A 136,771-nucleotide genomic window follows, 5' to 3' on the forward strand; every position below is an offset into this window, starting at 1 on the left:
TGGATGGGCTGTAAATCACGAGACGAATCTAATGAGCCTACTTAATCCATGATTTGCAACAGCGATGCTACAATAACCATCCACTAATTATGAATTAATCATAGATTAATTAGCATCATTAGATTCGTCTCGTGATTTACAACTCATCTGTGCAAAAAGTTTTATAAATAGACTTTATTTAGTACTTCAAATTAACAAGATTTCGCCGAAAAAAATTTTGCGCTCTATCTAAACACAGCCTAGGTAGGAGGACAGAGTTCACAGTTTGAATCTTCCCGGCTCCGCAGGTTTTGTTTGAACAAGGTGAGCACGGGAGTTCAGGCGCCCGTGGTGCCGTAACCAACAGAAGAATTTAACTTTGTTCGGCAGACGCGTTGACCAGATTAACATGGAGTCGGGGTATTGGGGTCCAACTGGTGCAGAGCATGGTAGGCGCCCATATAAGTAAGGCCATTACAACTCGTAAATCCCGTAAACATTAAAAAAATATCACATCGAATGTTTAGACATATACATAGAGTACTAAATAAAGTCTATTTATAATTTTTTTGTATGGATGGGCTGTAAATCGCGAAACGAATCTAATGAGACTACTTAATTCATGATTTGCAATAGTACCATTCGTTAATTATGGATTAATCATGAATTAATTAGCATCATTAGATTCGTCTCGCGATTTACAACCCATCTGTCCAAAAAATTTTATAAATAGATTTAATTTAGTACTTCTAATTAGTAAGATTCCATCGCAAAATTTTTTGTGTTTCATCTAAACACGACCTAAACTCTTCTGATGGGGGCAGTGAGGAGGTGGCGTTGATCAGTGGAAGCAGTAAGCTGCAGAGAAAAAAAGACAATCAGAAAGTCGGCGGCGCTCTTCAGAAGCGGCAATAGTGAGTCAAGGACGGAAAAATGGGTCGAGTGTGAGGAGGGGCAGAAGACCGCGGCAGTTATTTCCGAGGAAGTGCAGTGGGAGAAAAGAGCCGGGAGAATGTTGGCTAGCGTATCACTAAGCAGCCAGTAGTTGTGCCAGAAGGATGTCAAGGTGTTGTTGCCGACCCGAACGAACGTGACGTCTCGGTAGCCTGGAGTTCAGCCCAAACGAGGCGTTTTGGATTGGGAGGAGATCCGGGCTTTGAAGCTCGTGAACGAATTTCATGAGCAGGCAGTGGTTGGCATCCTCCATCTTCTTCACACCTAGGCCATCACATGCTTTTGAAAGGCAGACCCGTTCCCACCCAATGAGTCATTGGGAGCCATTGCAGCGTGGGAGTCGCCCGCCCCGAGAAAGGATCGACATTTGGCGTCGAGGATTTCTCGCACTCCTTTTGGGATCAGAAGCGAGGACATGTGTGTCAGATCAGACAGCAGGGCTTCTTATAGACATAGAATATTTTAGAGTAAAGGATAGTTCATGAATGTACTTAGTTTTTTTTGTAATTACTTACATAGACATAGAACTAGCTGCAGTACAAAAAAAATATCTGATTGTGTTGTAGTAGGACTCCAACTGTACTCGGCTAGTACTTTCCATGTAACCCTGTCCCCCCAGATATTTAAAGGCGCGCAGGGACCCCCTCGAAACACATTAACACCTAAGGCAATACAAACCCCTCAGGACGTAGGGTATTACGCAAACTCGCAGCCCGAACCTGTCTAAATCTTTGTGTTCTTTGTACCATCGAGTTCTAGAACAGTCGATCCCTACCTACAAACCCTACTGCAAAGGGTATCCCTGAGCAGGCTTGGCGGTAAACACCGACAGCTGGCGCGCCAGGTAGGGGATTCGACGAGTTCACCAGCGAATTCGATGGCCGGATCAAGTAACACCAACAACGTGCCGGAAGGCACAACCCTCGTTTTTGGTTCCTGGGCATGCACAGCTGACGGAACAGGAGGCTTCTACAGCCACCTTGTCACGCCCAATTCACCTAAGCCAAGAACCCGCTCCCAGCTCGCCGGCATCCGCGAGTCTGCAGATCTCGACGAAAAAAGAGTTCTACCCGAACTCGACTCGGATAATCCAGAAAACGTGTCAACTTCGACCCGAACTCTCGGTTCAGACGAGTTTGACACAAACTCTGACTCCAAAAAACCTCATCTTTCCAAAACTCTTGGAAAATACTTGACTCATCTCAAGACGATCAAACGCCCTAAGATCAAAAACTCAGGACTATTTGCTGGAGTAGATCAAGTTTCGCGGTCAATTGAGGGCTGCATCAAACTTGCAGAAACTGCTCTCGGCTCATATACGTCGCAGTAGGTCCCTGAAGCGTTAAACCCACCTCAGAAGAGGTCGGGTGATATGCTCTCAGAAATCGATCGGGTAAATTCGAAGCTTGCCGACTGCATTAAGGTGGCCGAAAGCACTCTGCAAAACAAAAAGCAGAAAGCAGGAGGAGGAATCTGCGGGAGAGCTGGTGAGACAAACCCCCAGCTTGTTCGGATGGGGCCGTCTATCTCCAGGACACCTCAAAACCCTTCACCGAAAGCTGCTCACACTCGGACTCCGAAACCAGTCGAGTCAAAGTTCGATCAGGACTTCGATCGTTTCATGAACGGTCTCGAGAACTTCGAACCATTCGACGATCTCGAAGATTGGTCAGACAATGTCGAGCTGTTCATGGATGCTATGGCCAAACCAACTGAGCATGCTGACGCTCTTTGGAAACTGATCAAGCTTAAAAAGGGAAAAGCTAAAGCTCCAGAACAATCCAGTAATTCAACCTATGACAAACCCTGGATCAAGGAGCCTGAGGGGCTGACTCCTACTCAATCATGGCTACACTGGATGAACGAGAACGCCCTCCGTGTAGAGATGGGCGTCCCGCTTCTCGCTCACCCAAAGCACATATACTCTAAAATTGGTGGGCTAACCGACTCCGAATCTGAGTACTCTTCCGATCCGGAGGACCAGCTGGATGGCTTAATCCAGTACAGTAAACAAGTCGAGTCCAACTCGACTAAGAATCTCAAGTCCGGTCAGGACTCCCTCCCTAACTTGGTTATATATGCAATGCCGCAAGGACGGACAGTGCATCTTAGGAAGGCACAAGATCCAAACACTTCCGCCTCACAGCCAGCGGATCTGCCCTACCAACAGAGCACTCCCTTAGACCCGTCCTCAAGCAAACAAAACCAAGAAGTTCAAGACCTCTGCCATAAAATCCTCATGGTTCGTCTCTCCGAAAAACCTGAGGGCGATTCCACGGAGCATCTCAACCTCGACGACTACAATTCTGAGTACTTCGACGAGTACCATTCCGACAACATGGAAACTCCTCCTCCCACAATCATTGAAGCCCAAGCTATTACGAAGGAAGATCTATCCGCTCCTCCCCCTCCAGCGGTGACCTTCACCATCCAACTAGATGAGCAGTATCTAGCAGAAGATCTCTACGAACGTTGTCGCCAGCTCAACTAGAAGAGGGCGTTCAGGCGTCAGCACCTCGCTAACACCCTACAAGAACAACAAGGCGACAACTACGACTACTCCAACTGCGACCTCCGCAGAGTGATCAACGTTGGGCGCAATGGCGCGCAACATCATCATCTCAAAGAAGCACAAGCCGGCAACCACAGGTACCCATTCTCAGGGTAAACCACGCACCCCGCACCAGGGTGGATCGTCTCAGGGTGGCAACAGGATCAGCAAAGTACTACTACGCAAGTGCTTTATCCACTCAAAGAGCTCTCACACGACCTTCCAGTGTGACTCACTCCGCAAGGCCCTTGGGGCACCTCCCCTAAAGGATACCCTTCCACAAATCTAGTCGACCCCTATACCGACTAGTACCATCTTCGAATAAGTTTAATTCAGTCATTGCTCACGTCCAACGAGCAAGGGGTAGGTCTTAAGAGTCAGAGTCTGTCACTTTACAGTTATTGTAACTTCGACAAATCCAAATAAAGTTGATTTTCCTATATCGACTACTTGGCTCTTGCTCACTCAAACCAATACCCCATCTCGAAAGCTACGCTCAGCATTGGAGCAGCTAGCGAGTAGTTTTATGGTTTTTCTCCGAGTGCTTCTTCGACATTTACGTCTTGGGCAACCCGACGGGGTTCGTACCTAACAGTTCTGTCTTAAAAGACACTCTAGTCCTTAGGTAGGGCACCCTACTCGCCTCGCCCGAGTAGGTCTTGGATACTCTTTCGGCACCTTCATCTTGGGCAACCCGACGGGGTTAGTACCTAACAGACTTGCCCAAGAGTTACTCCAGTCCTTGGTTAAAAGGACACCTTACTCGCCTCGCTCGAGTAAGTTTTGGATATCTTTCTGACATTTACGTCTTGGGCAACCCGACGAGGTTCGTACCTAACAGTTCTGTCTTAAGGATTACTCTAGTCCTTGATTAAAGGGACACCTTACTCGCCTCGCTCGAGTGTGTTTTGGATATCCATTCGACATTTACGTCTTGGGCAACCTGACGGGGTTCGTACCTAACAGTTCTGTCTTAAGAATTAATCCAGTCCTTGGTTAAAGGAAACCCTACTCACTAGCTCGAGTAGGTCTTGGATACTCTTTTGGCACCTTCGTCTTGGGCAACTCGACAGGGTTAATACCTAACAGACTTGCCCTAGAGTCACTCCAGTCCTCAGGTAGGACGCCTTACTCGCCTTGCTCGAGTAAGTTCGGGATATTTCTAGAATATTTACATCTTGGTTAACTTGACGGAGTTCAATCCTAACAGTCATATTCTAGAAATCAATCCAGTCCGTGTATATGACATACTACTCGATCCGATCGAGTAGTTTGGGGACATTTTCGCAACAGTTGTACACTATCTGGGTGACCATGCAAGGTCTATCCTAACTGGTCAACTACTAAAATCCCTCATGGAGTACAGATAAGTTCTTGATACTCTAAAATAAGTTGACACAAGTTTTCCGCTTGCTTAGTTTACTATGGGAATCTCCGTTACAGAATCTTTTTGCCTCGAGTACTTGACGGGTACTACTCGCTTGCTCGAGATACAAAATGAACCCCTGTTTTCCCTTAGTACTCTGAGTAGTTGTCGAGAGCTGCCTGTCTTCTTATCTATCAAGAAACTTCTTATACCTCCTAAATACTCGATAAGAGTTCTCCCCCCCCCCCGATTGGGCAACAAAATCCATAATAGCTGCGCGCTAATAAAAAAATTTCCCTCAAAAAGGAAATCTTTACTAAAGCTATGGCTTTTTCACTCTTACGGTGCTATTCCCACTTGGATAATCCCGAGGGATTCAATCCTAACCGGTCAGCACCATGGTTTCAGTCCAGAACCATACAAACTCGATCCTATTCGAGAATACTCTGCACCCACGGATGCAATCCATTGTATCTACTGTTATGACAGAGTGGGCCCGATGCTGCCTACACTCAAGACTTTCGAGTACAACTACTCGACATACCAAAGGATTCCACAATCCAAATACAAAACGGGTACTTAACATTTCACAAATATCCAGTATTTGTTCAAAAGTACTCCTGGCCCACACGCCAATTCAATTACAATAAAAAGTTCAAGGGGACTCTGCCTTGCTCAAGGATTCTACAATTTGATCGGCCACTCTGGAAGTCTCTGTCAAATATTGACGAAATTTGTCTTCCATACAATCAGCTTTGGCTCCTTGTCCAAGGGTGTCCAGACGAGTGGTTGGACAATAGGACTTCACCAACCCCAGTATGTGACCCACATACTGGTGGGTGATGGTGGAAACAAACCTCTCAAAGGCTCCGGGAACTTTGCGAAGCCTCCCTGCCAGCATGAGCGGTTCATCTCCATCCCAAACTGGGATATCCATAGTCTCGGCTACCTCCAGGGCGGCATCCTCGACTTCTCTCAGCTCCACGAGTTCTCGGTGCATCGAGTCTCGTGACTCCGACAAGGTCTTGAGCTGCTGGAGAGTCGACGTCGCCTCCCGATCAGAGTCCTCCTTGATCTTCTTAAGCTTCTCTATTTCATCTACGTTGCGGTACATAAGAATCTTTAGATCCAGTACCAAGCTTTCCTGAATCTTTAAAGATTTTGCACAAGCTGTGTACTCGATAGAAAGAAAATCTTATAAACACTAAACAGATCTACTAATCGAATGCATATCAAATGCTAAAGACTAACCTTTCTTAGACTGGGAGAGCCTCTTCAGCTTTGCCTCAAGAGTAGTCTTCTCAGACGAGAGCGTCTTAACCCTCTCTTTCAGGGCATTCAGCTATGCCTCATCCTGGGACTGGTTACCCTTCCGTCCCAGCGCTTCCTGCAAAAACAAAAAGATCAGTATACTACTCGATCTACTACAAAAAGTACCCGAAGTATTCGACTACTTACCTCCAGCAGCTTGACAGCAAGCTCCACCTTCTCTCGTGACAAGACACTTCCCGATGTGATCTGGGAAGTACTCGCCAGCACCTCAGCTAAGGCCCTTTTGGGCATATCTTCAACTCTCCCTGCAGCCTTCCCTGTGGTTTGGGAGTCTGAAGAAAGAACATGCTACTTAATAACATTAAGAGCAATAAAAAGATGTCTTTCCTACAAGGTGTTACAAGCTTACCATCAGGGGTCTTCTCGGGCTGTTCATCAGTGCCTCCCTCAGGAAGCTTTTTACCTTCTCCTCCTTCTGGAATTTTGCCGCTTCTGTCACCTTCCAGGATTTCCTCATTGCCCCTCTCCAAGTTCGGCAATGGAGAATCTCGAAGCATGGAGTTGGCCATCGCCTCCGCATCTTGAGCACTCATGTCTGGATTGCTCGGGGGTTTCTCCACCCCCGATTGGGAAGCTGAGTGGGTCTCAACCTCCACGTTCTCATCCAGGATTGCATCTCTGCAAAGACAAAGTAGTTAAAAAACTGCCAGACTCAAAATCAGATCCTATAGTTACAAGTTCTAAGGAACTTACGTAGGAGCTCTTATCAAAGTGAGCCCCTTGATGCCAAAGCTGTGGGCAGGCTTGGCAACAATGGCCCGCTTACCCGCATCGCTGGTAATATTTACATCGGAACTACTCGCTGAATGAGTAGCCCCGATCCCACTCGACGGGTCCACTGTGGTGGAGAGGACAGTCTGTTCCACCGCAGCAGCATCCCCAGATGCTAAGGTCCGTGGCATCTTAGCCGCCGGACTTGGAAAAGCAAAAACACAAATCAAATCTTGCAAATCGACAACTAGAAAGTACTCGATTGCAAAACAACTAGCTACTTACTTGTCGCTAGCAGTGTGGGAGGAGCTGCTACGCTTCCTTGCCACTGACCGAGTACTCTTTAGGTGCTCGGTCTGGGTATCAGCACTCGGAGTGGGGCTGTGCTCCCCATCACTCCTTTCCCTAGATGCTGCCTCATCTGCACAACTAAGTCTAGACATCAGTACTGTTTATATGAAACCTCATATGAACATACTAAGATTTGATTAACAGATCGAGGAAATTGGAAGAACAAAAGGGTGAATAAATGCTTGGTAGCGAAGGACTACTCTTAAAGCGATCCACGTCCTCCTACAGAAAGCAAATTCTATCAGATTTACACTATAGTAAAATACTCGATTTCTACGTATCGACTACTCTTATCAAGTACCTGCTTCGGTGGATTCGTAGTAGAAAAGGTATTAGAAACAATCAGAACTTTCTTTACGTTCCTCAACAGTTCTTGTACTCGACTAAATGCTACATCATCCGAGATCTCTTCCTTCGAGTATCTTGACGAATCAGCTGTTCCCTGATACTGGAATCCAAGTGATTCCCGAGCCTGTAATGGCTGGATCCTTCTCTTCATCCAGTCGAATACGACTGCTTCTCCAGTCAACATATTTTGCCTTAGAATAGCAATTCGTTCGAGTAGTTCATAAACCTGACTCTCGTCGACTGGTTTTTTATTCCATTCAGGCCATTGGATTGGAGGGCCAGGAGTAGTAGGTGGAAAGCATCCTGACTGGTTCTCGACATAGAACCACTTGGGTTTCCATTCGATCACCTTATTACTAAGACTATATGAGTCGGGTTAAGGCTTCAAATGGAAAAAGAATCGGAAAAGCTCAAAATGGGGCTCGATACCCAGGAAAGCTTCGCACAAATGCATGAAGATAGAAATATGAACAAAGGAATTGGGGGTCAGATGATGCAGCTGGATCCTGTAGTAGCGCAAAAGTCCAGAAAAGAAAGAAGAATAAGGAAACCCCAATCCCCGTTCCAAGAATGAGGTGAAAGCAACAACTTCCCCCATATTTTCATACGGATGATCCTTCCCCAAGGCAGGACGCCATTGGACAGCAGATTTGGGAGACAAAAGGCCTTGCTTTACTAAAGACTCTAAGTCAGATTGGGAACACTTACTTGTGTTCCAGTCTTCTTCCTGAGTCGGCTCCGCAGTCGCACTTTTCCCCTTGACTGCTTTCTTGGGTGCCATCCGAAAATCCACAGGTCGCTTCACGCGCATACAATGGCGGAAACACTAGGATGGGGATGGAGAGCGCAAGGGAAGCAAGAACTCTAGATCTGGGGGCTCAAGAGTGAAAACAGATCTAAGGCAGTGAAAATAAATGGCGGACGGTGGGGTAAAATCTAAGTTACCGTTTCATTTTATAATAGCGGTAGCAACATGGTTACAACACCCAACAGGCCAACAGTCCGTTGCAAATCACAGAAAAAGCGAGATTTTAAAGAGATATTCCTTTTTCTGAAGATTACATTATGGAAAAAGAAAACACTCACATCCCTAGTCAACTACTCGACTTTCCTTTCCTTAACTGTGATTACATTCCAAGAACAAGGAAAAGTACTTGACATAGTACAACTACTCGATATTACAAGTCGAGTACTTTTTACATAACTTTACAAACAACTCAGGTCTGCACGCACACTTCTTGGCTTCCTGAGAAGCCTGCTACAGCTAGATCGGCCCGAGACCGTGACAAAGTACAAACTTGTTATTCACATCAAGGGAATAATGATATTCGTATTATGGGAGAAAAGTTTCAAGAGTATGGAGGCAGATTACAGTAATCACCTCGCAAGTCCTCTTGTATCATCTTCTGGAGAAACTTCTCCTTCTCCCAGAATATGTTGTGGCAAGATTAAGCTTCCCCGCCAGAGATGTCAGTTCTTGGGCACCCAGAAACAGGCAACCCCAAGGATTGGACACAACAAGACTCAACCCAGCGACCCCAAATCTGCCTCATTGGAAGATGCAAGGACATGTCCAAAATGGATCCGATGAGAGCATTGGGGATGCAGGATGAGGTAGCAGGAATTTCTCTTGACACTCGCAAGTTCTCTTCTAGCATCTTTTGCTGGGACGAACTACATAAATCTCATGAGGGTGAGAGCAGGAACACCAAAGATAAGCCATGGCTGCTACACTTTGGTGCGTCTGGCAAATGCCTCTCCTTTGCCTTTTATAGCCACAAGGGTACACGTTTCACGGACGCATTCATGGCAGCATCCACAGACGCAGTCAAAGATGTAATAATGTAGCTTCTCCAAATAGTAACGTCCCTTGTGAGCACTGAATAAAGAGCCATACATTCCGGGTTTTATTCCTGAAGTTATTTCGGGTGCAATCAGTGTGGCGAATCCAATTGTATCATTTTTCTGGGATTTTACCCGAAAAATAGGCCTTTTCGGATTCCGGATCTGATGAATCCTGCAAATAATTTGAAGGATAAAATCTGATGCCACGTCTTAAATCCTTAATTTCAAATCTACGATCGGGGGCTACTCACAGCAAAAGGGATTTTGATTTAAGGCTCGGGGGCTGCAGGATATAGGCACCAGAGATTTATTTTTCAAATTTTTTGAAAAATAAAGAAGAAAAAAGACTGAAGTGACCCTCAGCTTGATTATGCGATTCAACCTAAGGCTCGGGGGCTACTTCATATAGAGCGCGAGTACTTTGCGCACCATATATGATCAAAATTTTGGGGTTTGAGCACCTCACAGCCTCGAAGCAACCGGAAGTACTTGGAGGACTACTCGACATATCTGAAGGAAGGCCCAGAAGCAACCAGAAGGATGTACTGACTACTTGAAGTACTCGAAGACGCCCAGCCAAGTACTCAATGCCTGCAGGACTCGGCTACGAAGAGCTCGGGGGCTTGTCAGACCTGGGGCATCGGGACTGCTTATAGACATAGAATGTTCTAGAGTAAGGGATAGCTCATGGATGTATCTTGCCTCTTTTGTAATTACTCGCTTAGGCGTAGAACTAGCTGCAGTACAAAGGAAACTACCTGATTGTGTTGTAGTAGGACTCCAACTGTACTCGGCTAGGACTTTCCATGTAACCCTGTCCCCCCGGATATTTAAGGGCGGGCAGGGACCCCCTCGAAACACATTAACACCTAAGGCAATACAAACCACACAGGACGTAGGGTATTACGCAAACTCGCGGCCCGAACCTGTCTAAATCTTTGTGTTCCTTGTACCATCGAGTTCTAGAACAGTCGATCCCTACCTACAAACCCTACTGCTAAGGGTATCCCTGAGCAGACTTGGCGGTAAACACCGACAATGTGATAGATTGGTAGGCTCCCCAGAACTGCGTAAACAACGGTTACCCCCCCCTAGCTGAGTAGCTTAGCCTTCCACCCAGCAAGGTACCGATCAAAGGAGTCGAGCAGTGGCTGATAATCGTAGGTGCGCAATTTCTGAGGGGAGAGGGGAAGCCCCAGGTAGGTCTGAGGGAAGGTGGATAGGGCGCAGCCCAGCACATTTGCAATTGCCAGGCCTGTGTCCTGGTTGACATGAAGAGGAACGAAGGTAGATTTATGGAAGTTGATGGTGAGTCCGGTAGCTTTGGAGAATTCACCCAGGATGGATTTCAGGGTTCCCCTGGATGACACGTCGCCTTTCACGAGAAGTGTCATCGGCATATTGGAGGACCGGACAAGGGAGTTGTGGATCAATGGGGTGTAAAAGAAGCCCGTCAGTGCTGGCGCTTCAGATCATAGCATGCGCCTCCCAGTCGAAGCCCGTCTCCGTCGCCGCCGAACCCCCTAGCCCTCACCGTCGCAGCCGAACCCCTTTGCCCTCCAGGTCACCGCCGAACCCGCGGTCTATCGCCTCTCCTCCCCCGCCAAGGAGAAAAAGGAGGCTGATGAGTCGGTTATGACGGGAAGATAGGGGCAGGGGCCTTTTTGCAAAACATCATCCCAAGTGGCATGCCACACAGGCAAAGAGCGTTTAGGGACCTAAGCAGACGATTTCAGAGTTCGGGGACCTAAACGGAACATCGCAACAAGTTTAGGGACCACGGGTGCAATTTACTCGCCACTAAATTAAGGGTTATTTAGCCAGCTAAATCATATAACTAGTCTTTATTTATTGTTATTTCAGCATTGAACTTCGTCTTGTACAAAATATAGTATTTCATCAATGATGTAACGAGGTAATGAAGCCCAAGACGTAATTCAATACATGAGATTTTCTGGATTTCATATTTATATTCAAAATTACTAAGATTTATGCATGGTGTCGGAGTAGAAATGCATAATTGTAAGAAATTTCTAGAAGATTAGAGAGTATGCATGAACGATTGTTACCATGCTTCATGGTGAAATATGTAATACTCTAGAAATTAGATATTTATATGGTTAGATAAGTATGAGAAAAATTCTGGAGTTACATATTTTGTAAAAAAAAATGTGTAGAAGATTGACACATGGCAAAATCATATGAGCCATAAGTCCTATAGATAGGGGTGCTCCCCTCCCATTTTGTCCTACCATGGCATAAGAGGTCTCAAGTAGGAGATGACAATGTTGTCATATAGTGTAGTAGTGTCATGGTATGATAGTCTCATAAATGGTGCAAGAGACTTGTGTTGTACTAAGTTATGATGAATAAAGAGTTGAAGGTTGTCATATAGTGTAGTAGTGTCATGGTATGGTAGTCACATAAAGGATGCAAGAGTCTTGTGTTGTACTAAGTTATGGTGAATAATGAGTTGAGTTCTCATATAGAGTTGGTCTCTCATATTAGTATCTAGATGAAGGTCTTCTAAATGTAGTGTGGATATAGGGTCCACGGAAGAAGTGGTGTTACAATGCTTTGGTACAGTTTTTCAGAAGTCGGTGTAAAGGTTAGGGACGCTGATTTCTCAACACGTGGTATTTATAAAACTGATAAATGGGTTATCTAAATGTCTTAACCCGCTATTTTAAACACTATCCAGTATAGAGCACCTTCCACTTGAATGTCAGATGCCTAGAAAGAAATACAAATGTCAGACATGGTATTTGACATGATAATTTGTATTTAATGTGATACAATTTCTCGAGAAATCAAGAAGTCCAAACTATGTCTGCTCAAATAATTTAACATCAATCCAGTTTGACTAGAATTAAACACCATCATCATTTCTGTAGGTGCTTCATGGTCTAATAATTTTCTTGTCCAATTTAGTGTATCTTTTCGGAAACCTCGATGATATTTAACCATCAGATTTGTCAACAGCACAAAGTGCTCATAAGAAGTCCATATTTCTAGATGGTTGGTGACAAGGGATCTTAGTCACTCAGACCTGTAGGTTCTCGCAGAAGATTTAATGCAATTGATTGTCGTAATCAAGTTTTTGACATACACTAGGTATTGACTTTTCCCACGAGAACCAACAAATGCCTTCTATCTGGCCCAAGACTGATAATAGATTCACGATTCTGATCTGACCTTTGCAAAATTCTAGGTATGAAGATCCTCTCAAAGAAGAATTCTGAGTATCTTAGGGATACAACCCATGCTTCCAACTATTGCTGATCATTATAGTTTATGAACCCTCCTTTCAGCCTCATCTGTATATCAACTATCCAAGAGTCGATCAATGGTTGATCCCATCTTAGGGGTTATGAATCACATAGCACTGGCTTATATCAATGTCAAACTTTTTCAATTCAGGAAGGATAGAAATACACAAAGGTGTGCGTTTTGAGATAGCTTTCCTTATAGATTCATCATAAAATCTAATCCATAGTATCACCTCATCTGATGGTTCAAATTTCTTATCTGATATGATGCAACAATTCCTGTTGAAAAACATCTGGCCCCTCCTATGCCTATGGTAGTGCAGCTAACCCATCTAACTGTTGTGCTATCTTTGTTTGTTAACTGAACAGAAAGAAAAGAGCACCATATTAGTGCTATTGGAGAAGAGAAGGTGGAGAAGGAAGTCAAGAGGGCAAAACGCGAGGGGAAAGAGAAGAGGAGCGAAAACAAGGAAATACTTCTTACTAGCTATTCTGTTCACTTCGGGTTAGTGGCGAGTGTCATTTGAGTAGAGGCGGATCTAGCGGTGGGTATGGAGCGGAGCGGCTCTAGCCCCTTTTACCACCGCTGGACTCATGGAGCCCCCTAAGTCCCTCCTACAATTTTTTTGTTATGGATTTACTACGAGGAGAGGCTGAAGTTTTCTACAGGTGGAAGAAAGCCGCCCTCTAAAAATATCATGAATCTGCCACTGCATTTGAGCGATGGCAGTCTTCAACTCACTAGTGCACTAGTGTCATTTTTGTCCTCCAGCCTCGTATTATTCTCTGTTTTCTGGGCACGAGTGATCAGGATAGCAGAGATGCTCTTGTAGTATTCAAGGTGCTCTTTTGTAGTATTGATATCTCTAGGAGGGATCAGTTCAGGAACCTAGAAGTGGAGATATTCAGCTCTGATGCTAACTGCTAGAGTGTGAGATATACCTTTCCTGATCACATTGAGTGCTGAACTCTGAGTTTCAAATTTCTCCAGTTCAGTTCTCTCTCCAAAGGCATGTGCATGTGAGTGTAAAATTTTTAGACGATGCTACTGAAATTAACAGCACAATTTGAACAGATATACAAAATAATCAAATAGATGATCGAACTACAAGTTTGTTTGTACTGTCCACGGACGATGCAGACACGACCGGAAATTATAAGGCGGTGGCGTCTGGCGACCTGCAAAATTATCTACCACTCACCGGCCGGACACGCACAGGATGTGGCGCTAATCTTTATCTATAACTCTTATATAGTTCATCCCCACTAAAGCTCATTAATTTTGAATTCTCTACAACCATATTGAGCCACATCATCTCAATTAGTGTTGCCCGTTGGATCTCAGCAACTAGCATCATATCTACCGTTCATGTTGAAGAGACATAATTTACTACTTACTAGCCACTACCACTAAACATTAACTCTTTTAGAAACAGCCTCCACCACGTCATCAATTTGCAAGAAGCTAATTGGACAATAGTACTATTTAGCAATAAGTCCGATCACATTCACCTGGCCAACTACATCTGGCCAACTATACAAATCCCGTACCAACCCAACCAGCCCACCCGCCGCTGCAGAGGCTACGCATTCGAGACGCCGAGCAGAGGAGCTAAAAGGTCGTTTGTCAATGCGGTAACAACGCTGGAGCGAGGCGTGCAGACGGAGCATTAGGCGTTCCGCCGGCGAATGCGATAGGAGGCGGCGGAGATTGGGTCCAACTACACGCAAGGCTGCGGCAGGAACCGGCATCGTGGCGGTGATTGCAGCGCTGGTGGCAACCACGATCATGTTCACCATCATGAAGCGCAAGCCCACTAGCCCAGGGCCACCACATCAAGCCGCTCCCCGTGCAGGGCTCGACGGGGGCCTTCGTCCCCAAGTACGACAACTTGCTCGGGCTCCAATAACTACTTGGAGCCGCGGCTTTACTGCCTCTGGAGAAGTTAGTTTTAGTAGATGCGGCAAAACTTGCCATCGACTTGCTTTTGGTGATTACTGTGGACTCCTTTTGTGAAATTCTACCAATTATTTTCCGGTGGTTATTTTGCTCCATAATTTCGTGAGGTGTCATCAGTATACCTGCCATTTGAAGATAACGGAAGTCTGTAACCAGGAATTCCACGACAGCTTGGCAGCCGGTAGCCACCAGGTATGCATCATGTGATTTTGTCATCCTCAGTTTAGAACAAAAGGATTAACTCTTTCTTCTTTCTATGTTCTCTTTTTATAACCCAAAAACTATGGCCTCTTTGTTTCGGTCGTCTTCAGATTATCAATTCAGATATTGCAACATTTATTTATTTATTTATTTATTTATTTATTTATTTATTTTTGACTCCATTGTCAAAACTACATCACAAACTAAAACATATTTATTGTCACAACTTGCAGGTTTCTGTAATCTCATTCGTCATCATCTCAAGATGTTTGGTCCCCGCCATCCATTATTGTCGCATCCTAAAACAAGGTGCATTCTGAATGATTGTATATGATCTATACACCACTATATTATATAATGGTACTATGTTACTTTTTATTTACATCATGTATGTATAAAAAAGCATCTTAAAAAAATTCCGCAGCAACGGGGAATTACCTAGTTCTTTAACCTTCTTATTTTACCATGGAGGTAGGGGATTATTGGGTGCGCGGCGATCGAGCTGCCCGGCCGTCGGGGCACCATCGTTGATCGATTGCGTGATTGATAGGCGAGGTGAGGAGGTGGGGGCGGCGGCGCTCTCTGCTCACAACCTGGGCGTGGGGCGGAGGCGGTCGCCCTCGGTCAGGATGTGGCTGCGGTTGATGTCGGCCAGCGTCGTGCAGCCGCTGAGGGCCATGGTCAGCTCGAACTCCTCCCGCAGCATCCGCAGCACGTTCCGGACGCCCGCCTCGCCCTCCGCCGCCAGCGCGAACACCACCGGCCTCCCGACCTGGAAGAGGAAACACACGCAAAGGAATCAGTCTCTGCGCATGGCGGCATGGAGGCTGGCTGTGGTTGGGTCGAGCGAGGGGCAGGGCACTCACGAAGATGCCGGAGGCGCCGAGGGCGAGCGCCTTGAAGACGTCGGTGCCGCGGCGGACGCCGCCGTCGAGGTACACCGGGATGCGCCCCTGGGCCGCCGTCACGACCTGCGTTGCGTTTCCACCAACAAACAACAGCAGCTCTGTCATCATCTCGCCGGCTGCTTTTGTCGCCGATCGCGTTAGCCACCAGCAGGAAGAAAAGAACGGTGCGCCGGCGTACCTCCTCGAGGGCGCTGATGGTGGCCGGCACGTAGTCCAGCTGGCGCGCGCCGTGGTTCGACACGATGATGCCCGCCGCGCCGGAGTGGACGGCCAGCCTCGCTGCGGTCGAATAGACGACGCGGCGTCGTCAGCAATCTTCACGAGAGTGTAATGTCTGGACTCTGGAGGAGGAGGAGAAGGCTCTGAAGAAGCTCACCGTCCTCTGTCGTGACGACTCCCTTCACCAGGATCGGCAGCGAGGTGATGCTCTGCAGCCACTTGACATCCTGCACGCTCACAAGCGGATCACAGTTGCTCCAGCCATTGGCATAATGGCATCTCGTCATATCAAAGCAAGATCATATATACCTTCCAGCTCAGGGTGCGGTCAATTTGCCCAGCAACGTACGACGCGAGCCCGGAATCGTTGGCCTGCAAATGCCAAACAGGCCAGTTTCATCAGTCATCAGTGGGTGAGAACTCACGTGAGCAGAAACGGTCTGCAATAAAGAACTCTGAAGATGTCACAAACCTGGTCCATCTTGCCGAGGTCCAGGCCCTCAAAGTTCTTCAGCGTCAGGTGTGGCGGCAGAACGAACCTGCATAGTGCAAACATTTTGTTGCTTGGCCATGTCAGAGTAGGGGCGGTAAAGGGCCTTGCAATTTGGTCTAGAGAATTTAAGGGCCGGGCTTTAAAAGAGCCGGGCTCTAATTCTATATAATTTTGAACTAAAATTTTAAAGGCCATGGTGGACTGTGATGAGACCATTAGGGCCAGGGCCCATTACCACCCCTAGTCAGGAGGCATGGTTGTAACTCATTTTGGGATGGAAAAAGGTATCTGACGACCTGTTGCTCTCACGCGGAGCGCGCGACCCCGCGCGGCCTGGCGCGGCCTACTACGGTCCCTCGTCGGTAAAAATTGGGCTATCGTGGCCCATCTACTTTTATATTGTTTGAGGTTAAAAAAATAAAGTTTATTAGACGACCGGTCACGTTCGCGCGCCTCCACCACCCAGCAACCAGCCCACGGGGCCCATCTCTTTTTCTCTCTAAAAAATATTTTATCTCGCTCATAGGAGCTCCGTTTTGAGAACCGATTGCACCACAGTGTTCTGAGCCGAACAAAACTAGATCCCACTTACATATGTTTTGACGACGTTTTGCAACAGTGTCAAATTGCTATATGCTATAACATAAGTCGCACAGTGTTACATACATAAATTGTCATACTTGTAATATACAAGTTGTCATAAAAAATAGCATTTCATTTATATGAGTTTGTCAAAAAGCAGAGTGTCCACCAACAACTCATGTGACAATTTATGTGTAGAACATCCTTCTATATTGTGTGGCAAATTATGTGTTATATGTGTAGCAATTTATGTTTACGACACCCTTCTGTGTTTGTGGCAACTTATGTGTTATATGTGTGGCAACTTATGTGTAAGACACCTCCTGTTTTCTGACAACTTCTATATTACAAGTGTGGCAACTTAGTATAAGATTTTTTTTTACAACTCGTGTGCATGACATTTTTTCTGATCTTTGTGACAACTTCTGTGCGTAATAAAGTATGATTTCATGGTAAATATCTTTTTTTCTTGACAACTTACACAAAAAAATGCTATTTTTTGTTGCAACTCTTACTTTACAAGTGTGGCAAGTTATGTGTAGACATTTTGACAACTTATGTGATAGCATATAGCAATTTGGCACGAGTGAAAAACATCATCAAAATATATGCAAGTGGGATCTATTTTTGTTCCCCTCGTCGCATAGAATGCAATGGTGCAAACGGTTTCAAAAACGAAGATCGTATGATGGAGATAAATCATTTTTTCTAAAAAAATACATGGACCCCATTTTTTTGGACAACACACCACTGCTGCTCTCCCTACAGCAACGGGTAGCGCGCTCCCACCCAGGTCGCCCGTTATCTTCGTCCTTTTGGATCTGAGTACCTGACGAGGCAAGAGCAGAAGAGAACCGACCTGTTCTTGATGTCGGCTTCGCGGCGGCCGAGGCGTGGGGTGTCCACGGTGAGCGCGATCGCCTTGAACCCGGCCCTCTCGGCCCTTCTCACCAGCTGCTCCACCACCTTCCTGTCCTTGTACACCTGCAAAGGTTCATGGCACACATGCAGAAGGACCGTCACACTAGGAGAAACCACAATACACTGCAGTCAAATACACGCTCTCTGATAGTGATAGTTTGGCATCCCTACATATAGCTGGAAGAAACGGATTCCTGGCCCGGTCGAGGCGACCTCCTCGACGCTTGAAGTAGCCCATGACGACAGTGCCTGAAACAGAAGACAACATCAGGCAGGTTATTCAGGATCTTTCCAACATGACTTGCAGTTGCAGTACTGTTTGGTTTGGTTTATTGGTTATTATTCAGTGATTGTGTGCCAAAATACCATGATAGTCCCTGCTGCTGATGCTGCCCGTGCAGTTGCATACTCCCCTGAAGATGGACGAGATATCAGTGACATCAACAAACAAATGCTACTCAACTTAATGCTGTCCAATTATGCAGAAGGTACTGCCCAAACTTATATAGCAGAATATCGATGTCATCGGTAAAAGCAATCTAGTGAGGATTGCAGGGTAACAGAAGAGTTAAACTGAATATCATCTGGGTGAGCCATTTTCTGAAAGGCAGTGGGAGCAATCATAATGGGCATTGAAATATTGAAGCCCAGAACACTTGTGGTCATGTCAATCTTGGACACATCGATCAGTATGCGAGGGCGGAATCTGATCACACAAGATTACAGTCAGGCTCTGGCATCCACAAGATAAGCCAAAGGAATGACCGGAATGGACGACCATATCAGAGGATCACTATATTTCAAAGTACCAAAGAGTACTGAACACTCATCTCGCATGGTGCAGTTGCATCAAAAGGGCAACTCATGCGTCTCATACAATTTATCATCGCACATGGATATGGTTCTTTGCAAAATTCAAGAGATGCGAATACTCTCAAGCAGGCTTACAGGATCCTGGAGAAGGCCTCCCGGTTCTCCTTGAGCGTCCACTCGTCCTCGGCGCCGGAGGCGTAGTAGTCGTAGGCCATCTTGGGAAGCTTCTGCTCCGCGATGGCCTGGTACTCCATGACGTTGGTGATCTCCCCCATGGTGGCTTCGCCGCCGGCCGGAGCCCCCACACCACTCTCTGCGAAACGAAAGCGAATATCGGACCCTGAACTTTCTGCTGAATTTCAAATTACGAATGTGCTGGTTACACTTGGATCAAAGAGAGCTCAAAGCAGAATGCAGTAATGCACCATGCATGCATGCACTAAAAATAGAAAGCAGTATTGCTTTGTGTAATTGTGTTACATATGGCTAGCTACCAGAGCTTCCGGTCAATCTTGAGCTAGGATACTTTGATTCCAGTCTTCCAGATATACTTTTTCTTTTAAAAATAAACAAATGTGTTATATTTTCGACATTTTGCCCACGAGATTGTACTCCCTCCACCCCCAAAAACAAATCATTTTAGTAGTTTTATAACAGATTAATAAGAAGGTAAAATAATCTTTTTTGCCTCTATTTATTGGCCATAATTTACACTAATTGATATTTGCATTCACATGTTAAATAGGGTGAAGTGAATTGTTTTTTGGGACAAATTCTGAGTCCTAAAATGATTTTCTTAGGATGGAGGGATTATGTCTAAATATATACGTACAATCTGCAAACAATTGCTCACCTAGCACGGATAAATATAGTATGCTGCGATATCGCAGGGGTTAAAAATAGGATCCTCTCATATTACGATAACAGTATCGGGAGGGGGGCGGAGGATGGTGATAACAGTACCCTCAACCTCACAGAAACTGAAAATTCCAGGACAGCAGCGCAGTATCCGATATCTATGGTGATAGCCGATGAGGATTAACATCCCCTAACGATATAAAATGAGAAACACCTATGAATCCCTTTCCTCGGTTCAAAACGCTTAGCAAGCAACATGATTAACACAGAGACACTCTACACTACTCGTCCGAAGATGCAAAACGACGATGCGAAATCGGCAACATGCATGGAATGAGGAATTTATATTGAGTATGGTGGATGATGATGAGGAGTTACGTTGTTGTTGTTACCTTTACAGAAGGACGGGGAGGGGGAGGATCGGAGGCAGTGGAGAAGCTAGGGATCGAGCAAGAGCGAGGAGCGCAGGTAGTATAGGAGGAGGCTTGTGCAGTGGCGGTGAGAGGGACGGAGGTTTCTGCATGGAGACAAAGGCGCGGGGGGAAACGTGGGAAGAGATGCGAGAAAGGGACCGACCGAGAGGTTGGATGAGCTATTGGAGGTCGTGATGAAGGATGGCTCCTCCGACACAGCTTCCTCATCCACTTGACGTCACCTGTCCCTCCGATCCGTGCACTGATGGAGCACCACAGTGGAGTAGTAATGAAGATGAAAAGTTTGTTTTTTTCCTTTTGGGTTGAATCGAAGTGGTTTGTCTCTTCTCACTGTAGCCTTGCTTTCTAGAATCGAGTTGAGAGGCACGTCTGAAGCAACACTGGTACCACCCAAGTCAAGGTTGCTTCCTAGAGGATAAGGCCATAGGAGGGGTCGTTTTTGTGTGGCGATCTGTATGGGCAGTTTGTTGCTCTCACGGGCTCATATTACGATGGGGATGGTGGTGCAGTTTGAATCGGGAGAATAGATGACATTCGCGCTCTCCGGTCCACAATGGGCACCAAGCAATGATGATCGTTCAGGCAAATGGAAGCTTGTATTACAAGAGCAATCCCAAAATCTGAAGAGAGGTTCTAGCTCGAACGATGAACAAGGCAAACAGTTTATAGGCATTCAGTTTCAGCCACTTTTCAACAAGGAAAATATGGTTAAATTGGCCACAGGCAAATCTGGCGAAGTCACCAGAGAATATGTATACATTTGTAATTATGTTATCCTCCGTCCCCACATGTATGGGAAATGAGAAAATGCCCTCCAGGTAACAGTACAAGCCTCAACCTCATCTTACAGCTAATCATATCCCAGCACTCTCTCAATTGGCGGATTCATTGATCGCACAATCTCAACATCAGTTTGATCGCCTGCTGCAAAACAAATGTGAGACGAGAAATATATAATTCTATAATCTTTTTTGTAGTACCATCATACACCAAGACTCAGATAAAATGAAATCTTTTTTGTTATCACGTTTCACTTTTCTCAGTACAGGGTACCGGCGTACTGCCAAACCATTTTTTTAGGAAAGCCATATTTTACCAACTCACACATTTCTCATTGCAGACTAACTACCACCGTAATAGATCTCTATGTATACTAGGGAACAACATGACAAATGCAAAGAGCATTAGGGATTACTTGTTTTGCTTCCTAATCCAAATGCAAAATGCATCTGAACAGATATCAGCGGATTTCTCTTCCCGCAAGCAAACTTACCATTCTCCTTTCACACACACAAAAAAAAAAACTGTCTCACTGCACAGAAATGCGGCGTTTACTTCCCCTTGCCATTCTCAGTCCAGACGCTGTCCCATGAGTTGCTGGCAGCTTTTGGCGCCTCCACAAACTGTTGGCCTGTTCCCTCCAATGATGCAGCTCCACTGCCCTTAACACCACCCTTCTTTGGTTTTGTTTTGATCCCCAGCAAACGTAAAACAAACCTTGCAAGCTCACCATAAAGCATTCCAGTTCGATCGCATAGCTATGGGGACAATAATATTGGGTCAGGAAAATAGAAGAATACACACGAAATAAGTTAAAACAGGGAAAATATTGAAATATTAGTCGAAAGTTACCTGCAAAAGTGCAGTAATGAACATGTGGAACGCCTGAGTGTTCTGACTAACAAGGAAGCTAACCCGCCCACAGAAATTTACGACACCATGCATCTGTATAACAAGAGAATTGGTCAAGAGAATGATGAGGGCTCCTCAAAGTGTTTTCAACAGTAAATTGGCTGTAAACATATATTACCACTCGTAGGAAGGAAACCCAAAATCCAGGGGGTGGTGCGGGAGGGCCAAACGAATTTGGACCCTGATTATAAGGACCAACACCCATACCATAACCACCATATTGACCTCCCATTCCACCATTATACATCGAGCCACCATACATTCCAGAACCTCCGTACATACCACCATAACCTCCTCCATAACCTGAACACATGTTATTTCCATAGGGTCCACTGAATCCACCATAGGAGCTATACATATTGGAGCCATAACCTACATTTTCAATGAAAGATTACATAGCATAATGCAACGGTTTTAATCAAAAGGTTAAATACTGAGACACAAGAATATCTGATAAAATGTGCACAAAATTATCAATTACCCCCAAAGGAATTTCCATAGCCTTGCTGCTGCCATGGCCTTGGGGGAACTGGCCTTGAAATGTTGCTGTTTACATTGGAAGCAGCATTGTTCCCTGTAGTGGAAACAATTTCTCCATGTTTTGCTGTCCCAGAAGCTTCAACAACATCACTTGTGGTACCTCCAGAGGGGGGCTTAAAAGGTGCTGGACCAGATGAAGCTCCCGCACGTTCCCACGGCTTTGGTGGTGGATTACCACCTGCCCACATCAATGGACAAAATTCCACTAAGCCTCAAAGCACAAACAAAGATGGCAACAGCCATACATTGAAAAGGAATGTGAAAGTGGTGCCTATAAGTCTATATGGTATTGCATAAAGACAGGGGATTGAATAACGTAGATTGAGCAATCAAAACAGCATGCACTAGTTCAACCTAATCATTACTTCCTACATGTAAAACAAAAAGTAACCATGCTGAGACCTCAATCCTATAGTTCCTCGACATGTAGGTAATATACCTCACAGATGCAATGTCCATATAACATTAAACTATGGATATCCATGAACTGAATAAACAAGAGCAGCAATCAATGCATCACAAATTACAGCTTTATCCAATATTTCAGCTTGTTAATTTTACACTTTGATGAATGCCAGCAAGATTTCATCCTGCAAAGCCTATATTGATGAGTTGATGACTTTCGACAATATAACACACCTGTGAGATTTGCCACCATATGTTTTAGATTATAACTACACTTGAACTTGAAAGGGTGTTCCTTCCCCAGAATGATTCAAATGGACTTTACATACATCTAGGAAGAAACAAAAGGAGAAATGTTGGCATCATCACAAAAACACTAGACTAAAGCTAAGAATCATATCCTGTTTCTCTCATAAATACGGGGTAGCAATCGGCCACAAGCATACTGGTGTTTCAAATTGCAGAAGCTCATGCCTAGCTACATGCGTCCTTGAAGGCAGCAAGTTCATCCTAAGCTAAATAATCCTCGAGTTTGGCACTTTTGTTTTTGCGCGTGCTTCTCTTAATCGTACCAATTTTCCTTCGCTGATGAGCGGCTCGCCACGAAATCAAATTCCCAAAGGGAAAGGGGGAATAAGGAACCCTAAGTACCGCCACCCAGCGGCACCGCAGCCCAACCGACCTGACACGCCCACCCAATCGCGAGCCCAAAACCAACCGATCACACCGAAATCGGGCACGAATTCGATCGTTTCCCCCACCCCCATCCCCGCCGACCAACCGACCGGCAGGCCGGATCGAGCCAGCTACGCGCGCAACCGATCAACCAGACGCGCATGACGGAAACGGGAAAGACGCCCGAGCGCGCGCGAGTGCAGAAGACGAACACGAACCTGCTGCCATGGCGCGCGCCGCGCGGCTCCTGGTTCTGCTCGATCAGGCGGCCGGCCTAGCCGCAGTTTCCCCCTCTCGATTGCTCCGTCCGTCGGCGCGGGGGAAGAGGAGAAGAGGAATCCAGCCGAGCTAGCCGCCTACGCGGCGGAGCAGACGGGCAACTATTCCTGGCTGGCTCCCGGCTCCGTCCGCGTCCTCGGGGGAGTTCCCCGTTTCTGCGAGGCTGACCGGAGCCGAGCCGAGTCGAGTCACGTTGCCGCGACCCGCGACTCCGTCACGTTTTCCTCCTGTTTGGTCATGGTCAAGCCGCCCTGGAAAGAAATCGATTTTTCCTGTCCCCAGATCGGACTCGATTTGGGCCATAACCTTGATTTGGGCTTGATACACAGGCCTGTGATGTACTGGGGCCCAAAAACTAAGATCATTGACCCGGATATTTTAAAAACAGAAGGCCACCTAGTAGTACCCTAAATATTTCAAAAAAAACCTAGTAGTACCCTAAATACTCGTCCATCTTCCTTTGAGGAGGTGTTTCGAGGTCAAATCCGATGTTTAATACTGAGTATTAAATATAGACTAATTACAAATAATTATATAAACAGAGGTTAATCTTTTCTGCATTAACAATGTGTTTGAAAAATAAGCAATTTTGAGACTCCCCTAACCCCGGCGCCAACCACAATCACCAGCTGAAGCTTGAAGAAGCACAGTAACTTTCTGCGACAGCTCGCGCTCGATCTTGCTGCGCGCGCGACAAATATATTTTCCCTCCCTCCCCCTCCTGTCGACTGTCAAAAAAAAAAGGTACGTATGTCCTATCCCCAACGCTGCCATCGTCTCCGCTCATTTGCTAGCCCCACCTCCGTTTCTCCGTTTCGCGTTGCGTGTCCTAGCGCCTCGGCGTGCCGCCGGCGGGTGCGCGCAAGGTGCTCGCTGCTTTGCCTGCAAGCGAGCGATGCCAGGATGGTGCACGAGCATGGACCGTGACGCCAACGAGTCGCATGTTATCGTAAGCCAAATGTCAGTACACCGGTTCTTCAGCAATTTTGAGGAAAAAGGAGTCTGGGAAACTACGAGTCGAATACATATACCGGAGAAAATCGAGCACACTTTAGTCCTTCTTTAGATCTAAAAACGCAAAACTTTGGTAAATCGCTTGTATGGTGTACTAAATATAGTCAAAAAATAAATCGCATTACATAAATGGACTGTAAATCGCGAGACGAATCTAATGAGACTAATTATGACGTGATTAGACACTAGATTGCTACAGAAATGCTACAGTAAACATGCTCTAATGATGAATTAATTAGGCTCATTAGATTCGTCTCGTAGTTTACAGACGAGATCTAGGCGCTTTGGATGCTGTCATAGTCAAGGCAATGGCCCGCTTGCTTTGTTTGGAAATGGACTCGATATACCGTTTTGTGTTGCTGAGACATGCGCCTAAGGAGAAATAGCCGAGGAGCCGAGTGACGTGCCAGCGCTACTACTTGATTGAGTGCCTTGTAATTATTTTTGTGATTAGTCTATATTTAATACTTCAAATATTGAAGATTCTCTTTCAAAAACGCAAAAATACAAAGTTATCTAAACACACCCTTAGTGTATTAGTGTGTGAAAATTGAACAAAAAATACTTATGGATAGAGGATGCAACACTTTATATTCACGAAAAAATTAAGATTGAACAGAATTATGCGCAAGGAGAAATAAAAAGATAAATCGGCATAAGAATAAGTGCGGGTCCAGATGAACAGTGTATTCGATCTGATTACATGCTGATTTTGTCTTATATATATATATATATATATATATCCTTGCACAAGCATTTGTTCAATCCGCATATTGCACGCCCTCGCAAGCGCCACCGCGCCAGGAGGCCCGATCCTCTGCGAATGGGACTCGGTGGGCGGACGCTTGACTAGCGGCAGGTGGCCTGTCTTCCCCGCTCGTTCGGCGACCGAGGACTGCCGGAGTGCGCCCGCTCTGCCGGTCTCGTCACCGAGGATCACGTCGTCGCGTGGCGTCGTGGGGTTGCCCCCCGCCCCGCCCTGGCGCTGCCTCCTCTCGTGCGCGCCGGACTCCGGATCATCTCGCGGGGGCAGCCGCTTGCCGCCGGTCGCGGGGGCAGCCGCTTGCCGCTAGCTCTTTTCTCACGTGTGCCGTCGCTCTCGCCGCACGCCCACAGCACGCGGGGCACGCCGGCTCGCGGAGGAAACCAGGACGCACGCCGTGGCACCGGAGCCCTTGCTTAACGCTCCCCCGGGCCGTAGGCATGAATTCCTACCGTTTCAGGAAGTGCAACACGAGCAGTGTGTTTTACCGTGTCGGCGTCAGTGCTGATGAATGTTCCAGTTCCAGCTCCCGCAATCTCCACTGCACGAGCATTGTGTTTTACACTGAGCAGGATGAGATGAGGCTACACATGGCTTTTGCATCCCGCAGCGCGCTACGATTTGGAACGGATAAGTGGACCCCTCGGCCGCGGGTCCAACAATCTCCGCTCCGGTACTCCGGTCTCCGGTGGCCTGGTCCGCACGGCGACACACACTCAGACGACACATGATATCATCACGTGTCACATCGACGCCGATCTTCTGTGGCCAGTCCGGTGTTGCAGGGCGCACCACGCCACCACCATCGCGTGGATAACCCACTGTGGCGAACTCTGTGACGCAGGGTCCAACAATCTCCGCTCCGGTACTCCGGTCTCCGGTGGCCTGGTACGCACGGCGACACACACTCAGGCTGTGTTTAGTCCCCTGAAAAATACTGTAGCGCTGGGAAAAAAACAATGCAGTACACTGTACCACTTTTCGTTTGTTTGTGGTAGATATTGTCCTACCATGACCTAACTAGGCTCAAAAGATTCGTCTCGCAACGTACATCAAAACTATACAATTAGTTTTTTTATTTACCTACATTTAGTACTCCATACATGAGTTATTTGCTACATTTAATGTTTCGATGTAATGGAAAATTTGATTTTTTGGGGGTTTTTGAGGATCTAAACGGGGCCTCAGACGACACATGATGTCATCAGGTATCACATCGACGCCGATCTTCTGTGGCCAGTCCGGTGTTGCAAGGCGCACCACGCCACCACCATCGCGTGGATAACCCACTGGCGAACTCTGTGACGCAGGGTCCAACAATCTCCGCTCCGGTACTCCGGTCTCCGGTGGCCTGGTACGCACGGCGACACACACTCAGGCTGTGTTTAGTTCCCCTGAAAAACACTGTAGTGCTGGGAAAAAACACTGCATCACACTGTACCACTTTTTGTGGTAGATATTGTCCTACCATGACCTAACTAGGTTCAAAAGGTTCGTCTCGCAACGTACATCAAAACTATGCAATTAGTTTTTTTATTTACCTACATTTAGTACTTCATACATGGGTCATTTGCTACATTTAATGTTTCAATGTGATGGAAATGTGATGGAAAATTTGGTTTTTGTGGGGTTTTATGAGGATCTAAACGGGGCCTCAGACGACACATGATGTCATCACGTATCACATCGACGCCGATCTTCTGTGGCCAGTCCGGTGTTGCAAGGCGCACCACGCCACCACCATCGCGTGGATAACCCACTGTGGCGAACTCTGTGACGCCAGCAATGACACCGGCCCACCGACCAAACCCTCCCGTACGTTCGTGCTCGGTTCATCGCCACACACAAGGCTGTAGCTTCTGGAACCTCCTCCCCTCCCGATCCGTCTCCTATAAAGCGGAGCTTGAGCTCTCCTCGCCCCCACACCACAGCTTCCGCCATTGATCACTGCGCACACAAGCTCACGCATCGTCAGGAAGAGAGGTAGACAGGGGCCAATCAAGAAGCAGAGATGGCGGGGGAGAAGAAGGGCCTGCAGCTGCTGGACTTCTGGGTGAGCCCGTTCGGGCAGCGCTGCCGCATCGCGCTGGCCGAGAAGGGACTCCCCTACGAGTACCTGGAGCAGGACCTGCGCAACAAGAGCGAGCTCCTGCGGCGCTCCAACCCGGTGCACAAGAAGATCCCCGTGCTCCTCCACGGCGGCCGCCCCGTCTGCGAGTCCCTCATCATCGTCCAGTACATCGACGAGGCGTTCCCGGCCGAGCCGGGGCTGCTCCCCGCCGACCCCTACGCGCGCGCGCAGGCCCGCTTCTGGGCCGACTACGTGGACAAGAAGCTCTACGACTGCGGGACCCGGCTGTTGAAGCTCAAGGGCGAGCCCCAGCAGCAGGCCCGCGCGGAGATGCTCGAGATCCTCCGGACGCTGGACGGCGCGCTCGGCGACGGCAAGTTCTTCGGCGGCGAGGCGTTCGGCTTCGCCGACGTCGCGCTCGCGCCGTTCACGGCGTGGTTCCTCACCTACGAGCGCCACGGGGAGTTCAGCGTGGAGAAGGAGTGCCCCAGGCTGGTGGCGTGGGCGAAGCGCTGCGGGGAGAGGGAGAGCGTCGCCAAGAACCTCCCGCCGCCGGAGAAGGTCTACGAGTTCGTCGCCGGCATGAAGAAGAGGTTCGGTATCGAGTAAACGTTAGTTGTTGTGGTGCGGCGTGGCTCGGTTGGGGTCTGTGTGTGTGTGGCGATGGGATACTATACTTGTTTTCCTACCTGCCAGTACTGTCGGTTGGGTGTTGTTGGTGTCAAGTGTCATTGTGTCCCGATCTGGCGTGCAGGTGCACCGGCTGGCCCGTGTGGCCATCCTGCACTCCAGCAAGGGAGAAAAGCTAAACAACGCTCGGTTGTTTTGAATAAAGAATAAAGGATTTCCGTGGATTTCTTGGTGTTACAGCAGCGTCGTGTCATTTTCCTTCCCGCCACCAGCCGGCCGGCGACCTCCCTCGCCCTCTCCGTTCTCCCAACCGGCTCCCGAGCGAGTCCGAGTCCCCACAGGCCGCAGCAAAAAGGAGCCATACCCCCGGCTAGGGTTGCAAGTGGGGCGGGTTGCGGCTGCCCGCATGCCGCCGCATAATTTTTGCGAGAGTTTGCGGCAGCCTGCTTGCGCATAGAACATTTGCGGGGCCACTGCGCTGCTTCTATCGCCGCATGAGTATAGTCACTTCGCATGCGCTAGACAGAGTTAACTAGCTCAAATGCAAAGAGGCTGTCTACCTGACATTCGTGTTTGAGGGCCATCTGACACTGGTTGTTTCCCATCAACAAAACACACGAAAATTGACATGGGTGGAAATTGGGTGTTTCAGATGAAGTTGACACCTGAAATTTTTTGTCATCTAATTCAGATCAAACATCTTAGAAGCATTCACGTTTACTTGACAGCATAAAACTAGCATAAACTGATGTAACTGACACAAATTAGAAAAAAAATGGCACTGTCAACACACTCGACTGATAGTTAAGATAACTGTAAAAACAGAGCTGAAAACACCATTCATGATCGAAGCAGTGTTAAGATACAAACAGATTATGAATTCTGTCATAAAGAGGTGCCATAGTAGTATAGTACTGATGGACACAGAAAATGACCCAGATTCTAGGACACTGACTCAAACATAAAAAACTATCAAACTTCATTATAAAATCGAAACCCCACGCTTGCACTTCTTCTCCTCATCAGACTTGCCGATGTGAGAGACAGGAGGCATCATTGACAGGGTGGTTGTTGTCCCAATCAGAAATGCAAAGGAAAGATCTCCTTGATGCACCTTGTAGCCAACAATTCTGTACTCAAACTCTTTGCACTTGCTCAACTGATAAACAAGCAGCATATTATTTCATCCTTCCTACAAACAAGAGACTGTTTTTAATACAAAAAAGATCCTCAAAATGACAGTATCAGAACACCAAGCTGACGGTTAGATGACTACTGTAAGAACAATGTGCATGATCAGAAAAGTGCATAGTGGAGACAGACTATAGTAGTATTGATGCTAGTAACAAAATCACATTTTGGTGCTAAAAGATTGACATGTTTACTCATTTGCTAGTATATATCAGACAAGAAAGATTACTAGCCATAGTATATAACAAAATCACTAGCCAATGGATGTGATGTCAGAGCGACAGTTTTTTCTTTTTGAAATAAAAGAACCAGTTTATGTTAACCACTTCAGAGATATGGCACAAAATTTGCGCTGCTACCACACAAATAAATGGTGCAGTTTTCTCCTCATTATAGAAAACACATTTATTTCATAAAGGTAATACTCAGTGCCTTGTAGTAATTTGTGCTGGTGCCTTTGTTCCAGCCGTCCTTCCCTAGCTTTTTCCAACCTTCATCCCAAATTAAACAAAATCCTTTTATGGATGAACAGAAAAATAAGAGGAATTGAAAATTCAGCATGAGAATCATCTAGACCGGGAGGAGGAAGGGAGATCTTATACTTGGCGCACACCATCGCCGCAACCACTTGCACTGACTCCTCTTTGTTCTTGTGGAGGGGGTTGGGGGATAGGATGACAGCGAGAGGGAAGAAGAGGTGAGAACGGAGCGCCGATAACAGTTGATTCACCGGCGGTTGGTGGCACCAGCACACAAGCGGGCGGCGGCGCGCAAGACGGCGATGCCATGGGCGCACTCTCTTCTCGATCTCAGCTTGGACGCCCTCTCTCCCCTTCCCCTGTCCCCTGGGATGCAAGCGGGGCGGGGCGGGGCGGCGCCTGCAAGGAAGGAGAGGAGGGGGGCGCGTCGGCGGCAAAGAGGAGGAGGAGGGGCCGCGATGCCGTTCCGACCATAGCCAGGAAGTAGGACGAGGCGGCGCAAGTGAATCTTGTGGAGGCGGCGCAGGCAAGCGGTGGAAAGCCTTCTCTGGTTTGTTTTTGCGGGCTTTGCGGTGCCGCTGGCTCTCGCGGGCTGGCCGCGCAAGCCCGTTTCACTATCGCGGGCTGCTATGCGGCGTATGCGGGTATGCGGTGCGGGTTTGCCCAGCGGGTTGGCGGCTGAGCCCGCCCCGCTTGCATCCCTACCCCCGGCCTCGACCTCGCCGGCGCACCAGCGGCAGCGGCGCTCGTAATCGTAACACATGGCCGGTGGCGAGAGCGACGGCAGCGGCCTGGTGCTGCTGGACGTGTTCGGCAGCCCGTTCGCGCAGCGCGTGCGCATCGCGCTGGCGGAGAAGGGCCTGGCCTACGAGCGCGCCGAGCAGGACCTCGCCGCCAAGGGCGACCTCCTGCGCCGCTCCAACCCCGTGCACGGCAAGGTCCCCGTGCTCCTCCACGCGGGGCGGCCCGTCTGCGAGTCCCTCGCCGTCCTCCAGTACCTCGACGAGGCCTTCCCGGGGACGCCGCCGCTCCTCCCGGCCGACCCCTACGCGCGCGCCCGGGCGCGGTTCTGGGCGGAGTACGCGGACCGGCTCCACCTCTGCGGGAAGCGCCTGTGGCTGCGGCGCGACGAGGAGGCGGCGGAGCCGGAGGCGCGGGAGGGGATGGGGGCCGTGCTGCGCGCGCTGGAGGCCGAGCTCGGGGGGAAGGAGTTGTTCAGCGGGGAGGCGTTCGGGTACGTGGACGTCGCGACGGCGCCGTTCGCGGCGTGGTTCCTCACATACGAGCGCCACGGCGGGCTCAGCGTGGGCGTGGCCGAGGAGTGCCCGGGGCTGGCGGCGTGGGCGGCGCGGTGCTTGCGCCGTGAGAGCGTCGCCGCCAACGTGTACCCGCCGGAGAAGGTGTACGAGCTCGTCCAGGAGTACAGGCAGTGGGTGCTCGGGCGAAAATGAGATGGGCCGTGCTCTGACTGGATGGTGAATTGGTGATTCGCCTCTCTTTTTTTTTTTTGGCACACACAATTGTGTTTGCTCGTTTGGTAAGTTTCGTCACATCAATAAGTTGAATAAAGTGGCGTGCATTCGTTAGTGTGGATGAACACGCTATGCAGATACATTGATCTTTCCAGTTTCCCACACCTAAATACTCAACATCAGGACGAAGGCTTCACTAGTTCCTGATGTAGTACTTTAACTAAAAAAAAAAAAGTTCCTGATGTAGTACTAACAATGATGGCAAGAGTACAGTTTCTAATTTCATACAGGGGATGTTTAGAAACAGGGACTTCAAAAAAATCCCAGGGACTTTTTAGTATTTAGAAGTATTAAATAAATATTAATTATAAAACTAACTGCAGAACCCTGGGGCTAAACTGAGAGACGAATCTAATGATGTATCTTAATCTATGATTAGCGAATGGTTACTGTAGCATCACTGTAGCAAATTATGAATTAATTAGGCTCATTAGATTCGTCTCGCGAAAAAGCACTCGGCTGTCAAAAAACATTTATAAACAGATTTTATTTAATAATATAAAATAGTAAGATTCCTTTTGATGTGATAGGGATTTTTGAAAAAAGTCCTGGAGCCAAACAGGCCCTTAGTTCCCCCCATAAACACAAAAAACCGTCACATCGAATGTTTTAACACATGTATGGAGTACTAAATGAAGTCTATTTACAAATTTTTTTATATAAATGGGCTGTAAATCGCGAGACAAATCTAATGAGCCTACTGTGTAAAAAGTTTTTGTAAATAGACTTTATTTAATACTTCAAATTAGTAAGATTCCAACCCAAAATTTTTTTGCGCTTGAACTAAACTGGGCCATAGTCATAGTCTACACCATGTTGGTAGTTACAGCAAAATCTGTACTACTTGCTTCCAGATCTGTACTTTCCACACAAAACAGCATTCAGTAATCAGTACCACAGAATCTGCAGGATTATCTCTCAAACTAAACCAAGAAAAACCGTGAGAATAATGCTTGTCCAATGAACTCAATTCAGGGGGGCATCAATTCACGCAAAAGTTACACGCGGATAGGACTAGAACCGCGACCACGGGGCACACACAGTTACAACTCTTGTTCAAAAACTCTCATCTCCCACAAAATTTGTACAGCAGCATCTGGAGAGAGAAAGAAAGAAAAACGGAGCCCAGCATTGTTTGATCAATGGCAGCAGGGTTGAGAGTTGATGATGGCCATAGCACCTGCAAAGGATGAATTCTTGCTGGAATAGGTCCCAACAACTGGATGTCTTCAGTTTCTGCAGGTTGACAAACGAAGATCAAGAATCTGACACAGTATATGTTAATGACCAATCTCTACTGCAAATACAGAGAAATGTATCCCTAGCATACGGACAAGATGATGGACATGGATATCTGACACTATATGGTTGTTTATGCTGTCTGGCATTTAGGGTACTGTTCAAGAGAACGTACCTATTAATGAAATATCATCAACTTAAAAGTATTGTAGCACTTGCATCTTGTTTCTTTAGATGATTTTGCTACCTAGTAATTCAGCTCAAAAATATTTTTCTACCCACTAATGAACATCCAGAGTATCAGTCCCAAAAATGTATTAATGCCATGCTATTCCAGCATACATCCACTCCTAACAGACAAGAAAATTAAGGTTGCATATGACTAAACTAGATAACAAACAAAATAGGAACTTTACGTGGTTAGGAAGCATAACAAATACTGTAGCAAAGAACGTTCAAGATTGCATTATGCAGTCCAGGTCTCCAATCAGGAAGCATCTGATGGAAAGCTACATTCAATCAATAGGCTGGACGTGTCTAGCTCACTTTAGAAGTTTGGAACTCCAGATAGCTCAGTACGAGCAGAGCACCATAAATGGTGGCATATCCGATATCAGTCAAAAAAAGGGACGATCCTTGGCGACCATTACCTAATAATAGCACAATTTAACAGATTTCAACACTACACAACATATAGAGAGAGATGAACATTGGCTTGCATGGACAATGAAGACATGAAATAGGTGGTCTACAGGAAATGAAAGAGTAGTTAATGTCTTGAAAATGATATCACTAAAGTCACCAAACTACAATAATATTCAAGAAAACTTCTCTCTAGCGTACACTAGCATTTTGTTGGTACCAAGACTCTAGTCATGATTTGCCGGGAACAAGTACCAAGTACAATTTTCCTTGTGTTGGGGCACAAGTAGCAGAAGTACTAACTGGTCAATGGCCATACAAAAGTACAATTCAGTGTCAACAATACGAGGGCCCTAGTCATGTACACAAGCCCTATATTCTTGACCTCAAATTTACAAACTACTTGAGATCATACAGCAAGTATGATGGAGCTTTGGTTTGCAGTAGTTCTAATCTTGAGTCTACATTTTCAATCAAATTCCTAATATGCACTTCGCCAACTAGGCAGCCAAGCATGGCTAGCATGAACAGATAACCAAGTGTCACATGAAACTGAAACAGCTTATGATTTCTAATTCTAAGATTAGGGCTTATTCTGACTGTTTTTGTTTTCAAAATCCTTGGTGTCTACAGCCAAAGTTTATCTACGCACTCAAAATTTTGCATCAACGGTGACATCCTTTGGAACTGAGATTCTGTATTACAATACCACTGCAAGTAGAAACAAATGCATGTTCGATCACAAACCCCTAACACCCCAGACCACCTACACCAATAGCCATCCAAAAGACTGAACCTCTTGTTACGTCGATCGAACTGCTATGGTTCCAATCAGGTGACTGTATCACTGCTAGATTATTATATCGCAAGACTTCATTTATTGGGGCAAAGAAAAAAAAACTGATATGAACAGAAACTTCCTTCAGGCTGTGTTCACTTCCCACAAATTTTCCAAACTTTCCATCACATCGAAACATTAAATATAGCAAATGACCCATGCATGGAGTACTAAATATAGATAAATAAAAAAACTAATTGCATAGTTTTGATGTACGTTGCGAGACGAATCTTTTGAGCCTAGTTAGGTCATGGTACGACAATATTTACCACAAACAAACGAAAAGTGCTACATTATGCTACAGTGTTTTTCCAGCGCTATAGCGCTTTTTCATGGGAACTAAACACAGCCTCAATCAAAATTGTACTGCATATTCAGCTTCCTTCTACATGCAAAGGTAGTGTTCGATCCCTTTCCATCAGCACGACGTAGTTACAGCTCACAACAATTTAATACAATAAAATGCAATGCATGCCAATCAGAAGCCATGTGATCATGCACAATCCTCTCCAATGAGGAGCAAATGACACCTGTTAGCCGAGATCATGCAAAGCCGAGGTAAAAATGTGGTGTGGACGCACTGAAGTTCTGACACCCGTCAACTGCAACAGAACAGCTAGTGTTTTTTTGGGATTTATGGGCACGAGACTACCTCGAGCGCTACGAAGAACGTGATCATGCCAAAATAACGATATGAACACATCACGGGAGACAGAGACAAAAAAGCTTCGGCATTTTGAGAGATTATCATCTTACCGTTAGACAATGTGCAATCAGTTCTTGCTCTTCTCCTTCATGCCGGAGTGCCGGAACCCATCCCACAGCTGCAACGCCGCGGATGCGGCCAGCTGGTTCTCAGATGCGGGGTGCGCCGCCGCCGCGTGACCGAACAAGAACGGGCCGTCCAGCCTCTGGAGCTGCTGGTGGTGATGGCCTGAAAAGTTAGACTGGGAATTGGACTGAAGGGTCCCCCTATTGGTACCCAAGAAACCCGAGGACATGGAGAAATTGAGGCTGTAGTCGCCGGCGGCGGGAGGCGAGGACGCCACCAAAGCGTCCTGGCCGAGCGAGAAGTGAGGCATCTCGACGTGAGAGGTGAAGTTGAAGGGCTGCGCCGGGACCATGCCGAACGGAGGCGCATTGCCGAACTTGATGGGGCCCGAGAATGCGTGCGTCGACAGCCCGTGCGCACCTTTCCCCGGGCGCGCAATGCCGACGCAGTCGGCGGCCGCCGCCGCGGAGGCGCTGGGCTGCTGCTGCTGCCAGGACTGCTTGTGCTCGGCGGCACTAATGGCGCCGGAAGACGCCACCCCGGTGAGCAGCTCAGTGAAGGACGCGGCCTGCGCCGAGGTGCTGGCCACGGTGACCTCCCTGTCCCGCGCAGCGGCGGCGCCCCCGCGGCTGTCGGAGCGCGAGAGGGAGAGCTCGGAACCTTTGCTCGTCTCCGACGGGCTGCTACCCCCGGAGCTGCTCCCCAGCTGCTGCTTCACCTTGGCGGCATCCGCCTCAGCGGGCCCGGGGAGGGCCGCGAAGGCGGCGGTGTCGAGCGCCGGGAGCTTGTCGATGGCGTCGGAGGCGGCGTTGATGAGCCATTCGATGGCCTTGCTGGGCTGGTCGAAGCCCAGGCGGTCCTGCAGGTCGTAGAACTGGATGGCGGTGGGCACCGACAGGCGCACGCGGCGGTCGCGGATGCCCTTGGCCGTGTACACCTTGCTGTGCCGGTCCTTGCCCCCGCTGGCCCGCACGCGGTAGATCCGCGAGCCCGCCCCCGGGCCCTGCGGCGGCGGCAGCGCCGGCGGCAGGCCCCACGCCGCCTCCGCCTCGCCGCCCCTCACGCCGCCGCCGCGGCCGCGCTTGGCGCCCTGCTGCGACCGGCCGGGCGGCGCCTCGTCCCCCGCCCCCGCTGCAGCTCCGTCGCCCACGGCCTCCATGAACCCGGCCCGCCGCGAGCGCCGCTGCTCATACGCTTGCCCGCCCCGCGCGTGCTCGGCGCGAGCGGAATGCGGCGGCGTCTCTCTTTATGGAGGAGGGAGGGCACCTCCTCCTCCTGGCGCGGCGCGTGGGCTGGCGCCTGCCGGGGTGCGTTTCGGCTGCCGGCAAGGCTGTGGCTGGCTGGTCTGTCCCCTCCGGCGTGCTCGTGTCGTGCGCGCCGGCCGCGTCGGCCCGGCTGCTGCTGCTGCTCGAGCGCCGCGAGCGATCTTATCCCCACGCGCCTCCCCCCTCTGCCACGCCTGCCTAAATCGCCCGTACTCGTGCCACACCTTTGCTTGCCTCGGTGTTTTTTTTGCCGGTTCTCTCCAGCTCCAGCTCCCGCACCCACTGGCAACTGTGGTGTGGCGCACACTGCCGCTAGCTGCCCAGCCACCTCTCTGAGTCTCTCTCTCCTCACGCGCTGGGCGCGCTGCGGCGCGGCAGAAGCTGCTTCGCTGTGCTCGGGCGGGCGGGCAGGCGCGCAGGCCAGGGGCAGAGGGTAGCGGGAGACAGGCGGCGGCGGCAGGCTTTAGGGGCCCCGGCCCGGCGTCAGATCTGCCGTCTGCGGCACTGCGCTGCGCTGCCTCCGCGCACTTGTCAGCGAACAGGTCGCCTCCCCCCACCCCCACTGTGGTCGTGGGCGACGCCGCGGCCGTACGGCGTTTAGTGCCGTGCCGTGCCGTGCGCAACGGATAGTGTTATTTTGCCCACTTGCCCTTTCCTTGCCCTGGCGCTGTTCGGTGCGCGCGGCGGCAAAACTCCGGCGCGCCTACGCCGCACGCCGGTGACGTGGTGCCGTGCCGTGCCTACGGACAGCGGGCAGTGATCGGCGATCCAGTCCTCCGGTCAATGATACGAGAGTCGTGGTCCTTGTGGATTGAAAGTGCACGGAGAGCCGGTCTTCACCAACGAAAACACGGGATGCCACTTTGCAGTGAATGTTTAGAGTTCCTCTGAGCGTTCCCAAGCTGATTAGGGGGTGTTTAGTTGGTGGAAAAACTTGGATTTGGGTACTGTAGCACATTTCGTTGGTATTTGATAATTAATATCTAATTATAAATTAATTAGGCTTAAAAGACTCATCTCGTGGTAATCAATTAAACTATATAATTAGTTATTTTTTTCAACCGCATTGAATACTCGAAAATTTGATGTGATAGTTACTATGTAAATTTTTTCACAAACTAAACGCAGCCTTAGATTGTTGTACGGTTGTACGTGCATTTTATTTGATTCGTAAAGTTTATTATACCAGCCAAATATTGCTTCATGCACGATGTCTGACAGATCTGCACATCACGCGGAAAAGACTGCGGAAATATGGGCCGTGTTTAGGTCTTGTTTGGCTCCAGAATTTTTTTCAAAAATCTCTATCACATCAAAAGGAATTTTACTATTTTATAGTATTAAATAAAATCTATTTATAAATATTTTTTGACAGCTGAGTGCTTTTTCACGAGACGAATCTAATAAGCCTAATTAATCCATCATTAGAGGTTATTTACTATAGCAATTTAGTATCTAATTACAGCCTGATTAAGTTCATTAGATTCGTCTCGCCATTTACAGACAGCAGTCGCAATACGTTTTTTATTTCGTATAGATTTAAGTCTCCGGTGTCGGAATTTTTTTTGGAATTTTGATTTTTTAACTAAACACAGCCATGGATGTGTTATTTCTGCATGCATTGTAGAGGCATGAAAGGATTTGAGTTTGCAGATTTTCGAGCAAAGGATTGTAGGGGGGCCATTACGGAAAGCAGTTGGGTGAGTGCTTCCCTAGCGAGCAAACAGGCGGCCTGCATGCACAGATAACGGTAAAGATTAGCATAATATTGTCGTTAGTGTCATGCCTAGTGAGCAATGGCCCTGTTTGGTTCCCTACCACTAGGAATCGTAGCTAATTTTAACTATTAATTACGAGTGTCAAACTAAGTCAGTTTACAAAACTAACTCCAGAACTCTTACGCTAGGAACTCTAAATAATCTAATGATGCCGTTAACTGCGTAATTAGAGGATGGTTACTGTAGCATCACTGTAGCCAAACGTCGATTAATTACTGTCATTAGATTCGCCGCAAAAAGTTACACCTATCTCTAAAAAAAATTGCAAATAGACTTGATTCTGGACTTCATGCATGGAAGATTTTTTTCTCGATTTGCGTGCGCTAAGAAATAGTGTGCGTGAACCAAACAAGGCCAATGATGGGTGATCCATGATCTGTATGGGAAATAAATGCACAAGGTGGCGGTTTTTGATGAAATAAAACAAAACGAAATGCCACTTTGTAGTCAATCTTTAGAGATCATTTGAGCATTCCTAAGATGCTAAGCATGTGGTGTCACAGACAGCACTTATTCTGTCATACGTCAGGCGTGCCACTGGCTTTGCGTGTTTCGTTTCGAAATTTCCAAGTCATCTCATGAAAGTAGGTGGATGTAGGTGCGGAGTAACGGTTGGCACTTAACAGAGTCCATGACAATGGGTAAAAGCAACTCCAACAGACTAGCAAAATGAATCTAAATCTGTAAAAAAAGAAGAAATATTCATAAAACACGCATCCAACCACCTTTGGCCCTATTTGTTTCTGCGGCTCACAGTCGCACGAAAACACATCGCGAATGCGGCTCCAAGCTCGCTTTTTGGAATCGCGGGTCCCCAGTTCATTTCTTCCAACTGCACAACACGGGCGACTCCCAGTCGCGCGTCCGTCGCAGAACGTTCGGCAGGATTATTCTGTTTATCCCGCTCAAACGCCATCGCGAACGCGAGAAGCGCGATTCCAAACAGGCCTTTCTATCCTCCTCGCTTCTCCATCTCAATCGGTATTCCATCTAGACTTGGGCATGGGTTGCCCGACCCGACCCAACCCGCCCGAAAATAGCCCGACCCGACCCGAAGAGTTTGATGGGCGGGCTCGGGTCAAAACTTTTGACCCGGTATGACTGACGGGCCAGGCACGGGCTAAAAATTTTGACCCGAAACCCGAAAAACCAGAAGGAACCCGACATTTTACATAGGCCCGGCCCGACCCGACCCGAAACCGACCCGAAACCGACCCGACCCGACTGGCTGTCGGGTCGGGTGCGGGCTCAATTTTACGGCCCGGCCACCGGGTCGGGTCGGGCACGGGCCGCTAGAAAAAACACCAGGCTTTTTTTGCCCGACCCGAACCCGACCCAGCGCGGAGGATGCCCAGGTCTAATTCCACCCTTCTCGTTAGGCATCTTTGCCGTACCTGAGCGCTCGCCATCTCCCCGAATCCTGCGCCCCTCCGGCCATCGCGCGCGCACCGTTGACTTCGCGCCCTGCCGCCCTCGCTCCCTTCCGCCCTCGCGCCGCCGCTACGGCATCCCCTGGGGCGCCGGCGGCGCCACGTCCGTGTGGTAGGTCAGGCTGCTCCCCGGCTGCGGCCCCTCCTCCGTGGAGGATGTTCGCCATGATGTACGTGGCGGCGCGGGTACACAACCGAATCGAGCTGAAGGACAAGCGAATCGAGCTCCGGTGAGGCCAATCTCGAGCTTGAGTACAACCCAACCGAGCTCCGGCCAAGCTGAATCGAGGTCAAGCTCGACCAATCTTCTTCCTCTGCGGCGACGCCGGCAGCAGGCCAACAGCAAGAAGATGGCAGGCATGGACCCCGTTGACTGCTGCGTCGAGGCCCTCGACCTCCACGACGACAAGTTCCGGCGTCGCCAATTCACGTGCACGCTCCGCCGCCGGCTGTCGGCGCGGCCGCCCCTTGTCCGCGCGCACGCTCCGCCGCCGGCTATCCGCGCGGCTGCCCCGAGTCCGCGTGCGGTGCGCCGGCTCTGCCGCCGGCTGCCGGCGCGCCCGCCCACCGCCGGTTGCCCGCGCGGCCGCCCCCAGTCTGCGCGCGGCACGCCCGCTCCGCCGCCGGCTGCCCACGCGGTGGCCACCCCCAGCCCGCGGGCCCACTCTGCCACCGACTGTCCGCATGACTGCCGCCCCCAGCTGGCGCGCACGCTCCGCCGCCGGCTGCCCGCACGCCTGCACGGCCAGCGTTCGCGGTCCACGTCCAGTTCGCGTCGCTGTGCGTCCAAACGGCGTACAGGGGCTCGGCCGGCGGGCATGGTGGCTCTTGGCGGTTCAGCGGGAGAAGGGGATGGATGGAGAAGCTGTTGGATTTTCCACCATTTGGATGTCTAAATAGTTAGTTAAATGGTCATCTAAATGGAATTTAACTAGTGTAATTTGAAGAAGTTCTTGGAGATGTTTTTATAGAGTCATTTTTTTTCTGCATGCATTATAGAGGCATGCAAGGGTTTGAGCTGTTGTAGATTTGCCAGCAAGAACAAGTGTCGCTACTCGTGCGCAATACTTCTGTCCCCACTCAACAATTTAGGCGCATATTGAGCAAGATCAGGAGGTGCATCATGTTTTCTTCCACTACATGTATTGTCGAATAGTGATGCTATGTCTCCATCTACAAGACACTAACAAGTAACAAAGTGTAGGTTCGTGCAGAGAACTAGCACACGTCCGTTTTGTGTTTTCATCTGCTGATACACGCTAACATTGGATACTATTCTGAATCTACGGAAACCAAAAGATATAAAAAAACAAAATTTCTCGTGTTAAAACATAGATGTACTGGTGGAAAGTTGTACCGTCACCCAATTCAAAAGTACTCCAAGTTCTAGATAAAAAAACAAATTTGTCCAAAATATACTCCTGATATTCGGTAGCGCACGCACTACTGTAGCCCGACCATCGACCGAGAAATTCTGAACCCCATTTCCATGCAAGTGTCCTTTTGAATCGTGGGTACAATGCCCAGGTCTCCTGCTGCCCAATAAATTTCACATGAAGTAATAAATGAAGTTTGGTTAGATGTCCCATCAAGTTTGCACAAAAAGACGAACGTCCGCATGAAGTACTAAATGAAGTTTATTTGCAAAACTTTTTCAGGGATGAGTGTAACTTTTCGAGACAAATCTAATGAGCCAAGTTTCATCATGATTGGCTACAGTGATGCTACAGTAACCGCGCTTAATCATCCTCTAATCGTGCGGTCAAAGACCTCATTTGCTAGAGCAACTGCTACAGTACCATAGTTATGGAGGTAATTTTGTAATTAGATTTTATTCAATACCCCTAATTAGTGGTCAAAACATCGTTTCTCTCTCATCAAAACATTTTCAGGCCACAACCAAACATGGCCCGGTACTGCAGGCTCGCAGCGGAGCTCAACGGCTTAGGGTGTGTTTAGTTCATTTTGCAAAAATGTGTAAAGATGTAAATAGGGCATTTGAAGTATTAAATGAAGTCTATTCGCAAAATTTTTTGCATAGATGGGTTGTAAATCGCGAGACGAATCTAATGATGCTAATTAATTTATATTTAATCAATAATTTGCGGATGGTTACTGTACCATCACTGTTGCAAATCATGGATTAAGTAGGCTCATTAGAATCGTCTCGCGATTTACAGCCCATCCATGCAAAAAGTTTTGTAAATAAACTTCATTTAGTACTTCAAATTAGGAAGATATTATTTTACTTTAATGAGTTTACGGCTTTTTTGCATTTACATGTAAACAACTAAACAACTAAACAGGCCTAGGCCCTTTCGGTTCCGCGTCCTTGACGGCGGGGTTGGCGCCGTGCGGGTGCGGGTGCGGCGGGGCTCCCAATAATTGTCGCCGCCCCGCGCTGGGGCGGGTGGCTGCCGACGGCGACCTGGCGAGCCGGCGAGGGACGACGGAGGAGGGAGGCTGCTGACACATCTGATCTCCCTCTCTGACCGCGCGCCGGCCGGGGGGTGGTTAGCAGCACAAGAAATCCGTTTTCAGGTGAGGTAAAAGATTGTTTATTGTGAAGAATTTGCTAAGAGAAAGATGAGAGAGAGACAGAGAGAGGTCAGATTCATGGAGTATGTTCGGACACATGTATGGAGTATTAAATGTAATTTTTAAAAATAACAAATTATACAGTTTTACTGTAAATGATGAGATGAATCTCTTAAACCTAATTAATTTGTGATTGAATATTAACCACTAAATAAAAACAAAAATGCTACAATAGTAGAATCCAAAAAATTTCACGAACTAAAAAATCCCTCATAAAAAGAGACGAGGAAATGTTTGAGGGGTTGTCAGCCTAGCTGCGGCGCAGCGCATGCATTCCGCCACTTTTCCTTGTCAAAAGGCACATGACTCGAATCTCCCAAGAAGTTTATGCCGTGTTTAGATGTTTTGTAAAAAAATTTTGCAATGAAATCTTCCTACTTTGAAGTACTAAATGAAGTCTATTTACAAAACTTTTTACATAGATGGGTTGTAAATCGCGAGACGAATCTAATGATGCAAATTAATCCATGATTAATTCATAATTAGCGGATGGTTACTGTAGCACAACTGTTGCAAATCATGGATTAAGTAGGTTCATTAGATTCGTCTCGCGATTTACAGCTCATCCATGCAAAAAGTTTTGTAAATAGACTTCATTTAGTACTCCATGCACGTGTCGAAACATTCGATGTGACGTTTTTTTTTTGCGTTTACGGGTTGTGATATGAACAAGGCCTTAGATGAAACGCAAAAAAATTTTGCGATAGAATTTTACTAATTTGAAGTACTAAATGAAGTCTATTTATAAATTTTATTTTGCACAGATGGATTGTAAATCGCGAGACGAATCTAATGATGCTAATTAATCCATGATTGATCCATAATTAGTGGATGGTTACTATAGCATCACTGTTGTAATTATGATTAAGTATGCTCATTAGATTCGTCTCGCGATTTACAGCCCATTTATGTAAAAAAATTTATAAATAAACTTCATTTAGTACTCTATGCATGTGTCTAAACATTCGATGTGACATTTTTTTTACGTCTACCGGATTTACGGGTTGTGATCGGGCCTTTGATGCATTTGCATTTGGCAGGCAAAGATAACAAACCCTATTACTCAACGCTGGTGTGACTGTAACTCTGGAAGCAAAAGCAGCTAGGGTACTAGGTAGTAATGGATCGCAATGATAGGAGAAAATGCAGGAAACGATGTGCTACTGTTATATTGCCCCACGAAACTGTGCAGGTAACCAACCCGTGTTAATTAATCTCTATGTCCTAAGTTAAAGTACAAAGCAGAAAGCACATTTAATTTGAGCTTATATACTTTGAACGAAATCTAGCTAAAGGCCCTGTTTGGATGTTAGGGTTTTTTTATCACACCCCTCAAATAGCCCAAATAACCCTCCAACAGCCAAACAGGTAGGTTATTTTAGGGTTATTTGAAAATAACCCATCTAAAAAAACTATCCCCTCCCAGAGGTGATATTTAGGCTATTTGAAGATGGGACCCACTAGAAAATTAACTTTTCTCTCTCCTAGGGAGCATAGGATCCGCTTGGCTCCCCTACCGCCACGCCGGCCCCACCCGCGGCATGCAGCACCCCTCCCCGGCCGCCTCCAACCAGCGCCGCCGCTCCCACCCACCGGCGGCGCCGCTGGGCCCCCACATGCGGCTTGCCGCACCCTAATCCGGCTGCCTCCCACCAACGCCGCCGCTCCCAGCAACGCAGTCCCCACCCACGACGCTTGCTCCTGCCACCAGAGCCGGACCGGTCCACCGCCTCCCCGCCTGCACCGCCACTCCGACCCGCGCCACCTCTCTCCGCCCACGCCAGCGCCGTCGCTCCCAACTACGCCTCTGCCTCCGTGGCGGCGTCGTTGCTGGGGCCCGCGGGCCCGCGCGCTCGCCTGATGTTGCAGCGGTTCGAGAGACGAGGGCGGCGTTGGGGAGTGGGGCGCGCGGAGGCCGGGTGCGGCGGGGGGCGGCCTGGTACGCCGACGCCCACAGCTGCGGCCGGAGAGAGAGAGGGAGAGAGAGGGGGGGTTGTCGCAAGCAGGGTTAACCAAACCGACCGATCCGGTCAAACCGCCGTCCTCCGGTAGCGGTTTACCGGACCGGTTTGACCGGTAACCGGTGGAAACCGGTTGAATTCAAATTCAAATTCAAATAAATTCAAAAGCTCCCGTGCAACCGGTTCCGACCGGTTTACCGGCCGGTTTGACCGGTTTACCGGTCGGTTTGACCGATTTACCGGTCGGTTTAACCGGTTTGAATTCAAAAGCTCACGTACAACCGGTTTACCGGCCGGTTTGACCGGTGGGCCTTAATGGGCTGTCTCTTTTTTTTCTTTTTCTTTTTTGATTTAACTTTAAATCCCCGCAAACTATACTAAATGAACGAATTTTTGAGAAAATTTGATACCATTAGATTCATCGCACCTTGAAGTATTTTTAGGATTTTTTTGGGAATTTTTCATTTTTTGAATTTAAATTTAAATTTTGAATTTTGGCCGGTTGGGTACCGGCCGAAACCGGACCGGTTCCCACAGGATTTCGCCGGCCACACCAAGGGCCACGGTGGTGCACACTTTACTGGACCCACAGGTGCAGGGGGATTCTAATGATTGGGAAAGTGCACTAAAGACAAAATAATTCATGGATCCAAACAATCCAAGAGTTATTTTATTAGAGGGTTATTTGTATGGACTGAAAAATAGCTCTCAAAATAACTCTTAGTTATTTCTCCAAACAGGGCCAAAGTATAAGGTACTCTGTATTGCTAGCCAGTATACACATATGTCAAACGCTTTCACATTATATTAGTTTTCTAGACTTTATAAAAAGAAAAACCAACTGCGAAAGTTCTAACTTTAATAATCGAGCAAAAACAAAGCACGCCTCTTGTTCTTGAAACAGTGGAAGCAGGAGCAGCCTAGAGGGGGGCGAGACCATGAGGGGATGGAAAGCAGAGCTCCGGGGGCCGGTGCCGCGGCCGGCAGCCTCTGCCGGAGGAAAGGGGGCCAAGCAAGCCGGCTGCGCCGTAACGAAGAAGGGTTAACTAACTCGTTGCTTAAACAAATCCCGGGAAAGGTTCATCTTGCGCGGTCGCGCTTTGCATCACGCAGCGAATTAATTAAGGTCATGTTTGTTTAGTTGAAGCGCAAAAAATTTTTGTGTTGAAATCTTATTAATTTGAAGTACTAAATGAAGTCTATTTACAAAATTTTTTGCACAGATGGATTGTATATCGCGAGACAAATCTAATAATGCTAATTAATCTATGATTAATTAATAACTAGCGAATAATTACTGTAGCATCACTGTTGCAACATGGATTAAGTAGGCTCATTAGATTCGTCTCGTGATTTATAGCTCATCTATGCAAAAAATTTTATAAATAGACTTCATTTAGTACTCCATGCATGTGTTAAAATATTCGATGTGACGGTTTTTTTGTGTTTACGGAGTTTATGGGGTGGGAACCCTAAATCCTCCTATTTTAATCACGAGCCATCTATCCTCAGTACGCCGAAGACTAGATTAATGAACCATGTTGAGATACGCCGTACGGTCCGTTTGAAAATGCGCGCGAGGGTGCCGCCGCCGCCGATTGGCCGCGCTTGTCCCCGGACGCTTGTCCGGCCGCCATTGGCCGCGCCGGGCGACACGTTTCGGCCGGGGGGACGCCAGCGCCGGCCCGGACTCCGGAGGATGATGGCTTGTGGGGATCGCCAGGGCAGCGTGACGGACCGATCTGTAGAGGCCCGCCGACGATGGTCTTCGTTCCGGCAGGAGGCCCAGTTACTGTTCGTGTCTCGTTCTGGACGCACGCGAGACGGTGCTTGTGCTTGAGAGATCACAAGCATGGAATCCACCAAGGATAGTTTACTTGAGACTTTTTGAAGCCTGTCTGAACAGAACTGGCAATGCAATCATTTTGGCGGTGCAGACCCCCGACGCCAACACCCAACACCATGATTATCCATACCCAAACCAGAAAAGAAGACAATGATGTCCACCACGACGGGACAGCTAGTCTACTAGTACTATTCTTGATCAGTGAGGCTTTGTTTAGATCCCAAAATGTAAAATGCAAAATTTTTATAAATCACTTGTATGGTATACTAAATGTAGTCAAAAAATAAATCGCATTACACAAATGGACTGTAAATCGCGAAACAAATTTAATGAGCATAATTATGACGTGATTAAACACTAAATTACTGCAGTAATGCTACACTAAATATACTCTAATGATGAATTTATTATGCTCATTAGATTTGTCTGGTAGTTTACAGACGAGATGTGGAATTAGTTTTGTGATTAGTCTACATTTAATACTTCAAATATTAAAGATTCTTTTTCAAAAATGTAAAAATGCAAAATGCAAAGTGATCTAAACACACCCTGAAAGAGGGAGAGAGAAAGGGTTAGGTGATCACGATCAGGACAAAGAGAATAATACATGGATAGATCAACCACACACACGACACAGTCACACGGAGAGAGATCGACGTCGACGTGGATGGAAACGGACCTAGGATTCTCACGGACAGCATTTGCGCAGCAAGCGCCCGCATTGCGGCTTGCAGCTAGTAGCAAGTCGCGCGCCACGCCGGCTGATAGGGCACGGGATGGGGGGAGCTCCCTTTCTATCTTATCATGATCAGGATTCAGGCCAAAAGTCGAGTCACATTGTGCCCTCGTGTTTGTTCCCATCGCATGCGGTCGCCATCGCGTTGCTCGAATCACCCAACCACGGGTCATTTTTCGATCAAAAGCACGGAAGCCCGCACGTCGTCAAATCAGATATGATTGTCCCGGGTTCGCTCGAGCGTTGGTGCCGCTGCCGCGTCGTCAGTCGCCGATGGGCGCTCACGCACCTGCGAGATGTGTCCCTCGCAGCTCGCGCTCGCGGGGCCATCAGGATGTGCAATCTTCAGCCTCGCTGATGCTGAGTGATGCCATCAGCCTCGCAGTGATCTTCAGGATGGCTTCAACCCTTTCGGAAGGAACGCTTGGTGGATTCCATGGGTAGCAAGCACAGCGAATTAAACTCGGATGGAGGAGGCTTCCAAATGTTAATAAGGCCACTGATAGGATTAGTGTTAGATAAATAATACCAGTATTTCTGTTTCATTCATGCTGACAGGAACATGAGGAACCTGCAGGCGTTGTTCTAGATGCACAACAGATGCGTCGGAACTTTTTCTGAACTGGATGGTGTAGTGTATACTATCAAAGTATCAATTGTCATCTGGCCTTGACCCGGCACATTGTCTGACATGTTTCAGATATCAGTTTCGCCTAACAAGGGACCTAATGTATGTTAGCTGGGCTGGTACCTACAGCCTTCCGCACAGATACAGGCTCCTTAGTTACTGCTGTTTTTCCGGTTCCATGATAGGCAATTAGGATCACCTTGCGGCCTGCAAGTTCATCAAATACAAGAGGAGCTATCAAGCTTAAAGATGACCAGGAAAATTGTCTACGCGCACTAATGCAATGCCTGTGGGTTAGGTTCTTATGACCAAGAACAACTAAAAAAATGGGACCTTGTTGTGTACCTTGGGTACTTCACATGGACCAGAGCAAAGAGAATTGACATGAAGATGCTCATCGAACCGGTGACAATATAAGAATACCCAAGTCATTCTTGCCACCTAACCAGGTTGCTGTAGAAAGAACTATGTTTTTCTTTCCACCAAAAGTGTAGGTGTTGTAATTATTTCCTATGAGTATGGTCATGGTCTTATCAACTCGTAAATCCTCTTCTATCACACCATAGAGCTTTCGAAATTTGGGAAGAGCAGAAGTGCGCATCCACACAATAAGATCTTCCTGCTCACTCAGCTGACAAAGAAAGATGTAATTGTTCAGCAACCTTAAACAGAACCAGCAATTTGAGAATATATTGACTAAACGGGAACTGCACAGTGTGCAATCTTATGAGTAACTGAGCATCGAGCAAACTATCAACAATACTTAGTTTATCACGGTACTCACTGGGAGAGTAGGATCAAGTTTTCCACCTCCAATGAAGCTTCCATTCTGAAAGTTCGAAGGAAATACATTTTTGCCGAACTTATGCTCCCGATCGCTCTTCCATGAAATATTTTTCCTGTTGACCTTTATTTCCTTGGACCCATAAGTAAAACCATAAGGATCATTGAATAAGCTCCAGGCAATCAAGCCACAGGGAACAATTGGAAAACCATTATCATCCCATTGAATGGGACTGCAGGATTCAGCAGTGTATTTTGCTCCAAAACACAGCTGTTTATTACTTCTACTCTTGACATACCTGTTCAGCATCGGTAAATTTGGGATTGTGCAAATTTGCAATGTTAAGAAAATAATTCTTCCAAAAAAGAAAGACAAAATCATCATGAAACTAAATAAACAATTATAGCGACCTGCGATGATTCTGGTAGAAGTTCTCAAGTTCATAATAAACATAAATTGGTGCTCTCATATGATCCGGAACCTACAAATGTACATGGTCAGCAATTATGTGGCGGCAGTTAAATACGAATTCAAAATAAAATATAGGCAGAACAAAGAATACACAAGCCTGGTGCAGTTTCAGTGCGCCAAGCTGAGATCAGGAATTTTAGTTATACAAATCACACAGGTGAAGAAAAATAGTCTGCAGAAGGTAGATAAGATAAAGATAAGCTCTGATATGATCACATAACGAACTACCTTCACTTCCAGAGTACAGTTCTTTGAAATTAAGCTGTCCTTGCTATAAGCTTGCTTATTTCCTCTGTAAGAATTGGGCACACAGTCAACATCATAGCGACGAATGATTTCTGCAACCTGCAGAACCAGAATAATGAGTGCATCATTTAATACTTAGTGATATACAAATTAAAAGAAACACCAGATCTACAAGAGGGTCCAGAACTGTTACATGATTTGAAGTCTGTAGGCAAAACAACCCAAAAGGAACGAAAATGATTCCAATAATCAAGAACGTGGCTATCAGCTGAATGAGTGGAAGTGTAAACCGCATCAATTGCTGCCATGAATAAAACTGTCTGTAGCAAATCTGACAATAGGATCAGAGGCAACTTACACATCCAGGTGTCATTGCTGGCTTCCAAGCTGGGAGATTCTGCTGGATGAACCTATAGTAAACTGCAAAACCAACATGATCAACTCTATAGTGTAATAAAGTAAAACGACATTACAATACACAACAAGGAATAAAAACACATATAATCTGAATTCTGAAAGGTTGTAAATGAAATCCGCCATATAATCTTTTTCCGTACACGTACCAAATTCAGTTATTGCCAATCGCAAAAAAGTTAATACAACAATTTTGAGGAATAATACTGATCCCGAGTGCTACTCATTTAAACTGCTGGTTAACATTATGCCATACATGATGCTGGCTACAGTTAGTGCTTTGAGAAATACTCACAAAATGTATCAATGTAACCTTGCATTAGCATGCCCACACCTCCAATGCATTCGGATAAATGGATTGTAATGCCTAGAGCGAACAAACACACCGCAGGAACGAAGCAAGCAACCTCCGTAACAAGTAAACCAGATTAACAGCAGCAGCTGCAATTCCCTCCCATCTAGCGTTTGTGCGAGCTCATGACCGCGCAGAGCTACTAATCCTAGAATCTGAGACCACCTCCCGCAGACCACACCGCTCATGAGGATCGAAACTGTGACGGAATTACCAAATTAAAACTGAAATTAAACGTAATGGTCGTTATTTGAACACATCGGGCTCATTAGCTTAATGGCTTAATTTGACGATCCTTTCTCAACCCACGTCCCGATCGAAACATCACCGATAGTTCCACGCGAAGGTGGGCGCAGATAGTACAAACACGACACATAATGGAAAATACAACAAAATATACAAACGATTCCACCTTAAGTTTTACAAACCCGGTTTGAATACATCCAAAGTTTATAAATTTTACAATACCGAAATTAGAGTTCGAGTAGAGGAAAGGGCCTACAACTACCAAAAGTGTAACCTCGGAAGGTCCCTAACTAAACATCCGGCTCCACAACCTTCCACCCCTCTGCGTCCCGACGGATGAACTTGACGCAGTAGGGACAAAAGTCTACGTCTGCGTGTCCTGAAATAATTTTAGCAACAAACCCTGAGTATACTAATACTCAGCAAAGCTTATCCGACCAGTAGGTATAACTTAGCCCACATATCTAGACATGCAAAGTTTTTGGCTGGTGGTTATCTTGCAGAAAACAGCGACTAAAGTAATTTCTCACTTTCCTTATTTTAGCCCAAGTTTTATATAAATTAACATAGTCTAATATTTGCATAACCAAATCTAGAGCAAACACAGTGGAGCAATAAATAATAAATCATATGATCATCAACATAGTTATAACAATTTTTCCATCACAACACTACGCTGCGACGCAGTGACCAAGGTCGAGAGCGACTGACGGCGAATCGATTCGATTTAACCTTGCGAGGTGGACCTAACCAACACGGCACGCATATGCCCCGTCGGACCACACGCACCAACCCTTCCCCTCCCCGCCTCGAACTACAGAACCGTCCCACCTTCATATAGTCAGCCGAGCTCAACGAGAGACCACCAAAAGTAAACATATGGATCCCGTTTTTCTGCGACTACTCGACTTGCCCTAAGGGGTGGTGATGAAGTTCTGTACTTTCGAAGCGATGCAGTACTAGGCTTACCGATTTCGACTACCTCCTACTCCCGGCATGCGATTAGTACAGTTCAAACATGATCAGCAGGGCCAACAACGGCTCGGTCCTTAACCGACACAGGCGGAACTATACTTCTCCCGCCCGATCTCAGATTCTATTCTTTCTTTCATTCCAAGACTTTCATCGAATCCATTCCCGCAGTCGGTTCGAGCGGAGGACGACCGGAGAAGCGGATCGACGGTGGAGCAAGGCTTCAAGCGCCTCCCATGGTGACCGGCAGTGGCGGGGGATGATTCCGGCCGTTAGAAGCCGGTTTAGGGGTTGGGGACGGTGGAGAAGGTGCCGAGGAAGGTTCTCGCGCGAGGAATCGAGGTTTGGTGGCTGGAGGAGGGAGATCGACGGAAGGGGGCGACGACGGCGCGAGCGCTCGAGCTCCGCTCGGCTCTGGACGAAGTGAGGAGGAAGAGAGGAATGACAGGTGGGTCCCACGTTCATCCAGATAAATATCTGGGCGTTGCCTGGCGGACCGTCCGCCGACCCCGAGCGGACTGTCCGCGAGGCAGGTATTACAGAAACCTAGAGGGGACCACCGAATCGAGGCGAGTTTGGTCGTCAGAGCGTGACTCACCTCTCGATCTCGCCGGCGGGAAGGCGCGTCTTGTCGCGCCGCCGGGCGCGGAGGTGCTCGCTTCGTCCATTCCCTTGCCCGCGACGGAGCTCGCCGCACAAGCCCTCGCCAGCAGCTCGCCGGAGCCTGTGCTCCGCAGCCCGACCCGCCGCGGGATCCGACCAGAGGAAGAAGAGTGGAGAAAGATTGTCAGACGGAATAGTCCACTCGCTGCTCGATGAAGATGGGGCCGTGGGCCCACCGAATCCCTGTGGGCACAACTAATTCATGTGGGCCTCATGGGTCATAGGCTTGTTTGGTCCGCGCTATAATTGTAGCATGTTAGGAATAGTAACAATTTTGACCACTAATTACGGTGTCAAACAAAGTCAGTTTACAAAACCAACTTCAGAACCCGCGCTAGTGACCCTGAAGAATCTAATGATTCATTTGATCGCGCGATTAGAGGATGGTTACTGTAGCATCACTATAGCTGACCATCGATTAATTATCATCATTAGATTCGTCGCGAAAAGTTACACCCATCTCTAAAAAGATTTTGTAAATAGACTTCATTTAATACTTTATGCACGCGAGATTCTCTCCTTGAAAAACGTGCGCGCTAGTTTTGTCGCCAAACAAAACAAGACATTCCCGGGGGCTCGAAATTGACGGCGTGAGGTGGTGTTAACGGTCGATGTGACGGCCGCATCAATTCGCCGCCCGGCGGGCGCGTCGCGGTCGCCAGAATCCCCCATTTCGTTAATTCGTTTCACCAGGAGCCAGAGGCGCGGGGCCGCGGGCGCCACGGACAAGGGGGGAGGGAGATGCGAGAGGAGGTGAGGAGCTCGTCTGGAGCGGCGGCCGAGCCGCCGCTGGCCGTAGCCCGCTCCTCGTCGCCGCCGCACACACCGGTGGCCAGGTACGGTGGCTGTCGCTCCTCGGGACCTCTGCTTTTGGCTGTAGATTCGTTGCTTTTGGAGCTGCTGCTTCGTTAGAGAATCGGGGTCTCAGTGCTCGGATTGGTCGTCAGGGTGTTGTTTCTGCGAATGGAAGGTGGATTTTACAAGGCACAAGCGCACAAGGACCTAGGGTAGGGCATCGAGGTAGGGTATGCGTGGCTCAAATGTGATTGTGGAATTGATTAGGCTCTAGGGCACTCCTTTACGGGTGAAAACATGAGATTATTTGATGGCCCACCTCCGCTTTAGGCTTCTGATCTGTGAATATTAACTGTAGTTGGGTTTGTTTACTTCTTGATGCTGTAGAATAAAAAATTATGAACAGTTGCATTGGGTAATACATAACTCTGTGATTTTGAGCTCTTTGAGCTTGTACCCTTCGCCACTAAATAGTATGATTAGGGCCGTGCTTCATTTGTTCTGTTGAATTTGTGGTGCTTTCCTTCAACAAATAAAATTGTGGTGCTGCTTCTTTTGCATACTATTATCAAATCAATATTAGTTGAGTTACAGAATTGCATTTGAGAGGTATTGCAGCTTGCACAAATCAGTATAGAACTGTGGCACGTTTGATGGTGTGGTACACCTGGAGCTCATGTTGGCCTTGTTGAAATTTAGCTCCAGGTAGCTCAATCTCAATTCATTTATGTGATGTTAGATTTGTAACAAAGTGCTATATTTTCTATGTTGGAGTGCTGAAACCCTGAAAATGGTAATTTCATTTGGATGACAAGCTAATGTCAATGTGAACTCTTCCAGTCTTCCCCTTAGAATACAGATTTTTGTCATTGGTTTAAAGCTTGAACTGAAGCCCCCATTGTTTTTCAGTTCTGCTGGTGCCTCGTCACCTGCTCTGCAAACTAACATTGGCAGACAAGCTTCCAGAGTTGACTCATCATCACAAGTTGCTGCACATGCCTATCATCCTTCCCACAGTTTTGATGCTGCTGGAACTGCTATGGATTCTGCACCATCATGTAGACCATGGGAACGTGGAGACTTACTTCGGCGACTGGCAACATTTAAGCCTTCAACTTGGGCTTCCAAGCCAAAGGTATCTTCCATTGCTGTAGCTGTTGCAGTGTAAAGTACTTGTGTCATTTCACATGCTTTAGGGTCTCTCTTGTGTTGTGTCTCATGTACCGTATATTGCTTCTATGGGCAATGGTATACAACTAATAGACTCATTCATTCCTCTCCTTCACTCAAGTTACTACTGTAACTAACCCATAACACAGTGATCATTTGGTCGTGCATTTCTTAACACTTGTATCATTTGCTGGTGACAATAATAAAAATCACATTATAGGTCTTAAATGTAGCAATCATAATCCATTTCATTATGCACTTACAGACCTCTCCTCTTTGGTATCGGCTATAACATAAATGTTCTTGCTTGGATATATTGAAATTCAGATGAAGTTACTTTTTCACCTTTTCGCTCATTGTGAGTGTCATTTGAATACTTTACTATGCTTGAAATTGAATGTTGCTTTCAGCAGCTGTCAATCAGATCGCACAATTACTACTCTTGCTAACACACATTGTTTTTACGGCGGTAAGGCGAGGCGTGGCAACCCACCCCCTTCTGGACGCCTAGGCGAATAAGGTGCGCGGCGAGGCGACGCCATACACATATCCTCATTTAGCATTGAGCAGCACAAACTTAAGTAATTAGGCATTTTATACTGACTGAACAACAAGAACATGCATCAGGCAGACATGTACACACCACGCGTTCACACAAAGCTATCTACTTATTTATCAGATTAACAGCACTACAACAGAGCAGAGAAGAGCACCAGCTCCAAGCACAAGTAGATGCGCTAGCAAGTAGCAACCTGGCAGAGGGAAAGAATAGGAAAGGAAAAGGAACCTGTGTCCGTGTGTTGCACTGCGGGAGGGGTACCAGCAGAGAGGCGGAAGAAGAACCAGGAGCTCGTGGGCAGAGGAGTGGAGGGAGTCCGCCCGGATTGGTTGGGGAAGAGGAACTGAGGAAGAAGATGCAGATCGATTGGAGAAGGGGCTGGAGCCACGGGATTGGGGAGCAGGCTTGGTGGGGTCGGAGCTAGGCGGTGCAGAGGAAGCCGCCACGAATCAAGGGGGCAGAGCTGAATCGGCGGACGGGCAGACGGCGGAAGAAGCTGGAGCAGCTGGATGCCATCGGCCCAGATTCCAGGTCGCCGCCCTGTTCTCTCCCCCCTCCCGCCTCTTCTCTCTTTCCTCCTCTCTCCCCCTTCCTGCACTGCAGCGATGCGGCAGCCCGCCCGGAGTATAGGCGCGCGGTTTCCCGCGCGCGCAGCTTGCTCCTTTTCCCCTACGCGCGCAAGGCGCTGACACGTTTTTTCCTCCGCGTGCGTCGCCTTTACACGCGTGCAGCGTCCATCCGACGCCTTGGCGATGCCTTGGCGAGCAAGGCGATGCCATATGCATGGAAGCCATGGCAAGCCCGATGCCTCAACTGAAAAATCGCACGGACGCCTAGGCGACGCCGTAAGAACCTTGCTAACACGTTTTGGTGGTTCATGGAATATGCTTGTCCACACAATAAGTTTTAGTATGTGGGGCAATGCGACTGTCCTAGTTAGACTATCCAACTCGGTAACCTACTAACCTTGTTTTTCTCTGAAGTCATATCTGGTACCGTGTTAGTGGCCAGGGATTGCTGGATGCTTGCTTGACCTTTATAGAGATCCTTCGATTCCTGATTTTCTTAATATTAGTTATGTCATGCTAGATTACTTTTCCCAGGCTGCTAGTTCATTGGCCTGTGCTCAAAGGGGTTGGGTGAACATTGATCTGGACAAAATTGAATGTGAATCATGTGGCGCACATCTTATATTCAATGCATTGATGTCCTGGTCTCCGGTTGAAGGTATGTTCTTTCTTGGTTCACTTTTGTGATGGATTTACTACCATGCAAAGTAGCTGGTCATTATGTGTACCCGTTTTATGTTTGTTTGCTCTGTTACCAACTGTAAGGTAGGAGAGCACATTTTGTTTTGAGTGACCATCTATAATCTAGGGCATCAATTTAATTCCATTTACGATAATAAGCTATCTACATGTTTGGCTAGGAAAAAATGTTTGTTTGAATGTCTTACGCATTTTTTTTCTTCAAACCATGATATTGTGCATTCAACTATGCAATGATTTACCTATGACAGCTAGCTTTTTATCGGTGCATTTGCCAATGCTAATATTTCACCCTGTAATTTATGTTGATGAGTTCAGTTTGACAGCTAAATAGTTTAGAAGTTGAGTCAGATCATATATGTATTCACTATCGTGAGCGCAAACCACTAGAGAAAATGTAATCATGAATTTGATGTACACTTTTAATGTGGAAAATGCTTGCGCAAAAGAATTATGAACATGGGTGAATATCTGGGGAGAGAGTAGAGTTTATATACAAGGTATGTTACAGTGATTTCAGTCATCTCATGCGGCTATAAACAAGATGATTCCAAGTTAGAAAACTTCCATAAACTACTCTGATCCTGGCTCCTCCATTTTCACAAGCATGTTCCATCAGATAATCAGGATTCTGATTGTAGCATCGACATGCACCTTTGTCATCGAAACCTTGCGTAGAGATTTTGGTTCTCACGTAACAATGTGTGGATATACAATTTTGAATTATTGGTTAAGTGGCATCTGATATAACCAAAATTGAAAAACCATCAGCAATTTCATAACTACTTTCACTAGGCTGACTGTTATTACTTTTGTCTTACTGTTGTGCTAGTCTGGAAATAGATCAGTACATCTCTTTGCAAACTGAATTTTGTTCAGCTGTGAAACCTTTCTTTGTATGTTCCATTAGTTGCAAGTGCTGGAGAAGCCTTTGCCGAGCAGCTTGATGCAGCACACCAGAATAGTTGTCCCTGGAGAGGCAATAGCTGTGCTGACAGCTTGGTTCAGCTCCCCCTTACACAATCAGCTCTTATCGGAGGTTTTAAAGATCGCTGTGATGGGCTTTTACAGTTTACCTCTCTTCCTGTGATTGCATCATCTGCAATTGAGAACATGAGGACGACCAGAAGCGCACAAATTGACCGTCTATTATCCCAGTCGATTACCTTTCTATCTGGTGTGCTGGGTTGCAAAGCAGAGAGCGCAGCAGGAGTTGAAATACAACAAGATTCTTCTTGTAGCTATTCTCAAGTATGTTTCTCTCTTTTCATGTACACACACTATATTTTAATTTGTGGCGCTGCCATGCAATTATTTTGCACTGCATCCAGTATGTGTATCTTTCTCTAATTTAGGTGCCTGTTATAAATGAATTTGTAGGCACAGAAGCTTATAGGCCTGTGTGGATGGGAGCCTAGGTGGCTTCCAAATGTTCAAGACTGTGAAGAAAATTCAACCCATTCGGCTAAAAATGCACCCTCAGTTGGACCTGATGAACCATTCTATCCCCATTTTGTTGACCATATCAAAAATTCGTTTTCTGCATCAGCCAAGAAAGATAAGGGAAAAGGCAAATTGCCCCTTAGAGATTCTGGATGCAGCATGAGGTCACCGCTGTTAGATTGTAGCCTGTGTGGAGCTACAGTCAGGATGTGGGACTTTAGACCTGTGCTTCGTCCTTCTCGTTTGAGTCCAAATAACATTGATGTGCCTGAAACAGGCAGAAAGCTAACACTGATATGCGGGATTAGTGCTGCTAGTGGGATCAATGAGTGGCTTACTGATGGGGTGGAAAGAGGTCAAGAAGAGGGGCGTGACGAAGCAGCAACCAATGAGGGGAAATCACCATTAATTATTGGAGTAGACCTTAACCTAACAATGGCTGGAGGATTACCATCACCTCGATCTGCCACACCTGCTGCATCTGAGCGGTTCAATAATGGAGGAATGGGAAGGGATCTCATGATTGGACAACCTACAGGCAGTGAAGTTGGTGATTGTGAGACCTCATATGAGTCCCGTGGTCCAAGTTCAAGGAAGCGTAACCTTGAGGAAGGTGGGAGCACAGCTGACAATCCACAAGACAGGCTACATCATGCCGACAGCATAGAAGGAAATTTCATTGATCATGATGGCGAGGAAGTTGATGATGCCGCACAAGATTCAGATGTCCCGAATAAGAAGTCCCGTGGGTTTGATTTGTTTGATGCTTATCGTCCATCTTCTGGAGCTGGCCCCAGTAGAAACTTGTCCTTTGACCCTGATGTGGGTGCTGGTATGTTCAGTTCCTCTAGAAGTATTGACCTAGCAGTTGAGCGTCCGGCTGCTAGAGATTCTTTGAGGGCATCTTCTGTTATTGCAATGGATACTGTTCGTACTTCTGAGGAAGATTCTATGGAGAGTGTCGAGTATTATCCAGGTGATGGTAATGATATCGATATGCCTTCTTCTAGTGCACATAGGAACATTGAAATGAATGATGTCTTGGATCTTAACTATAGCAATCAGGTACAGCAAAGTGCTAATGCACATGCCGCTGCTGGAAGTGATGCAAGAGAAATAGGAGGGAGCAGTATAAATGAAGGGGAGGAAGTGATTAATGCTGAAACTGCACCTGCTTTTGGACGGGATCAACTTAGTATAGGAATTAGTGGTGGAAGTGTTGGCATGGGAGCTAGCCATGAGGCTGAAATTCATGGAAATGCTGCTTCTCTGCATAGAGCTGAGAGTGTTGTAGGTGATGCTGAACCTATTGCTGAACTTACTGAGACAATGGGGCAGACAGGTGAATCAGGTCCAGGACCTGGATTAATGGATGAATTTGTACCTGAAGAAGTAAATCGAGAAGAACCTCATGGAGACAGCCAAGATATGGTGTCTCGGTCAGTGGGCCAAGCTGACAGTGGTTCGAAAATATATGGCTCCACCAAAGCTGATTCTGTTGAAAGTAGAGAAAAGATAGGTCATGCTACTGGTATTGAGAGCAGCATGCGCCCTTCCCTTTCTTGCAACGCAGGGATGTGTGCTGGTTTTGATCCAGCTAAAGACGATGTGACACAGTCTGGCCGCATAATACTTACTACTGACGACACATTAATGGGGCTAGATTATGATCCTGGGAATGGATTAGGTACATTCTTTTGCTAGCTATAACCTTAACTGCATCATTTTCCATGGTTCCATGTTGGCATTTTATCTTTAACATTGATTTGTTTGGGATACTCGCTGATCATGCTTTTAGCTATATTTTCAAGCATCTTTTGCGGTAAAATCCCTCGTCCAGGTGTTTTGCCAATGAATTGAACATGATCCAATAGTATAAGCATCCCTAACCATATGTTTTTTTAATCGTTAGACCTTCATTTTCTATAGAATCTTCTTCCCCCCCCCCCCCCCCCCTTTTTCCTTGGTGGGTCATGTTTGGTTTTATATGTAGCCTACCCCAGCTGGCTTGGGACAGAAATGGTTTGTTACTGTTGTTGTTAATATACCTCTGTTTGATTCTGATTATTCTCAGTTATATATCTTCTGCTTGTATGAATACTTTGTTATGTTCATCTCAGGAGCTACTAATGGAGAAAATGACTATGAAGCGGGTCTGCTGGAATTCGATCCTGTTAAGCATCACAATAGTTACTGTCCTTGGGTGAACGGAATTGTTGCAGCGGCTTGCTGTAACAACATTGGCTCCAGCTCAAGTAGTTCGGCACTCTCCGGTTGGCAGTTAACTATAGATGCACTTGATACGTTCCATTCACTCGGTCAAGCTCAAAATCAAATTATGCAATCTGACTCTGCAGCTTCATTGTATATGGTAAAACTGGCTCATCGAGTTTTTTTTTTAATTGTGTCTAAAAATCAGTAGCAATACTTATCCTCACTGAATCTGCCATAAGTATTGTCATACTTGGATGGTCATAAGTAAATGGACTATCTTATATAACTCTACATGGTGTGTTGCAGGATGACCAGAACCAGATAACCAATAACCGCAGGCTAGGGAGAAGGCCTTCCGTGAGCAGAAGCTATGGAAAATGCTGACACGAACTCATGTACCTTAAGTGTTTCGTAGACACAAATAACATTCCAGAAGTTCCAGATTGGTGCAACAGGAGAAACCTCAAACCAAATAATAGTCCATTAAGATAGTCTCTGAAGATTGTTGTCATGGTGTGACCTTATAGTACCTTGTGCTGTCGCATCGATATATGTATTTATTCCAAAATAGTTGATTCAACATAGTATTCACATGACAGGAAGTTGTTCCAGCAATCTATATATTTTATAGAAAACTTGAAATTCATATTCACATCTTCTCACTGTTCTGATTGCATCCCCATCCTTCCCTGATGCTATATTTATGCCCTTTTTTTGTTCTAGTATCTTTTCTGTTTCCTTGTTTCTGACGGCCTGTTCGTTTGTGCGGGGTGCTATCTGAGGGGTGATCACCCTCGTCAATCCCAGCGGCCAATGAGCACCTCACAGAGTGCCAGGTCATCAGCAACGAACAGATAAAGAACTGGATGAGATGCCACTTCACTCCCGCTGCATCCTCGTCTTCCCCTGCCCTGCCCTGCACGTCGGAGCCTCTCCAAATCCATCTGATAGGGGAGCTAATCACATCACAGCGATGCCGCTCTGCAGCTTCTACGCCTCCACCTCCCTCCCCGTCGCCAAGCCGCAGCAGTCCGTCGCGTCCTCTAAGCCCCACTCCACCGCCGCGGCCTCCGTGGCGACAACCGTGCCGACGCGCGGCGCGACGACGACAACGGCGACGACTGTGTCCACGGCCACGGCGGCGCTGTCGCTGCACCTTCCCGAGCTGCCGTCGCAGGTGAAGGACAAGATCCTGAGCCTGGAGCTGATGGGCGTGGACTACGGGCGCGCGCTGGAGCTGAACCCTGCGCTCCGCGACGCGGCGCCGGAGTCCATCCACGCGGTGGTGTCCTTCCTCCAGTCCCGCGGGCTCCACTTCAAGGACCTCGGCCGCGTCTTCGGCATGTGCCCATCCGTGCTCACCGCCAGCGTCCGCGCCGACCTCCGCCCCGTCTTCGCCTTCCTCGCCGAGGACCTCGGCGTCCCGGAGTCCGCGCACCGCCGCGTCGTCGTCAAGTGCCCGCGCGTGCTCGCCTGCAGCGTCCGCGACCAGCTCCGCCCCGCGCTCATCTACCTCCGCCGCCTGGGCTTCCGGGACACCCGCGCGCTGGCGCTGCAGGACCCGATCCTCCTCGTCTCCAGCGTGGAGCGCACCCTGGCGCCGAAGCTCGAGTTCCTGGCCGGGGTCGGCATGTCCCGCGACGACGCCGTCGCCATGGTGCTGCGGTGCCCGGCGCTGTTCACCTTCAGCATCGAGCGCAACTACAGGCCCAAGTTCGAGTACCTGGTGGAGGCCATGGGCGGCGGCGTGGAGGACATCAAGGCGTTCCCGCAGTTCTTCGCCTTCAGCCTTGAGAAGCGGATCGTGCCGCGCCACCGCGCCGTGGAAGAGGCCGGCGTCACGATGCCGCTGCCGGACATGCTCAAGGCCACCGACGCGGAGTTCACGGAGATGCTGGAGAAGGAGCAGAGGCTGCGGGAGCAGGCCGCAGCGACAGACTGAGCGCGCCGCCATACCCTGCACGACGGGTACGCTTCGTATGCTTACTGGCGCGGCGGTTGGCGCACCATCCTAGGAATTTAACCGCCATTTCCATGGCGAGTGTCCTGGCCATGCCGATAGCCAAGTAGCCATTTGATTTGAGGAAGTAGCCTGTACATATGCATTGACATTATTTGGTGGTCACGACACGTAGCTATGAGAGAGATGGCATTTCTTTCTGCAATTTGTAAGCACCGAGCAGCAAGTCGTGTCGTATGTACATATGCCATGTATCAAGTATTCATGTTCATCAGATGTATTGTTCTACTCATAAGTCATAACAAGCGTGCTGTAAAATGATGTCAAAAGCTACGGTTAAAAGCACAGGGTATCGCAAATGTCTGAATTCAAGTGTAGTCATATGCTTGCCGCAAGCTTAGTCATGAGTCGTGAGGTTGATGCCGAGCTTAATAATAAACTACGTTTAATAGCAAGATGTCTGAGCTAATCTTTCAGTGGTATTCACAAAGCAATACGTTTATACATGTCTGTAGCCGTGTTTTTTGAGGGGAAAAAATTGATTGAAAGTGGAAGACATGAAGTTCAGGCCTGAGGAGGTCTCCGTGTAAAGAGGAACTCAGAAATGTTCAACTGTTTCATTATTGTTGGCCCAACCATCTGGAGGCCCACAAAAACCCTAATTCTCTAGCTGGCCCGCGATAAATACTGCCGCGGCGCGCCGCCACTCCGCCGGTAGTAGCCTACCGCCGCCCGCCCTTGACGGAGCGGAACGGCGATTCGCCGAGTTCTTCCTCCCCCGCCTGTCGATCGTCCTCGGCTCCCCATGTTTTCTCCTCCCTTTCGCCGCCCTTCTCTCGCCTGCGCTCGGTCGTTTTCGCCTTCACTCTGGTTTTACTGAATCTTCGAAGCACATCTTGTTGTTTTCGGTGGATGCGTTGGAGGATGATGATATGGTTTTGTCGCCCCAGTCTTAGGATCCGGCCTCCGGACCTGTGCTGATTGACATGTAATCGAGTTCTGACTCCATGCCCAGTCCATTCGCCTCTTCTTAGCTCTGCTCGTCGCGCGCGACTCTTTGCTCTCGTCCTTGCTTTGATTTTGGTCTGACGTGCGTTGGAGGATGATGATATGATATTGTCGCCCCAGTCTTAGGACCCGCTCTAATCTCGGGCCTTTGCTGATTGACACTTCTGAATCTGACTCTGCATATGGGATCAACTCGCTGTCATTGCCTGTTTTTAGATTTTTCATCTGTCCGTGATTGTTTGGGGACGTTATTTCTCGCAGTGTTTATATTTGGACTGTCCAAAGTAACAGTAAATTTCTGAACGATTCCAGTGAACCGATTAAAGTATATTTGATGCAAATTCACCTGAACGTGTGCCCGCTCGGCTATCTGCTGTATTGTTACACTATACTAAGCAAACACCTATTTTAAAATTTTCAAATCAAACATCCAATAATTTTATTTTGAAAGTTTTCAAAACTTTTAAAACTCAGTCAGGACGTAACAATGTTCCTAAAAAAATGATTTTAAAATTCTTCGATAACGAGTATACCGTATACGGCAGTGTTGCAGCTAAAATGTATATCTTGTAATGGGCCGAGGTGTAGCCCAATGTCCGGCCCATCGAGGCCCAGCACGGCATCGATGAACCTCGGCGTCGTCGCCAGCTTGCTGCAGGTGCCGCCTCAAAAAGGAAGCGTAGGAACCCCGAAAGGCAGCGCTGAAAAATTCTCTCGAAAAGCATCCCAAAAAGGGGGAAGGAAAAAAAAAAAGCTCGTCTCCTTCCCCGCAGCTTGCCAGCATCTACCCGGAAGTCGGCGAGCGAGAGAGGCCGTGCGCGGCGATGGGGTCGAGCGAGGCGGAGAAGCCGCTGCGGCGGATCGCGGCGTCGTTCGAGGAGCTCGCCGCCGTCGCCAAGCAGCAGCCCCCGGGGGCCATGGACGCCGCGGCGTTCTCCCACGCCTGCTCCAACGTCTCCGTCCTCTTCGGCTACCTCGGCATCGCCTTCAAGTTCGCCGAGATGGACTACGTCGCCAAGGCACCTCCCTACTCCCCTTCTTCATTCTCGTTTCTGCTCTACGACCGCACTAGCAGCTTTTGGCTCGGAATCGCTGTCCTGATTAAGTTGTTTTGCGGAGTTTGATCGAAATTTTAGGTTGATCTGCTGCTTGCCTGTACTTGGATGTGGGGAGTGAGGTCATCAATCGACTTATAAAGTCGTCTAAGGCTAGGATGCTAGGACGAAATGGACTCACAGATGAAATAGATGCGCCAGAATCAAACTATCAAATTATGTGGCCGTGTTCACTGTTCTGTGCTTGTTTGTTTATGGATCCTTGGGGTGCTAGAATCCTATCTGCTGCACTTCGGCTGCTAGTATTATTTAGCAGATCTCCCACGTTATTACTAGGAATTTGGATAACTCGCTGCCATAGCAAAGTTAGCTTGCAACTACTTTACTTTGGGCTCTTGGTAATGGTGATGAGTTACTTATCATTTCAGTTGCCCCTTTTTTGGATTGTGAACTGTGGGTTCCTCTGCTTACTTGTCCTCGAATGTGGCAACTGGGGCGATAACTTGAAATTAGTGTTGTCTAGGACTTGGAAATTAGGATGCAAAATTGAAAAGTTCGACTAAGCTTGAGTTTTTGCATCTGAATCAGATTATTTAATTCAGAGGCTACTGTTTATCATGGCGGATAGGTGCTAAAATCTGATCTGATGTACTTGTTTTTTTAACTCTTAGTTTAACTTAGTTTAATTTGACAGATCTCTTCAGTTAAGACTATACACTTGGATAACTTACAGTTCAGAATAAGGCACTTATATGTGGATAATTCACTACCCCAATTGATACAGACATACAGTGTTGGGTGGTTCATAATTTGCTCTGCTGCTTTTGGTTCCTGAATTTGTGCCCATTTTTGACTGGTTAGCTATCTGATGTGTCTGAGCTTTTCTTTGGCGCTTCTCTCTGATCCCTTCCGATGAACTATTTACAGGTTAATGATTTGCTGGAAGCATCCAATTCAGTTTCAACATTGCCCTCGATGGTTGAGTTAGACATTCAGAAGGATACTGTCAGGACAGTAGGTAGCCATACAAGGAATCTGCTTAGAGTGAAGCGTGGTATTGATATGGTTAAGGTTCTGTTTGAGAAAATGCTGGTTACAGAGTAAGTACCAGTTGACAAGACCAATGTCGTTTCACTGAACTACATAGAACTTTGTCTAGTGAACTATCATGTTTGTTTTTCTGGCATGTGCATTTAGCGACTGACTTATCCATTGTCGGTATTATTATTTCAGGGGCAACTCGCTTACGTATGCAGCATCAGTAGCTTATGCTCAGGTGTTTGCTCCCCATCATGGATGGGTCATAAGGAAAGCAGTTGCTGCTGGAATGTACGCTCTTCCCTCAAAGTCCCAACTGTTGAAGAAACTGAATGAAGATGGTGGGTAACCCTGAAATGCTTTTACTTGTTTTGCAGTTTAAATCTCTAAAGCCTCAGCCCATAGCAAAGTGGCAACCAACCAATTTTATGCTGAAATCATCACAGGACAATGCTATTCAGGTCCTTAGTAAGCATGAAGATAGTTAAGAGCTAACTAATATTCATGTATGCCTATTGTCTGATGTGCATGAATCATAGAAAGAAGTGGGAATTGAACAGATTTTTCCAAAGCATGCTAAAATATGTGGGAAAGAAGTCGAATCTCACAGTGATATAGCTTAATTTTGACCCGTGCCAATGTTGACAGTATTTCCTTTTGACTTGCAGAGGAGTCGGCAAAGGCTCAACTGCAAAACTTCGTCAGGTCATCAGCACCAGTAATCCGCTACGTAGAAGACCTGTTCACCTCAAGGAATTTGGGCATAGATTGGTGAAGAGAAGTTGCAGATACCTATGTTGATGTACTTATCTAGTCAGATGATCTGCTGTGAGCTGGGCTCTACAAACTTTATCCTGGTTATCTACTACTTAGCAATCCTGCTCTGGAGTTGTTTGTGATGGATAGATGAGTAAACACTTTGCAAGTTTGAACTCAAGTTTCATGTCCGACGACATCCATCGATGATGAGGAAATATATCAGCCTGCTGTTTGTAAAATTTTCTAGATATATTGGCATCTTGCTTATGCTTTGCTCTCCTGAGATGATCTGCCTTAGGAAACATAGAATGATAGCACCGTGAGCTTGAGTGCTTGACCCAATTTCATTTGCTGAATGAATGTCATTTCCAGAATTCGAAGAACATGGTCTCAATATCTAACAGCATCATGTTGATTTCAAATCAAATTTGCGAGCTTTCAGCAAGCATGATACTATTATATGGGGAACTTGTATATGAAAGAATCGCAAATAATTGACATTGGCACAATTATTCAGATGTTAGCGAGCATAGAAAGTGTATAAATCTTCATCTCTGATTCGCCCATGATGTCGCAGCCTATAAACAAATTTGACTGATAACCTCGTATGCCAAAGTTTTGTACCGAGTAAAATGCACCCAGGATCCTCAAACTTTTGGGGACCTCCTATCTACGTCCTCAAACTATAGAAGCGACTATCTAGGTACTTGATCTATTGCTGGCGTGCACCAAAGATCCAAAACTAGCCATGCCAGCACCAATAGCTGACGTGGCCATGCCACGGTGGCAGCCGGTCAACATGGCCATGGAAACTTTTTTTTTAAAAAAAACTTTTCAAAAAAGTCCGATCCCATTTCTGTTTCTCACTTCTAGCTCCTTCCTCTCCTTGAACAAATAGAGCAGGGCCCTAGGGGGAGTGCCAGGCTGGAGCCCGATTCGACGGCGGCAACCGACCGGTCGGTGGGGTGCACAGGCCCTGTGCGGACCTGGACCCGGCTCAGGCTCCATGAGGGATAGGTTGCAACGGGCCACCACGGGAGCAGGGTGGTGAGCGCGGCTGCAGCCTGACATCGAGGCATGCGAGCGATGGCGGCGGCAGCTGAGACGTCGAGGCGCCGGAGGCCTGGACGCCGACAGAAGACCACCGTGGGCGCGCGAGGGTGCGAGGAGCGCCGAGCTGCGTGCCGGCGGCAACGTCCCGCACACGCCCGCCTCGCTTCACGGAGGGACCCGCTCAATGGCGAGGCGGCGCGGGGCGACGGCGGCGCAGGGGTGGTGCGCAGTGCACACGCAGTGGCGGAGGCGCGAGGGCGCGACAGCAAAGGCTCGGCCGGCGTAGCAGTCACGGCGGGCGGCGGCGTAGATCAGCGCAAGCAGGGAGGGGGGGGGGCGGACCGGCAGCAGGGCGGGTGGGGCGTTTCTTCCTCGTCCCACCATCCCCCATGGCTCCACCCCGCACCGCCACCCCACCCTCGCCGGCGGCCACCCCGGTCCTAGCGACCAGCCACGCGGCCGGCCTAATTCCGAGCCGATCGGACACCCACCTCTTCGCTGCGGCCTCTCCTTTCTTTCCCTGCGCGCTGTGGCAGGCGGGGCCGCGAGCGGCGGCAGGGTGCGCGAGCGGCTGCACGCGCCGGTCGACGGTGCGCGAGCGATGGTGCGTGGTAGTCGGCAGGGGCGCACGAGCAGCGGCTTGCGCACGAGAGACGGCTCGCCTCGCCCGGCGGCGGCGGCGGCCCCATCTGACACGGCGGGAAGCCACCCAACCCTCCCTGCTGCTGCGCCTTGTCGTCCACTACACGCACACCTGCCTCGACACCCGCGCATCGCACGCCGCGCCCACGCGAGAGCTCGGCGTCGCCGCCTGCGCCACTGTCGTGGAGGAGGCGAGCTCCGCCCCCTTTCGAAATCTGGCGACCTCACTTCGCCATTCTCCGATTCCTCGCACCAGTAGCAGCCCCGCGACCTCCTCCCTCGATTCCACCCACTGGCCGCGTGCGCCGCTCGCCGGAGCGGCCCTGCGCCGGCCACCCGCCACCACCCGGCGCTGCCATTGTCAACCTCCACGGTGAGTCGAGAGACGCCAGTGCGCGTCGAGACCGCCCAAGGCCGAGGCGAGCTGCACCTGCCCATGGTTGTCGTCTCCTGCTCACGCACCCGCGTGCCACGGCGGCGATGGCAAGGCTCGGGTACGGGAGTGAGAAATAGAAATGGGACAGGATTTTTTTGAAAAGTTTCCATGGCCATGTTGACCGGCTGCCACCGTGGCATGGCCACGTCAGCTATTGGCACTGGCGTGGCTATTTTTGGACCTTTGGTGCGTGCCAACAATAAATCCGGGATCTAGATAGTCGCTTCTATAATTCGAGGACGTAGATGGGAGGTCCCCAAAAGTTTGAGGACCCTGGGTGCATTTTACTCTTTTGTGCCCAATAAAGTTCTAGGCCTAACATAAATCTAAGCGATGACCAACAGCATCTTGAACGCTCCTGATGCTGAAGAACTGCCTATACTGACGACTGGACATGTTCCTGCACTCTGTGACTATTTCTTCACCATAATCCTAAACTGGTTAAGAAGAACCAGCCTACTAGAGGAGTGCCTGCTGCCTGCTGCTAAGCGTTGAGCCTGGTGGTGCAGCACGTCGAGTGAATGCTGCCGCTGCGGCAGTCCAGAAAAGAAAAGAAAGAAGGCACAAATCTGGAACATGTCTAGTGGAAGAACGTTAACATTAATCTGGACCTTGCAGCCATTCATCTAAACTATCCCTGCGCTAACGAGCTTCTGGCCACCGTGGTTCTGGATCTTTTGCATTTGATTTGGAATGTAGCTTTTAGCCGTAAGAAAGGCTGACCGTGCGGCTAGAGGTGGTCATAACGGTCGTTACTCTAGTGTTCTCTTCACAATTCAAGTTGGCTCTCATATGTTTAGCTCAAAAATATATAACATTAGAGTCCGATTCTTAAATTAATCTAAATCAAAATTTAAAATCTTTACCACACGCGAAGCGGCCACCGTGGCCAGGCTGCGCGGGCGCCGAGCCCGCCGAGTCTGTTATCAGACACAAGTAGTAGTGGATGGAGCAACGGTGCGTTTGGATTCCGGGCAAGAGCTATCCTTTGCCTAGCTTAGCAAGGTTGGTCGTTTGGAAAATGGAAATAGTCTAAAAGCTAGCTAATGCAGGCAAGCTAGCTGGCTAATGTAGGCAAACTAGCTGGCGGGAGCGAGAAACTGCTCTCGCCCAGGTGGTACAGGGTCTTAATTTTTAGTTTAGATAATTTAAGAACCGGATCCTAAAAAAATCGGCCTCTAATTTTATATAATTTTAAGCTAAAAAAATTTAAAAATCAAGTAGAATCCTGAAGAAATCGTTACCTATTACCACACCTACATCCAGCCAGGCGAGCTATAATTTCGTTCTCCTTCGACAGCAAGCGAGCGCGGCAAGCTGAGAACGTGGGTTTGCTTATCAGATCCAAATAAGATTACTTGCTCCTGAGCTTATTGCCCGTATAAGCTAGCTACAGCAGGCTAGGCAAGGTACTTAAGAGATCCGACAATGATTGGACCAAAGCTTTTCAGATGAAGAATCAATTAACCTGTCTCTCTTTCAGAGTTTCAGCTCCTCCTCGCTGAGCTCACCTCTGTTTGCTTTGTTGTTCTTTTCAACACACCTGAGCCACGAAGATAGTAACACTTAGCAGTGCTGCTTAGTGTGAAGTGAACCAACATCTCAAGATGGACATCATCTCTTCCGCTAGCATCATATACCTCCTTACCCAGCTTGGTGTAACAAGCAGCGCGACAGCAAACGGATCTAGGATTTCAGGCTAGGGGTGATCTAATAAAATAATATTTTTAAATATTTTAGTGAGTATATTTGTGTCATCTTATAAAAATGTAACTGCTCTCTTTTCAATTGCTATATTAAAAAATAGTTAGTAGCTATTTTCTGCTAGCAATAAATAAGATCAAATATGATTTACAATTAGTAGCTATTTTCTGCTATATTATAAATCACGTTCTAATTAGGCTCATTAGATTCGTCTCATAATTTACAATCCATTTGTGTAATAAGATTTATTTTTCGACTACATTTAGTACACCATGCAAGCGATTTATAAAATTTTTGTATTTTGCGTTTTGGATTCTAAACAGCGCCTAAAGAGCATTGGAGGTGCACTTAAGGATAATCAGGTGACACCCCTAGGTTTAGGTGCTCATGGAGGCTGACGGGTGGACCACCGAGGAGGCTTCGTTCGGTGACGGTGACAGCCCCCCAGCCCGGCCGCGTCCCAGCTGCTGCCGTGGGCCGAAAAGATGGGCTATCTTAGGGCCCGTAACAAATTTGCCGGCCTCCTTTCTCGCAGCGCACCCCGCCGTTCGGCCATCACCAACAAAATTACCAATCTCCCTCCCCGACCCGATTCCCGGCGCGAACCCGCCGCCACATCCGTCGCAATGGCGAATCCGCCGCCGCCACACTCCGGCGGCCTGTTCTCCGGGGCTCCCTCGGCTCCAGAGCCGCCGGCGAAGGACGAGAACACGGCGACCGTGGAGCAGCTCCTGCTCGATCTCTGCAAACTGGAGCTCCGCGATAAAACCCTCGAGTTGCTCTCCAAGGTGAATAGCTCCTCGTCCTCCCTCCGTCGCCGCGCTGCGGGGGCAGAAAAGAAGAATCCTCCCCTTTTTCGTTCTCTCTCTGATTGCCGGTGCCATGTGGTGGATTTGGATGTCGCGACCGTGGTGATGGTCTACCGTAGGTTGAATGCAGCTCTGTTGATAGATTGCCAGTCTAGGGCAAAATATTACTTATGGCTGGCTCTGTGTTACTCGATATCGGCAGACGCACCAGTGGTGGACAGTTATGCTTGTTGATATGTGGAAATCAACGTGAATTGCGAGGTTTTGTTTTAGTCCCAATTCTTTAGTTTTGTGAAGAAAGCAATTGGTTTTTGGTGTATTGTGTTTATTAGTATCTGTTCTTCTGTGTAAGCCTTTTAGAATACGGTCCAGCTATTGTTGTAGTTGGGCGGTGCGGTAAAAAAAGATCCACTGTTTTCAGTGTACATTAGTAAACACATAGGGCGCGTTTGGATCTTTTGCAATAGCTATCCTAGCCTTGTTAAGCAAAGATCGGCAGTTGGTAGAGGTAGAAAAAGCTTGTTTTTAAAGCCTACCTAGCCTGCAGGGGCAAGGAACGGCTTGCTCAGCTGCTCCTTCAGCAGCAAGTGAACAGTTACGAACAGGATTGTGGGCTCCTTCTGTTGCAGCTCCCTGTGACCAAACCAGCCACCTCACTTTTCGAGGTTATACCCATATGAGCTACCTTTCACCTGGCCTAGCTAAGCAAGGTGGATAACGCCAACCTTAGTGCACAGTTTAGCTACTTAGATTGGGAACTAGGTAACTGTGCCAGATGTGTTTCTTGGTGATGAAACTCTCCTCGCATCCCATGAAACTCCATCCTTCTCTCTCCTTGCCATGTCAGCAAAATTGATGATATTTAATGTCATGAAACCCCCAATTGAGACTGGCCTAAGTGATCCAAACGCACCCATAGTTGACCTGCACTGCATGCTCTATAATATAGATAACACTGCAGCTGGTCTAATTCAACTGTTCAATGATGTGCTTTGCCTTAGTGTTCAGTTTGCATGTAAATTGAGGCTTGTTATGATCTAATGTTTTTGATGCTACTAGCTCTAGGGAGAATAAATTCCTCAAGCTTTCCTCTTTGGTAGATGATTATTTGTTCCATCAAAGTTACATTGTGATACCTCATACGTCACGTGGCAAGTTTAATTAAACTGTCGTTCAAACATTTGAGCGTGCATCCCTCAATATTGATCTTGGAAGTTGCGGCTGAAGTTTCCATTTAAAATGATCGTCCTTGTTATTTCTTTCAGAATCGAGAAAACTTCCAACAAGATATTGCTCCACTTCTATGGCACTCTTTTGGCACGATGGCTGCACTACTCCAGGTGGGTTAAATAATTGCAGCGTCTGAATTTAGCCCATGGAAACTTGTGGCATCATAGTACCTATGAACCTCTATAGTGAATGCTGTTTACATTAGTAATGTTGTGCATGTATATCATATCATTTTGATAAGAAATCAATTGGATCTTTCATGCATCTTTATGATTCACTTTATATAGCTAATTGAAACATATGCAGGAAATTGTGTCAATTTACCGACCTGTTGCACGCGCAACATTAACGCAGGACCAATCAAACCGTGTCTGCAATGCACTGGCACTCCTTCAGGTATGCTTTTACATGAGAAAGCAAGTTGCAAGAAACTACTAATGTCACTGGGGGATGCTTTAAAGTGTTAAATATCAGTTCAAATTGATGAAAATCTAAAATCTGTCAGTAATTCAGTATGTCATGAATACATTACCTTAGCCAAGATAAATTGAAAAATCTTCCAATTTTATAGTATACTACAATGTGGAGTTGTTTTAAAGTATTATTTATCCGTTCATGCTCCTCAAGTTGGCTTCATACAGTGTACACCACTCTGTTCCCTGAGCTTCCTTTTTCTATTACTTGTTTCATTGCAGTGTGTCGCTTCGCACCCTGACACTAAGATGCCATTCATAAATGGTAATGATTTCTACTGTGTTTAATGCTTATTACAAAGCATGAATATCCTTATGATTGTGTATCTTCAAAGAATCTGTCCCTATTATTCCAAACTTTCTCTTGTTTAGAGCATATGCTAAACAGTTAAAGGTTCTAAATAACAGAGAGTGTTTATCACATCTAGTAGTTTTGCCTGTAAAAAATTCACTCTGTATTGGTATAAATTTTCGATCTGGCTTCTGTCCTTGTCAGTAACAATCTCATCTTGCAGCACAGATTCCACTGTATCTTTACCCTTTCTTGAACACAGTCTACAAAACAAAAGAATATGAGTACTTGAGGCTTACCAGCTTGGGAGTGATTGGTGCTCTTGTGAAGGTAAGAAATTTAAGAAAACTAAGAACGGCTATGAATTTAGAGTGGTGGGAGGGAAGGGAAGGTGGTGGGCAAGTGATCAATTTGGATTTTTGGTTACATATTCCATCTTTCTGATTAAACGATCTGCTTGGGATCTTAAGTCCTATAGAACACTATATAAACCTTAAATGCTTGAAGAGCTGAATACCACTTTAAAAGTGTAAATCCACACAATTTTGCTTTTTGCCAAATATAATTTGGGGAAAGAACTCAACCTTTTTTTTGGCAATGTATGCAGGTTGATGATCATGAAGTCATTGTGAATCTGCTGAATAGTGAAATAATTCCTCTGTGTCTGCTTACAATGGAAATTGGCAGTGAGATTTCGAAAACGGTATCCTGTCTAGCTTAACCATTACTCAAAACAGTATCTGCTGAGTACTCAAATATTTCCTCTGTATCTGCGCACTATGGATATCGGCAGTCAGATCTTGAAAACAATATTTACGTATCTGTATCTGCATACTATGGATATGTGCAGTGACATTTTGAAAACGATATTTACCTATCTAGCTTAACCGTTACTCATCAAAACATAATAATCTTCTGGGTTTGCTTCCTTGTGGACTACACAATTGTCATGCTCCTTTGTTTTACTATTCTGTCTGAAATAAAATAATAAAACTCTAGCACCCGTTTGTCTAGTTAACTCTTTGAGAGATCAAACTATTTCTATCTTTAGTGACTAGGATCATGTTGCAACCTATTTTATTATTTTAGCAGACAAATTACTTTCATAACGTGATACTTGTGTACCTTCATTTTTGTTTGCTTTGAATGTAAGACTTGATTTTATTCTTCGACACAAGACGTGGAAGCTCACGGTGCTGTGCATTTTCAGGGGGAAAAATCATCTCTTGAATGATGATTAATAATTACCCATACAGTTACCTGCCAGGAATTTAATTAATTCTATCTTCGGGATATGGATATATTGCTTCAGTTTCGTTAGCTCAGTCAAGTTATACTTATGCATGCAGGTGGCCACTTTTATTGTTCAAAAGATCATGCTTGATGACACAGGACTTATGTATGTGTGCAGTACTCGTGAACGTTTCCTTTCTGTGTCCAATGTGCTAGCTCAGATGGTTGATGCACTTGTCAAACAGCCTTCCCCAAGGTTGCTGAAGCACATAATCCGCTGCTACCTAAGGCTGACAGACAACCCAAGGTTTATGCTGTGCTATGTGCAAATTTTGATTATGTGACATTGTTTTTATGCCATCCCTAAACCTTTCTATGCTCATGCAGCGCCTGCGATGCGCTACGCACTTGCCTTCCCACTGTGCTGGCAGACGGGACATTCAATGGCCTTCTTGAGGTAATTTCTGCACGACTCATTGTGCTTCACGGAAGAAGCTTTACACAACCTATGCTGCATACTCCAACTGTTCACTGACTCTGAAATCTTGCTGCAGACTCAGAAAGATCTGTCAACCAGGCTATGGCTCCACCAGCTGCTGCATAACATCGCGATGGCAAGCAGTGGACGCGGTGGCCCTTACGCTGACCTGAATCGCATCATGGGGAGGTGAGTGAAGCTGGATGCGTCAACTCATCATCTGCCAAGAGCATGCCTTGTAGGTAGTAGGAGCCCTAGGGGAAGGTGCTGTAGTTTGGCCTTTGGAGAAAAACAGTACTTTGGTAGTTTTAGAGATTAGCTGCTCTTTAGCGTTGTAAAAAAAAAGCAGCAGGCAACTGTCTATCAGCTTCAGATTAGCGTCTCAAAGATGGAGATGGGTCAAACATGAGACTGAGACTCCCTCTCATGCAAGTGGTGCGTGTTCTATCTTATGAAGGTTGCTGGAAATCCGCAATGATACTGGTGTTCTTTGGCGCTGCAAAGACCCGTTTACAGGGTGCATGGACAGCAAGGTTTCCTGCAACAGCTGCTTTTCACCTAGAGGCCCTGCACTCCCTGCTTCTAGCTTGCTCATCGCAGGACGCAGGTAAACAGCAATCGGCTTGAGCTCCTTCTTGGTCCTGTTGTACCATACCAAGAAGCAAAAATGATTTCTAAGGCTTTCCTTTTAGTGATGATGCACCTAGACATGTACGCTGCAGTTCCATCTGGGCTGGGTGGCGAGCGTCTTTTGACCCGTGTGATCCGAGCCATGGATGCCCCCGTCCCTTGACACCCCCACAAGGGCCATTTGGGAAAGGGGGCACGCGAGCAGCCGCTTAGCCGACTCCAGCGGCGAATCACAAAAGCCGGGGCAACTCTCAGCGCCTGCGTACGGCTGGCTGATCAAATCCAGATTAGATTAGTGATACCATCCCCATCAAGAGCTCACAAGTTCAGCTGCTAAATCCAATAAAAAAAGTTTAGCGGCTGATTGAGTATTAGCCGCTAATCAACCCGGCAGCCCTCCCCAAGGAGCAGAGGGCGAATGGGCTAATCGCGATTAGCAGCAGGAGCAGGGCAAGCAAGACAAGTCGCCCCTTCGTCACCTCAAGAGCTCACTTCTTCCCCCCTCTATAAACCCGACCCAGATTCTCTGAAGTGCTGAAGCAAAGTCAGCTAAGACTGTAGCGGTGACTTTCGGTGCATTTCTGGCCGTCTGTTTTTAGATGGATGGATGAGATCTATAGCTACAGCATCCGTGGCACAGCAACTTGCGAACAATAAAATCGCTACAGTATGCCAGCTACAGTAAAGAACGTCAGGCTACTGCTTACCTAGACACATTTTACTGTGCATTTTTGTGACTTTGCTTCAGCACGTTAGAGAAGTTGGACCCCTATAAACCCGCCTCCCTCCTCTCCTCCCCGTCCGTCCTCAGATCAAAACCCGCAGCCCAACCTCGCGACCGATCATGGCGACCGCTGCTGTCGCGTCCCGGGTACGCGCGCCACCCTTCCATCCGTGCAATCCCGTCACCCCTGCTCGCGCGTCGTGCTGATTCGGTCTTTCTTTCTTTCTCTTGCTGGCCTGCAGGTGGCTGTCTCGGCGCCGGTCTTCGGCTCGGATCGCGGCGTCGGGAGCTCCGGGATCAAGGTGCGTGCCTCAGTGCCCGTCTGTGCTGGAATTCGCTAATGCGCGGCTCTTTTGGGGGAACCCTCGCGATTCGGTGGCCTTAGTTGACTAAACAAATTGGCAGATTGATTCCGAAAGGGAGCAGTTAAAAAATGCCAGGTAGTGCTGCAAGATCTCGGCTAGGTGCTGTTTTAGTGCGCAGATTAGTTCATAGTTTATCAGCCATGCATATCCATGCGCATCTTCACAAATTCAGAGCACTTGCTACTGAATTTGATAGTGATCTCGTATGCCATTTATGCTGATGATCCTGAACTCACAGAGTCCAGGCGATGAGCCGATTATACTGTGTTAAATTTGGCCTTTTTTTATTATTCTCTAGGGCAACAACAATGTTAGCTTCAACAACAAATCATGCGTGGGTGGCACATTGGCATGGGAGAGCAAGGCAATGCGGCCCAGGCACACGAACAAGGTGCTCTGCATGTCGGTCCAGCAGTCGAGCAAGAGCAAGGTCTCTGTCACGCCGCTCGACTTGGAGAGCGCGAAGGAGCCACCCCTCAACACATACAAGCAAAAGGAGCCCTACACGGCCACCATTCTCTCGGTGGAGAGGCTTGTAGGTCCCAAGGCTCCGGGGGAGACTTGCCATATCGTCATTGACCATGGTGGCAATGTGCCTTACTGGGAGGGCCAGAGTTTCGGTGTGATTCCTCCTGTAAGTTTTTCCTCCCCCTAAATCATTTCCTTTGCCTGAGGACGCATGCATTAGTTTTCTCCATACTTGGTTTCCCCTCGTATTATTAGTTAACGAACAACCAAATTTACATGTGGGTGGTGTAAAATATACTATACTCTGTACATAAAGACAGGCATGCTGATGTTCGTTTTGGTTCTGTAGACATTGTTTTCAGTCTGCCATTCAACACACTGCAGGACTAAGCTAGAAAAAGAAAATGGCTGTGAATCACTTAGCATGCAGCAAATTTGCTTTCAATTAATCATAAAGTACCAATTCTTTATTCATGTGTCATCATATTTTCTCTTCACATTCACAACTCTCTGAACCTTGATTGCATTTTTATGTCAGGGAGAAAACCCGAAAAAGCCTGGAGCCCCACATAATGTCCGGCTTTATTCAATTGCATCGACTAGGTATGGAGATAACTTTGATGGACGAACAGGAAGCTTGTGTGTCCGCCGTGCAGTTTATTATGATCCTGTAACTGGCAAGGAAGACCCCTCAAAGAATGGCGTCTGCAGTAACTTCCTATGCAACGCAAAACCTGGGGACAAGATTCAGTTGACAGGTAACTTCCTGATGGATGTAGAGGCACTCCTGTGGTTACGATTTTCTATGAGAGCCCCCTAATCACAATGGTAGTCATTTAGTTCTTTTAGTTATTGTACTCCATGAAATTCACATGGTAGATCATCCATTTCTTAGTTCTTAGATTCTTTAGAAGGGTATTAATATATACATTTTGCTATAAATAGCAGGAAAAACCCTGCTTCTAAAGCATAAGAAACAGGAGGTCGTTTTCAGTGTCACAGGTTTGCGCTTTGCAACGTTGTGATACAACTATGTGCAAAACATGCCACTGATACACTAGCCACCACAACAAGCTTTGACTTGTGTCTATGTAAATATGACTATGACCCTGCACTTTATATCTGTCTTGTTTTGTCCCGCGTATCTTTAGACTTATATGGCATCTTTTAAAGACTTCTGATTACTCATATAGTATGCAACAACTAGAGCATTTTTTTCCTTTCAGAAAAGAAATGCTCTCTTTCCTAATTAGCTCTCAGATATGGCACTACTTCTATTCTTGTGTTCTTTCTTGTTAATTTATAGAAGACGATGGATGTTTTAGCCTCAAAGCATCTCATGTGATTTCATCATGTGTTCAGGTCCCTCTGGCAAAATAATGCTTCTACCTGAGGAGGATCCAAACGCAACGCATATCATGATTGCCACTGGTACTGGTGTTGCCCCCTTCCGTGGGTATCTGCGCCGCATGTTCATGGAAGATGTTCCGAACTACAGATTTGGTGGCCTGGCTTGGCTTTTCCTTGGTGTTGCTAATTCAGACAGCCTTCTCTATGACGAAGAGTTCACGAGCTATCTTAAGCAGTACCCAGACAATTTCAGGTATGACCTCTTCCATCTAAACACCTGATTTCATTTGCTGATGCTATTTTGTGGTTGACATAGGTGCTTGTTAGTTTGCATAATTGTACAATGTGTTTCTGATTTGAGAGTGCAGCATCACTGAAGTACTCATGTCCAACATATTCATATAATATAACTGAGTCTTGGTTTAGGTACGACAAAGCCCTCAGCAGGGAGCAGAAGAACAAGAGCGGTGGCAAGATGTACGTCCAGGACAAGATCGAGGAGTACAGCGATGAAATTTTCAAGCTTCTGGACAGCGGTGCGCACATCTACTTCTGCGGTTTGAAGGGGATGATGCCTGGGATTCAGGACACCCTCAAGAGGGTGGCGGAGCAGAGAGGGGAGAGCTGGGAGCAGAAGCTGTCGCAGCTCAAGAAGAACAAGCAATGGCACGTGGAGGTTTACTAGGGTCTGATAATTTGCAGGCGTTATGATTGTTTTGCTGCGAGTCAATGCCAAGAGGAGGCACAAATACATGATTGGAATTGAATGATGAACGATTATTGCGGCGGTGTAAAATTGTAACAAAAGTTCTCTACTTTTCTTGGTGTGAATCATAAGATCGCGCAAGCAACTCATAGCTTCCACTGTCACATGATGCGTGGAGCGTGTAACCTCCAGCCGTTTAGATTCGCAGTGCAGTGCTTTTCTACATTTCCAATCCAGAAGTGTCTCTGTCGAGGTCGTATGCATATGAATCCTGATGACTTAATGTTTAAAACATGGCTGTTTGAGCAGGCAGCGTTTCTCCCTGATGACGTCTGTTCTACAGTCACTTGCATCAAAGCGTTTGCATTGCCGAATAAAAAACAAGCGCTTGCTCTGCTCCTGCTCCTTTCTTTTCTTTTTCCTTTTTAAAAAAATTAAAAAATAATACTGCTTCAATTATGGGGAAAAAAAAACTTGCCCCTTATGCCCATTCAATGGTCACTTTTGTACTGTCCATGTGTCAACTGACAAGCGGCGATCTATAAAGATCATGGCATCACCCCGTGTGTCACATTCCTTTCAATTTTCATTTTTTTATTGCTTGTTCTCATCTGGAATCAGTTAAACACGTCTTCACCAAACTCCATCACCTCCTACTAAAACAACATCAATAATGCCCCCATTGCATTGCATCTGAAGTTCCAACACAAAAACCAAAAGCCATGTCGCTCGTGCAGACGCAGTACGAGATGATCCCCTCTCCAACCCGTAACGGCTCCCCCTGGCTCCGGTGCCGGTCACCATCTCCCCCGGCAGACCTGTGAGCCCCTCGATCCAACGGTCCCCGACGCGCACGGCCCGCCTGCCGCTGCGGCCACGGCCCTGACGGCGTACGATCCCAGCCTGCCTTGCCGGGGCCCCGCGCCGCCGACGTCAGCAACGGCGCGCGCTGTCTCGCTGCCTCTGGCCGCTCGCGACTCCACGCCGGAGCGGCGGCCAGCGGCCGCGGCCCTCCCCGCTGCCGCCACGCTCGCCTGCCCCGCTCGCCGCCTCGCCAACCACTCCCTGACTCCCTCCCTCTCCGCCTTGTCGCACTCGGCCGCCGTCCGCTGCTGATCGCCACGCGGGGCGGGGGTACACCCCCTAGCGCCTCCCTGTCGCGCGCATTATTGCTCTGACTCCGCTTCACTCCTTTCCTTTCCGTCCCCGTCGCCGTCGCCGTCGCTGTCGCCGCCCCGGTCTCCCACTCGCGCCTCCTCCTCCGCCTCTTATCCTCTGCAGCCTTGTCTCTCGCGACTCGTTGGCAGTTACTGCCTGTTGCTGTGGCTGTAGTGGAGGCCTGTGCTGGCGGCGAGCGGGGACGGAGCAGCCATGGAGGCGCCCACGCCGGTAAGCCGTAAGCGACCCGATCCCGCCTCTCTTCTCTCCCACCACCACGCACGCGCAATTCTCGTTACTGCGTGTTCCTACCTGTTAATCCGAGTTCCTGACTCGATTGTTTAGCTTACTCTGTGTTGGTATGCGTTGGAACATGATGGTCCGCTGTTGGTAAGTGTTGTTTGGTTCGAATTGGTTGTTCATTCGAAGATTTAATCAAGAATCATCTGCTGTTTTCTGAAACATTTGTTAAACAACCGCCAATCCAGGTGTTCTCTAACTAGAACGGCGTTTCATCAGAATCGTCGTACCTGTTCGATCCATAAAAAACTTCGGCCTTTAACAAACGGACAGGAACTGCACACGTCTGCTTTTGGGTTTCATTTCCAGTGGATTTTTAAGCTAGCATGCCATCTTGTTTTGATCTTGGAGCCCATCATTCCGTTTCGATCAGATTTTTTCATACCTGCGCTGATCCCGTGACTTGCGCCGACTTGTGATTGTGCATGTGCATATTTGTTCCATGGAATCTCCAGCACTGAAGTCAACACCTATGCCAATCACTCTGATCAAGTTTCCACTCTGTTATGTGCTTCAACGTTTGCCATCAGGTGTTCAACTGAACTCAAACTCTGAATTCTGAAACCAACTTGCTGCATGCAGGTCCTGAGCGAGAGAACGAACCCGCTGCTCAGAAGATCATCCAGTCCATCTGGCGTCACGCTGCTTCAACCCCACGCCGACAACGGCGCCTACTCCTTCCTCGACACCGCAGGGTCCTGCTCGACGAGATTCAGTAGCGGCTCAGTGACATCCGAGGACTCGCCGGCGCTGACGCCCAGGCTGCTGTCCATCCAGTCCAGCTCCAGCCCCGACAACTACTACTCGTCCGAATGGCCTGACCGAGCGGCGGCGTCGCGCTCCAACCTGATGAGGGTACTCGACGCGAACGCGCAGGCCAGGTCCGCCGAGTGCCTGGACCTGATGAGGGTGGAGATCGATGCGCAGCTCGGAAAGCTCAAGGGGGGTGTCACCAGCCTCGAGAACTATGCCTTGCCGGACAACGGCCGTGTGATCGGCGGTGCGCACCTGGGCATGTCGCTTGATGTCATGCTGATTGAGATCGATGAGAGGTTCAACGCCCTGAAGCTGCTCATGGGTGCCGTGTTCCGGCAGGCGAAAGAGATTCTTGGATCGGTCAACGCGTCGGCGTCTGATCTCCAGTGGGAGCATGAACTGCAATTGGAAGTCTTTGGTGCCACGATCGGGGAGTGTGTCAGTGGCCTGCAGGAGGAGCTAGAGAGGAGGCTGTATGAGCAAATTAACATCACAAACACCATGAGCAGGAACTGGAAGGAGGCCATAGCTCAATTTGCTGCGATGCGCGAAGACCTTGGTGCTCTTTGTAAGTTGCTACTGCCTTCAGTATCAGAAGCACATATTTCTAACAGCAAGCATGAAAGTTCAGGCAGTAGGAGCAACAGGTGGAAGTACACTTTCTTTGGAAAGAAAACAAAAGAGGATCGTTCTCCGCGTGCCGAGGACAGTAAGAGTTTCAGGAAGCAAAAATCATTTGGGGCAAAGGATGTCATCTCAGAAAAATCTGACTTTCGCCATCTCAATGGTATGTCTAGAGATGAAGTGATAAGCTATTTTAAGTCTGAGATCAGCAAACTGAAAAGGATGCACGAATCTGCATTGCAAGAGAAGACAGAAGAACTATTCAGGTTCAAACGGGAGAAGGGGTCACATTCTCTTAAGAATGACGTGGAATTTGAACCTCTGAGAAAGAAAATTCCGGATATCATTTCAAGAATGGACCAGATCATTTCCAAGAATATAAAGGTACCTGCCATCTGCATGACTCATGATGAGCTCGGTGAAAGATGCAGACTGACAAGCAGAATAGATGCTTTGTACTATGAAAATCAGCATCTACGAGGATTGCTTGCAGATAAGATGAAGGATGTTAAGACATTATCATCTCAGCTGTCTGAAGCCAGTACAGAACTGTCTCTTCAGTTGTCATCAGAAGAAGAGCTCCTGAGACAAATTGACAAAATCAGGGAAGAGTATGAGGACCTCCGAATTGAAGGCGATGTTAGAGATGGGCTGTACCAAGCTGTTACAAAACAATTGCTTGATGACTCTAAGGATAACATGGATACTGCTGCAATGAATTTTAGTGCAAAAATGTCTTCACTTGAATCTGTAATCTCTGAAAAGGATAAGGCATTGTGTTTATACAATGAAGAAAATCACAGGTTAAAGGAGAAGTTAGCAGAGCTAGAAAAGGAGCGTTTGATCCAGAATCACCAGGAAGACCCTGAAGTGATCAAGCAAGAGAGTACAGAAATTGTTCTGCGTGATATTGAAGTGGAGCCTCGCACATCACCAAGAAGATCAAACAGGCACGATTTGCAGTACGGTGAACTTGTGAAACTGAACTCAAGCTTAGAGATTGAATCAGGTGCCCTCAAGGAAACTGACAAGAAAAATGTGGATCATAGTAGTGGTCCCACTAAGAAAGAGCAGGAAAAGAAGCTGGAGTGCATTTTAGTATCTATTATGAAGTTATCAAAAGAATTTGTGGAGATTGAGAAAAAAATGTCAGTGGAAAGAACTGAAAACAGGTTTGCTAATCTTCCTTACGCTTTCTTCCCAGGTAGTTTTATTTCCTTTTCAAAAACAAGAATCCAATGTAAGTTTTTCATTTTATTGGTCAATTCAGGTCAGAGGATTTAAGTGATCATTGCAGCCACATGGTCAGACAAGCCGTGGTACTAACAAAAATAGGGCTCTGGTACAAACAGATGCTTGAAACAAGACGTTCTGAGCTCCAAAAGGCTGAAGCCAAGGTACTTACAGAATTAAACTTCTGTTTGGTTGCAAAAAATATGTGATGCATTATAATTATAAGTTCATTGGGCAACACCTCTGATATAATTCTGCGATTCAGGTTGTCATATTGGGAGACAAGATAAATGCACACTTAAGCCTTCTTCAAAAGATATATTTAACTCTTGATCGCTACTCTCCTACGTTGCAGCATCATCCTGGTGTAAGTACCTTGTGCCAATGCCATATAAAATGCTAATGTTTCTTAAATGTCTGTCTCTTCTGTTTCACCTGATTATTGAATGAGTGCTCAACCCAAGATGATATGTAATAATTTTGTTGCCGTTCTTGCTAGGAGTTATCCATGTTAAAGTCAGAAATTCCATATATTTTGCAATGAACCAGTTTAATATACAGAACATCGCAAACATTTAACATGGTTGCCTTGCATGCAGCTGCTAGATGCTTTCCTGAAGACCTGCAAACTTGTTTCAGATTTGAGAAGTAAACAGAACGAAACATAAATGAGGGCAGCTTGGTGAGATGTCCCTTGGTGGCTAATGTTTTTTGTGCCATCAGGAACATATTATTGTTTTATGGGGCATTGGCATGTATTGACGACCACTGGTCACCCACCGGTTCCTCATGTGCTTAGACAGTTAGACATGCGGCACCCCTGCAGTTGCAAACCAAGTGAAGGATCCTTATCTGAGGTTTCAGACTTTCAATTAATACAATGATACGCAGCTCTCCTGCGTGTTCGAGAAAAAGGTTTCAGACTTTCAGATCCTGATCTGGCTGTATATCTAACCAGCAATTTAGCAGTTACCTTGCTGAACTTGTGAAGTGCAAGTATATACATGTGGTCAGAGCTCCAGTCCAGAAAACAATCTTCATGAGGATCATCATGAGCGTGTAGTTTTTTATTTTTTTTATCTGCAGATGATCGATTGCCAGAAATCTGAAACCACATCTTGTAGAGAAGAAATGTCAATGATGGGGACCTACCTGCTAATGTACAGATGACATTCGCTTACTTTCTTGTTGGGTAGAGAATAGTGTTACTTGTATAGTTAGCACTAGCAGCCTAGGCCACAGAATGTATTGAAGGGTGCTCTCACTGTTAATCCAGGGCACTAGGTAGATCACATGTAAACCAATTGTAAGCAAGATAGTTTATTCTCTTTCTGTGATGAGTATCTTCCCTCCATCTAGCTTGATGGTGTTGCTCAATAGTTTACACTAAGATGAGTAATATCTTCCCTTCATCTAGCTAAATTTAAGTGCCTGTCACTTGGGTTGTTTTAAGCACGAGTAGCGAGGATTGGCCCTTTAGGGCTTTGTTTGCTTCTTAGCACTAGGTTAGTGCCTAATGTATTCCGTGAGCTTTTTGCTGCGCGGGTTGTAAACCAACTTTTATTCTCTTCTTAATACAATGATGCACATTTCTTCTGTGTATTCGAGAGAAAAAATCTAGCTAAATTTTGACTAACAAATTCTAAAGTTTATCCATCTAGGTCCTGTTTGAGTCTAGCTTACTTTGTTCGGCTGGCTGTGGCTGGTAGCTGGTGCTGATTTGTTGTAAGAGAAAAATACTGCTGGCTGGCTGATGGCTGGTGGCTGATGCTGATTTGGTGTGAGAGAAAAACACTGCTGGCTGGCTGGCTGACAAGCCAATTGAACAGAGCTGCTTCTCCGGCAAAAAAAAACTAGCTTAATTTTGACTAACAAATTCTTAAAATTTGTCCATCTAGGTCCTGTTTGTGTCCAGCTACTGCTTATCTAGGAAGCTATAAAAGCTAAAAGCTCCCCTAAACGGGTCGCTTCTCCCATAAGCTAAAAGGGTAGAAGCTCATGCGGAGCAGCTTCGTGAGCTTTTCACCGTCGGTAACTGTGTGGGCATGAAAAGGAAAAGCAAACTGTCACTTCATGAGACAAACTTTCAAGTAACTGAGGGTGACTCAAAAATCGAGGTTAGTGTGCAAATTATACTTAGGCTGTGTTTAGTTGGTGAAATTTTTTTTGGTTTTGGTACTGTAACACTTTTGTTGTTATTTAACAATTAATATTCAATCATGGATTAATTAAGCTTAAAAGATTCATCTCATCATTTATAGTTCAACTGTGTAATTAGTTATTTTCTTCAACTGCATTTAGTGGTCCACGCATGTGTCCGAAAATTGGATGTGATGGGTACTGTAGAAATTTTTTTGTGGAAACTAAACGGGGCCTTATCCTGTGACTATTTTTGCTGAAACAACTTTAATCTTATCAATCCCACGCTATAATCTTATCAATCTGACCCGCAAAAAAAAACTTATCAATCTGACATGATCCCTTTGTTTTTCCTTGCTGGGCTTCCGGGCCTATGGTTCCCGGCTCGGCCCATTTCCGAAGGCCCAGTAATATCCAGAAGCAGAGGAGAGAGAGTGCGTGCGTGCATGACCAGTGGACACGGACGGCGGCGGCCTCCTCCTCTCCCATCGCCTCGACCGTCGCCGCCGGAGGAAGCCTGCCGCTCGCGCCGCCGTATCGATACGGTTCGTCTCTCCATCTACTTCCCTTCCCTTCGCCGAGCTCGATTCCTGTTTAATTTTCGCGCTCCCTCCCCTCGGCTCTGACACTCGCCAACGCTCCAGAATTGAATCGCGCTCTGTTGATGGGCAGCTTGCGCGCTCCGCCGGCGCCGCTCGTTGGGAGCGCCAGGGTTTTATTCGGTTCTGAGCTCCGTTTTGCCTCCGCCAGAGTCCTCAAAACCAGAGGTGCGCGCTTGCTGCCTTACATCCTTTCGCTGTTGCTGCCAGCAACTGGTTCCTAATGTTGCTGGCTAACTTCCGTGGAGCGGCGCGTTGCTTTCTGATGTTCAGGGTTGACTCCCAGTAGCGCGATGAAGTCGTATAGGCTGTCCGAGCTCAGCGACGCCGACCTTAGCGGCCTCAAGGCTCGTCCCCGCATTGACTTCTCGTCCATATTTGGCACGGTAAGACGAGATGGGGGATTAGTCATGGTATTGAAGTCCAGTATTGTTTCATAGCCTGAGACCCATGGGGTTCTGTCTTGTGCAATCAGGTGAATCCAATTGTTGAGGATGTCCGTGTCAGAGGCGATGCTGCGGTTAAGGAGTAAGTGTTGCTGTTATGGATGGCTTTTTCTTCGATGAATGAAAGATTATGCTTAATTTTCTGGGTTTGGTTGGTCCAGTTATACAGAGAAGTTTGACAAGGTCACACTCGATGATGTTGTTGTGCTGGTTAGCGATCTCCCAGATGCAGAGGTAGTTATCCTGTTATCTGCAACCTCTGCAATTTCATCAGTACAAATCATGTACTATAGGGATATGAAATATTCAATGATTCTGCATGCATCGTTTTGTTTCTTCTCTTTGAACTTCTGGTCGGATTTGATACCTATCTCTGCAGTTAAACATGTATTTCTAGGATGATGTGATTTATGATTTTGTTAGTTACCTATTTCTTCAATAGCTGCAATTCCAGGCTTTAGTGACTTGCACTAACCACTAAGAGCTTCTGAATCCTTAGAAGTATGTACAAGTGATGTTAATAAGTTTGAACTTTTCGTGCAAATGGTGCTTATGTTTATGCTGTTTCTCTTATTTGCTATATAAGCTTGGTTGTCTTACCTATGTAAGTACTGTAGCTTGATCCAGCTGTGAAGGAAGCCTTCGACGTTGCATATGACAATATATATGCCTTCCATGTTTCACAAAAGTTACCCGAGAAGACAGTTGAGAATATGAAAGTAAGAGTTGCGTCAATGTTTCTATTTACAATTTTTCATCTTTCCAGTATGCTTTTTGTTAATTATATATGCCCATTCCATGAATATACGAAGGGGGTAAGATGTAAAAGAATAACAAGATGCATTGGCTCTGTTGGGCTGTATGTCCCAGGTGGCACTGCCGTCTTGCCTTCAACTGCGTTGATGCTTTCTGTGGTATGCTTGCCTCTGCTCAATCCTCTTAACTGAACTGATTGTAATGATTCGCTGTTCAAAACTTCTCAAATGGTTTCCCTTTCTGCCAGCCTGCACAGATTGCTGGATGCAAAACTATTGTTCTTGCCACACCGCCTAGTCATGATGGTAGCATATGCAAGGTACACTTTTGGGTCATGAAACAACACCAGCACTTTTTTCAGCAATTGTTTGATGGAGAGCTGGGCACTTTTATTTCCTGCAGGAGGTTCTTTACTGTGCCAAAAAAGCTGGTGTCACACACATACTGAAAGCTGGAGGAGCTCAGGTAGTAGCAGACTTGAGATTGTCTTATGGTCCATTATTTAGTTCAGTGCTCTTAGTGGTGGTTATTTTCAGGCAATCTCAGCTATGGCATGGGGAACTGCATCGTGCCCAAAGGTATTTGAAGTACACGAACTTCATGGTTACATGTTTAAAATCAATACTGATTTTTTCTGTTTGTAGTCTCGCTTATATCTAATTGCCTTCTGCTTGTTAATAATTGTAGTAGGACTTAAGAACTGAGCACTTTTATGGGGCATGCCATGTTCTTAGTGCTTTAAATTCCACTCAAAGCACCTGTTAACATATGGACATCTTGGCTCACCATGTTCTACAGCAGCTATTTATTTTTTTATATGTTGACTGTACATTCTGATGCGAGTTTCACATAACCCTTTGCTAACTGTTTTTCTCCCTCTGCAGGTCGAGAAGATTTTTGGGCCTGGTAACCAGTATGTAACAGCTGCCAAAATGATTCTTCAGGTTTGCTCTGTTCTTTCCATTGTGTAAAACTTGATCATTATCTACCTAGCACATCTTTTCTACATGCAACAATTTTGTGGTTCTGATTCTTGTTTGACTGCAGAACAGTGAAGCTATGGTATCTATAGACATGCCTGCTGGCCCTTCTGAAGTTTTAGTCATTGCCGATAAATATGCAAACCCAGTTCATGTTGCTGCTGATTTGCTATCTCAGGTACTGGTATTCTCTTAATTGTTCTAATCTGATTTTCACTGCTAAATGATGTAGATGCATGTTTCTCTTTGAAATACTGAATTTCGTTTTAGGGTGCTACTCCTATTGGCATAACATGTTCATGATGTTTATCATTACAGTTAGCTGCCTTTTTTTTGCTAGGCAGAGCACGGCCCAGATAGTCAAGTTGTTCTAGTTATTGCTGGAGATGGTGTTGATTTGGATGCCATTGAAGCAGAAGTTAGCAAGCAGTGCAACGCTCTTCCAAGAGGTGAATTTGCTTCAAAAGCACTTAGCCACAGTTTCACTGTGTTTGCCAAAGATATGATTGAGGTAATTTCATTCCTGCTTTCTGCCATGTCTTGCACCTGACCCATCTGTGTAGTAAGTGCATCACCATTCTACTGTGCCCTCAACAGCCCCAATTCTGACCTTTGTTTGTCCTTTTTGCAGGCCATATCATTCTCAAATGTGTATGCCCCTGAGCATCTGATCATCAATGTAAAAGATGCTGAGCAGTGGGAGGAGTTCATCGAGAACGCAGGTAGGCATATGTTCTTCGCTGCTTTGGTGACATTGATCCTTATCCTTTTCTTTGCCACCCCTTGTGCACATAAATCTCGATCTAAATGTTCAGTTTCCATATGGCAGGTTCAGTTTTCTTGGGCCAATGGACCCCAGAGAGCGTGGGCGATTATGCGAGTGGAACAAACCATGTCCTTCCAACCTACGGATATGCGAGGATGTACAGTGGTGTATCACTGAATTCTTTCCTCAAATACATTACCGTCCAATCCCTAACAGCGGAAGGGCTGAGAAAGCTGGGTCCGTACGTCGCAAAGATGGCTGAAGTCGAAGGGCTTGAGGCACACAAGAGAGCTGTTACCCTGAGGCTGCAAGAGGTTGAGGCCACTGTGACCATCTAGCTGCTGCCATGACCCATTTTGTTGTTCAAACTCGATGTGGGATGTTGAAATTTTTCCCGATTCCTACAGGAACTGAACTGTTGATGTCTTCCAAAACAGGCCCTAGGATGTTAGAAAGAGGTGTTTCAACTACTATATCAAATAATGCTCATGTCATTCTCATCTGTTTCGCGAATAAACCTGAGCTGAACTTATTGTATCTGTAGTGTTGTTTTCCCAGTTGCCCTTTCACCAATATTTGGATGGTGCATATGAATCCAGTGTGTTTACAAGCATGCATGATAAGTAAGATTATAAAAAGAATAATAAAATGGCACCAGAATCCTCTATGACACGTGGACCAATGAGATGTTTTGTTGAACATAAACCAACGAAATGTTTTTTTACATAGAACAATGAGATTCAACCTGCTAACGGTTTGGTTAAAACTGGTTTTAGTGGTTTGGATTTTGTGTTGGTTCTACTTCAATTTGGTGGGAAATGGTTTCTTTAGCAATCAATCCGGTTTGGTTTGGTTTTACAAGAGAAACGGTTTGCTTTGGTTTGGAACATTAACCAGCGGTTGTTCTCTTGACATCAGTTCCACGTATAGGTCATAACACGTGGGCCACACTATTTTGCACAGAGTAGCTGCCAGTCATACTGAGTCATCTCTAAAAAAATTCAGTCAATTTTGATAAAATTTTATAGTGTGAACGCGGGATTTTATTTCTAGGGTCCGGCTCTTGACATGGGCCCACGTGTTGGTTTAGGCGTACCGCTTTACACAGAGTAGCTGTCGGTCATAATAAGTCATCTCCAACAAATTTCAGTCAATTTCGATAAAATTTTGTGGTGTGAACGCGAGGTTTTATTTCTAGGGTCCGGCTCTTGACGTGGGGCCCACATATAGGTTTAGCCGCACCGCTTTGCACAGAGTAGCTGCCAGTCATAATAAGTCATCTCCAACAAATTTCAGTCAATTTCGATAAAATTTTATAGTGTGAACGTGAGGTTTTATTTTAAGGGTCCAGTTCTCATCGCGGGACCCATATTTATATATATAGTTATACTGTTTTGGACAGAGTATCTATTTCAACCTAATCTTCTTTTTTTCGGGAACGTTCAACCTAACCTTCTAGCGGACCTAAATGGGGTAGTGCGGTTTGGTTTTTATATGCTATGAGGTGGTTTGGATTGGATTATATTATCATATTTAATGTAAGTGGTTTGGTGCGGTTTTGGTTTGGATCTCAAACCACTGTCACCTTGAAATGAGATATTCTTTTGGAATGACAAAATCAGGATGAGCAATCAGTTCTGGGCCAAGTTTCCGAGCGGCCCAGGCCCATTTCAGCTAGAACGCATCCCTCTAGGCTCATCCCACTCTCACACGGAGTATGGCCGATCCGAAGCCGGCGGCGGACCATCTCGGGGGGGGGGGGGGGGGGGGGGAGGGGGGGGGGGGGGGGGGGGGGGGCGGGCGAAGCGGTGACGAGGTGGCGATAGGGCGGAGGAGCTGAGGCGGGGAGACTGGACCTCTGCGAGTGGGGAGCTGAGAGGCTGCGGGCCGCAGTTGGGTCCTGCAGAAGCTTCTGCGGACGGAGTCCCAGCGATGGGCGATGCACAGGCGGAAGGGGAGGGTCCGCGCTGCGTCGGCTGCGGCGGGCGCGTCAAGACGCTCTTCGTGCAGTATTCCCCGGGCAACATCCGCTTGATGAAATGCGTAAGCCACACAGCGTCCCTCCCTGATCTCTCAAGTCTCCGGACCATACGTTCAATCCTTTTGCCGTCTGTTTGTGAGCCATCGACCTCTGAATGCTATCCTTTTTTCGTGCCTAGGATAACTGCAAGGCTGTTGCTGATCCCTACATCGAGTGCGAGTTCATGGTACAGTTGTGATCGAACTATGCCCTGCAATTTTGTAGTTTGAGATATGTCAGCTGCACATCTCGTACTTGACTGAAGCCTTGACATTGCTTGCTCCTTTTGTAGATCATCTTGATTGATCTGATCCTGCACAAGACAAGGGCGTACCGCCATATTCTGTTTAATAAGCTGAGCATGGGATCGTCTGTTGACAAGGTATAAATCTATGCTGTCCGGACAGACTCTGATTGTTGCTTCGCCTTATTGGAAACATTCAAGTGGATTTGGCTCATACGAATATTCTGACACTGCCTTTGTTTCGCTAATCTCATAGTACTAAAGCGCTAAGCATGTATACTTTGCACTTTCCCTTGACTTAACAATTCTGTACTAAAGCAGTTGTTAGTGAAGATGCCCACTGTAGAGTAGTTATGCCAGGAGGGCTCTCATTTCTACATCGATTCAAGTATTTGCTTCTTCCTTAGCTTTTCCGATTCAATTTTATCGCGTAGACTGTAGAGATAACACCAAGCAACGAGGATTGTAACAGTAAACATAAACATTGCTATCTCCTTATTGCACTACTCAATATTTCCCATGCTTCTGCTTGAAAATCTGAAGCTTCTCCTGTTTCACTGACACTGCAACCTTATGTGATCTTCTTCTTCTTCTTCTTACATGCTTGATTGTGTTCTGACTTTTGTATAAGTTTTAGCTGCATATTGTAATTTGCTCTCCACTTGCAGTGATCTCTGACTTCATTACTCATGATTTCATACTTTTCCCTTCAAGAACTTATTTTGTGGGTATGTCATTATGTCCAAAGTTCCATTTTCTTACATGCTTGATTGTGTTCTGCCTTGCAGGGAATATTTTACCGGTCCACTTTGATACATATTGCTCTTGACGCATGTATCCGTAATATTAACAAATTTTAAATTTGATTTTAGTTATTATGAACTATCTGCTCAACTTAAACAATCCCTAACTATGCAAGTCAGAATATCTTTTTCGAAAGGAAACAGAGCTGATGGGGCTTCATCCACGAGCATTTTCTCTACAATTTTCAATTGCTTTGAGGTGATTAGTTGACAAGCATTCAATTTTCTTTTCGCTGCTTATTGTCTTATCAGTGTGTCTAACAATCTGTTGCTGTACAGGTTATTGGCGATGCATTGTTAGGGAACATCATATTTGCGATCATATTATTCCTGGGAGTGCGGTTCATTCTCAAACTATCTTTCGACATTACAAGGTGCAATTGGCATTACAAGTTTTCTATTTCTTAAAAGAATGCATTTGCTGGTAGTGCATCCTGTGTGAATTGCGCTTGAGTGTTGTTATGGGATTTATGCAACTACTAGAGATTCTGTAATAGACGCATAGTTCATTTCTGCTCTAGTTGAATTTTATATGATTTCTTATTTCATTTGCTATTTACTTTGCTTTCCCTGAAACTTATTGACAATTAAAATTTTTCATTACTCAGGTATAGAGAGGTTCTATTCGCTGTCATCATTTCAAGCTACTTCAAGTTGTTTCTTTTCACAATGATGGTATAAAAGATTTTATGTACTAAGGATTATTCTTATAGGCCTACCTGTGAATTTTTCTTTGTGAATTCATTGCAATATTTGCAGGTTTGGGAGTTTCCATCATCTGTTATATTCATTGTTGAAATGTTTGTTCTCTCATCGAACGTTGTAGCCCTGAGAGGTAAACGCTGCACATTTTCCCCATGAATATTGCCACCTTGGCCATCACGTCATCGAGTTATTTCCAAATGCTTTTAGTTGGTAGGATGCATACACATCAATAACAGTCTTGGTAAATACTGATGTTTCTCCCATAAAATAAATCGAAAATTTTATCTGAGTATGCCCTAGATATTTTCTTACATGTCAATAACATTCATTGAGCATAGCCCAATGCCCAAATGCTCATGTATATTGTGCATAGTATAGATAATTATGTTGGGGTTCTGTGTAGCATCAAGTGACACATATTCATAGTTTTTGTATTGATCCTGCTATTTTCTCCTATGAACATATATGCCATGGTTGGATGAAAAGGGGCTTTCTGCAATCAAGATCTCTAGTGATGGGATCAGACAGATGTCCCCAGTTCTGCATCGTAGGTCAAATCTATACCATCGCCATTATATAATTGTTTGATAGATCTGGGCCTTACCCTCAGCGTCTACAACTTCACCATCTTCTAGAGTTTCTGAAGTGGTTCCGATGAAGACAGAGCCCCTGTTAACCGTGTTGCATTTGTTTCTTTGGCCTACTGGCTGTACACATGCACAAATATTGTAGTATGATGCATATATCAGAGTCTTCTAGGTTTGCTCCCATCTTTCCGCACTTGGGAGATTTATAGTTTTCATTTACTGAAATTGCGACAGTTTTGTTTCTTTTCTTTTTAGGAATAAGTTCTGTTTCTTTGCTGAACAGCAATCCTGTTAAATTTTGTGGGAACTGAACTTGTGTCGTTTCTTTGCAGTCGTTTCGCAGTTTCCAAAAGCCCACTGTTTTGGGGTCTGCCTCATGGCGCATGCAGCAAAATACTTGACCGAGAGATGGATCCTCTGGAAGCCATGAGCGTAAAACCATCCAGATCATCCTTGAACTTCAAGCAGGGCCGTATCAGTGGATGAACTGGTTCTCCAATCCGTCCCGCTTCTTGAACTCCTTCTAGCTCGCGGTGCAGCTCCACGCCGTGATGATGAGCTTAGGCTTTAGCTAATCATTTCGGACGAATTATTTGTATGTGTTGCTCCCCACCACCCTGTTAGCAGTTATGGTCTTCTGGACCATGCTACAACTGCACACGGGCTCTTGGCATTGTTGCTGCACTGCACACCTGTTGTTGAGCAATCTTTTCCATGTGTACTTGCCCCAAAGACGGATATGGCATCTTACTTGTAGGTTGCCACTGAGGTGCGTGGCTGGTCTTTGGTCCCTTCCCCCCTACTAACGGCCTAGGTAGCCTCTGCATCTCCTGCTGACGAAAACAACGCAGCAAAGAAAGGATCTATTCCCATTGTGTTTCGCATGGCATGGAAGGGTTTCCTGGCTGTAGCTGCAGCCTGCAGCCTGTCCTTCAGTGGTGCGGTGCCTACTGCTATCGCTCGTGTTGGGCGGCGCCACGGCAGCAGGTCTCTCGAGCTCGAGTTCAGACTCCTGAATCTGAGCGGCAGTTCAGATTCAGGGCAGGCTCACTCTGCTTCTTTTTTTTCTTCTTTTTCTTTTGTATTTTTACCGTTGCCAACCTGAACGCAGGCTTCCACTGGGAACAACGGCGCCCGGCACATGACGGCAGCGAAGCGACCGGCATCACCTGCCTCGCTGTGCACCGACAATGGTTCTCTCCTAGCATTTGATTCTGTGAGGCTGACGCATGACTTCGTGGCGATAGTGACTGTATCAGTGTAAGTTCACGATTGTGTGGTGTATGTACCGAACTACCGATCACTTTACCCGAAAGCTTGCTCTAATGATCGCGGTTGCTTGGCATGTACCACCGATTAGTTTAACAATTCGGTTATAGTTTAACAGTTAACCCCTCAATTACTCCCCATTCTTGTGCCTGTCGCCACCACCGAATTCCTTCTCGTTACTAAGTCCTAAATCCAAGCTTCCATTTAATTAGTGGCACGATCAAGCGAGGGTCATTCTTTAATTAATGGCCATGCTCCTTTCCTTTGTGTCGCTGGTCTCCCCGGTTCATGATGTGGCCAAGATGATGGATGATCAGGTAGGCAGGGAACAGCGCTGCTTAATGAAGCTGATTAGCATGCGCTTTCGGACGTAATCCGCGCGTGCTGAGGCGGTGTTCATCCCCAATCATCGCCGGGCCTTTGCTGCCGTTGCGCGTCGTGATCATCGCCCTTTGACAAGTGGAGTACGTGCGCACTTATTTTTTTTTCCTACTTAGATAGCAACTTTACCTTCCATTGTTATCCTAAATTGATGTGGTTCAAGTGCTCCACTCCAGTTTCTCATGGGGCCTCCACTTAATCATGAATAAGCACTGGTATTTGTCTTGTAAAATATTTGAAATTGGAAACTTTAAACCTTACTAGTTTTTATTTTGCCTGAAAAGTACTTTCTTAATATGGAGTACAATAGAAAATTAACGGTTTTTATATATGTCGGAAAATGCTATTTTTTTTTGTGATTGGAGGTTGTATTTACTCACAGTTGGTGGGATAATAGATACTTGACCAGACTGACATGATGACACGTAGTAGCTGATTGAATGACCGATTCCGCATATTTTTCTTCAGGAGAATGGAGAACCCTAGTCGCACCAACCATCTCCAGAAACGATCAAACAACTGCAGTTTTGCGGTATACAGCTCAACGATCGATCATCACATCCTTCTTTTCATATAAAAAAAATTGTCGGACATATATGCACTCTTCAACAAGAGTTGCAACGAGTAGTCATGAATCAGGATCAATCATAAAGGAGACATGGAAAAGATTTGCAATTTAGCACAAACCTTTCTCAAAAGTTTTTTTTGTACACACTACCCCAAGAGAACTTTGTGCGTGCTGTGTAACTTTCTTATCCCCAGGGAGTGGTGTCACCTTTCAGTATATATTGCAGCAAGAAGTGGTGTGCCACGATACTTTGCTGGGCTTGACATGGCTCAAGGCTTTTCTCTAGAGATTGTGACTTTTCACAAGGCAAGCTCAAGCTCTGTCTACTGTCACATGTTCTAGAATACAACAAGCAAGGAGCTATTGAGTAAATCAATTTTTTTCGGCTCTGTCCATATAACAGGAAAGAACCTTCACTGACAATGAAATGTATTATTAATTTGCTCCTTAACTGCCGTGCTATCAAGTTTCATGATCCATGGCCATTAATCTGTGTACCAACCTAACACGAGAGAGAATGATTTTTTAGCTTCCTCGTTCATGATTACACCACAAATAAACAAAATCTCTGCAGAAAAATCCTTGTCCTAGTCATGTAGATTGTAGAGGGAATCATGGAGCCTACTTTTTTGGGGCCACTACTGCTTCAGCTTCGTCAAGAACCAATCGGACTTATCCATGCATACACACATCAAGCTAATCATCATGTAATAGTAGGTGTAGTCCTCGTATATCACACATAATTAAGGCACATAATTAATCCAATACAATTATTTCAATTTTTTAGAGAAAAGTTTTTGACTTTTTATAATTCTTGATGTCATGAGTAGCACAAATCCAGTGGAATTTAGTCCAGGTGTTATTCTTTATTTATGGAGACGGAAGAAATGGAGACAAAGGGAATTCGTAGGGGTGCAAATTGGTGATCCTTAGGTGCACCTCCAACCCTCTTTAGCACAAAATTTTGTATTGAGATATCATTTTGAAAAATTAGTATAAAATTTTGAACTACAAAGGATTGGAGGGGCATCTAAGGGTCACCAATTGACAATAGGAATTCGGGGAAAAAAAGGTGGTGACATATGAAATGGATTTATGAACAATTCCAAATAGGCTAGAATAATATAGCTAGATAGAGCCATATTCTTGACGTTGACATAAGCATATGAGGACACGCAATGCAAAGCACGGTGCCGGTGGTCAAATGCTCAAAGCTACCCGCACTAGCTGCGACGGACTTTTGTAGTGAATGTCATGCACCAACCGTTTGAGGATGCCTCTAAAATCCTTAATCAGGTCGAACACAACAAAACAAATTAAGCTGCTAAATTAACCACACATCACGAGGTAGCTCTAGTTAGCTAGCTAGGATGCTGGCTCTACCATCTTGAGAGGGATGGCGATTGGCGAAGAACAAAGATACCTTGGTGTGGTGTCATCATCACGCATGCACTGTGGTCTGGATTTGATGTATGCTCTAACAATATAAATTAACGCATGGACACGCACCATCATTTCGCCTTTTTATCTTCTCTTCATTGGTGTGTCAAGACAAGCAGTTTTTTTTTTCGGGGTGAAAGTTGTTCTATTTTTTTTTCCTGGGGAGAAATCGATGTATTCTAGGACCAGACTTTATGCATGTGTCACCGAGGCTATGAACGGTAAAGAAAGGGGTACCTGCGGCCCAGTGTAGCAACGTGGTTCTTTCCGGCTGACCATTGAGCAGCCTAGCTACTGGCTAGGTGTAGGCAAGGAGAGTTGCCGTGGTTGCTATTCGTCGCAATGTGTACATGATCGTACGTGTCGAGATCAGCACCTGCTGATCGTGGAGGGCAAGCGAAATTTGATGCCGTGATGTGTTCCACCTTCCTACAGTCTACGGAGTCCTACTCCTAGTCACACTGCTCACGGGTCTCTCCACTCCACTGCCTACTCTACTGAATAATCGAGGGCATCGCGTGAGCAGATCGGCAGCCGGGTTGGGAGAATCTTGGAGACGGCAACGCACTGTCTGGTCTACCACTCGCGATCAAGATGCGGCTAGAATGCTAGATGCCCGATCCTCTTCGCTGTTGATAAAAAGAAAAGAAACAAAAGGAGCAGGAATGGAATGGATCATGGATGGCTACCAGGGAGAGCGCGCGCAGGGTCAGTCGCTCGATGGCCGATCCGGCGGCCTTCATAGGATACCGGCCGGCCGTGCCGGACAGCGCGGCGTGGGCGCATGGTGTCGCATTGACACGACGCCCTTGGTGGTCATATGCTGGTGGGCACCACCGTACCACCCCCCGCGCACAGATCGGCCGTACGGGTACGGCGGCGCATCCGAGCGCTAGCCGGGGACCCTCGCCGCGCCGCGCGCCGGCCGGCACACCTGTACCTAGCTAGTGCGTGGGTGGACGAGCGGCAGCGAGCGCGCCCGGATCAGACGGCGCCCCGGCACCGGCAAGGCAGCGCTGTCCCCGCCCCCCGTACGTACGCGGGGCATCCGCTTGCACTCCACCGTCCACGCACGCCGCGAGGTGATCGCGGAGCAGGGCCTGGAGCGGAGCGGACGAACGAATCCGCCGCCCGCTGTGAGTACCCGGAGCCCCACCCCACTTCCGCACCGCACGGCTTGTTCCGGTGCGCCCGCACAAAGGCGATCGACCACCGCGGGCGGCAGGGAGCCTGCGTACCGGTACCGGAAGACGCCCGAGTCCTGACGGAGCTCAGTGACTCGCCAATGCAACTCACCATCATCTTCCGTTCCGAGTCCATCCTCAGGGTCCGTGCGCGCTCGCAGCGGCGTAACTCCTCTTGTCCCGCCCGCAGCACCCGCGCCGCGCCGGCAAACGCGACACGGACCGCACTTCCACACGCACGCGAGTTACTGCGGCCACTAAAGCGTGGTTTAGATTTCAAAACGCAAAATACAAAATTTTTATAAATTATTTATATAATGTATTAAATATAGTTAAAAATAAATCGCATTACATAAATGGACTGTAAATCGCGAGATGAATCTAATGAGCTTAATTAGAACGTGATTAGACACTAAATTGCTACATTAATACTACAGTAAACAAGCTCTAATGATGGATTAATTAGGCTCATTAGATTCGTCTCGTAATTTACAGACAAGATCTGTAATTAGTTTTGTGATTAGTCTACATTTAATACTTCAAATATTAAAGATTCTCTTCCAAAAAAGCAAAAAAGCAAAATGGAAAGTGAACTAAACATACCCTAAATCAATTTCGCCGCCTGCGTTGTCATCTCTATAAGAGCCAGTATTATAAAGGCTAAGAGCTAGCTGAGATCCTACATAGAAGAGAGAAAGTAGAAAGAGAAAGGAGCAGACGACTAGCAAAACGCTTGCTTGACGGACGGAGAGATTCTGCGACGCATGCAATTGGTCGGTGCTCTCTGCTCTGCATTAACTAGCTGTAGGGTCCACCACCAGCATGCCTCTTTGCAGCCGGGAGCAGGCGTATGCTATTAGCCTTGCTCTAAGAGCATGGTTAACAATGGTGCATAATTTCAAGGTACACTTATCTAGATCGAGAAGCACGTTATGATACGATGGGTTCCGCTAGCTCAACCAATAACAGTCGATGCATAGCCTCTTCGCCGGTTCGAGCGTTGCACGACTACCTCCTTCTCTCTTCATTCACGTAGACTCGCGGTCGGCTCTCAACTACTCATAATACTTGCTCTAAGTCTGTAACTACAAGACAGTGACAATTGGTTAGATTTAGGGTGCCTTTGGTTGGTCTTTTGAACCTATTTTTACTTTTGTAAAAACCAAAAGCCAATAAAAAAGCTCAAAAGCCACGATTATTTCTACTTAAAAGCTGTTTTTGCTCTAGTACAAAGTAAAAGCACCTCCACCCTTGCTTTCAGCTGCTTTTGGGTCAAATACTTATCCACATGTCACTGGTTATGATGCATACCGGTTCGGGTTCTTTCATTTCCATCGCAGGCTCCTTCCTCTCGCAACCTTCTGCGTCTACTCCCTAGTGCCGCTTCGCCTGCACTACCGCGAACTCGCCCCGCCGCCACCGCGAGCAAGTTGACCCCGCCACGAGCTCCGATGAGAGAGAGGAAGAAGATGGCGAGATAAGAGAGGGAGGAAGACGGAACGTGTCTCTGTGACATATGGATCCGCTTGTAAGGGAGATAAGCTTTATAAAAAACCACAGCTCAGCTGTTCAACCAAATACGTTTCTAATTTTTTTCAAAAATCTCCGCCCACAACAATTTTTTCAAAAGCCACGGTCGGACGGCCCAACCAAACACCCTTACGGCGGTTAAACCAGCTGCATGCGATGCTAACTACAGTGGTTACCGTGGCCGTCGTCGAGCGCCGCGCCGGGTCAACGCCACGAACCCACGCCCTCGTTCGCGCCCACTATAAAATCTGCTCTCTGCGTGCTGGCAACTGCTCAAGCGCCGAGTCTCTCCACGCACGCACGCACGCACGCGAGACCGGCGGGCGGCGAGCGCGGGGCGGGGGCGTGGAGGGAGATGGAGGCGGCGAGGGCGGACCCGGCGGCGGGGCTGGACGTGGACAAGCTTACCTACGAGATCTTCTCCATCCTCGAGAGCAAGTTCCTCTTCGGCTACGACGACCCCAAGCTCTTCTCCGCGGGGACCTCGCCGCGGCCGGGGGCCACTTCGGGGAAGGCCACGCCGCTGAGAGCTCCGGCGGCGGGCAAGGGCAAGGTGTGCATCCTGTCCATCGACGGCGGCGGGCGGGCAGCCGACGGGCTGCTCGCCGGCGCCGCGCTGGTCAGGCTGGAGGCCTCGCTGAGGCGGCGCACCGGGGACGAGGGGGCCAGGCTGGCCGACTTCTTCGACGTCGCGGCGGGGTCCGGCGCCGGGGGCGTGCTCGCGGCCATGCTGGTCGCGCGGGGCCCCGCCGGGCGCCCGCTCTTCTCGGCGGAGGACGCGCTCGCGTTCCTGCTGCGCAGCCTCCGCCGGGGCTGGTCTGACGGCGGCGGCGGGGCAGGGGGCGGTCTGCGCGCGCTGTTCCGCCGCCCGGGCACCGCGTTCCGCAAGCTCTTCGGGGACCTCACCCTGCGCGACACGGTGCGGCCCGTGCTGGTGCCGTGCTACGACCTCGCCACGGGGGGCCCGTTCCTCTTCTCGCGCGCCGACGCCGTTGAGACCCGCGCATACGACTTCCGCCTCCGCGACGTCTGCGCCGCGACCTGCGCCGGGTCCGGCGGCTCCGCGGCCGCGGTGGAGGCGCGGTCCTGCGACGGGTCCACCCGCATCGCGGCGGTCGGCGGCGGCGTCGCGCTCGGCAACCCCACGGCGGCCGCCATCACGCACGTGCTCAACAACAAGAGCGAGTTCCCGCTCGCCGCCGGCGTCGAGGACCTGCTCGTCGTCTCCATCGGCAGCGGCGAGGGCGAGCCGCGGGGCGCCGCCTCCACGTCCGAGATCGTCAGGATCGCCGCCGAGGGCGTCGCCGACATGGTACGGCACCACCAAACACAGACACGCACACGTGAATCACGCGCACCCCCGCACCAGCCGCTTGGTGGTCCATCCTTGCTTTCGCATCTTGTTCTTCGTGCTCCCTCTCGCTGAAGCCTCACTCTCTCTCGCATCTGACCTGCCGGCGCGCCAGGTGGATCAGGCCGTGGCCATGGCGTTCGGACATAATAGGACAAGCAACTACATCCGCATTCAGGTCAGTCTCGCGTTGCCATCTCCATTCTCCGCTCGCCAGTGGAGTGTCACTGTCCTCCTCTGCCTTTTACCGTGCTCGCCGGAGACTTCGCGAGCCTTGGACGCCTCTGCGCACGACCCACTAACCTTCGCCGCCGATGTCTGCGCAGGCGACGGGGACGCCGCGGCCGGGCCGGAGCGGCGCGGCTAGGAGCGGGTGCGTGGCGGAGGAGATGCTGGCGCAGAAGAACGTGGAGTCGGTGCTGTTCCGCGGGAAGAAGGTGGCGGAGCAGACCAACGCCGAGAAGCTGGAGCGGTTCGCGCACGAGCTCGTCAAGGAGCGAGACCGCCGCAGGACCAGCCCGGTGTCGCCCACCGTCGTCAAGCAGCACCCCTCGACGCCGCCGCCGGCGTCCTACTCGAACCTGGTCAGCCAGACGCTCACCAGCATCATGTAGACCACCAGCAGCACAGCAAGACCAAGTGAAATGTGCTGCATGTATTAGTCTCCTAGCTCTCCTTTTTTTTCCCTCTTTCTTTCCGCTCAGTTTCTGCAGCCGGCCGATTTTTGTAAATGCGGTTTGACCCCAAGAAAAAAAAAATGGCGCGTGATCTGCAGGGTCTGTCTGTAACTGTAATTCTGTATCTTGAGAATGCCTGCACAGCTTGTGAGTTTGATGAGCAGAGCTGTGACGAACAGACCCTGGATCTGAAAAATAATAGATCACAAAGCAGCTGTTTGTTAATCAGGAGTAACTGTCTCTAATCTAATGTGGTGATGTCTTTAGCTTGAAGGCAGGTAAAAATTGCAATGATAGCTGCTGCAAAGTATGGTGGCTGTTCTCTTGAGAAGCATACTAGTACATAACAAAGTACATGGAACTCAAATGTTCAGAAGCCTGGAAACACGCCGTACCCCATCGAACATTTTCGCTGCTGCCTGCGGCATGCCGGCATCAGACATGTTGCTTATGAATGTGCCTGCCGTTTCGGAACTCGGGACCATAGTGCTTCCAACGTTCCAGCTTTCAGATGCACTGTTCTTGCAGTTGCAGCTTTGCTAGGAGTTCACACCTGTTCCGACTTCCGTGTCCCAAGTGCTTCAGTGCTTCAGAACATGCAGAATTCAACAGAAACCAGGTGGTACCAGCAACAACAGCATTTTGTTCTTATTATGATTACATTGTAACTTTGTAGGTGATGAAGACTAACGAGGTTTGTATCGAGTTTAGAACTACTAAGCGTGAAGCAAAAGAAGTCCATGATCACATGCGTGCAGTACGTGATGGCAATTAAGCACCAAACACAGAAGTGGGAGACAGGGTCTGAGGCAGCTGGATTCAGCTCTACCGCGAGATGCATTCTATAAACAGGAATCCTATTCCTAAGGCGCGCGTGTTAACGCGGAGGTGATGGTGCTCTGATGTCTGATCCAACAGAATAAGTGGCGCCCTTCATGCGACGTGAGTCCAGCGACGCCGCTACGTGGAGGCGTCAACGAGCCCTGGGCTGGCTCGAGGTGTCATCAGTGTTTGCTTTCTCAGTATGGAATTTTAGATGCTAGTATTTTTAGTGTCTGCTAAGTTACAGTGAAGCACTGTTGATTCTGGTGGCAGTGATGCCACCGAAAAGTTACTATCCACAAATCCATAGACACACCCCCTCTGAAGTCTGAACACATGAAAACACTCGACCTAGTCAATCTCAACAGGTAGGAGTGCATGTTGTTTTATTCCTGTGCTACATGTCAATGCATCTTTCGAGAAGCCATTGTTTTTAATACCAAGCCTAAAGTTTTTTTCTTCTTTCTTTGTGAGCTGGGTTCCTTCTTTGTATTGTGTGAGGGTCTGCAGCAACACTAAGTATCCTTACTAATGTACATGTGGACCACCATGTAAAAAAAAAAGAATTCAGATTAAGTCAGTGCACCGTGGGGTCAGCTAGTCTAGCTGAGACACTCAAAACTCATCATGTAAAGTGTAAACCACACTAAACCAAACCAATGCTACAGCTAGGTAAATAGGCAAGCATAATGAGGTAGGTTACAACTTACAAGCTAGCAGTGCTGGCGTCAAGGGTAGCAGGCTAGCAGCTCCATCCTCCGGGCAGTAACCACCACACCACCACCACTCCTCACTCTCGGTAGACAGCGCCTGCACCAGGGCAGAATAGAAAAATCAGCACATCACTCACCTTTACCACAAAGTTAATTATGCTTCTCACATGCCACAGCAGCAGCCAGACAGCAGATTACGGGCAATAGAGAGTAGAAACCAGGAATCGCGCACCAGATGGCACAGGTTCAGCATCACCATTCAGGCATTCACCCCTGCTTATTGCAGTTCAGAGTCTGGGCAGCACTGCTTCGCCCACGCTGTTGCCTTGTCTCCTCGCAGCTGCCTTGGATTCCACTGTCTGCGCAGGTAGGTGCACAGGCCACACGTGTAACTTTTACTGTGTGGGTCGATCTGCATAACCTGTATTTGTATATATGCAAGTAGCTGAGAATCTCTGCATGCACCATCGCCACGCCGGGCAGCAACTTGCAGCTCATCGATCTCACTCCTCCTAGTTCCTGCACAGAAAAGATAGTCTAATCGACCCACCTTTGCAAAGCAGCATCCATCACGGAAAAGAGGCGTGGTTACCGATCGTGCCTACCGAAAGCCTCTTTGTTTGTTTGGTTCTTCGCACGGTAATAAGTTGGTTGAGCAGTTACCCGTTTGGCCCTCTCTGCTCGCATTGTTTACCATGGATGTCAGGGATTATTTAGGCATCTAGGATCTTTCATCACATGTTAACTACGGCGGTAGGCTCAGTAGTTTTTCCTAACATCTGCAGGCAGCAGCTTTGTATTATTTCTTAGAGGTTTGAATATGCATGTATAGACAACTTACTCCTGCAGTGTTTGTCCAGGAATCCTATTATGCTTGTCTCTAAAAAATGCTATAAAACTCACGAGCACGTCCAGAACTGTTTACTTCTGGCTCACTTCTTGTCCTCCACTTTGTATTGACCTTCTAAATATCATTTTTTTCATCAAACATATTTTTCTGTAGGCTTTCAAGCGTTCATATAATGTTGTCAGGCATAAAAGTGGCTGTCAACATTTATTTATTTAATATCAATGGAGATCTTCTATATCTTTATAATACAGTTAGTTGGAGGACATTTGTCTTGAGTACGAAATACCGAAATCGATACATACCATCCTAACTACCCAAAATAAATTGGTATGCCCCTAGAAACACACAAACAGGGAAATGAAATGCTTCCCTAATGGCATCCAAAAGAAAGCACACGAGCTACGATATTGATTTGTTGTATCAATTGAACAGAAAATGACTGCTTACTTGACACGAATGATTAGATGGCCATAATTACCAGGACCCATCTGCTGCGTGACGGCTTCAGTGCTGTGTAATGGACTTAAGTTCAGTTGAGACACCGGAGGCTTTCAGATCAAGTGCTGCTCACCTGCAAACATTGGTCAGCATGCAGACCACACGAGCAATGTGTGCACACTATTCTGAAATCTAACCTACAGAAATTCATGTTGATTCGATAAAAAATGTATTTCATGGTGGGATCCAGTATCAAAGGCAAGGAATGTTTCTTGGAATTATGCAGAACAATGAAAGCAAGTACCATTCGTTGCGCGTTATAATAAAAAAAAACACTCAAAAGATAAGTCATAATCTTACAAGAAACACATATCTTTAGCAAAACATTAGATATGGCCTGATAACTTGTGAGATAAATATAATGAATATTTTAATTCAATGATTTTCGTTGATCCATAAGCAGAATTCTTATTGAAAGTACACTCGTTCAACTGAATGAACTTTAGGTGGTATTAGGAACTATATAGACCAAGACCTTTAAACAAACAGTAGCCTCTCAGAAACAATGGGAGACGGCAATAGGCTAGGTTCTCCATTTTACCTTTTTGTAGACGCTCATGCAAATTGAAGGGCTGCAGACTTGCACCCGAAATTTCCCTAGTCTATATACCTTAATCCTTCAACAAGAAGTCAAGGGAAAGGTGGAAAGCAGGCATGTAAAATGCAGAGTGCTATGCTACATATAGGTTTCGTCATTCCATGGGAACAAAACCATACAAAACTGTCTTTTACACTCAATCATGTTTCAGAAAGACGAACAAGAATTACTCAAAAACAAAATCACTATGAAAACTGCCATAATATGTTTGTCATTCCCTAAAAAAGAGAAGTGCTTTAATAAAATTAGTATGCTTTCATTAATATAATGCACCTTTTGCAGTGAGCATAAATATAGAAGAACAAAAAACCACAGTACCAAACTGAATTGAATACTGATGAATTGTACAAATTACAATAAGCACAAAAACAGTTATGAAGTCTGGTCATGGAACTCTTTCTCCCTGAAATGTGCATTTACACACTTCATTCATTAGGTTACTCGGCAGCATCCGATATCATTGCTACAGTAGAAGAAATTGTAATTTCATAATAAGCTTTAAGGAATACCTACATCTGGCAGTTGAAATATACGCTACGATCCACTCGTACAGAGACCTAACTGAACAGAAAACGATAGCCTCTTCGTGATGCTGACAAATAATTGTTACAGGATTATAACATTACTAGGGATGCTCTGCCCTAGTAGTGTCAATGGGGAATAAGTGAGGTTGTTGTATAGCTTCTCTTCTGCGACACGTTTTACGCACTATAAGCATGCATAGGTCCAGGTATCAGTATGTTAGGCAGCCTAAGCTGTGGGGTAGTGTGCTAGCACTTAGCAGAGCAACAAAGATGCATCACATCTGATGTTCAGCATACCTCATTGAATCTGATATAGTTTCAAATGTAATGGTAACTAATAACATCTCCAACAAAGAAAGATTCATGTGCCTTTATTTATTATTTTGTAACAAAACATTCAACAAAACAATAGGGCTCCTCTTGGAGCTTGATTCTTTATTTTGTATAACAATTACATACAGAGAGTTGGAGAAGGGGGCAGGGGGTTGTAGTTGATTAAATATACAACTCACAAGTCACAACCCTGATGGACAGTTTAAACATCCCATGATTTTTGAAGCTCCTCTCATGGCACTAAGGACCGCTCCTTCAATACTTGGACTTGCACAGAAATCTCCACAAATTGCCAATTTCATGCTTTTGTCCCAAACACATTTATCATCTCCACCTATAGCAATGGCTGGGAAAGCACCACCCCTGCAATTTTACATTTTATTTTTGAAAGACCAATTTTACATTTTATCAAATACCAACAAGGAGGAAAAAGTACAATTGAAGATGACAGCACTAAAAACTGACCATCTGTGAGCTTTCATGAATATTGGTTGTGGAATGCTCAATCCTGTTGCCTGGAATTCCCTGAATAATTCCTCTGCCACCTTAGCAAGTGCATCTACTGAAGGTTTCCGTGGGCCAATATGATTTATTACCTTGGAAGCATATTCAGCTGTCGAGTGCAATACCCAAGATTGTCTGAATATAAACAAAAGTTACATTAAACAAAACTTTATGATACAGAATGATGTGTGTGTACAAGAAAAAAAAGACATGTACCTGTTAGGAGGAACACAAGCACGCCCTGGCTTACTACTATCACAAAAGGCCCAACTCAGAGAATCAGAATTGTTGAAAGAGAAACCATGAACAGGTACCTGATTAAAACACAATTGTGCAGAGAAGTAAACACCTTTGAAGAGGTGGCAGGGACACAAGTCATAAACTGAATAAATGAGAGTTCCTTATAAGATCATTAGGTAACGGACAACTTCATGACCCATAATTATCATGATGGTAAGTTAAATAGCCAGCTTGAGTATTTTATACCGAATTAGGGAAACAAAAGCATCCTATAACGCGGCATTCTAACTCTGTAGTATTTTGGTAATTACAATACCTCTGAGGCTCCACCTAAACACTGGTCCTATGCATAATGACAAACAGCAGGCTTATATGCATGACAATAAGTATGAACTGACTATAACAGCAAAATCTTTAGTCCTGAACAAGTTGGGGAGGCAGCAGCTGTATGAATGTATAAAATTAAAATTGCACATACCATAGCCAAAGGCTCTGAGAATGCTACCATAAGAGCAAAACAGGGACGAACTGGGATATCTTGAACCATTACAGACAGCCGTGGAAATAGCGACAAGTCTGAGGAAGCATTAAGCATTCATCAACGAAGTACACAGATGCATTACACTTGTATACAAGATGCTCATACTCAGTAGTTAGTACCAATATTAATATGTAATAAGCATGAGTGCAAGTAATAATCATCACCTTTAAGTAACTCTTACATTCAAATACGCAGTTTATCTCAATAATAACCATTATTTTGCCCTTACCAATCATTATTTTTTGCTTACCAATATACCATACAGAAACTGGTAGCTACTTAACAAACAGAAAAATAGAAAAAAGAAATGAACTGAAGATAAAACAGAATATGGCTTCAAAGTGTTTTGTTTTGTTACTACACATTCCATAACTTCACAGAAATATATGCATAAATATAAAGCAGAGACAGAAGCAATTACTTAGGGCTATATAAAATAAGAACTATCTTTTGAACTGAAATGGTGATACGCACCTTTAATTGACTTAAGTGATAGCCATCTGATTAGAAGAACTTATCGGGAAACAAGAAGTTTGCCTTCTAAAACTAGGTGCCTTAAGTTATAATATTGAACGCTATTGAATCTTATTTCATGCTGGTTCACATTATGGAGATTATAAAACAAACCAAGAGGCGGTGGTCTTCCAGTCAACCCCGAAAATCTTGGTGATCCCACATTCTTATCGGTGGCAACAACATAATCGAAATTGCCAAGATCTTTTCCATCCAAGCTAGCTAGTGACCATGAACTCCTATCTTGAAGCCAGTCCATCTTGCCAACAGTGACACCAAATTTGGCCACCACACCTAGCAAAAATAGAGTATGCATGGACATCAAGAATTTGCCCCCTTGGTTTAGAAGAAATGTATGGGACATTAAAAAGTTGGAAGTCTGAACTCTAACCATCCTCTGAACAGAGTGATTTGCATATCGAGTTCATGCCTGGCACTCCAACATACTTCTTAGTTGATCCCTCCTGTAAGAACATGTCCCGAGCAAGCTAGTGTTATTTTATAAAAAGGTACCTTAAACCACAAAACAGAAGTTCTGCATACGCTGCTGCTAATGCACATAAATCTTTCATCTCGAAAGCAGTCAACATACAAATATTTTGATCATCCCAAAAAAAATGAAAGCCCACATGAGACATGACATAGCCTAGCTAAGATTCTCAGCATAGCCCAATTGAAAGCAGTTAAGTACTTCATGCTTCACCTCTCCTCAATATATCAAGCATCAGAGACATTCCAGGTGGACAATATCATATAAAGGTAAATTTTGACATATCTAAACTATCAGATGCCCTGTAGTCATTTCCTAGTTTGGAAAACGAAAAAACTCTACCCTTTAACTGCTTTATTTATCGTCAATTCAGTCTCGAATTCTCATGGTGAACCAACGAACTACCTGAGCCATTCCGTTTTAGTAACGGAGAAACCTCAGGGCAAGGGATGGATTAGGAAACTGAACCTTCTCGAAGTCAGTGAATTTGCCGGTAGCCCGATCAAAGCATGCGAACATGGCCTTCCACTCGGCGACGATCCCTCGCGCCTCCCACCCACCCACGACCTGGGCAACCTCATCGTTGGTCACGGTGAAGTAGGGCGCACCGTGGTCGAAGCGAAGCTCCGTGCCGTCCTCCATCACCTCCCTACGTCCACCAATACCCCCAAAAAATTGGAGCCGATCAGTGAGAACACGGCAATTGCAGTGAGTCAATTGGTCGAGCACCTCCGCTGCGCCATGCGCCCGCCGGCGCCTCGGCCGGAGTCGAAGAGCGTCACGGCCACGCCGCGCCCGGCGAGGAGCGACGCGCACACGGCGCCCGAAACTGCGATCGGGGAAGAGGAAACGTCAGATCGCACGCGTCGGTTCGAACGGGGTCGTTCGGGAGTGCGGCGGGTTGGGGGCAGGACAGACGGGGGGTTAGACGGTCGAGATGCTTACTTCCGCCACCAATGACGGCGACTTTCGCGGCGGCGGAGGTCATGGCTCGACGCTTCCCGGCGGCTGGAAGCCTGGAACCTGGCGCGGCGGAGCAGTGGAGTGGCGCGGTACGGCGGTCGGAGGCGGGGGACCGCGGGACGTTTGCGCGGCCTCATCTCGACGTGGCTCGTCGAGGACCCTTCGCTTTGATGGGCTCTACTCGGGCTGGGCTGACCGTGTAACTAACACGGCCCATTTATCGTCTAGTTCTTTTTCTATTTTCTTTTTCTTTTGCTCTTTTTTTGTGTACTTTTTCTTAAAAAGAAAAGCCAAAAGTAGATACATCAATAGAAGTAATAACTGAACCATAACTTATGTTACTACTCCCTCCTTCCCCGTTTATAAGGCATACACGTATATCAAAATTCAAACCTTCTCATCTTTGACCAATAATTTGACTATTAAATTTTTATTTTTATAATGCAAATTTCATATGATTGGATTCATAATCAAACATAGTTTACAATGATTATAAGTTTATAATCAAAAGTGATATAATATATGATAAATAAATAGTCAAAGTGTTGTTTAGAAGACCGTGTCATGTTCTACCATGCCTTATAAACGGGGAAGGAGGGAGTAGTGTTAAACACAATGTAACTAGTTTCACCATATACAGTTGCTTAAATAAAATTAATTGCACTTACGCGTATAGAATAAATAAAAGAGCCCCAACCCCAGTCCCAACACCAGGAGACGTGTGGCCATTCCAAGCCAAAGCCAACACCATCATCGAATAATCCGCAAGGGAGAAATGGCCAAGCTCAGCGCCCTCGCCTTCGTCGTCCTCGTCGCTGTGGCCACCGCGGTCACCGCCTCTTCCGCGCACGGCGCTCGCACTCTGGAGTCCGTGGAGCGCGTCGCCATACCGGCGTCGTTCGTGGCCTCTCCGCCCGCGGCGGAAGGCGTCGTCGACTTCGACATCCTCCTCGAAGAGGCGCCTGCCGCCGCCGGGCCCGATGTCGACTGGGACGACAAGGCGCCGGTGTCTGGGCTGTAGGCGGCAGATCTTGTGTTGCCGTAGTTCGACGACCACACGCCGCGTCTGGCAAGAACATGAACCTCGCGTACTATGTTTTACTATATGTTTGTTGAGTTGTGTGTCAGCCATGTAAACGGCCTTCAAACAATGTCGATCGATTTCATCAAAAAAAAAAAACAATGTCGATCGAGCACGTGTTCTATGGTTCTATATATGAATATAAAATGGGAGTTTATACTAAACATTATTGCTACTAGTAGCTATAAATTCATTTTTCCTCTCCACGACTCCACCTACTTGTACTATTGCGCGTAGCGAAGACATCCTAGCCATCTGAACTTATATATATATATATATATATATATATATATATATATATATATATATATATATATATATATATGGACGCTATTTAACACCCTACGCGCTAACTAACTATTCAACGCGCCGGCCCCTTCCCCGTGGCTCTTATTCCATTGGTGCAAGAATCTGTCCACAACCGGAAATTTTATCCGTGACCGGAAATTTGATTTCATAGCCGGAATATATTCCTAACGTGAGACCCTTGCAGCAAACTGTTGAGACGTGGCCGGAAAACATTTCGTAACCGGAACTCGAGTCTCTGACCAGAAATCGATGACTGGTTCCAGGGACCAACAGGAAACAATAATGAATTGTGACAGGAAAAGGCGAGCCGTGACCAGAAATTTTGTCGTGACAGGAAATACTTGATGCTTTCATCTCGTGACAGGAAAATGTCGTGGAAACTGGAAAAAAAAGGCACATTTGTAGCCAGAATAGAATTGAATCGCAATAGTAAAAGCTCATTAGTTTTGGTTTGAGATTAGAAAACATGTTTTGTTTACACAGTGATGACACCATTCATAAATACTCCACATATATTTCATTGGTACAAGATCATGCTTGCAGATATTCACAGATGTACTAATCTGAAGAATCAAAATCTAATTTCCGGTTATGATTTTTAAATTTTTCGATCACGCAGATTAATTTTCGGTTTGAACCTCTTAATTTTTCGGTTGCAGGCTGGATGCTAGCTTTTCCGGTTTGAAGAATAATTAGACGCGAGTTCTCCAGAACCCAGCCCAGCTCGTTGTTGCGATCTGGCTAGTTAGTAACAACACCATTACACCAACACCACCTTTTCCTCTGATTTGATGATGCTGGACTTGACATTATAGTGCGAAGTGGCTAATAATAGCACGCAGAAAGAGCAGGTACAGCAGGCCAACGTCTTTGAGACTGGAAGGCATCGGGAGAACACGCATACTGTGAAGGTGGCAAACTTGTTTGATAATTCTTATTTCATTCTCTATATGGATGTACTCGCATCGTTTGACCTTCCATGTAAGATGAGTCGTCCATCTGCAGTATTCAATTATCCATCCGCTAGGTAGAGTGCCCGATCCACCTATCGTGTTCGTGTGTTTGGGTGTGTTTAGATCGTTTTGCATTTTGTGTTTTTGGAAGGGAATCTTCAATATTTGAAGTATTAAATGTAGACTAATCACAAAAGTATTACTGTAGCAATTTAGTATCTAATCACGTCCTAATTAGGCTCATTAGATTCATTTCGCGATTTACAGTCCATTTGTATAATGTGTTTTATTTTTCGACTATATTTAGTACACCATGTAAGCGATTTACAAAAATTTTGCATTTTACGTTTACACCATCTAAACACGGCCTTAGTGATCTTGTGGGTGCTTAATTCCTTGAGATATTTTCATGTCATCGATAAACAGAAATATTTTGTGATCAATAAAATTCATGTTCTATAAAATTAATCGTCATTTTCGTCAGCACACAAAGTATCCCTATATATAGACATGAAAATATCTATATTGTGTGTGTGTCTATTCTGTGCATATGCGCACAACCATCTAAACACTTTGGCGGCTTAACTCCAACCAAACTATAGGCGAGTTGCATACTTGCATCTCTGACCACCACTCAGTTACAACTCGTAAGCACTTCTATAAAATTTATCCCTCTTAGACTCTCCTGGGCTAACACACCTGAAAGCATGTATGCACGAAATCTTGGAAGCGTCAAAGACTTGTTGAAGTTATCGAATACTTTGCAGCATCTCTTTATTACTTCAGATTGAGCCATTGGCTCTGAGGACATCCTAGTGGGATCATGCATGCCCTCATATCTAAAGGCAGGATGTTTTCGCAGCTGGAGAGACTGCGTCTGGCGACTGATAAATGAGAAGACCACATGATCTCCAGTGACCCCCTTCTTCTTGACAATGGCTATTGCACGAAGAATGGCTTCAACTTGCTTGCCACCAGGTCCTTTACTTGACAAGCTTTTTTGGACTTGCGGGGCACCAGCAATCCTTTCTGGAAGTGGAGATTCAAAGTTCCCGACATGGAACCAGAACTTCTTCCATTCGGCTCCCTTATTCACCGGATCATAAGCCAAGTACTCGCTTCGGGTTTCCGGGTGGAGTACTAATTCACATCCCCCGACGATGGCGGGATTGGTGGAACAGGAACAAGGAAGAAGAAATGTTGAAAAATGTGGAAATGTGGAAGAATTCCAAGGAAGGCCTCACAGAAGTGAGTGAAAATTGAAAGATGCAAGATGGATTGGGGAGTGAGATGGTGTAATTGAATTCCCCAAAATTGAAGAAGTCTATAGAAAAATTCTGACACGGGAAGAGTGAGACCACGTTCTACAAAATCGCGAAACATAATGGTTTCAATGGTACCTTCCATGGGGTAATCTTTTCCTTCACCAGCGCGACATTGGCTTACGCCCTGTTCTTGGAGGAGACCCATACTCTTCAACTCTCGGACCAGTGATTCAGACATCTTGCTTTTACGCCAACCTGTGGACATCTTGGCGGTCGTTTTCTCTTCAATCTTGGACTTGTTCTTCTTGGGAGCCATCTCATAGTCACGAGTTTTAGCTCGGGGGCTATGAGAGGGGCTTTTGGATTTTGACTGAGAAGATGCGAATGTGAATCTGAGTCTGACGGCGGCCAGGAGTTCAAGGGGTAAAATCCTTGGAAGTTTTCAACCGGCTATATACGGTCTTTGGGGGCAATTTTGTGAATATTTGGGATGCCAACAGATTCTTTTCTTCTCAGGGAAGTTTTCAGTTTTTGCCATGAGTTTACATTGATTCTTAAATCTAAATGGAGGGATTTAAATTCAAGACTCGGGGGCTGCGGAACATATGTATCAGAGATTTATTTTTCTAATTTTTTGAAAAATAAAGAAGAAGAAAAAGACTGAAGTGACCCTCAGCCTGATTCTACGATTCAACCTAAGGCTCGGGGGCTACTCCATATGGAGCGCGAGTACTTCGCGCACCATATATGATCAAGATTTCAGGGTTTGAGCACCTCACAGCCTCGAAGCAAACGGAAGTACTTGAAGGATTACTCGACGTATCTGAAGGAAGAACCAGAAGCAACCAGAAGGATGTTCTGACTACTTGAAGTACTCGAAGACGCCCAGCCAAGTACTCGACGCCTGCAGGACTCGGCTACGAAGAGCTCGGGGGCTTGTCAGACCCGGGGCAGCGGGATTGCTTACAGACATAGAATGTTCTAGAGTAAAAGATAGCTCATGGATGTACCTTACATTCCTTGTAACTACCCGAATAGGCGTAGGACTAGCTGCAGTACAAAGAAAACTACCCGATTGTGTTGTAGTAGGACTCCAACTGTACTCGGCTAGGACTTTTCCATATAACCCTGTCCCCCGGATATATAAGGGCGGGCAGGGACCCCCTCCAAAGACATCTACACCTAAGGCAATACAATCCACTACACAGGACGTAGGGTATTACGCAATTCGCGGCCCGAACATGTCTGAATCTTTGTGTTCCTTGCACCATCGAGTTCCAGAGCCGTCGATCCTTACTTACAAACCCTACTGCTAAGGGTATCCCTAAGCAGGCTTAGCGGTAAACACCGACAATCTTTTTTATTCAAATTTCAAAAATGCAATACCTTTTAAACCGCAAATCCAATTACCGAACTGTTTGAATCTACTTGTTGAAAAAAATGTGTGGGATCCATGAAGACTATGTTTAGACAAAGTTTTAAAAATTTATAGAAATCTTATAGTTGGAATGCAATGAGAAATTGCAATAACCAATCACCATAACCGGTTACAACTAGTTTAATATATCACACCAATTATAACATATTATATATATATGAATTACGGTTGCGATGTGGATACTACTCCATTGCAATTTACTTTAGCATTTTGTTGCTATCAAAATTATTACTACATAGTAGCTAGTTACTTTTGGTGGTACACAACAATTGCAATTTATGGTAGACATCAATTGCAACTTTGTTCAATATGTAGTTGCAACTGGTAGTACATGTCAGTTGCAAATGTGGATTACTGGTGAACCGAGTCGTATATGCTCATTCACTGGTGGACAAAATAATCACTAAGTTGTTTGTTTATCTAACGCAGTTGCAACTCATATATTTGCTTTTTAATAATATGTTGCAACTCCATATATATAACTGTTGCAAGCATTAAACAACCATAATTAGTCCCACTGCAGTTACTGGTAATAAAATCGAATTAGCAACCCTTCCAACTATTAAAGACCACCGGTGAGTCAGTTTGGTTTCGACCACCACGTCATGTATGGCTTACAAACATGGGTTTCTATCTATGTAAGTTGTGCCAGCCATGGGGTGTGATATTATGTGTCAATGTAAACATTCTTCAAATAACATGGAGCACATGATCGACATTATCCTATCCAAACCAAATCAATGTAAATAGACCCCTAGGTTTATTGTGGTCTGTACTTTGTCCTCTGCTTGCTCAATTAATTCGGAATTCATTTCTTCACCAATTGTGTTCACCTATCCTGAGCGTCAACTTTGCCATGTGGACCTTTAAATACAACCTTGTGCTTCACAATTTCAAAATACTTGCTTCTTTCAATCTTTCCGATCCCTTAAACGAACTAGAGCTAGGAACAACATCCAAAGAATAATATAGTGCATAAAGAAACAAAGATGAACATCGCTTTGAGATTGGAAAGGCATCAGGAGGGTACGCCATGGAAAGTTGATTAGCTTCAGTATTCTTCAGGCGCATGTGGTAACTGGTAATCTGGCAGTGTGATCGATTGTGGGAACTGGGAACCATGGGTTCACCTGATTTCAAGGGAGTGAACTTTAACATGGGGAGAAGTAAAATCAGCTTTCACGGGACAAGCAAAATCTGTTTAGGTAACTATGTGTGCTTGTATCGACCGAAAATATGCATGTGTGCCTTAATCTTTGTGGGAGTCATTTTAGGGGTGTTCTCCCAACTCATGTCCCTGCAGTTTGGGCTCTCTGCATCCATCCTAGAGTCTATTTTTTTTCCCTTTGGCTGCTCTCTAAAAATAAGGTTCTGACTAGGGACAACGTAGAGAAGAGGAAACACCTAGATGATAACTCCTGTCTTTTTTTGCTCAGAGCGAAACAGTGCATCACCTCTTTTTCGGATGTGCAGTAGCTAAACAGGTTTGGGTAGAGGTTTGTGAGGATATTGCATTAAATATAGGTGTGGATTTCCTTTCCATTGGGAACATGTGGCTGTGTAATAAAATGTTTTTAGTGTGTAACATGGTTACTTCAGCAGTGCTTTGGAGCATTTGGAAACTAAGGAACAATATTTGTATTCAGAATGCAGTCTGGGATAAAAGTGTTGGGGACCTCCTGCTGAAGATTGCATTCATGGTACAAAATTGGCTAATTCTGTGCCCGGAGGAGAGGAAAGACACTCTGAATGGGTTTGCCGTAAAGCTAAAAAGCTTAGTTCGCAGGTCTGGGAGGATTACAGGGTGAAATACAACGTCAATGAAGCTTGGGTGGAGTTCTGGAAGGAGAATGTGACAGAACCGCCAAGTTAAACGGCTTAATTAAGCGTAATGGCCATCATTTGAACGCATCAGGCGCATTAGCTTAATTAAGTGTAACCTGACAGCCTGTTTCCAACCCACAGGCCGATCGAAACACACCAGAAGTCTCGCGCAACGGCGAGCACAGACGGTACCAGCATAATATAATTTCACAAAAATAGATAATAACATGAATATTTACAAAACAGCTTTGAATTTAAAATTTACATAAAATAAATGACAGCAGCGGAAGAGAATATGACCCGAGAGAAGAAAATTTGATTGAGAACCAATAAAACAAAACGATAACTATGAACACGTGAGGACGTCACATCGAGCCCACTGATGCGAATCCTAGTTAGCTTCTATACCTGAAAAAGGGTAAACAACAAACCCTGAGTATACTAATACTCAGCAAGACTTACCCGACTATAGGTATACATAGCCCATTATCTAGACATGCAAGGCTTTCTGGCTGTGGATTATTTGCAGAAAAGCGTCTAAAGGTGGATCCTTACTTTCAATATTTTAGCTCACATTCTATATAAATTAATATCCTTTAGGCATTTGCAGAATCCTTTCTAAAACAAACATAATAGAAGATCAATTAGTAATCTCAACATTCCCTTCAACATATACATTAATATTCCATCTCATTACTACGATGCGGTGCTGTGATAAAGGTGCTCATATCCGAGAGCGACTGTCGGCGAATCGATCCGATTTAACCTTGCAAGGTGGACCTAACCAACACGGCACGTATTTGCCCCGTCGGACAATACAAACCAACCATTCCCCTCCCCGCCTCGAACTACAGAACCGCCCCACCTGCATATAGTCAAGCGAGCCCTACGAGAGACCACCAAAAGTAAACATATGCATCCCAATTCTCCGCGGCCACTCGACTGCCCTAAGGGGTGGGTAGAAGTTCTGTACTTTTGAAACAAGGCAGTACCCGGCTTACCGGTTTCGACTACCTCCTACTCCCGGCATGCGGCTAGTACAATTCAAACTAGATCACAGGGCCAGACAACGAACGGTCCTTAATCGACACAGACGGGCTAGCTTTTCCCCGCCCGGTCTCCATTTTCTTTTCCTTCTCCAACCTATTCCAATATTCCATAATCAAATCTTAAAGACATCCTATATCTCGCGAGTAACAGGACATTACTCGACTTCTACCGAATCCTAATTTTTAGCATGGCAAGGATAACGACATATACATACTAGTATTCTGACCAATGGAACCTAGGAATCATGCAACTAGGGTTTCATCCAATGCCTAGAAACTTAATGCATAAGCAAGTAGATATAGATATAACATTTCATAAGTTAAAATAATAGATTATGCTCCGGGGCTTGCCTGGGATTAACACTGAGTCAGTGTTAGTTAGATGATACTCGCTTGGCGAGCATCTGGCTTCGGTCATGCACATCGGGATCCATCCATCCATCTTCTAGATGTGTCCACCATTCATCGTCTTCTGGCTCGGCTTCAATGTCACATCCCTCACGTGGTTCATCTATCGTACCTAAATGAAATGCAGCAATGCATATGTATGAATGCACAGTTCTGAGTTGCTCAACAATATAGATGCTATTATTTTTTCTTCACGATAAAGTTGTAGTCTAACAAGTAACAAACAATCATATCATATGGGCAATCGTTTATAGAGTAGTTAACTACATTTCTAACTACCCATGGCATCATAATCAACGGCACAAAAGAAGTTCACTAACTGCACAACAAGCAGTAGTTGATTCCTATAACATGCAGGTCATGGCTTGCTAATAATTAAATAACTCAGTACATAAACAACAACAATTTCAGAAAAAATTATTCTAAACAGAAGGTACAAAGAGAAATCTACTCTGTAAAAATCATGTCATTTCATGCATCCATTTAATCCGAACAATTCATTCATTCAGACAACTCCTAGAACAAGATTGAATTATACAGGTCAGACCAGAGCAAAAAAAAGAAGCTGAAAATTTAACAGGAGGTCGACACAGGGATAAATTAGCTACTGTGAATTTTTCATGATTTTATCTACACAAAATTAATTCTGAGAAAATAAACAAAACAGACATCAATCTAACAAGATTCATTTTTAACTTCTGTTCTAGTCATGAACTGGTGCTCAAACTTCATGGACAAGCTAAGATATTAAAAAAAGAACACTCAGAAATATTTTCATGATTTAAAAACAACATAAATTATTTCTCATAATTAAAGTCTACTAAACAAGGATTAAATAAAAGAAATAGCTACACAAATCTATAATTAACGAAATTTGGACAGTGGTGTTCATTTAGTATTGGAAATACACAAAAAAATTTCATACATATATCTAAATCAGAACATCCAGAAATAAAAGAATATATTATTCTACTAGATCTAGCCAAGACTAGGGTTTCATCTAGTTAATAGTATTAACTGGTGCTCAAATTTTTACACAAATCTAAGAATGTCATGAAGTAGCTACCCACAAAAAATAACCCATAGATAGTGAGTAGAACTCCTAGAATAATTATAACCTATGTAATCTAATCTTTTTCTTAGATTAAAATACAGACAGAAAATAAATATGTGCATGTAATTAAAGTTGTAGATCTTGTTGCAAGGATTCCAAAACATTTGAATTTGAATTTTTCTTATTTTTCTACGAATTTCTAGGTATTTTCAAAGTTTGCTGTTTTTGAAAACAAAAGAAAAAGGAAAGGAAATCTTGCATCTAGACCCCTGGACTTCTATTTCCTTCTCACCGTGGGTCCCTGGCCGGGTTGGGAAACAGAGGAGGGGCGGGTGGCCGGAATCCGGCGTGGGGGCGCACCGGAGGCGTGGGAGAAGTGGGGGAAAAGCTCCACGGCGTCGAGAGGAACTCGGGGATGGGCTCGGTTGGGGCTAGGGATGGCCGGAGCAGCGGCTCCGCGAAGAGCAGCGGCCGGCGGCGGCGATTTGCGGCAGCGGCGGCGGTCCGGTGGTCGGGGGCGACGGCGAGCGGGTCGGGGAGCACCGGTGGAGGTCAAGGAAGCTTGCCGGGGGGTCGTTTGGGGCGGAGGAAGGGTGGAGGAGGGGTTTCCGCGGCGTCCTAGGAGGCGGCGGTGCTAATGGCGGCGGCGACGGCTCTAGTCGCCATGGGGGGGGCTCGGCCGGGCGCTCAGAGCAAGGAGGAGAGGGGAGGGAGAGGTAGAGGGCTCGTTTGCGACGCGAAAGGAAGGGAGGCGAGCAGGGCAGAGGGCGCAAGCAAGCGGCGAAGCGGCGCACGGCACGGCTAGGCGCGTTCGTCGCCGTGGCGCATCGACGGCCGTCCTCGGCGTGCGTGCAAGGAGATGGCGCCGCGTGGAGAGGTCGAGAGGCTTCGGGAGAACCAAAGACGGGGCGCGGCGAGGGCACGGCGCGTGGCCGGCGGCCTTGACTCGGACGGCGACCATGGCTCGGCCAGCGCAGAACAGAGGAGGAAGAGAGAGAAGAGAGAGTGAGAGATTGACAGGTGGGGTCCACATGTAAGGTTCAAATTTGAATAAAATTTTGTATTTCCATTTAAATTCCAATTTTTGGATTGTTACAGAGAATAATTACGCCAACTGGAAGCTGAACAAGATTCCGGAGTTTGCATCCTGGGCGTTGATGGATGATGAAGCAGCTGGTGCTTGATCCTCTCCCTGGCAGATTTGGTGCTCAAGATGACTCGCGTACGATCGTTGTTTTCCTTTTCTGTTATCCTGGTTGCTGTGAGAGTTTGTGATCTCTTCTGTTTGTGAACTGGCTGTGATAGCCTTTTATGCTGAAACGTTTTGGGTCTTTTTCTACGTATAAGACTCGGGTTTCCCCTAAAAAAAACTTGACCTGCGAGGAACAAGCCACCTCGGGCATTAATTTAAGAATAAAACCTTTCATGCAGGTCGAGACAACCCCCGAACCCCTGCCCCACCCTTACACAGGGGCGTCGTAACCCATACCGTAACCCGTGTGAGAGCAGACCCGAGGTGAGCCGGGATCTATTTCCATGTGTTTTAGCGTGTAGGCAGACGCAGGGGATTTTTTTTAAATCAGCTTGAAATTTGCTCCCACCGGAAATCGAACCCAGGATCCGAGGAGTGCTCCTGAGGCCATCTAACCAATCCGGCTAGTAAAACTCTAAAGAATCTTCGTCAGAATCAATGCTAGTTCACCGTCCAGCTATATATGTCAACACATTTTCCCATAATTAAACAACGCCGATCTACTGTTCGTACTACTTGCAGAACGCACAGATGGCAAATAGGATCATAAAACTCGTTCTTGGGATGTGAACCGTGATAATTCGTTGTGATACGTATTTCCCTTTTTGCTTTGTGATTAGCATTATTCCATCAAACATTAGAAGGAAACAGAATGGAACGATGTTAACCAGAGTACTGAATGTCATTTATGCATGATTTGGAGTTTTTTAGATGAAGGAAGTTTTATATATTACAAGAATTTCCTCCCATAATTAGGAACACATAAATTCACATGAACTTGTACACTTAAGTGAACTCCACCATCAATTCCTACGCTAAAAATTTACCAAACAAAACGTACTAGTGGGTTATTAATTCCAAAGAGCACTGAACGTAGTATAACTCTCATCTACGGTTACTGAAATCGAGTTAAAAGCTAGCAGTTACATGGCCTCCTTCATCTATATAAAAAGATCACCTGCGCGGCTCCAGCTCCGACACAAGTACGGAAGCAGGAAGGCATTTCAAACCACCACCCGCGTGTAGCCAAGCTCCCTAACAAATCAAGCAGGACCAAGAAAGGATCGGAGCCGCGAGAGATGGCCAGCAGGCTCGCCGTCCTCGCGACCGTCCTCGTCGTCATCGCGGCCGAGGCGATGGTGTTGGCCGCGCACGGCGCCCGCCTTCTGGAGAGCGTGGAGGAGCTCGTCGCCGTCCGGGAGGCCAGCTCGTCGTCGGTGGCAAAGCCCCCATCGTCGCTGGTCCCGGCGCTCATCCCGTTTGATCGCCGCTACGTAGAAGAAGCGGACGGCCCCGCCGCGGCGTCGTACCTTGTGACTGACTGCGCTCATAAGACACCGGCTAATGGGTCTTAATTAAGCAGCACATGTTGCCCTAATTCGATCGGGTACGGTGTCACCTCAAGTGAGCATGCACTACTATATCTTTGTTAAGGTGTGCCAACTGAAAACCATGTGATCCGCCTCCAAAATAACGTGAGACCAATAATAATCAATTATATTGTCCGGTATTGTAATGTTTGGGGTAGCAATATATTTGAGCCAACATTTGGTTTGGGTTTAGACGGCAAACATAATTACTTTGTCAATTGTCATGAATATGAAGAATAACCAGGTTATGGCTAAAACTTATCATCACGGACTTTGACATAGCGTTGATCTACACTACGCCCAAAACACATGTACTCCCTGAGTTTGAATAATAACATCATTTTTTTTTGAAGCAGCCGGCATTACTGCCCGGCATGGTATTGATAGAGAAGAGAGTTTTAAAACTAGCTAGTGCTCCTGACAAGAAGCAGAAACAGAAAAAAGAACCTAGGCTAAAGCTCCAGGGATGATTTTAAACTTTTAATAACATAAAATTTTACGTTATAAAATCATAATCACGAGAAAGGTTTTTCAATATGGGTATAATAACATCAATTTTGTGTCATAAAGACTTGTCCTCACAAAAGCTAAATACTACGTACTGTATAATCAGGGACAAACTTGTGTAAAGAATGATGAGCATATATATATATGATAGGAAGGCTTCCAGATCAGAATGTAACAAATGTTTATGAAAACATAGAGTTTGGAATAAGATCTGAGATCGACCTCTCAGGAAACCAAAGAGCAAGAGAGAAAAGAAGAGCTAGCAGGAAGCAATAATAATACACACATGCTTCCGCTTGAATTGAGCAAGGCCTTTTTCTGGATGGCTGAATTCAATAGTAATAAGTACGCAAATACTAGTAATATAGTAATCAAAGCTCTCTCTATATATTGGGCTTAGTTTCATGTGACGTTTTTCACTTCCTCTTGAGTTCGGCATTCATGTCGTTGTCCTGGCGTGCTGCAACTGCCAACTGCACAGTGCACAGTATAGATAACTCAGTGCCCTCTGTTTGCTTCTCCATATATATACACTCTCGCTGCTTCTCTCTCCGTGGCCTGCAACTCAACACTTGCCTTCAATAATCTCTCCCTTCCAATTTTCTTCAGTAGAGTAAGAGTACTGTTAGGAAAGTCCGCGTTTCATAACGATGGGGAAGGGAAACTGATAGGAAAAGAGTTCGAACAACATAGCATTCCAGATATGTCATTGGAACGGGAGGCAGCAGGCGAATTCATCTGAGAAACGTATGTTGTATATTCATTCAGTGCGGCTCATGCAGTTGTGCTCAACTGAGAAATTGTCAATCTGCAACGAAACGGGAAACATCGATAGCAATGGACGCTACTGTATCAAAATCCATGGGATGGTCAAGTCGATCTGCATGCGATTTATTGGAGCAACTCTCTTCATAGAGACATTGTCCAACACAAAATGTGACTAATGTGACTAATGTGTTTGTCAAGTGAACATTAATAGATCCCAGGGATGAAGCAAAAAGGCCAAGCAAAGCAAAACACAAATAAAGAACTCAGATAAACACTGAAATTGAACGAGTTCGACAGAAACAGTGGCACCGGATGCACCGGTGACACTGCACCGGTCTAACCGGTTGGCATCGGATACACCGGTGCATATATCACCGGTGTAATGGGCCATGCAATGCCCAAGCCATGTGGAAAAAAGCAAGTATCACCGGATGCACTGGTGATGTCAAAAGGGAGCATCGGTGCAACCACCATGCTATTACTCAGAGAGCATGTCAAGTGGCCAGCAAGCAAGTCTTAAGGACCGGATACACCGGTGCTCCACCGGAGTAAAGCACCGGAGCAATATCAAGGAGGCTGAGGAGAAAATGTTCATGACCGGTTGAACCGGTGCACCACCGGTGCAACTGACCGGTCTACCCGGTGGTCTGTCAGAAGGCCCAACGGCTAAGTCAGAGCCGTGAGTGACCGGATACACCGGTACCCTACCACTGGTCTATCCAGTGCTTTACGCAGGAAAGCTCCAACGGCTCCATGGGCTTGGTGGGCTATATATATATGCCATCCCCCGGGTATTTTAAGGTTGCTGGAGTTGCTACAAGCCTCAAACACACCCAAGAACATCTTGAAAGTAATCGGGTGCTCTAGCCTAAGAGGGGGAGGGGTGAATTAGGCACTAATAAAAACTTAGACCTATGGCTCCAACTAGTTTGCACAAAACTTAAACTAAAATATGCTATCTAGATGTGCAACTAGGTTGTTCTAGTGTGAAACCCCTATCCCAAAAAAGTTTAGCAACCTATAGTCTTTCCTATCAAGAAACTACTCTATAAAAGTAAAGGCACACAAATTGCTAGTATGAAATGCGGAAGCTTAAAAAGCGGGATATGAGATATCAAACTCTTGACGCGGGTGTTTATCCCGTGGTTCGGTTAGCCACAAAGCCACACCTACATCCACGTTGTTGTAGCACTCACTAAGAGTATTGCTACTCGGCCACCAAGTCTCTTTCGTGAACACAATCACGGTCACCTTGGCCACGGATTCCACTAAAGAGCTTCTCCACAAAAGATGGGGTCTCCACGTCCCCCGCACAAAGATGTCGTCGCCGCTCCACACCAAGTCGGAGGGTCGATGACGTTGCCGGCGAGCTTCACGCTCCAAGGTGCCGGCGCACCAAGCTCTTGTTTTGGTTCGCTAATGAACCATAGCACAAAGGCTCGAAGCCTTGCAATCTCACTCACTAAGAGCTAATCCTTTACACAACACTCTCAAAGTGTGCTAAGGGCTAAGGATATGATCTTGATGTTCTTGTATGGCTTGGGGATGTTCTTGGGTGTGTGTGGGATGTCCAACAACTCCAGCAATCTTCAAATGGCCGGGGTGAGGCGTATATATAGGCCACCAAGTCTTGTAGCCGTTGCTCCAACGGTCAGCAGAAAATCTGCGTATCATCGGATGAACCGATGCCTCTGCCTGGGGTAGCGTCGGTTCATCCGGTCACTCTCACACCCGAAGTAGCCGTTGAGCTTCTGTCAGCTGACACAGTGACCACCGGTTCATCCGATGCTTAGCCGTCGGTTCATCCGGTCACTCACAGCACTCAACTCTTCTGCTGACGTCATTACACCGATGATATGCACCGATGCATCACCGGTTCAACCGGTGCTGAAGGATCTTCTCTTGGGCGCTTGACATCGTCTCTGGAACAAGGTATGCCCAATGCACCAATGCCTTTCGTGGATCCGTCGGTTCAACCGGTGCCTCCCAGACTTGCATTAAAAGCCAGGCCATCGGATCATCCGGTAACCATCGGATGCACCGATGCCTATAGCATCGGTTTTTCTGGTGCTACTGAAATATCTCTGTCTTGATTTTTTTGACTTGGATTTCTTCACGGTCTCTTCAATTCTTGTACTTTTGACCGAAGAGCTTTCAGGGCGCTGCCCTGAGACCCGCGAGGGGCGGAACCCCCGTAGGGGCGGCCCTTCGGGCCTTGCGACGCCTATCTTCTCTTTCTTTTTGTCATCACTTGAATCTAAAAGCCTGAGAATGGTCATCTTAACAATCATATTAGTTCAAGTGTTATGTTGTCATTCGATCACCAAAATCACTCGAAATGGCATAAATGGTGCCATGTTCGTTTGACATCTCCAAGCCATTCAAGTGCTTATTGATCATATCTTTAGTCCTTAGCACATATTTGAGAGTGTCCGTGCTAGGTTAGCTCTTTAGAGAGTGAACAAGCAAGGCTTTGTGCTTTGTGTTGTGGTTCTCTTGTGAACCAAATAAGATATCTTGGTGCGCCGGCTCCTTGGAGCTTTGAAGCTCGCCGGCAACGTCAACGACCCTCCGACTGGGTGTGGAGCGACGTGGATGATCTTTGTGCGGGGGACGTCGAGACCCCATCTTTTGTGGAGAAGCTCCTTAGTGGAAATCGGGATTAAGGTGACTGTGATTGAGTTCACGGGAGAGACTTGATTGCCGAGAAGCTATACTCTTAGTGAGTGCTTCAACAACGTGGATATAGGGTGCCTTTATGGCTAACCGAACCACAAGATAAACACTCGCGTCAAGTGTTTACTTTCTCCTATCCCGCTCTTTATATTTCCACATTTTATACTTGCAATTCTTGTGGCTTTACTTTTATAGAGTAGTTTATTGATAGGAAATGCTATAGGTTGCTTAACTCTTTTGGGATAGGGGTTTCACACTAGAAGAACCTTAGTTGCACATGTAAATAGCATGTTTTAGTTTTATATTGTGCAATTTAGTTGGAGTCATAGATTAAGTTTTTAAGTTGTCTAATTCACCCACTCCCTCCTTTAGACTAGAGCACCCGATCCAGTCTTTCAATGCATCTACTCCACCTATGCTGTGAGATGGAAGGTAATAATGCATCATTATGACGTAGTTATGACACAGTATTATTATCTCATTTCCAAGTTTGTAATAGGCCGCTGGGGCAGGTCAATTTCGCAGCCCCACCACCACCCTCGGCTTCCTTCCCTCAAGGTTACTACTCCCACCATATATACCAGTACATAATATATTGGGAGATAAAAAAAAATTGCGAGGACTTCTGCGGATCGGACTATTCATGTCCATTATCAGATCAGTGTCCAGTAAAAACTGATGCCCTTTGTATGACCGGAGAGAGTGGCACGTACGGTTGTTCTCGAGTTGATTATTATTAATTAAGCATAGACATGCATGCTGCGCTAAGAAATCGGCGATGAGCTAGTTGTAGATTTGAGAATGGAAGAGATCAGGAGGACATGCATTGTGGAAGGACAAGTGTTCTTTTAGTGTGAAAACCCTCATCTCAAAGGAGTTATGCAATATATAGCCAATCCTATCAAGATTCTACTATAAAAAGTAAAGGTGCACAAATATTGCAATAAGTAAATACGGAAACTTAAAGAGGGATGAGAGAACGCAAACTCTTGTGACACGAGGATTTATCCCGTGGTTCGGTTAGCCACAAAGGCACACCTACATCCACATTGTTGAAGCACTCACAAAGAGTATTGCTTCTCGGCCACCAAATCTCTTCCGTGAACACTCACGGTCACCTTGGCCCCGGGTTCCACTAAGGAGCTTCTCCATCAAGGAAGGGGGTCTCCACATCCCCTGCACAAAGCTTGTCGTCGCCGCTCCACACCAAACCGGAGGGTCGAAGACGTGCCGGCGAGTCACCAAGACTCCAAGGATGGCCGGCTCACCGAGTACAAGTGATGGTTCACTCTAGAACCACAACACAAGGTACACAACCTTGCTCACTCACTCACTTAGGAGCTATCCTAGCACTATCACTCATTAAGGATGTGCTAAACCTAAAGATGTGATCAATTTGATCTTTGGTTAGCTTGGAGATGTTCTTGGATGTGTGTGGGTCTTCTCTGAACTCCAGCCAACTTCAAATGACCGGGAGAACTCATATATATAGCCCTCAAAGTTAACTAGCCGTTTTAGAGCCTTTAAACTTTTTCTACGCAGGGCGTCGGATAATCCGACCTTGTAGCGTCGGATAATCTGGTCATTCACAGTCCGGGTGTAGCCGTTGGGTTTTCAAACTGCCGATGAGGCACAGTTCGGATGATCCGACGCTTTAGTCCGATGTGCATCGGTTCATCCGGTCCTTAGGATTTTTTCTTCTTCTGCGCCCGCAATTACTCCGACGCCTTTGTCCGACGTAGCCTCGGATAATCCGGTCCTTAAGAGAGTCACTTGATTTCCAAAACATGCTCTCTGGTACATGATCCGACGATTAGTCCGACGGTCTCCATTTGCTAGTGTCGGATCATCCGGTCACACTGTGATTTCTTCAGCTGAGATTTGAACCCTGTCAGAATTGATCCGACAGTGCATTTTCCTGCGTCGGATCATCCGGCTTCTTTGATCGGATAATCCGACCTGGGGGTGTCGGTTTATCCGGACCTATTGAATTTGCAGCTGAGTTCTCTCCACGTGGCCTTCATAAGTAGTGCAAATTTGCACCGATGCCTATGCGTCGGTTTATCCGTTGCCAACCGGATACTCCGGTGACCATGCACCGGTTCATCCGGTGCTATTTGTTTCTACTGAACTTGTCCATTTCAATTTTTCTTTAAGTTCTTTCTTCGTGTTTTGTTTTACTAGGGCTTTTTGCTTCATTCTTGGGACCTGATGAGATACACTTGACAAACACATTAGTCCCGTTGATTGTGTTATCACTCGATTACCAAAATCACTTGAAATGCCCTAAATAGGGCCATGTTCGTTACAACGATCTCCACTTCAGGTCAAGTTTTCTCTGCCTCCTCTTGTGGTTGCAGCCCAAGACCCATGCAATGCAAGCAACCGCATGATTGGAGGCACCCGATCGGGGCTCAAATCTGCTCGGGACTGGGGAGTCGTCTTCTTCTATTCTCGTTTGGCGCGTGGCCCAAACCGAGTGGATCCACCGCTCTGCCAAGCATGCTGCGAGTCAGATCAAAGCTAAGACTTCTGATTGCCACCTCCATGCGCGCTTGCTTTTGCTAAGGTGGCGCGCGGGTGAGTTGTGCACGCAGCACGCTATTGTACCCGGCCAAATTTGCTGCTCATTCTATAGTCGGCAGCGTGGTAAAAAGCCTTTCCGACCGGTTCCTTCGCCCTGAAGGGAGCTTCTTCCCCAGGGTACACCCGCGTCCCCCTACCTGGAGTTTGGGTCGTTGGTCCGTCCGCCTTTGTTGGGTTGGATTTGTTCTTTTTGGGCCCGCTAGGCTCATTTTGTCTTAGCCCAAGGACACCCTCTTGCCGCGCGCTGGCATGCACGTGGTCGGGTTGGGTTGCGTTCAGATCGGATCAAGTAAAACCTGATTTTTCATGTATAATTTTTGGATCGGGTTGGATTGGGTTAGATTTTTTTTTCAGATTTCGGGTAAAAATTTCGGCCCGAGCTTAGCTCATACATTCGTTGGGTCAGATCGGGTCGGGTTTTTTTCGGCCATGTCGGGTCGGATGTGGCCCATTGATCAGGTTTGATTGTAAGGCACCGATATATATTTTTTGCATTGGTTTGATTCAAGATCAATACGACACGTTTGAACATTTTTCTACATCCTGTAGTAAGTTGTTCATACCATTTTTATTTTGAATGTAGATAAGTTCGTTGCTTGTAACTTTGAACATTTGGAAAAGTGTTAACTGTTAACAGTATACTCCCATTTTCGATTTTCAGCTTCTACAAGATACATACCGTGCAGAGATTTGGTTTATGTAAGATAATAGACGGAGTTTTTGCGTGTCAGAATTGTTAAAGAAAATAATGAATAGCTCCGCCTGCTGCATTGAGTCATCGTTGCTTGACAGTAGGCCAGCAGATAGCAATGGATCGATCAAACGGTGATTTACCAGAGCTTTGCATTATGCATGGGAACGAACGACGGTAGGAGGGTTTACATGGGGAAGGTAACATATCCGGCAGCGATCTGGCCCCGTGACCAGCCAGCGGAATAGGAGGACGCGGCCACTGAGCTGGTGGCGCGGCCGCACTCGATCCGGACAAATGGCAAGGTTAATACCGGTCCGGCTGACCGGTACCGCCTGACCTAGTGTCACTGCAAGTCTAGGTGCTGTAGTATAGTACGATGATTAGATCGACCAGTGTTTAATTTGTATTGAGTCATCGTTGCTTGGCAATAGGCCAGCAGATAGCAATGGATCGATCAAACGGTGATTTACCAGAGCTTTGCATTATGCATGGGAACGAACGACGGCAGGAGGGTTTGCGTGGGGAAGGTGTCATATCCGGCAGCGATCTGGCCCCGTGACCAGCCAGCGGAATAGGAGGAGTGTGGCCACTGAGCTGGTGGCGCGGCCGCACTCAATCCAGACAAATGGCAAGGTTAGTACCGGTCGGGCTCCGGTCGGGCTGATCGGTACCGCCTGACCCTTCTAGTGTCATTGCAAGGCTAGGTGCTGCAGTATAGTATGATGATTAGATCGACCAGTGTTTAATTTGCATTGAGTCATCGTGCTTGACAGTAGGCCAGCAGATAGCAATGGATCGATCAAACGGTGATTTACCAGAGCTTTGCATTATGCATGGGAACGAACGACGGCAGGAGGGTTTGCGTGGGGAAGGTACATATCGCACTCGATCCAGACAAATGGCAAGGTTAGTACTAGTCGGGCTGACAGGTACCGCTTAGTCGGTACTAACAGGAGGGCAAAAAAATAATATTGCGAACCTCCGGAATTTTTCACATGTAAATACGCGTGCGCAGTCATAAGGATTCGGACCCACGATCTCTGGTCTTGCGCATAGCTTCCTTACCATCCCACCTATGCATCACATGTAACTAGATGAGAGCTGCATTCCTTTTGAACTAACCCGTGGAGGACCATTTAGTACCGAGCCAATACACCGGCCGGTACTAAATACCAGTATTTAGTACTAGGTGGTGTCATTAACCGGTACTAAATGCCCGTGCTATTTTAGTACCGAGTCATAACAGCACCCGATATTAAATAATTGTATTTAGTACTGGGTGGAGGTATGAACCAGTACTAAATAGCATCATGAGACATCAAAATTTAGAACCGGTAGTAAATGCACCCCGAGGCCATTTAGTACCGGTCCTAAACGTGTAGTTTTCTGCTAGTGGTAAGGGCCACGCTGGCAAGCCAGTCAGCGCAGCGCATGTGTGCTTGAAAGGATCGAGGCCCAAGAAGGGGGGGTTGAATTGTGACTTTTTCAAATTTCTACCTAGTCCTTAACCTAGACTAGTATTGCCCAATCTACAAATTTGAAACCTAGTTACTAGAGCACGCTAGCAAAAGGTCCTTAGATAGGTAAACACACTATCATGATCATTTTGTCTAGATGGTGGCACACTAGCAAGATCAAAACCTAAGCAAGAGATCACACTACCATGCAAGTTGTCCTAGTCAATCTACAAGCAATCAAAAGCAAGAACAACAACAAATGGATTTAATTGCTTGAAATAAAAGTAAGAGACACGAGACAACCGGATTTTTCCCGTGGTATCGAGGAGTTGACGCTCCCCCCTAATCCACGTTGGAGCACCCACACAAGGGTATAACTCCCTTGCTTCACCAAGGAGCAAGTGATCACTAAGAATACTCCTTCTCCATCTCCGGAACAGCGAGCTTCACACCGTGTACAAGCTTCTTGTCTTGGGGCTCCCACAAACTCCAAGAGCTCACCAAGAACCTTCCGATCACCGAGACCGGTTAGGTGCCGTCAAACACCAAGAGTAACAAGCTCTTAAGCCTTCACTTGACCTACACTCAGTTGGCCCTAGCTCAAACACACTTGCTACACTTGCAAAGGTTGAATTCTTCAAGGTTGAAGCACAATCAATGTACTAGATCTTCACTCTTTTGCTCAAAGCACTTTCTCTTCTTCTCAAGGGTGGCCTCAGGTATTCAAGATGTCAATGGCAGTTCAAATGAGCCAGGGGGTGCCTTATATAGAGTGGAGAGGGTCACATAGCCGTTGGAAGTCCACTGCAGAAAAAACGTGATCATCGGAAGAACCGACGGGTGAGAAATTTAAGGCATCGGTTCAACCGGTCTCTCTGTGTCCAAATAATAGCCGTTGGGGGTTCTGACACAGTATCCAGGCTTGCGTCATTGCACCGGTGTATGATCCGTAGGGGCATCGGTTTAACGGTGCTGAAGAGGTTCACTGATCAACTCAAACAAGCTTTCTGGAATATAGTACATCCAATGCACCGATGGTTGATTCTTAAGCGTCGGTTCAACCGGTGCTGAAGACGAGTTGAGGTCCACCAAAACATGCTCTCTGAAACAAAGTATATCTAATGCACCGATGGTTGATTCTTAAGCGTCGGTTCAACCGGTGATATAGAGTGACTTGACTTGATTTCAGCTTGCTTCCAAGAGAGATAAACCGACAGGGCGTCGGAACTTCCGCCAAGCATCGGATGCTTCGATGATAGGGGCATCGGTTAAACTGGTGCTGCTGTTTTTCTTCATTTTCAATTGAATTGACTTGGATTTGAATGTAACTTCGATTGTTTCTTCTTCCAAGTGTTGTGTTGACTTCTATTGACCATATTATGTTGTTTTTGAGCGAGTGTGCAAGATTTCTAAGGTCAACTCAATTTTGGTCAAGCTACTAACTCATGAACCCCTCTTAATAGTATGGTCAAGAACTAAAAACTATAAACCCTAGCTAAATCAAGTGTCATTCATCTCCTTGTGACACTTAAGACTAGAAAGGTCTTTAATCTTTGGAATGGAGTCCTTGGCACGCATGATTGTTTTGAATTGAGGGGTCTCCTTTCATATTACATATGAGACTAATCTAATCATTGATTTTTCCTTCAAAACACACGTTAGTCGCATACGGTTGTCATTAATTACCAAAACTTATCATTAGCATCTATCGGCCTAGATGCGCTTCAGTGCTGCCTCGTAGTCTTCAATCCATCTAGCATTGGTCACATGAGAAAATCCATAGTTCTTTTAGGCCGACCAAATCAACTGTGGAGGAACTATAGTAGCAAAGAGTTTTGAGAATGGATGGCATCAGGATAGATTCTGAGCCTACCCGTTATAAATTTTTAATTAGTAAAACCGCGTTCTGAAACTTTTCATCGATTATTTGGAACTTTTGCAGGTTTATATGCTAAAGTAATATCTTTTCTGCAGCCTCCTCCACATGCCGTGTTTGGGAGGTCTGGCCATGAATCGGTGAACAATCTAGTGGAACAATCTGACCATGGCACATAGCTGGCGGGGCCTAGGATCTGCAGGTCGGAACGCCCGCCGGCCTTACTTTGGACAATGTGCCGATCGTATCTGCTTGGCTGCCTAGACAGACACATTTGTCAGCTGTTCTCCAGTGTACTGGTCCTTGCATGAATTAACTACCGTAGATATGAATTTTGTGAAAACCCTGAATGCCTTGCATTAGCTATGTATACTATGGTTAGCCCAAGAACTGGACTTACTTTGAGATTATTTCTGCTGTGTATATATGTTTGTATGCAGTTCTTATGGCCGGCGCAGTAGTCATCTTTCAAAAATGGCAGAAATGAAGCATTTCCGTCGCGCGTTCAACAAAACCAGCCTGCCTTGTAGGGCAATGCATTGACGTTCATAAGCAATAATATATACTCTTAACAGTATCAAAATTCAAAGCACATTGAATTTTTTGCCTATCGGTACGCAAAAGGAAATTAGTACTCCTTCATAAGAATTGAACGTGCCGTTTCATCTTATAAATGTCCAGGTAATTAATTACAACCACCACCTTCCGAAATGAAAAACACCACCAACCCTGTTTCATCTATATATATGTACATCCCGCGTTGACTCTTCTCTTTATAGTAGTACTACACATTCATGTGTCCATCACAAACTCTCCATTTGCATGATCAGAAACAGAGTGTCCTTTCAAAAAAAAAAAAGAAACAGAGCGAGAGTGTGGTACGCTAGAGATAGGGTAAACATGGACATGAAAAGAAACTAGCGATGTGTGCTCATTATACTATTTGAGAATGGAAGGGATCAGGAGAGCTCGCAGTGCCGGATGAAGCTTTAGCTGCACAAGTTAGTCTCCTCACACTTGCGGATGAAGCTCTAGGTGCACAAGTAAATCGACGATCTCTGCAGGAGGCGTTATAGCTTCTGCAATCTGCGCGCCATCAAACAAGATCGTCCCTGATCACCAGATCACAGATCGCTGAACCAGCCTCGATCCCAGTTGTGGACACCTTCTTCGGCAAGAAGTACCAGCACAGAAAGAAGAAGGCGGTGCTATCAATCTGCTAGATTGTGTTCATCATCAGCAAATAAGCCAACATCACTCGCGGTCCAGAGAGCCACAACACTGCGACGTGGGTCAAACACCGGCCGGAGCCGGGCAGACGCCCTTGGGCCATATGGTTGAGGCGCGGCCGTGCTCGAGACGAGAGCCTCTAGCGTTTCCTCTCCGGCTTTTCGACCTCCGACGGTCCGACCGGGGCCGGTAGCGGGCGGCGTCGCCTTCGGGCTGTCCGCCGGTGCCACCTGTTGCTCGATTACACTTGTGCGCGAGCATGTGGCGTACGTGTCTTGCATACGCGAGAAATGCTAGACGCTCCACGCTTATTTATAGATGGTTGTTATTGTAGCTCTCAAGTTCACTGCCCATACTTGAAGGCTAAGCTGCGCTTAGCGTACTAGATGAGATCGGATGCGGAACCATTTTTCTATGAAAGAAACAAATGGTTTTCAGAATGTTTGAGAGGGTTCTTTTATTTTCCTTTGGTTAGAAGGCATCAATCCTTTGGGAAAAGGGTCGTTGGATTCTAAGGCAAAGCCTCGGCAAAAAATTGTGCGATGGAGGGAGGAATAGTTAAGGAAATGGTGAAGAGGTGTAAGAAATAGACAGCTAGTATAGCTATGAGCTAGCATACTACAATATGTACGTAGTTACTGACTATACGTGATCGCAGTTACTACGTGAAGGTGTCGATGTGCTGCACAGGTAGCCTATTTGGCATATCAGTTTCTCGTACCACAGTCCAAGTACTGCTCCAGATCCCATAGGAAGGATTTGGTTGCTTTGTCGCATCGTTAGTTTATCATCACGGGAACATTTTGTGCTCTTGCTTCAACTTCCACCAACTCTGAAATCCTCCATTGTAAGTTAGATCTTAGATACAAGGCTCAGGAGTGCGAAAATAGTGCCAAAGATTTCTTGTACAATTGAAATATTTTATAACGCAATGACCATTATTTCTGCATCTGGAGAAGGCATGGTCCGCTGCTGGACAAGGCACTGGAGAAGGCTTCACAGGGCGCTGCTGCAGGCACATCTACACCGCAGCGAAGGAGCAGCAGGGCAGCAGCAACAGCGGACGAGGATTTGGTGGAGAAGGCCGTGAAATTTGCGGCCAAAAGGAACCTAGAGGAAACAAGTGGTACACTCTCTCAAAACTCTATTTTGATGTTTTCTGATTCTAAGATAAATAATAATCCGTCATGTCATCCTCGGTCTGAGTTCCTTTATCCCAGTGAGTTTCTTCGGGTTCTTCTTCTTCGGTCTGAATGCCTACATCCCATTGAGCCTCTTCGGGTTCTTCTTCTTCGTCTTCCTCTATCCATCCACCTATTCCCCAGCGAGCCTCGTACCTCCGCATCCGAGCTTGGAGAGCGGCTAGCGAGTCCTCTGCGCGTGTGGCTCTTGCCTTTTGCTCTTCCAGTTCTGCCTCTTTTTCATCCATTTGGACTTGGAGGGCAGCCAGGGAATACTCAGCGTGCATGGTTCTCGTCCGTTGTTCTTCCAGCTCCTGGGTTGCCTTTTCTGCTCTGCGGACTTGTTGCTTTAGTTGTGCTGCTTGCTCGCGGTAGAGCTCATCCAGGCCGGTGAGGTAGATGGATAGGTGGGATACAGTGTCTTCCAAGTCTTCTTCTTCCCTTCCGAGTCCTCTCATCCGGGCGATCCAGGTGCGTCCTCTTCCTTCAGTTGGCGGGAAGAATCCCATAGGAGTCCGCTGAAGGTGATGTTTGTAGATCACTCGGAGCCGTCGCAGAGCTTTACGGGCGGCTTTCCGATAGGTGTCCGGGAAATGGAATCCGGTGGTGGAGATGAACCAAGGGTCCACATCAGGGTAGCGAGTGCTCCTTGCTATGAAGATCATCAGGTCACACCGAAGAGTGCCCTTGGAGTCGTACTCCCGGTAAAGAAACTCTGGCGGATCCACAACTCCAATGCGTTCCAGGCTGAGTATCAACAACTTAGGAAGGCCGGGCTCTGCGAAACAGATTCCGCCGATCCATCCATCGTCAGCCATCTGGAACAGGGCAAGAACCAAAGGTAAGTGTTTGTGAGAGGAAGAGATTAAAGATAGAAAAGTCCTAAGGTGAAAGGTCCTGAAAACGGGTTTCGCTCCTAGGGTCACGTCCTACGGCCAACACGGCTCTGATACCACCTGAAGCGTCCCCTCATAAGAGAAGACTTAAATGTGATACAAAACATCAGTCCCAGGAGGCTGCTGCCACATTTATTACATCAGATGGTTCAAAACCGTACAAACCTTGGAGGACACTCGATACAGATGATGATAATAATTAACCAAGCTACGACATAACACCAGACCGCAAACCACATGGGGTCTAGCACGGGCTCAGAGTATTGCGACAGCGGAGGCATCTCGACAGGGCCGGTTCCACAGGCAAGGTTGGGTGCAGAACGATAACCCTACTCAGCGTCGTCTGGCACGAAGTCTGGGTCTTCCTCTGTAAAAGTAAGAATGGGGTGAGTACAAACGTACTCAGCAAGTCCAACCACACCCACGGAGGGGGTTATAACAGAATAATATGCATAGGTAAATCAAGGATAAGGTTACGGTTTAGTTTGCAGAAAAACTGTATTTTGTGCAGGGGTTTATTTAACAGAAAACCTTTTAGAAATTAGTTTTCGTAGTAACACGGAGTTCAAGTTTTAATTTGCTACCGGACTCCCCGTCCGTCGTAGCACACGGCACAACTGCCGGACACAATTCCAAAACAACTCACACCAGCCCATCCCAAAGAAACACTAGTTATGTGACCACACCGTAACTCGCCCAATATCGTGGGCACGGCTATTCGAATAGATTCTTAACTCTGCAGAGGTGTGCAACTTTACCCACAAGTAGGATACCACAACTCGAACACCGTCATGTCGGTGTAGATCCCAACATAGCCATTACCCACCATAGCTAAGCCTGACTAGCCATCACGGGATGCACCAAGGGGTCATTGACCATTCACTTAGGTATAACCGGGCATAAGTCACTCGGGGCTTATCCCTCTTCCTTAGTCACCCGTTGCTCTCAGCTCTCCTGATGGCTACCACACCAACTAGTGGGATTTATGCTACGCCGTTGCCCATTCAACGGTCGAGTGGTTTGCACGATAGTGGAGTTAGGTGAGATGACACACCAACTCGGTCCTTAGACACGACAAGATGGATATCTCCCTTCTTTGCCCTGCCACACAGGCATAAGCACACCAATCGGCAATTCACACAGAAATGCCGTCCATCTCGTCCACACTCGTCTTTTGAAAATCCACATTTTATCCCTTCCCACACACACACATTTTCTTTATAAATCAAATAGTATTTATGAATAAAGTCCTAAGCGTTCTAATATTGATTAGCGTCCAAGCAAAATCAGACATTAATCTAGGTGGTCAAGGAATGGTCATCACAAATCAAGGGGTGGCTATCCAACCGTGTTTTCATGCAAGTAAAACATATGCAATTTTATTAAACAGGCCATTGGGTTGTGTTTATAAAAGCTAGGACAGAAACATGCATCAAAGGATGGGATTGAACTTGCCGTCTTCGTAGCCTTCGGGGAAGTCCTGTCCTTCGGGCTCGGGGTCACGGAACTGGTCCTCGTTCACCTGCTCACAATACTGCTCGTTGACGGGCTCTCCTTCGTTCACTCCGAGGTCTACAGCACACACAACCCAACAACCAATCAAAACAAAGATTTATCGTTGAGCTCGAATCGGAATCACATAAAATATGGAGGTAGGGGTAATAACTTTGAGTGGTTTGCTAAGAGTACGGCCCACAATTATATTAGAAATGATATGATAAAGTTTGGGGTCGATCGAAGTTGTTTTGGCGCATGAAATGATAGGTTTTGTAAGGGTTCGAGGGCTATATCAGGAATCAGGGACCTAATGGTAATTATTTCTGGAGAAAGCAGGGGCCTAGTTGTAATTTCTAGAAACCTTTGGACCAAACTGGAAGGGTTAAGGGTATACTTTTAGGATTATGTTTTTAAGTGGAAAGGTTTACATGAAATTAGAACAAAGGGCAGGGTTGTTTTTGGATAAAAGCCATAAGTGAGGGGGGCTCTTTATGGAATAGAGGGAAGGGGGAGGGCCTTATGGCAAAACTGCCATCTCCTTCCTCCCCCTCACGCTGGGAAACAGGGGAGGCATCCCCGTGCGTCGGCGGCGGCCGATTTGGCCGTCCTGGACCACGGCGGCGGCCGGGGGTGAGGGGAAAAGGGGCTAGGGGCACGTGGGGTTCGATTCCCCGGCTCACCTCGGCCTGGGGCGCGGCGAGGGAGCGGGGCGACGCGAGCCGGCGGCGGCGGCGCTGCGGGACCGACGGAGGAGCTGGGAGCGGCGGTGGGGTTGGCTGCGGAGCTCGGGGCCCTTTTATAGCCGATGTATGTCGGTTGGGGGGGGGGGGGCCGTGGCCGGTGGCCGCAGCGTGGTCACCCGGCAAGCTCCGCGAGCTCCATTAATGGCGGTTGGCGGCTTGATTCGCGGCGTACAGTGGCGACAAGACCGCTCGGCAGCGGCGAGCGGCGCAACGGCCACTGTGGCACGTGGGGTGGGCCGGGCACCTATGCGCGTCGCCAAGCGGCGTGAGCGGCGAGGCGGCGGCCTGGCGGTGGCGCAAGCGGCGAGTGGCGCGGCGGCTGGCCCGGCCGTGTGGAGCACACGTGGTACGGGCGTGCGCGTGAACGGAGAGCGGCCGAGCGGGGCGTGTCGCGGCGCGCGGCGCGCACGTGGGCACGGCAGGGCGTGCGCGCGTGCGTGCACGGCGGGGCAGGGGCAGCGGCGTGTGCACGGGCGCCACGGCACGAGCAGCGCGCGCGTGCGCGTGTACCGCGTCGATGCGCGCGGCGCGGGTGGTGGCGACGGCGTGCGCGGGGCCGGGGCAGCGCCAGCGGCGGCCTCGGTGCAGCGGGCGCGCGCGGCCAAGCGACGCAGCGCTGGTGCGCGTGCGGCTGGGCAGCGTGGACGCGCGCGCGTGCGGGGAAAATGGCAGGGCGCGGCTGAGCGGCGCTCGGGGCAGGCGGCACGAGAGCGGAGGAGGCGCGGCCGGGCGGGGCAGGCCGAGCTGGGCGCGCGCGGGGAGGAGAGCCGGTTACGGCGGTGCTCGGGAGCAGAGAGAGAGAGGGAAGGAAGGAAGGAGACGGAGGGAAAAGAGAGAAAAGAAAAGGGAGAAAAGAGAATGAAAATGAAGAAAAAGAAAATAGGGAAAAAGGGAAAGAGGGAAAGGAAAAGGGAGGTGGGGGCGGTGCGCGCCAGCGGCGACCGCGGCTGCGGTCGGCCGCGCATGGCGTGCGGGCCGCGGGAGGTGGGGCACGCAGTCGGGGGAAAAAGAAAAGGGGGCGGGATTCGCGGCGGCCGGTCACGACGCGTCGCGTTGGACAGGAAAGAGATGGGACGCGAATTGAATTCGGGCGTCGGGTTGTTCAGGAGAAAAATATTTTCTGGGACTTGGGTTCAGGGTTTAAGGGGAGTTGAGCTCAACGAAAAACAACTTTAGCGCATGATTTATTTAGTGAATTTTGGGATGTTACAAACCTACCCCACTTAAAATGAATCTCATCCTCGAGATTCGGCTGGTTCCTAAACAGGTGGGGAAATTCCTTCTTCAGAGCGTCTTCGCGTTCCCACGTCGCTTCTTCTACTCCGTGTCTGCTCCACTGGACTCTGCATATCCGTACCTCAGAGTTTCTGGTTCTTCTAGTGACAGTATCGAGGATCTTGACCGGTATTTCCTGATATCGTAGGTCTGGCTGTAGATCTATCG

At 46.8% G+C, this 136,771-nt stretch overlaps 15 protein-coding genes, 1 long non-coding RNA gene, 2 other non-coding genes and 1 pseudogene across 34 annotated transcripts; 12 read left to right on the top strand and 7 right to left on the bottom strand.

Annotated features, from left to right (window-relative positions):
* Positions 1–6,027: 6,027 nt before the first annotated feature.
* LOC120692419 lies at positions 6,028–8,250 on the bottom strand. Its single transcript, XM_039975703.1, has 3 exons — positions 6,532–8,250; positions 6,309–6,454; positions 6,028–6,237 (listed from the first exon to the last, which is right to left on the bottom strand). Exons 1-3 carry the CDS (start codon positions 6,713–6,715, stop codon positions 6,193–6,195), a joined length of 375 nt encoding a protein of 124 aa, XP_039831637.1. The 5' UTR covers positions 6,716–8,250; the 3' UTR covers positions 6,028–6,192.
* A 6,809-nt stretch (positions 8,251–15,059) lies between these two features.
* Positions 15,060–20,317, bottom strand: LOC120687891 (peroxisomal (S)-2-hydroxy-acid oxidase GLO1-like). 6 transcript variants are annotated; one of them, XM_039969976.1, is made up of 12 exons: positions 20,054–20,192; positions 18,939–19,116; positions 18,572–18,696; positions 18,357–18,403; positions 18,162–18,239; positions 17,929–18,053; positions 16,467–16,533; positions 16,304–16,366; positions 16,152–16,221; positions 15,954–16,054; positions 15,734–15,838; positions 15,067–15,639 (listed from the first exon to the last, which is right to left on the bottom strand). In XM_039969976.1, exons 2-12 carry the CDS (start codon positions 19,076–19,078, stop codon positions 15,454–15,456), a joined length of 1,107 nt encoding a protein of 368 aa, XP_039825910.1. In that variant the 5' UTR covers positions 19,079–19,116; positions 20,054–20,192; the 3' UTR covers positions 15,067–15,453. The 6 variants fall into 6 exon arrangements, with proteins under 6 accessions (XP_039825907.1, XP_039825905.1, XP_039825909.1 ...); XM_039969973.1 differs by lacking the exon at positions 18,572–18,696 and having other exon boundaries at positions 15,060–15,639; positions 20,054–20,317; XM_039969971.1 differs by lacking the exon at positions 18,572–18,696 and having other exon boundaries at positions 15,060–15,639; positions 18,939–19,152; positions 20,054–20,317.
* A 774-nt stretch (positions 20,318–21,091) lies between these two features.
* Positions 21,092–23,843, bottom strand: LOC120687892 (peroxisomal membrane protein 13-like). The gene is made up of 5 exons (XM_039969978.1): positions 23,626–23,843; positions 22,269–22,505; positions 21,906–22,159; positions 21,728–21,820; positions 21,092–21,633 (listed from the first exon to the last, which is right to left on the bottom strand). Exons 1-5 carry the CDS (start codon positions 23,633–23,635, stop codon positions 21,427–21,429), a joined length of 801 nt encoding a protein of 266 aa, XP_039825912.1. The 5' UTR covers positions 23,636–23,843; the 3' UTR covers positions 21,092–21,426.
* Positions 23,844–27,300: 3,457 nt separating this feature from the next.
* Positions 27,301–28,397, top strand: LOC120687893 (probable glutathione S-transferase GSTU1). Of its 2 annotated transcripts, XM_039969980.1 has the most exons (2): positions 27,316–27,561; positions 27,604–28,397. In XM_039969980.1, the coding sequence occupies exons 1-2, from the start codon at positions 27,475–27,477 to the stop codon at positions 28,141–28,143; spliced, it is 627 nt and encodes a 208-aa protein (XP_039825914.1). In that variant the 5' UTR covers positions 27,316–27,474; the 3' UTR covers positions 28,144–28,397. The 2 variants fall into 2 exon arrangements, with proteins under 2 accessions (XP_039825913.1, XP_039825914.1); XM_039969979.1 differs by having other exon boundaries at positions 27,301–28,397.
* A 2,076-nt stretch (positions 28,398–30,473) lies between these two features.
* LOC120693096 (probable glutathione S-transferase GSTU1) lies at positions 30,474–31,446 on the top strand. The gene has a single exon (XM_039976499.1). It carries the CDS (start codon positions 30,596–30,598, stop codon positions 31,283–31,285), a length of 690 nt encoding a protein of 229 aa, XP_039832433.1. The 5' UTR covers positions 30,474–30,595; the 3' UTR covers positions 31,286–31,446.
* Positions 31,447–32,197: 751 nt separating this feature from the next.
* Positions 32,198–36,573, bottom strand: LOC120691407 (transcription factor PCF6-like). Its single transcript, XM_039974461.1, has 2 exons — positions 34,842–36,573; positions 32,198–32,602 (listed from the first exon to the last, which is right to left on the bottom strand). The coding sequence occupies exon 1, from the start codon at positions 36,014–36,016 to the stop codon at positions 34,859–34,861; it is 1,158 nt and encodes a 385-aa protein (XP_039830395.1). The 5' UTR covers positions 36,017–36,573; the 3' UTR covers positions 32,198–32,602; positions 34,842–34,858.
* A 10,383-nt stretch (positions 36,574–46,956) lies between these two features.
* Positions 46,957–51,473, bottom strand: LOC120692686 (annotated as a pseudogene).
* Positions 51,474–51,887: 414 nt separating this feature from the next.
* LOC120689615 (transcription termination factor MTEF1, chloroplastic-like) lies at positions 51,888–61,015 on the top strand. Of its 5 annotated transcripts, XM_039971962.1 has the most exons (8): positions 51,967–52,083; positions 52,195–52,267; positions 52,952–53,177; positions 54,875–54,998; positions 55,919–56,290; positions 56,420–58,169; positions 58,603–58,853; positions 59,003–59,348. In XM_039971962.1, the coding sequence occupies exons 5-8, from the start codon at positions 56,153–56,155 to the stop codon at positions 59,078–59,080; spliced, it is 2,217 nt and encodes a 738-aa protein (XP_039827896.1). In that variant the 5' UTR covers positions 51,967–52,083; positions 52,195–52,267; positions 52,952–53,177; positions 54,875–54,998; positions 55,919–56,152; the 3' UTR covers positions 59,081–59,348. The 5 variants fall into 5 exon arrangements, with proteins under 5 accessions (XP_039827893.1, XP_039827897.1, XP_039827896.1 ...); XM_039971959.1 differs by lacking the exon at positions 52,195–52,267 and having other exon boundaries at positions 51,888–52,083; positions 55,950–56,290; positions 59,003–59,350; XM_039971960.1 differs by lacking the exon at positions 51,967–52,083 and having other exon boundaries at positions 52,110–52,747; positions 55,950–56,290.
* A 561-nt stretch (positions 61,016–61,576) lies between these two features.
* On the top strand, positions 61,577–61,662 carry LOC120693690. The gene has a single exon (XR_005683145.1). It is a non-coding gene; the product is annotated as a small nucleolar RNA U31b (small nucleolar RNA).
* Positions 61,663–61,754: 92 nt separating this feature from the next.
* On the top strand, positions 61,755–61,841 carry LOC120693688. Its single transcript, XR_005683144.1, has one exon. It is a non-coding gene; the product is annotated as a small nucleolar RNA U31b (small nucleolar RNA).
* A 508-nt stretch (positions 61,842–62,349) lies between these two features.
* LOC120689616 (accelerated cell death 11-like) lies at positions 62,350–64,890 on the top strand. The gene is made up of 4 exons (XM_039971964.1): positions 62,350–62,683; positions 63,647–63,819; positions 63,953–64,098; positions 64,426–64,890. The coding sequence occupies exons 1-4, from the start codon at positions 62,489–62,491 to the stop codon at positions 64,530–64,532; spliced, it is 621 nt and encodes a 206-aa protein (XP_039827898.1). The 5' UTR covers positions 62,350–62,488; the 3' UTR covers positions 64,533–64,890.
* Positions 64,891–68,884: 3,994 nt separating this feature from the next.
* On the top strand, positions 68,885–73,341 carry LOC120690836 (CCR4-NOT transcription complex subunit 9-like). The gene is made up of 9 exons (XM_039973677.1): positions 68,885–69,139; positions 70,426–70,500; positions 70,697–70,786; positions 71,086–71,128; positions 71,379–71,485; positions 71,763–71,858; positions 72,505–72,695; positions 72,776–72,845; positions 72,943–73,341. Exons 1-9 carry the CDS (start codon positions 68,978–68,980, stop codon positions 73,057–73,059), a joined length of 951 nt encoding a protein of 316 aa, XP_039829611.1. The 5' UTR covers positions 68,885–68,977; the 3' UTR covers positions 73,060–73,341.
* Positions 73,342–74,247: 906 nt separating this feature from the next.
* Positions 74,248–77,341, top strand: LOC120690835 (ferredoxin--NADP reductase, root isozyme, chloroplastic-like). The gene is made up of 6 exons (XM_039973675.1): positions 74,248–74,367; positions 74,463–74,522; positions 74,884–75,219; positions 75,592–75,811; positions 76,416–76,656; positions 76,830–77,341. The coding sequence occupies exons 1-6, from the start codon at positions 74,341–74,343 to the stop codon at positions 77,086–77,088; spliced, it is 1,143 nt and encodes a 380-aa protein (XP_039829609.1). The 5' UTR covers positions 74,248–74,340; the 3' UTR covers positions 77,089–77,341.
* Positions 77,342–78,206: 865 nt separating this feature from the next.
* Positions 78,207–82,573, top strand: LOC120689505 (WPP domain-associated protein-like). Of its 3 annotated transcripts, none has more exons than XM_039971787.1 (5): positions 78,207–78,498; positions 79,150–81,119; positions 81,218–81,344; positions 81,446–81,547; positions 81,780–82,573. In XM_039971787.1, exons 1-5 carry the CDS (start codon positions 78,481–78,483, stop codon positions 81,846–81,848), a joined length of 2,286 nt encoding a protein of 761 aa, XP_039827721.1. In that variant the 5' UTR covers positions 78,207–78,480; the 3' UTR covers positions 81,849–82,573. The 3 variants fall into 3 exon arrangements, with proteins under 3 accessions (XP_039827721.1, XP_039827722.1, XP_039827723.1); XM_039971788.1 differs by having other exon boundaries at positions 78,214–78,505; XM_039971789.1 differs by having other exon boundaries at positions 78,477–78,657.
* Positions 82,574–83,706: 1,133 nt separating this feature from the next.
* Positions 83,707–87,456, top strand: LOC120690736 (histidinol dehydrogenase, chloroplastic-like). Of its 2 annotated transcripts, none has more exons than XM_039973521.1 (15): positions 83,707–83,864; positions 83,964–84,086; positions 84,192–84,304; positions 84,394–84,446; positions 84,526–84,598; positions 84,982–85,083; positions 85,177–85,278; positions 85,368–85,439; positions 85,523–85,585; positions 85,657–85,698; positions 86,005–86,064; positions 86,168–86,278; positions 86,441–86,611; positions 86,732–86,822; positions 86,930–87,456. In XM_039973521.1, the coding sequence occupies exons 2-15, from the start codon at positions 83,984–83,986 to the stop codon at positions 87,202–87,204; spliced, it is 1,431 nt and encodes a 476-aa protein (XP_039829455.1). In that variant the 5' UTR covers positions 83,707–83,864; positions 83,964–83,983; the 3' UTR covers positions 87,205–87,456. The 2 variants fall into 2 exon arrangements, with proteins under 2 accessions (XP_039829455.1, XP_039829456.1); XM_039973522.1 differs by having other exon boundaries at positions 83,738–83,864; positions 83,992–84,086; positions 86,930–87,423.
* Positions 87,457–88,659: 1,203 nt separating this feature from the next.
* Positions 88,660–92,551, top strand: LOC120691139 (protein ARV 2-like). Of its 2 annotated transcripts, XM_039974125.1 has the most exons (11): positions 88,660–88,909; positions 89,026–89,073; positions 89,179–89,268; positions 89,919–89,964; positions 90,050–90,132; positions 90,213–90,307; positions 90,542–90,608; positions 90,693–90,768; positions 91,125–91,189; positions 91,558–92,212; positions 92,337–92,551. In XM_039974125.1, the coding sequence occupies exons 1-9, from the start codon at positions 88,799–88,801 to the stop codon at positions 91,148–91,150; spliced, it is 642 nt and encodes a 213-aa protein (XP_039830059.1). In that variant the 5' UTR covers positions 88,660–88,798; the 3' UTR covers positions 91,151–91,189; positions 91,558–92,212; positions 92,337–92,551. The 2 variants fall into 2 exon arrangements, with proteins under 2 accessions (XP_039830059.1, XP_039830058.1); XM_039974124.1 differs by lacking the exon at positions 91,125–91,189.
* A 5,319-nt stretch (positions 92,552–97,870) lies between these two features.
* Positions 97,871–99,850, top strand: LOC120688321 (patatin-like protein 3). Its single transcript, XM_039970589.1, has 3 exons — positions 97,871–98,909; positions 99,064–99,126; positions 99,275–99,850. The coding sequence occupies exons 1-3, from the start codon at positions 97,953–97,955 to the stop codon at positions 99,560–99,562; spliced, it is 1,308 nt and encodes a 435-aa protein (XP_039826523.1). The 5' UTR covers positions 97,871–97,952; the 3' UTR covers positions 99,563–99,850.
* Positions 99,851–99,893: 43 nt separating this feature from the next.
* Positions 99,894–101,383, bottom strand: LOC120688322. The gene is made up of 2 exons (XR_005681036.1): positions 101,158–101,383; positions 99,894–100,212 (listed from the first exon to the last, which is right to left on the bottom strand). It is a non-coding gene; the product is annotated as an uncharacterized LOC120688322 (long non-coding RNA).
* A 2,592-nt stretch (positions 101,384–103,975) lies between these two features.
* Positions 103,976–107,356, bottom strand: LOC120688319 (renalase-like). Of its 3 annotated transcripts, XM_039970588.1 has the most exons (10): positions 107,197–107,356; positions 106,981–107,080; positions 106,720–106,900; positions 106,153–106,225; positions 105,876–106,055; positions 105,186–105,283; positions 104,684–104,781; positions 104,560–104,602; positions 104,429–104,488; positions 103,976–104,326 (listed from the first exon to the last, which is right to left on the bottom strand). In XM_039970588.1, the coding sequence occupies exons 1-10, from the start codon at positions 107,237–107,239 to the stop codon at positions 104,288–104,290; spliced, it is 915 nt and encodes a 304-aa protein (XP_039826522.1). In that variant the 5' UTR covers positions 107,240–107,356; the 3' UTR covers positions 103,976–104,287. The 3 variants fall into 3 exon arrangements, with proteins under 3 accessions (XP_039826522.1, XP_039826521.1, XP_039826520.1); XM_039970587.1 differs by having other exon boundaries at positions 104,429–104,602; XM_039970586.1 differs by having other exon boundaries at positions 104,429–104,602; positions 106,720–107,080; positions 107,197–107,355.
* Positions 107,357–136,771: the final 29,415 nt, after the last annotated feature.

The sequence above is a fragment of the Panicum virgatum genome, chromosome 9N (assembly GCF_016808335.1).
Source record: "Panicum virgatum strain AP13 chromosome 9N, P.virgatum_v5, whole genome shotgun sequence".
Taxonomy (NCBI): Eukaryota; Viridiplantae; Streptophyta; class Magnoliopsida; order Poales; family Poaceae; genus Panicum; species Panicum virgatum.

Bases quoted from the DNA above. Each gene is read 5' to 3' on its own strand.
- LOC120689615 (XM_039971959.1), top strand. From the start codon at position 51,989: ATGCGAGAGGAGGTGAGGAGCTCGTCTGGAGCGGCGGCCGAGCCGCCG. The intron at 56,291-56,419 runs GTATGTTTCTCT...ATGAATTTGTAG, and splicing joins CTTCTTGTAGCTATTCTCAA to GCACAGAAGCTTATAGGCCT. The intron at 58,854-59,002 runs GTAAAACTGGCT...GGTGTGTTGCAG, and splicing joins CTGCAGCTTCATTGTATATG to GATGACCAGAACCAGATAAC.
- LOC120689616 (XM_039971964.1), top strand. From the start codon at position 62,489: ATGGGGTCGAGCGAGGCGGAGAAGCCGCTGCGGCGGATCGCGGCGTCG. The intron at 63,820-63,952 runs GTAAGTACCAGT...TTATTATTTCAG, and splicing joins GAGAAAATGCTGGTTACAGA to GGGCAACTCGCTTACGTATG. The intron at 64,099-64,425 runs GTGGGTAACCCT...TTTGACTTGCAG, and splicing joins GAAGAAACTGAATGAAGATG to AGGAGTCGGCAAAGGCTCAA.
- LOC120688321 (XM_039970589.1), top strand. From the start codon at position 97,953: ATGGAGGCGGCGAGGGCGGACCCGGCGGCGGGGCTGGACGTGGACAAG. The intron at 98,910-99,063 runs GTACGGCACCAC...CCGGCGCGCCAG, and splicing joins CCGAGGGCGTCGCCGACATG to GTGGATCAGGCCGTGGCCAT. The intron at 99,127-99,274 runs GTCAGTCTCGCG...ATGTCTGCGCAG, and splicing joins GCAACTACATCCGCATTCAG to GCGACGGGGACGCCGCGGCC.
- LOC120690736 (XM_039973521.1), top strand. From the start codon at position 83,984: ATGGGCAGCTTGCGCGCTCCGCCGGCGCCGCTCGTTGGGAGCGCCAGG. The intron at 85,440-85,522 runs GTACACTTTTGG...TATTTCCTGCAG, and splicing joins ATGATGGTAGCATATGCAAG to GAGGTTCTTTACTGTGCCAA. The intron at 86,823-86,929 runs GTAGGCATATGT...TCCATATGGCAG, and splicing joins GGAGTTCATCGAGAACGCAG to GTTCAGTTTTCTTGGGCCAA.
- LOC120690836 (XM_039973677.1), top strand. From the start codon at position 68,978: ATGGCGAATCCGCCGCCGCCACACTCCGGCGGCCTGTTCTCCGGGGCT. The intron at 71,859-72,504 runs GTATCCTGTCTA...TTATGCATGCAG, and splicing joins GCAGTGAGATTTCGAAAACG to GTGGCCACTTTTATTGTTCA. The intron at 72,846-72,942 runs GTAATTTCTGCA...ATCTTGCTGCAG, and splicing joins CATTCAATGGCCTTCTTGAG to ACTCAGAAAGATCTGTCAAC.
- LOC120689505 (XM_039971787.1), top strand. The intron at 81,345-81,445 runs GTACTTACAGAA...TCTGCGATTCAG, and splicing joins TCCAAAAGGCTGAAGCCAAG to GTTGTCATATTGGGAGACAA. The intron at 81,548-81,779 runs GTAAGTACCTTG...CCTTGCATGCAG, and splicing joins CGTTGCAGCATCATCCTGGT to CTGCTAGATGCTTTCCTGAA.
- LOC120693096 (XM_039976499.1), top strand. From the start codon at position 30,596: ATGGCCGGTGGCGAGAGCGACGGCAGCGGCCTGGTGCTGCTGGACGTG.
- LOC120690835 (XM_039973675.1), top strand. From the start codon at position 74,341: ATGGCGACCGCTGCTGTCGCGTCCCGG. The intron at 74,523-74,883 runs GTGCGTGCCTCA...ATTATTCTCTAG, and splicing joins TCGGGAGCTCCGGGATCAAG to GGCAACAACAATGTTAGCTT. The intron at 76,657-76,829 runs GTATGACCTCTT...GTCTTGGTTTAG, and splicing joins CAGTACCCAGACAATTTCAG to GTACGACAAAGCCCTCAGCA.
- LOC120691407 (XM_039974461.1), bottom strand. From the start codon at position 36,016: ATGGAGGCCGTGGGCGACGGAGCTGCAGCGGGGGCGGGGGACGAGGCG.
- LOC120687892 (XM_039969978.1), bottom strand. The intron at 21,821-21,905 runs GTAATATATGTT...CTTGTTATACAG, and splicing joins GGGTTTCCTTCCTACGAGTG to ATGCATGGTGTCGTAAATTT. The intron at 21,634-21,727 runs GTAACTTTCGAC...TTGTCCCCATAG, and splicing joins TCATTACTGCACTTTTGCAG to CTATGCGATCGAACTGGAAT.
- LOC120692419 (XM_039975703.1), bottom strand. From the start codon at position 6,715: ATGAGTGCTCAAGATGCGGAGGCGATGGCCAACTCCATGCTTCGAGAT. The intron at 6,455-6,531 runs GTAAGCTTGTAA...TTCTTTCTTCAG, and splicing joins GCCCGAGAAGACCCCTGATG to ACTCCCAAACCACAGGGAAG. The intron at 6,238-6,308 runs GTAAGTAGTCGA...TTGTTTTTGCAG, and splicing joins TTGCTGTCAAGCTGCTGGAG to GAAGCGCTGGGACGGAAGGG.
- LOC120688319 (XM_039970586.1), bottom strand. From the start codon at position 107,351: ATGAGGCCGCGCAAACGTCCCGCGGTCCCCCGCCTCCGACCGCCGTAC. The intron at 107,081-107,196 runs GTAAGCATCTCG...CCCCGATCGCAG, and splicing joins CGCCGTCATTGGTGGCGGAA to TTTCGGGCGCCGTGTGCGCG. The intron at 106,226-106,719 runs GTTCAGTTTCCT...ATGTTCTTACAG, and splicing joins AATTCACTGACTTCGAGAAG to GAGGGATCAACTAAGAAGTA.
- LOC120687893 (XM_039969979.1), top strand. From the start codon at position 27,475: ATGGCGGGGGAGAAGAAGGGCCTGCAGCTGCTGGACTTCTGGGTGAGC.
- LOC120687891 (XM_039969971.1), bottom strand. From the start codon at position 20,302: ATGAGGAAGCTGTGTCGGAGGAGCCATCCTTCATCACGACCTCCAATA. The intron at 18,054-18,161 runs GTAGGGATGCCA...GAACCTTTGCAG, and splicing joins TCCGTTTCTTCCAGCTATAT to GTGTACAAGGACAGGAAGGT. The intron at 15,839-15,953 runs GTACGCCGGCGC...AACGCAACGCAG, and splicing joins CCATCAGCGCCCTCGAGGAG to GTCGTGACGGCGGCCCAGGG.
- LOC120691139 (XM_039974124.1), top strand. From the start codon at position 88,799: ATGGGCGATGCACAGGCGGAAGGGGAGGGTCCGCGCTGCGTCGGCTGC. The intron at 89,074-89,178 runs GTACAGTTGTGA...CTCCTTTTGTAG, and splicing joins ACATCGAGTGCGAGTTCATG to ATCATCTTGATTGATCTGAT. The intron at 90,769-91,557 runs GTAAACGCTGCA...GTTTCTTTGCAG, and splicing joins GAACGTTGTAGCCCTGAGAG to TCGTTTCGCAGTTTCCAAAA.